This window comes from Abramis brama (assembly GCF_963993115.1).
Source record: "Abramis brama genome assembly, chromosome: 11".
NCBI classification, from domain to species: domain Eukaryota; kingdom Metazoa; phylum Chordata; class Actinopteri; order Cypriniformes; family Leuciscidae; genus Abramis; species Abramis brama.
In genome coordinates this window covers 28455252-28599430 of record NC_139973.1, presented here as the reverse complement: position 1 = coordinate 28599430, position 144179 = coordinate 28455252, and the positions used below count along the sequence as shown (strand labels likewise).

The following is a 144179-nucleotide window of genomic DNA, read 5'->3' as shown; positions in this document are numbered from 1 at the left end:
TAATGAATGTCAGAGAACAAGTTGTTCAGCCGAATGAGAACAATGTGTACCAATTTACATATACTGTATAGTCAAAAAATAAAATACACTGTAGTAAGGCCAACCAGTAGCAGTGGAAAAAGGAAATGACGTGCTGTACAAAAAGTTGATGAATAATCCAAAAATGCAAAGGTGCAAAAATATTTACAGTGCAGGAGAAAACAAAAAATAAATAAAAACAGTATTTACACGGACATATTACACGGTCTCATTATTTATTTAACAAAAATAAAGACAAAATTTAGACACCATGTGTGAAAAAACTTAGTACACCCCATGATTTAATAGCTTGTAGAACCACCTTTAGTAGCAATAACTTGAAGTAATCATTTTCTGTGACAATCATTCTCTCACATTGTTGTGGGTGAATTTTGGCCCACTTTTCTTTACAATGTTGCTTCAATTTATTGCGGGTTGTGGGCATTTGTTTATGCACAGTTCTCTTAAGGTTCTGCCACAGCATTAAATTCAGGTCAAGGTCTGGATTTTGACTGGGCCATTGAAACACCTTGATTCTTTTCTTTTTCCACCAATCTGTTGCACTTTTGCTAGTGAGCTTCTGGGATCACTGTCCTGTTGCATGACCCAATTTCGCAGTGTAAACGCAGCCTTAGATTTTCCCACATTGCTTCATTTTGGTCTAGTTTTTGTTAAATAATGACAGTGTAATATGTCATAGACTAAAATCATAGAATTCAGAGAGGGTGCACTTTATTTTGTATCAATACAAGTAACAAACAATATATGCACCAAGTTTATGAACTACATAAAAAATAAAATAATAATTAAAAAAAGTTCACCAGATTTATAATGAGAAGCCAAAAAAGAAGACTATTTAAGTCAGGTATGCTTCTGCAAAGATTAGCTCCAAACCTAATCAAATTCACTTGAACCAGCTAATTAAGATATTCAGGAACACTTGATAATTACAAACATGTGTGTTGGGACAGGGTTGGAACTGAACTGCTTTAAAGGCTCCTGGCGGTTTACTGTCAAAATATATAATAATGTAACAAAACTTAAAAAATGAGATCTTCCCCGACATCCTAGTCTTTGAAAACCTGTATACTGATTTTTATGTAAAGAACTCAGACGTTTTTGCCAGAAAAATCAAAAGAATATGACAACGTGTGCTTATGAGAGTCTCTCTTCCATTCATCTACGACACATGAAACAAATGCTTTTACAATATTCAGATCCATTCTGTTCTGTAACGTCAAAGTGTCATGCAAAGGCAAGGGATTAAATCAAACTATAGTTTCACATAGCCAGATCTACATAGTCTATAGTCTCAAATATACTTTCATAACCAGGGCTTGAAATCAACTTTTTGCTCACCAGCCACTGTTGCTAGTGGTTTTCCAAAGTTACTAGCCACTCATCATTTTCACTGTCAAAATTGTGGCCATCGATACCTTGGGGAAAAACTGCCAGTTTTATCTCATAAATTGGCAGTATATTAGGCTGCTGTCACTTTAAGACCTGACACATGGGCCCATTATACTGTTACACATGCGTTGAAACATAACTGACATGAACACTCGCCAAGACTGGCCTTTTGACATTATTTTGTGTGTATTTGACTGTTTAAGCACAATAAGCAGCGAAAAAGAACTCAATTTAGTACTGAGAGGCGGCTTTATGTGCGCACAATTTGGGTGTGAGCACAAAATCTGCGGGAATGAGTAAAATTCTGCACAATATGCCTAATCCCACGGCGAAAGTGAGCGAGGGGATGCGTGTGTGTGTGTGTGTCAACTCGCTGTCGGAGAGATGAGAGAGCGAGAAAGCGCAGCTGGTATTGTGTATCTATTCTGCGAAAAATGAGTATTGGAAGCGTTTTAGATATTTCAGTATCGATATGTATCGAAAAATCTATATTTTTGACAATATTGCTCTTAGTTTATTATTTCATTGACATTCATCTAACTGTCACTGTCAGCACAGTGTACGGATGTTCGTTAACTGTATAATCACTGCAAAGGTATTTCCAACTTTTTTTTTTAAATTTTTTAAAAAAAATTCTTCACCCACATTCAGTCTTTTGTGCGTTGTAATAAAGCGGTACTTTTTTTCTTTTTTTTTTCGCAAACAAACGCTTGCGTTGCTTCATAAAGTTTAAGTTAAACCACTGCAGTCACATGGATTACTTTATGTCTTTCCTACTACAGTTCTGGACCTTGAATGTACTAGTTGCGTAGCTCCCAATGGAGGGACAGAATGCTAATTTGTGTTCTGAAGATGGAATAAATGTCTTGCGGGTGTGGAATGACATGAGGAAGTAATTAATGACAGAATTTAAATTTTTGGGTGAACTAACCCTTTAAAAACCTCAGTGACCTTTCTTTGTAATGGCATGGAAGAGAAACATTATAACCCTCCTTTTCTGAAAGAAAGTCATGGGTTTTGACCAACAACAACTAATGAAAAATTTCCTTTGGAGTGAATTATTCTTAAGAGAGTCACATAACAGATTTTTTATAAAGGAAATATATTTTTATATATTATTATTTAATATATTATATTTTTTATTGGCTTCACATATCAGCAAAAATAAGCCTTACTCACATGTTCTACCACTCTATTTTTCAGGTCCTTCCATCTCTTTTCTCCTTCTTCCGAGTAGGTGAAGACATCAGTGTCAGGAGTTTCCATGGAACCCTCCCTCAGTTCCTTCCCATAATCCTCCACTACAGATGACCAGCGCATCAGCTCCATGGTGGTGAATTGTTTCAGGAGATCCCTGCCAGGGAAGAATGAAAAAAGATAAACACCTCCACATGAATTTACTATTATGCTTGTGGCTGGCAGACTGCTGAAACATATCTCTGAACTCTTGCAGAAAATTCCCAGTTTGTTTTGGCTCATTTACCTGTATTTGGGTATTTCCTCCAGTTTCTTGTCAAGGCTGATTCTATGAACTAAATCCGACTGTTCATTGTCATAAGGAGCCAAAATCACGTAGAGCACAACACTCTTGAGAGCCTAAAAGATACATGAGACCTTTTCAGTTTTCAAAAAGCACTAGATTGCAAAAGAATCGACTGTAGCTATGTTTTCATCCAAGTTGTGAATTTATCTTGTGGGAAAAATTTGAATATCGCATAAAACTTTTGCGAATAAAGCAGCGTATTGTATATATTCAAGTGAACAAAATCGTCCCTTCCTGGGAAATTGGTGCAAAATGGAAGTTGCTGCAATCGGGGAAGCCACTGTGGCTCCTTTTTCCTACATCATACTTGCATCTCAGAGAGTGCAGATGAAACGCAATAAAAAAGGTGTCATGCTATCTTGCATTCGGATGCCTGGTGTTTAGGAATGCAATCATGTGAGAGAATTTCCCAAAATGCAGATAAAAATATGTGGATTGAAACATAGCTAGCGTTTCTTTGCATTACAAAGCTGAACAGCAAAGTTAAAAAGAAAAGGCAAGGTACCTGCTGCCATTTGGATGTGTCTTCTAGTATACAAGGAGTGTCATATATGGCTCGGTAATGTTTGCATATGGACAGGTAGGAGCCCTCGTGCAGATCAACTTGAATCATCAGATTATAATATTTCAGTTTCAAATCCTAGACAAGCAAGAAAAGCAAGCGTTTATGTAAATGGTAAAACTGAACGGACCTCCCAACAATATTATAAACTGAAAATGAATCAGCGTTTATGTAAATGGTAAAATGGTAAAACTGAACGGACCTCCCACCAATATTATAAACTGAAAATGAATCAGAGAAATACAAGAGCAGAATCAAAGTTTCCTCAAAAAGAGGATGAAAACCTCAGTGCCCTCATCCTGGAAGAACTTAGTGTTGATCTTTTTGCTAATGATCTGTGTGCGAATGTAGTCCTTCACAGCAATGCACAGCCTCATCTGCTCCAGAATGAACTCCGCCTTCTCCTTCTTCTCCATTGAGCCATATGTCTCCACCTGCAGAGAGTAAGAGCTTGAGAAATATCTGTTCAAATCAAGTGCGAAGTGTGAATAATTCAGGTTAAACAACAAATTAAAGTAACTGCTCTTTCTAGTTTGTAACGCCAAGATCATAACAGTTATATAAACACATACAATTTTGTACCTTAAGAAAGACATCATATAGTTGTGTTTTGAAAGAATGTCTATGAAATTGTAAAATGTGTAGTGGATCTTGAATTTCCATTGATTTTTTGAGGTACTTTATTTGGGTTTAATACCCAAAAATACTACAGCAACAGATTACTAATATTTGTTTAAAATGATCTTAGTTGCTTTCTACGAAAAGAATTATGAAGAATTGGTTGTAGCCTGTGGCACCAACGATACATGAATTTATAGAAGTTTTGAATGATAGTTAACAAAAAATTTAATTTTCTATAACATGAATATGTAAAAAAATAAAATAATTATATTATATTATATTATATTATATTATATATATATATATATATATATATATATAATTTATTTTTTATTTTTCATTCAATCAATGTTGGCTTAAATTAATATATTACCACCCTTGATGTATCCTCTCTTTTTAAACTAATATATTGTAATTATTTTTCTAAAGTTCCTTTTGATTTATATATCTTGTTTTAGTTTTGTGTTTGGTAAAATGTATGGAAAAGTAATCTATTATAAATTATGTTCCAAATAAAATATATATATATATATATATATATGTATGTGTGTGTGTGTGTGTGTGTGTGTGTGTGTGTGTGTATATATATATATATATACACACACAGTACCAGTCAAAAGTTTGGAAACACTACTATTTTTAATGCTTTTGCAAGAAGTCTCTTATGCTCATCAAGCCTGCAGTTAAAAACAAAAAAAAACCCAAAAAAACAGTAATATTATGAAATATTATTACAATTTAAAATAATGGTTCTCTTTTTTAATATACTTTAAAATGTAATTTATTTTTGTGATGCAAAGCTGAATTTTCATCAGCAAGTACTCCAGTCTTTGGTGTCTTATGATCCTTCAGAAATCATTCTAATATGATAATTTGATACTCAGTTATTATCAATGATGGAAACAGTTGTGCTGTTTAATATATTTTTTTGGAATACTTTTTTCAGGATTCATTGATGAGTAAAACGTTAACAGCATTTATTCATAAAAACAGCATTAATTCAAAATAAAAACATTTCTAACAATATAAATCGTTACCATCACCTTTTATCAATTTAACGCATTCTTGTTGAATTAAAGTTATTTTACTAATTTCTTAAAAATAAAATAGTTATTGTTCCCAAACTTTTGAACGGTAGTGTATATTGTTACAAAAGATTTCTATTCTAAATAAATACAGTTCTTTTTAACTTTTTATTCATCAAATAATCCTGAAAAAAGTATCTCAGGTTATAAAAAAATATTAAGCAGCACAACTGTTTCCAACATTGATCATAAATCAGCATATTAGAATGATTTCTGAAGGATCATAAGACACCAAAGACTGGAGTACTTGCTGATGAAAATTCAGCTTTGCATCACAAAAATAAATTACATTTTAAAGTATATTAAAAAAGAGAACCATTATTTTAAATTGTAATAATATTTCATAATATTACTGTTTTTTTTGTTTTTTTTTGTTTTTAACTGCAGGCTTGATGAGCATAAGAGACTTCTTTCAAAAGCATTAAAAATAGTAGTGTTTCCAAACTTTTAAATGGTACTGTATGTATATATATATATATATATATATATATATATATATATATATATATATATATATATATATATATATATATGGAGGTATCTGTATATATCATTTAGAAAAAAAGACAGTTGTATAATATAAAATATTAGGTATATCAGCATATTAATAAAAAAAATTATTTTGGGGAAAAAAACATTTAAAAAGTAAGCATAAACTCACATTTAAACACTTTGGAATTAAAGATAAGTTCATCAATTATTAGGGAAAATTGTTATATTTATATATTTTATCGGCTTTTTGGGGGGGGGGTGATCTGTGAGTGTTGTTATTGTATGTGAACGAGAAACGAGTATGTGAACTTGGCATGTTTCCCCAATATATGCAAACATATTATGGTATTTTTATGCTTTAGTAGAGTGAAGAGTTACATACAGCACCTTTAAATTAAAATTAAAATCAAAAGTAAAAAAAATATATATATAAATAAATAAATAAAATATATATATATATATAACTATATTAAATATATATTAACATATTGTTATGAGCCAATTCAAAATATTATGAAATACAAAAAACAAAACAAAAAGATCACGCTTACAGAAATGCACGTCTGTCCAGAGTGGCTATCTTTATGCACATGTAACCCCTCTGGTCTTACTCGCCCCGCTCCAACTGGGACTCGAACCGGTGTGTCCAGAATGGGAGGCGGCCGCACTTACAAGGACACTTAAGACCGCGGTCTTCAACATCAGTCGCTACTGCACCTCTTGAGTGAGGTTTACTAGCACCACTTTCACTAGCAGGCCTCCGTTACACACATGCGCGCACAATATATGCACACATTATTAGCAGAAGAGACTGTTTATTTTGCCTGGGGTTGGGGGGCAAATACAAGCAGGTCCAATGCCACTATTCTCTAGTACTGTTTCTGGTAAGACCCCTTCTTTGCTATGTGCTGACTTGTACAGCAGCAGGTATACATCCTAACACTGAATATTCCAGTTAGTCTGAGGCCTTAAGAGTATGATGATGACTCACCTGCAGTTCCTGGAGAATGGATGCAGCCTCTTTCACCTCTCCATTTTTTTCTTTGATACAGGCCAATGTTTTAGTCAGCCTGGCACGCTCAATCTCCACATATATCTGCAAAAACATTAATATTCACTCAGCATGATTAAGGAGTAAAGCTGGGCATTACAATGGAGTAGAGTGATCCAGCTTATAAGAAATAGATCTGGTACAATAATCTAAAAACAGAAGGAACTGAGACCTTTCCAGCAGTGACCGTGCGTAGCGTGTCGATGAGTCGGAGTTTGATTGACAGGTCACTCTCAGCATCGACATATGTATAACATTCCTGTACCATCTTTGCAACAGCCTGTAAAGGAAAATTATGAGAATGTTAACTATACATTTAATTCTGGGAAATCAATGGTAAAACATCTTCTAACATGTTATTTAGAATACACATATTGGAAATCAATAATATAATAATAATCAATAATACAATAAAAATAATGATGAGTACATACATTGTTACAGTTGCTGTACTGAATTGATGTACTTTATTTAATTATTTGTGTGTGTGTGTGTGTGTGTGTGTGTGTGTATATATATATATATATAAAGAGTTCAGATGCAAAAGCCTCTAAGTGCCATCTGAAATTTTCTTCTAGAATGATAATTTGTATCAAGCTTGTATATTTAAGTTCAATAATTTCACTTAAATGGCAATGCAAATTACCTATTAATTGTCATTTAAGTGAAATTACTATATATATATATATATGGTACAGGTTGTTGAAAAAACATTTTTATTTGGCATCTTGACCTCAATCACTGGCTCCATGGTGTTTATAGAAGTGTTCCTACCTGCTTCAACTGGCTTCTTCTCTTAGACAGTAGCATGATGTTTTCATTCAAGGCATCCCAGTCTTTGGCTTCATAGCATATCTGAACTATAGCCACCAAGATCCTGGAGGTGGACACCATATCTGAAGCCTGGACAGAAGTGGCACAAATGCAAACAAAAAGCAGGGCATTTTAGAGTTAAGAATATTGAAGCTACAATTAAACAGAGCACAGTAAAACACTTACAGTTCTTGTTTGCTTCTCTAGTGACAGCAGACTCTCGACGGCCTCTTGTAGTCTGCCATCCTTAATAACAAAAACAGATTATGTTAGGGTTTCTTTATGGCATGTTGTTTTGCTAAAGCTCATATCATTGTGCATCCAGCAGTAATTGTTTATGAAAGGTGAAATATGAGGCATGATCAGTGAAGTATATATGGCTAAAAAACCTAATCAGATGCCTATTTTGACAGCAATTTCCTGGAAGGTCTATGTCTGCATATGAAAACAATCGTTTTTCATTCAACGCGATACAGTGGTTTATATTAAATAAACCAATCATACAGTTTAACGCTGAAATGATTTGATGAACGTTAGCTTTAGCACGCAGCATGACTCAGCCGCTCATTCACACTTACTCTGGCCATTTTCTCACACTCAGGCAGACGCTGATCTACAGTGACACTGTAGTCAACCTCCATCTTTACTATCCGTCCATCTGATCGTTCAACTCTGTCCTCAGCCATTATTGCTGCTTATAAAATGAAGAATTCGCAGTGAATCTGATAACTTCAACCCGAACAGCTCGCTGTAAATCTTCTTGTTTCTTCGTATGGCGCTTGTTGTTTGACGGTGGGCAAACCAGATATTCGTGCATTACCGCCTCCAACTGGACAGGAGTGTGAGGCGTCGAAACGAGAGGGAAATCATCTTTATCACGTAGGGTAGGCCAGAGCCGTTAAATATATGCTATATATGTGTTGTATTAAAATGTAGGTTATGCAATGTTTTTCATAAACACTTTTTGTTATACTGTTTGAAACTCTCATTACCATCAATCAATAATATGGTCTAAATATTAAAAATGTGGATGTCTCAGGTCAGGGCCAAAAAATGTTCATCCAATCATTGCCAGGCATGTGATTGGCTAAGGACAAAAAAGCAGGAAAATATACTGAGACCCCCAACACCCCCCCCCCTGCCCTGCCCTGCCCCGCCGATCAAACCGATAAAAACATCCAACTTTTTATGACACATGACAACAACTTATTTGAATTTAAAAAATAAAATATATATTTTTACATTTTTTTACACCAAACTTAAACTGCTTAATGTGCAATATCCAACTTATGTCATGAGTATGACACATAACAACATAACAAAAAAAATGCAATATTGTGATATATTATTACAATTTAAAATAATTGGTTTTCCATTTATTAGCCTATACTTTAAATTATCATTTATTTCTGTGATGCAAAGCTGAATTTTCAGGATCATTACTGCAGTCCTTTAGAAATCATTCTAATATGATGATTCATTATCAAAGTTGGAAACAGTTCTGCTGCTTAATATTTTTTAATAACCTGTGATACTTTTAGGTTACTTTGATGAATCAAAAGTAATAAAATTAAAATAAAAATAAAAAAGAAGAATTAAAAAAAAAAAGAAGAAATATTTTGTAACAATATACACTACTGGTCAGTAATTTGGGTTCAGTAATTTTTTTCTTTCTTTTTTTGAAATAAATCAATACTTTTATTCAGCAAGGATGTGTTAAATTGATAAAAAGTGATAGTAAAGAAGATTTATATTATTAGAAAATATTTTTTTTATTTTGAATAAATGCAGTTCTTTTTAACCTTTTATTCATCAAATATTTTAGGCAGCAGAACTGTTTCCAACACTCATAATAAATCAGAATATTAGAATGATTTCTAAAGGATCATGTGATAGACCGGATGTCACATGCTGAAGACTGGAGTAATGATCCTGAAAATTCAGCTTTGCTTCACAGAAATAAATTATAATTTAAAGTATAATAAATTGAAAACCAATTATTTTAAATTGTAATAATATATCACAATATAAAAAAAAAAAAATCAGTATATCAAATGCATTTATTTTTTGATCAAATAAATGCAGGCTTGATGAGCAGAAGAAACTTCTTTCAAAAACATTAAAAATAGTAATGTTTCCAAACTTTTGGCCTGTACTGTATTCCCCCCAAAACTGCACAACTGTAGGGTAAAACATTAATAAAAAAGTGATAATAAAAAATGCGTCTTAAAACTGACATGATTGTAACAAAATCACACAGTCTGGAGAACTCAGAACAACTGCTAACATTAAGTTTAAGGTAAAAATAACTGCCATGAAATTATAGTATCTTACTCCTATGCAATTAGATAAACTGTTCATTCACTACATCACTTTACCTCTGTCTTTATCCCCTTTTATCCTCTTCTCTTCTTTTTGGCACTGTATCTATCGCAGACTATAATGCTCATTTATAATGTGTCATGTAAATTCGGCCATCCGTCACAATCAGGAAACTTTCACCGCGTCTAGAACTGGCGCGAGCTGCCAGGCCCGTTTACGAGCCTGTGTGTTAAGCGCCCTCAAAAAAAAGCAATGCTGTCTACATTGGATGCGGCGTCGCGCACGCTACACAACAAATTACCAACAACTGATCGCGCGCGCGCTCTGTTTCTGACGCACTTCAAGCACTCGCTGGGCGGGGAAAGATTGCATCTATCTGCCATCTGTAACCATGTTGACGTGCCGCCCGGTGTGGCCGCGATTCGCGGCGATTGTAGTTCAGTCCCGGGTTACCATGGTGACGGCTGTGAGATTACCCCCCCCCCCCCCCCCCCCCCCCCCTCTCATTTTTTATTTTTTTTACAGATCTGCATGATTCACGTAGGTCACATTTTCAGGTCGGAAAATCCGGAATTCCGGATTAATCCGGAAAAATCACATCCCTGCATTGCATTCGGTATCAACTGGGTGCGCGGAGGTATGAAAATACATATATTGATTTATCAGCATGTATTATACCTCCGCGCACCCTGCTCACACGTCATCAGACATTCACAGAGTGCCGCAAACAAACAGCAGTCTTACAACTAGCTTATCCCTTACGGAACGAAAATATATTTCCCATATATGAATGATCAATATATTAAATGGTTAAATTAACAGTATATTTGAAAATATACAGAATAATATATTGTGTTAATAAATTACAATATTGAATAATACATAAGGAATTGCCGCTTTTCATTTATTGAAAAATATGTGACAATATATTTACTAATATATCATAATGTATGTAATTTTATATTCAGCAATACACTTCATAATATTTAGATGTATATGTAATCAGATATGGTACTGCATGTGTAATATATTGCAGATATATTTACTCATGCAACATAAACACACATGTAGCCTAGGCTATAGAGAAATAAATAATGTAATATATTTATTCAATTTTTTAATTATTTATATTATATATTTTTCATATTTTCAAGCTAGTTAACAAAAGCACAAGCACACCTGCATGTGTTAAAGTACTTTACCAAGGAGACTATCACTGTGCTGATGACTGCACAAAGCCATTACTTTTAAAATATAGTAATTGTAGTCTTAATGGTCTTCGGTCAATCGTCAACCGAACCAGGCTCTACTCTTCATGACAATGGTAACCCAAAAACTCAGACATACCAGAAAACATTTTAAATTCTAAAATAATAGAACATTAAACACTAACAGATCTCCCCATATTAATATTGAGCAAAACACATTAAATAGCACTTAATTTTAACATTTGCTTTCCTTTAACAGTCAGAAGCAAAGCATGCTGGGAACTAGAAATCTGTTGTAACTCATTCTGTGAATGTGTGTGTATATATGTGTGAACATACATTCACATTTATATGGGAACATGTATGTGCAATATATGTACACAATAAAGGATAAAACTTTGTGAATATTACATGTAATGCTATTTGTGTCTTCATTTATAAATATTTTATATTCATTAATATATAGCCATACATGGTCAATGCATTGCAGTATATTGAAAAATATAAGTATTACTTTCCAATATATAGAAATGTATTATGTAATATATCGCATTATATTTTACAGTATATTCCCATATAGGCTATTTCTGTTCCGTAAGGGATGCTACGTTCACGCCATAACTATACCGTAATTAAGAGATGGCAACCCGTGATGGTACTCAGCGTGATTCACATCCTCAGACTCAGATATGCATTATGGCAACACTATCAAAGCAGAAATGAATATGCAGCTGTCAGGTGGTACAAGTCAGTGCCCTTTAAGTTGGTTACATTCATTATTATTGTGTTTTGAGATAATTTAACGCTGTCTCTCATGACGCTTTGCAGACTCTGTTCTGACTGTGCACGTTCATGTGTTTTGGAGGTGGCGTGGCTCTGAAGGAAGGGTGGGATCTTTAGCTTTCAAAGCTAGCTTGCTATTGCTAACCGTTCTGAAATTGCCTACCAAACCTTAAAAAGTTTTAAACCAGGGATTCTCAACTCTGGCCTCGAGATCTACTTTCCTGCAGAGTTTAAGGGTTGGGGAAAAAAACAAAAACATTAGAATGTTAAGATACTTATGGCTAAACTGTTTTATTTGGTTTTACATGTAAAAATCATGTCTCAAGCCAGCTGCCCCTTTTATCTCAAAATGTATTGTTCCCCTCTCTGATAAATGTAAATAATAATAATTATTATTAAAATAAATATTATAATAAATAACAATACACTTATACCCCATTGCCATTAACAATAATAATACAAAAAAAATGTACTATGTACGCAGCAGTTCGCCGCGAGTCTTCAAACTGCACGGGCAGCAGGTAACATTAAGCTAATACGGAAAAGTTACATTTATCCTACCATGCTAACGTAAAAGTTGCGGCAGCATGTGAGTTATAGAGATGGGGAAATTAAGCCTCATGAATCACTGAGGCTTTCCCCTGACTATTCCGGGAAAAGATTCAAAGCTTCGAGAGTGTCGAGAACAGCGCCATCTGGTGCTTATTTAAAATAAAGCAGCCAGAAGCCTGTGTTAGATGCTCTGGCAGATGAAGCAACCACAACACACAGTACACACTCCATAGTTTCAATGTATTATGTGTAAAAATAAAAGCCTTACATGTTTGTGTTTGATTTGTTCATTAAATAAATTAATTTTCTCTCCTCACAAACCAATCAACCAGACTGAGCCAACAATGACTCGTTAAATAAGATCTGGGGTTCGAGCCTTCTAACACCCAAAGCGAAACGCGCACGTGATTGGACAAAAAGTGAGGCATCGTTTGTCGTCGATCACGTGACTCTAGTAAACCAATACACACCCTGATACGGGGCTTCACCTATTTTTTACAGTCTATGGGCTTCACTAGAAATTAGGCTTGTTTGAGATGGGCAAAATCTGCGCAGAATCGATCACCGGTGATCAGCGCGAGATGCATGCCGGTTAGAAATGTGTCCGAGTGCGGTCCGCCTTGCTCTGATGTCATGCTGACGTATGTCAAAAATCTCTCGCGAGCGCAAGGCGCACCTGTCGGATTCTGCAGTCGAGCGCAGTTGCTCTCCACTGACTGCGCTGATCAAAAGCACGATGGGAAACGACTTGCTGACGACACAGCTTAATGCTCATTGGTTTAAACAACTGTGATGTATTGTTCTCTTTTAAAATGTTTGATTTTAAAACTCTAATCATGTTTTATGTGTATATGTTATGTGTGAATATTCCCAAACTATCTGACAGTGCGATCTCTTTGGGTTATGCAATTCATTTTTTTATAAAATAAAATAAAATAAATAAAAACACATATGTCTGTATTAAAGAAAAAAATATTGATAAACATGTATTTGGAATGGAATTAAATAACAACTTTGGGTGTCTTGTTCATTATTTATTTTCATATAAAAGCAACAGAACTTGAATTACATCCAGTTTATTAGCAACACTGTGCACGTGGGTGAATCCCGCGATATCCATCTTTGATCTCGCAGGTGTCAGATCACGAGAAGAGAGATCTGTCCGTCTTGCCTGCGCTTTTTTCACTCCTCCCCTCACTGCAGCCGCCTACTCTCGCACACATTTCAGGCGAGGCAAGGCGCATCTCAAACAAGCCTGTTGTGTCGCATGTGCGATACGCACATCGAAGCTTCAGTGTCATACGTAACATCACTAGTGAGTTATGCTTAACAATAATAAAAGTATAACTCAATTTCAGCCGCATTCTGAGTCTGACAATGTCATTCGTTTTTATCCAAGGCCATAGCAAGTGTTATTAGCTTGGGGAAATGCATCTAGTGAAAGGGAATTTTAAGTCCATGTCCAGCTCTAAATTGTAAGGAATTTATATCTTTGATTTCATAGTATACTTTACAATAAGGTTCATTTGTTTAACTAACATTAACTAATCATGAGCAAAACATTTGTTAGGCTACTGTAGGCCTATTTGTTAATTTTAGTTAATAATAATACAACTTTTAATTGTTCATGTTATGTCACAGTCAGTGCATTAACTAATGTTAACAAAATACAACTTTTGGTTTTAATAATGTTTTAGTAAATGCTGAAATTATTAACTAAGATTAATAAATGGTGTAGAAGTGCAGTTCATTATTAGTTCATGTTAACAAATTTAACTAATGAAACCTAGGAAGTGTTACTGATTTCATGATAGCTAACACTTTAATGAATACATACATACAATTTATAACGTTAACATAACTAAACATGAATTCCTCATAATTACCTACTTGATTCTCTGTTTTGTTTGGTAAAGTAAATAATATTTAGTAATATTATCATCATTTCCCTATTTTTGTTTGATGTGTTATGCATTCTATCAACATCTTTTCATTGGTAATGAAGAGAGGCTCTCTGACCTACTGCTGCTCTCCATCGAGCGAGATATTCCAAATAATTGTGAGGAAGTCATTAAAATATCTAAAAACACAACAGACAGACGGGTACTGCTTTAAATACAGGTGATTTATTTAAAAAATAAATGTTTGTTTTTTTAAAGTGCCCTTTTTGGTCCTTCCGCCCCTGCCCCGGAGGAGGTCTGTGCACGCCACTGAAACAGGTCATGGTCATGTTTGATCATTTCTATTCAGAGACTTTGGTTTTGAAGTTTTCCTATTTTCATAATTTCCTAGTTTGAGTTTCCTGTGTTTATTTCCTGTTTCCTTTGTTTCCGTGGCGTTTAGCTACTCATCATTACCCACTGAGTTCACCTGTCTAGTTTAGTTGCTTGGTTCCTTTGTGTATTTATACTCCTCAGTTTCCTCTTGTTGGTTATTGTCTTTGATTAGCTGTGTATTTTTTTTCCCTCATGCCTGATTGAGTATTGAGCAACTTTAAACAAATCTCAAATCTTCCTTTCTTAGGCAAGATCAGTGAAAAAAAGTTGTTTTCAGTCAGTTGAACAAATTCAAACAAACCCAAACAGATATTTGTATAGTTCGGTCAATCTCTGGCATTCCAGCACAGAAACAGTGTTCATAACGATAATTAATGATATTTGCTTAAATACAGATTCGGGCAAAATATCAGTGCTGATAATAGGCTTGTTTGAGATGAGCAAAATCTGCGCAGAACCGATCACCGGTGATCAGCGCGAGATGCATGCCGGTTAGAAATGTGTGTTGAAAATTAAATTGCATAACCCAAAGAGATCGCACTGTCTGATAGTTTGGGAATATTCACACATAACATATACACATAAAACATGATATTTTATATGATGTGATGAATATATGAATATGATGTGTCGTCAGCAAGTCGTTTCCCATCGTGCTTTTGATCAGCGCAGTCGGTGGAGAGCAACTGCGTTTGACTGCAGAATCCGACATGTGCGCCTTGCGCTCGCGAGAGATTTTTGACATACGTCAGCATGACATCAGAGCAAGTCGGACCGCCCTCGGACACATTTCTAACCAGCATGCATCTCGCGCTGATCACCGGTGATCGGTTCTGCGCAGATTTTGCTCATCTCAAACAAGCCTAGTAGCCTATGTATGACTGCATAGTAGTGATGTTACGTATGACCCAGACAGCAACAAAGTGTCGGCCCAGATCCGGCTCACATCTGGGCCGAGTGGAATCCACGTGTAGCCTACCAGATGTGGGCCGGATCTAGGCCGACACTATGTTGCTGTCTGGGGACACTGAAGCTTCAATGCGCGTATCACACAAGCGACACAATTTCTATGAAGCCCCGTATCGGGGTGTGTATTGGTTTACTAGAGTCACATGATCGACGACAAACGAAGGGCACGTTCAAGTTCAAAACGGTGCGCAACGTTTTGCTACGGTTTCCGGGTTGAACGTCATGTTTCCTGGAAACGGCGTGCAACGGGGTTTGAGATACGTTTTCTCTTGTTTGGTGGGTGTGTCAGAACTGCAGTCCAATCAGCAGCAACATGTATATAAAGCACGCGGTATTAAAGTGAACTCGCACAATGGGTTCAAGGAAAGTAATTAGGCTTGTTTGAGATGCGCCTTGCCTCGCCTGAAATGTACGCGAGAGTAGGCGGCTGCAGTGAGAGGAGGAGTGAAAAAAGCGCAGGCAAGCCGGACAGTTCTCTATTCTCGCAGTGGATCTGACACCTGCAAGATCAAAGATGGATATCGCGTGATTCACGGGATTCACGCTCGTGCAGTGTTGCTAATAAACTGGATGTAATTCGAAAGTTCTGTTGCTTTTATATGAAAATAAATAAAATTAACAAGACACCCAAAGTACTTGTTAGTTAATTCCATTCCAAATACATGTTTAGCAATAATTTCTTCTTTAATACAGACATATGTGTTTTGTTTTTTTTCATAAAAATTAAATTGCATAACCCAAAGAGATTGCACTGTCAGATAGTTTGAGAATATTCACACATAACATATACACATAAAACATGATATTAGAGTTTTAAAATCAAACATTTTAAAAGAGAACAATACATCACAGTTGTTTAAACCAATGAGCATTAAGCTGTGTCGTCAGCAAGTCGTTTCCCATCATGCTTTTGATCAGCGCAGTCGGTGGAGAGCAACTGCGCTCATTTTAACTGCCCATTTTAACATTTAAAAGCTAGACTGGATATGTGTTGCAGATGTCTGTAATTCAGTTTTGCCTAGTCAAAAAGAACATTTCAGATATCCACAACTACATTCTTCCTATCCATAATTGTCATTTCAGATATCCACAAAGACATTCTTCCTAGGACAAATGACGTCACTTTTGCCATTCATTTGTATGGGGTTTATCATTACAGATATCTACAATTCAGTTGCAGATATCCACTATGTGAATTACGGATATCTGCAACTGAATTGTAGATATCTGTAATTCTAGTTTGAGATATCTTCAATTTGATTCTGACTAGTCATAACTCCAGTTCAAGATATCTTTAATTCACCTCAATTCAAGATATCTACATGTTCCTTTTCAGATATCTTAAATTAAGTTTTGACTAGGCGAAATGACGTTGTAGATATCTGTAACTGGAGTTATGACTAGTCAAAATGACGTTGTAGATATCTTAAACTGGAGTTAGGGATAGTCATAATTTAATTGTAGATATCTATTATCAAGTTATAGATATCTTGAAATTAATTTTGATTAGAGATATCTGAAATTTGAGATATCTTGTAACTTTCATTCTGCCTAGTCAAAATGTAATTACAGATATCTTGAATTAGAGTTTTGACTAGGCCAAATGACGTTGCAGATATCTGTATGCATCACACTTTAGGCGGGAGCAGAGCGTGTTGTTCAAATCATCAAATCACATAGCACCTGTTAACTGTTCACTTTAATTAGCACTGATTAGCACCATCTTCTTTTTAATGCTGTTAGATACTGTTTCAAACTTAAAAAATAAAATAAAAAATAAGAACTAATCTGAACTAAGAACTTTTTTTCTCATCTAAGGAAGTTAATGTTATTGTACTTCCATGGCAAGAATAGCATGCATGTCAGCATGCATGTAAAGTGAATTAGTGTGAATCTCTTTCACGCATAAATCTTACGGCAACAATAACCTTTTAAGCATGATCATAAACATAGCATTGCAACATTTTTTTATTTTATTTTTTTGTATATAAAAATCATTTTCTGGTGTTTTTTTTCGATTACAGCCAACGCCATGACTGCTTCTTTCTTCTTCCATTCATAGAAATAAGGAAATGAACCCACTTCTTCTTTGAATATGGCGGGGAGGGGAAATGGATATCTAAAATAGAGCAACGTCATGCACAATAATTTGCACTAGTCATAATGACGTTTGAGATATCTTTAACTTTCATTCTGCCTAGTCAAAACTGAATTACAGATATCTGCAATTGTCATTTAAGATGTGTGACGAGTTGAATGTCATTTTCAATGACGTCATTGCAGATATCTGTAATTCAGTTTTGCCTAGTTAAAAATGAATTACAGCTATCTCTATCTGTCGATTCGACTAGTCACAATTACGTTACAGATATCTTGAATGACAATTCCAACTATCCAAAATGTAATTACGACTAGTCAGAAAGACATTGTTGATATCTACAATGTTAATTCCGGATAGTCAAAATTAGCTTTTAAATGTTAAAATGGCTTGCCATACTCGCCTGCAGAATCCGACACGTCTGCCTTGCACTCGCGAGAGATTTTTGACATACGTCAGCATGACATCAGAGCAAAGGTGTGTTCTACATCGGCTGCGGCTGGATGCAACCGATCGGCGAGAGTAGCCGCGTGCAGGCGGGGAGGAGCTGCAAACGGAGACGTGAAGTCGGACACTTTCTGGTTCCCGTGGTGACCGCTCACGTGGTGTTTGTATACTTTACCACAGCTGCAGTGAAATAAATGCAATATCTGCCAAATAATGCACAGATGTTTCAGAGACATTTTCATTCAATACTTTATGTAGGCTACTGCTTCATCCAGCGTCTGTTTGAACAAGAATAAAGTTCAACATAAGCTACTATTTGGACACTCGGGTGAAGAGAGGGGCGGAGCTGTCAACTGATCACCACCTGGTGGTGAGTTGGATCCGATGGCGGGGGAGGAAGCTGGACAGACTCGGCAGACCCAAACGTACTGTGAGGGTCTGTTGGGAACGTTTGGCCGAATCTCCTGTCAGAGAGATCTTCAACTCCCACCTCCGGCAGAGCTTCGACCAGATCCCGAGGGAGTCTGGAGATATTGAGTCCGAGTGGACCATGTTCTCCACCTCCATTGTCAACGCGGCCATTTGGAGCTGTGGCCATAAGGTCTCCGGTGCCTGTCGAGGCGGCAATCCCCGAACCCGGTGGTGGACACCGGAAGTAAGGGATGCCGTCAAGCTGAAGAAGGAGTCCTATCGGGCCTGGCTGGCTTGTGGGACTCCTGAGGCAGCTGATGGGTACCGACGGGCCAAGCGGACTGCAGCCCGGGTGGTTGTGGAGGCAAAAACTCGGGCCTGGGAGGAGTTCGGTGAGGCCATGGAGAAGGACTATCGGTCGGCCTCGAAGAGATTCTGGCAAACCGTCCGGCGCCTCAGGAGGGGGAAGCAGTGCCCTACCAACGCTGTTTACAGTGGAGGTGGGCAGCTGTTGACCTCGACTGGGGATATCACCGGACGGTGGAAGGAATACTTCGAGGATCTCCTCAATCCCGCCGTCACGTCTTCCATTGAGGAAGCAGAGGCTGAGGGCTCGGAGGCGGACTCGTCCATCACCCAAGCTGAAGTCACCGAGGTAGTCAAGAAACTCCTCGGTGGCAAGGCACCGGGGGTGGATGAGATCCGCCCTGAGTACCTCAAGTCTCTGGATGTTGTGGGGCTGTCTTGGCTGACACGCCTCTGCAACATCACGTGGCGGTCGGGGACAGTACCTTTGGACTGGCAGACCGGGGTGGTGGTCCCTCTTTTCAAGAAGGGGGATCGGAGGGTGTGCTTCAACTATAGGGGGATCACACTTCTCAGCCTCCCTTGGAAAGTCTATGCCAGGGTACTGGAGAGGAGAATCCGGCCGATAGTAGAACCTCGGATTCAGGAGGAACAGTGTGGTTTTCGTCCCGGTCGTGGAACACTGGACCAGCTCTATACCCTCTACAGGGTGCTGGAGGGTTCATGGGAGTTTGCCCAACCAATCCACATGTGCTTTGTGGATTTGGAGAAGGCATTCGACTGTGTCCCTCGCGGCGGCCTGTGGAGGGTGCTCCGGGAGTATGGGGTCCGGGGCCCTTTGCTAAGGGCTATCCGGTCCCTGTACGACCGGAGCAGGAGCTTGGTTCGTATTGCCAGCAGTAAGTCAGACTTGTTCCCGGTGCGTGTTGGACTCCGGCAGGGCTGCCCTTTGTCGCCGGTTCTGTTCATAATTTTTATGGACAGAATTTCTAGGCGCAGCCAGGGGCCGGAGGGGGTCAGGTTTGGGGACCACACGATTTCATCTCTGCTCTTTGCGGATGATGTTGTCGTGTTGGCCTCATCAAACCAGGACCTCCAGCATGCACTGGGACGGTTTGCAGCCGAGTGTGAAGCGGCTGGGATGAAAATCAGCACCTCCAAATCCGAGGCCATGGTTCTCAGTCGGAAAAGGGTGGTTTGCCCGCTTCAGGTTGGTGGAGAGCTCCTGCCTCAAGTGGAGGAGTTCAAGTATCTTGGGGTCTTGTTCACAAGTGAGGGAAGGATGGAACGGGAGATTGACAGGCGGATCGGTGCAGCTTCTGCAGTAATGCGGTCCCTGTACCGGTCTGTCGTGGTGAAGAAGGAGCTGAGCCGCAAGGCGAAGCTCTCGATTTACCAGTCAATCTACGTTCCTACTCTCACCTATGGTCATGAGCTGTGGGTCATGACCGAAAGGACAAGATCCCGGATACAAGCGGCCGAAATGAGCTTTCTCCGCAGGGTGGCTGGGCGATCCCTTAGAGATAGGGTGAGAAGCTCGGTCACTCGGGAGGAGCTCAGAGTAGAGCCGCTGCTCCTCCACATCGAGAGGGGTCAGTTGAGGTGGCTCGGGCATCTTTTCCGGATGCCTCCTGGACGCCTTCCCGGGAAGGCGTTCCGGGCATGTCCCACCAGGAGGAGACCCCGGGGAAGACCTAGGACACGCTGGAGAGACTATGTCTCCCGGCTGGCCTGGGAACGCCTCGGTGTCCCCCCGGAAGAGCTGGAGGAAGTGTCCAGGGAGAGGGAAGTCTGGGCATCCCTGCTTAGACTGCTGCCCCCGCGACCCGGCCCTGGATAAGCGGTAGAAGATGGATGGATGGATAAGCTACTATCAATGAAGTGGAGTCTACGTTTTTTAAGCAGTTTCAATTTGATAAACATGACACAATATAACATGACAACGACATGAAAAGAGTGTTCACTGTTATAATAAACTGATTTGAGAGCTTTAGAGGAACTAAAGGTTTTCGAATAAACACGAAACACACGTGATCGTTGTCATGCGGTGAATCCGGCCAATCGTGGAACAGCTGTGTCGTCATCAGCCCTCCTGCAGCCCAGTGCAGCCGCTCTTGAGAAGCTGCGCTGGCTGAGTTCTCCGGCTACTCTCAAATCGCTCTCGCGGTACTTTGATGGCACACGTCACAGTCACGTGGCGTAGGCGCTGCATCAAGTCGGACAAAATTTCTAACCGGCATGCACTGCTTCAAGTCAGCCACCGATCGGTCTGCGCAGAGCTGCATGAAGTCGAACAAGCCTAATGGCGGACCGCAGTCGGACACATTTCTAACCGGCATGCATCTCGCGCTGATCACCGGTGATCGGTTCTGTGCAGATTTTGCTCATCTCAAACAAGCCTATTTACAAATGTGTTCGATGCAGCTCGGTATACGCAACAACTGAGGATATTAGAAGACATGTTTGTCGTAAGTTTTATTGTAAAAATATAGGATATCAACATAATGATGTAGTTGTTTATATTTTTAGCTTCATTGCAAGTGTATGACATTTGGTATAGAAATAAACAATGGTAATTAAGTGCTTTTCCTAAAAATGAGAAAGAAAATACAGGGTATTAAAACAGTATGAACTACAAATAAAGTCAGTATGTGAGGCTAAATAGATGTGTTTTAGTCTGAATTAGGTAAGATGTGTGCTTCCATTTCAGTTTCAGCAATCCCTTCACTCGATTGGGATGTTCTCTTTTGTTCTGGGCGGCAAGTGCAGTAACTGTAACATCGGGCATATTTTGTAGTATTAAACACATATTTATACTGACTTAATCAGGCTCCGAAAATTCTTCACAAAGAACACAAAGAATGGCCTTCTCAGCTGCCATAGTTGCAACTCTTGCTTCATCAGAACAGTGTGTTCAACGCATCACCGTTTCTGTTTAAAAAACGTTGTGCAACGTTTTGTTCGGGGCTGAACGCAGCCGAAGCCTCACTTTCTGTCCAATCCACAGTCTATGGTCCAATCACGTGCGTGTTTCGCTTTGGGTGTCAGAAGGCTCGAACTCCAGTGCTGCGTTCCAGCAAAGAGGCTTCTATACTCTTTGGTTCCAGTCCACTTTTAGACACGCACTTGCGAACTTCCCTAAGCACTTCCTCTCGGGGGAATCCCTGCCGCCATTTTGAAGTGCGTTCGTGAAGTGGAAGAGGGACGTTTATACATAGACAGTATAAGAAGTGGACAGAGCCATCTCATTGGAACTCAATTGAGACAAGTGAAGCCCATTTTTTTTAGGACTTCCATTCCTGACGCGCAGACTCAAACCGACTCAAACAGAGCTTGACGACGTAGATGTGACGTGAGCAAACCGTCTGTCTTCTAGAGGCTGTGGCATGAGAAATCTGAATCATTCCCTTCCGAATCTTGCAGACACGGAGAGTGTGAGTAGGAGCTGTCCATGAGCTTGGAGCAGGAGAAACTTTTGCTAGGTATTCTGATTAATTATTTTGTCATTTTGCCTCCACGTCTCCCCGATTGCTCGCGAGCTTCTCCTCCCGTCCATACGGTAATCTCTCTACTGTGTCCACTTTTTTTTTTCTTCCGACGCCCATGTATTTAAAACTTAAAAAATGTAAACTTACACGATAGCCTACCCTACCACCATGCATGTCATCTTTCATTTTATTGTGTGTAACATCTAAACGAGGCGATCATCAACGCTGCCAGTCAGGAGATTAACAAGCATCTTTGTGGGTTTGTGAGTTTTAACGTTAAAGACACTATCAACATTACAGTAATATTTTACTTTTAATAAAGTAATGTTTTATTTTAATGCCTTAATGTTGATAATATTATATTATATTACTCTTTTATTACTACTATAATTCAATTTGCAAATACTGAATACACATTATTGCAATAATTTTAATTGCATATTCAATAATAAATTGATACTTCCACAAAAAAAGCTTAACTTGCATGTCAGTTTTATTGCAACACTCTTAAGTGATTGTCCGGAAAGCAGACACACTCTGTCAGTTTAAATCTAGACTAAAACGCATCTATTTTACCTGGCATTCATATAGAACATTATACATTTCTATTATTCAAATCAGTTAAATGATTATTAGGCTGCATAGGTCAGCCGGAACCGGGGACACTTTACTATAACACCTGATGTACTCATTATTTAATAAGAAGAATGGCATCTATGCTAATGTTTGTCTTTCTGTTCATTCTAAAGTTTACTGAAGTCAGCCGTATCCAGGCCGTATCCAGATCAGAAGGTGGACCTGCGCCTGGACCCATCCATGACGCATCCCTGAAGTGCCAGCCTCATCAACCCTGTGAAGGCCTCATCGACACGACTGATCCTCAACAAACTCGTCTCCATACCGGTGTGATGACTCCGACTTCCAACCAGATGGAACTGGATAAATATTCTGAATGTTCTTATTCAATCTGACCTCTGACCTGTAATGCTGCCTGGATCATAATCATACACTGTTTGCTCGATGGCCAGAGGAGAACTGAACGACTGAGCCTTCTTCCCAAGGTTTTTCTTTCTCCGTTCTGTCACTGATGGAGTTTTGGTTCCTTGCCACTGTTGCCTTGGCTTTTGGCTTGCTTAGTTGGGGACATTTAATATTCAACAATATTATTGATTTGCCTTAAGGTGGACGATGGCGCAATTTTCATCTAGAAACAAACTTTGTTGTATATTCATGTTGTATCACTGTGAAGCTGCTTTGATACAATCTGTTTTGTAAAAAGCTCTATATAAATAAAGATGACTTGACTTGTGTAATCAACAGGTGAGGACCAACATGGTTGAATATTTACAAAATGAGATGACTGGTGAATTGCTGCACATTCTGTGCTTCAGGGATGAGACGAGGGGGACATGTCAGACCTTTGACATTGATTAACATTTGTATTCGATAAAGAAATGTATAAAATTAAATAAAAATGAGATTGAAATCACATATACAGTGGCCTCTCTGGTTTATTGTATTACAGAGATAATAATTATTTTACATTCATAATATAAAAAATATTTGTTAATAATTTTATTAAGGCAATGAGACAAGAAATAACCCAGCACATGAGTAAGACTTAACCCAGCAAGAGGGTTAATTTCACCCACTGGATGGGTCAAATGAATGACCCAGAAATATGGGTTAAATGGTAAAACCCAGCACTTGGGTCAAACCAACCCAGCACGTGTTCTGTCCAATAGTGACCCAGCGGTGTGGTTAAGGTTGGGTTATTTTTTAACCCAGCAGTTTTTAGAGTGTACTATCTGTATATCCTTTTGTCTGTTACAGAGAGTATTGGAGATGGATGCCCATGTAATTCGCCATGAATTTATTTGGGTTCAACCTCACCAAAACCAGACGCCACGGAAGAAATGTAATAGGACAGACAGCAATTACCAATTTCCCTGGACAGCGTGGGGGTAATATAACTATGTGTGCTGCCATCGCTCAAAACGGGGTCCTTCATCACAATGCCACACTGGGTCCGTACAACACCGGCCATATGCTCAGTTTTCTGGATGTAATTTACACAATGCTTGTCCCTGATCCAGATCAGGAGCCTGCTAGATTTGTGGTTAAATGGGACAAAGTTAGTTTTCACCAGGCTGTTCTGGTCCAAAACCTTTGTTTGCCACCCATCCACAATTTGTAGTTTTGTACCTACCCCCATATTCACCTTTTGTAAATCCCATAGAGGAATTCTTCTCAGCCTGGCGCTGGAAAGTGTATGATTGCCAACCCTATGCCCGCATGCCGCTTCTCCAGGCAATGGAGGATGCATGTGGGGACATAGAGGTTGCCTCTGTCCAAGGTTGGATACGCCATGCTAGGAAATACTTCCCTCGATGTTTGGCAAGAGAAAACGTATCTTGTGATATGGACGAAGTATTGTGGCCAGACCCAGCCCGGAGAAGAGATGAAGCGTAGCTTAGCACTGGTGACATCTGTATAATAGTTCTAGTATACCTTTAGACATAATCAGCTGAATATACAGTACTTTACTTTGTGATTAAGGTTCGTTGATTTTCATGTCTGCCACATATAAACAATGAGCCAAAACTAAATTATTGATAATTTTCATAAAATCATATGTAACGCGTTCCTACATGTGCTTACGTGTTGTTAACGCGTTCCTATGGTGACAGGTCGAATATGGAAGGCCAAGAGAGCCAAAAACACATGAATTTTAACAAGTATTTAACGCATATTTAACACGTTAAATACACATGAAATACGCGTTAAATATGGCACGTGACAAATAACGATAGAGATCACGATAGCGATAGCTGTAAATGCACAACAAAAGCTCACGTTGTTTTCCAAAGACAGATACTGATTACAATGGTCTGTATCTTAAACCTGCATTGATTGCTTACCTCCACTGTAACTGATTTCCCCACTCAAATGTTAATGCTTTGATGTTAAAGCTAGAATGTCCACTAATGTGTTTATTTACAAAAAGCATGAGGCATGAGAAAAACAAGGCAATTTTATTTTTATCTAAGTTTTCATAAAACGGCAATTTAAATATATTATTTTTATAGGTTATACAAAAAAAAAGAAAAGGACAAAATAAATAGGATGAATAAGCTGATCTATAGCATGTAAAATGGTGGTAGCCTAGTCTATGAACGGTACACCCCCCTAAGCTCACAGAAATGGTTAGACCCAAGTCTTCAGCAGCCAATGACACTGACCCTTTCAAACTGATTTTTAATGTGTATTTTACGTGTTAAATATGCGTTGAATACGCGTATTTAATGCGCTGATTTGTCACGTGCAAACAACACGTATTTAACGCGTTAAATACACGTGAAATATGCATTAAATACGTGTTGTTGATGTGTTAAAATTCACATGTTTTTGGCTCTCTTAGCCTCCATATACAACTGACGCATTAACACGACCAAAATGTTCGTGTTTACACATTCAAAAGAAACACGTAAAAAATTGCTGCATTAAGGCTGACAAACAGTGCGTGCTGATGTGGTAAAATTTCACGTGTTTCGTTTAAAGACTGTTAGCCCCGTTCGCCTTCCATAGTTGTCGTCGCATTACTTTAGTACGTGTAAAGACTATGGAAAGCCAAGAGAGCCAAAAACACATGATTTTTAACACGTCAACAACGCGTATTTAACACGTATTTAACACGTATTTAACGCGTTGAATAAGCGTGAAATATGTTAAATACACGTTGAATACGTGTGACAAATCTGCGTGTTGAAATACGTGTGAAATGCACGTTAAAAATCAGTTTGAACGGGTCAGTGTCATTGGCTGCTGAAGACTTGGGTCTAACCATTTCTGTGAGCTTAGGGGGGTGTACCGTTCATTGACTACTAGGCCACCACCATTTAACATGCTATAGATCAGCTTATTCAGCCTATTTATTTTGTCCTTTTTTGTCTTTTTTTTGTATAGCCTATAGAAATATATATTTAAATTACATCCATAAGCGCCTGCACTAAGCCATCCGGCTGATTTCTCTAAATAAGCTCTAACTTTAATAATGTTCAACCAAGGGAAAAAAGGCTTTTGGGGGGGTGTTTGGCTTGAGGTCATGGTGCAAAGGACCCTAGGTTGATTTTACTCCGAACCATCCCTTTAAATATTGTCTCTGGAATTTCAGAATATAGCATAATATGATGGGTAATTTCAATAATTTTGCTACTCATTTAGATGGAACCCAGATGATCCCTAGTTGGGCCACATGCATATGATTCCTAGTTGGGCCCCACCTAAAGCCCTGTGAAATCCTGCATAAAACCTAAATGAGTAAGTTGCTGGGGCCAACATGGAACCCATGGACAAACCCACTAACAGCCTGTATTTCAGCCCATGTAGTAACCTTGTAGTACCCACAAAAAAGGGGGTGTGTGCGCCATAGTTCTCCACCGACTGTGCTGATCAAAAGCACGATGGGAAACGACTTGCTGACAACACAGCTTATAGGCCGGGAGCCAGGTCCACTCCTCAGGATGTTTTTGCTACCTTTTTTTCACTATTATTTCCTATTATCTTATACCTTGGGCCATCACAAGTTGATAATGACCACCCCCAACTCGGCCCCGTTTGGTCTCGGGGGGCCAAAAAACACCCTTTTTGGGAAAAGCTTTTGGCGGAATGATGTAATTGTGAATATAAAGGTACTGCAGCTACATAAATGGCCATATAACCCTAAAATTGTGCATGGTGTAACCTGATACATAGGGGAAACTAGCAGAAAAAGATTCTGGGCATTGCTGCCTTTTTTCTGTCAAATATCACCCTCAACATACCCCAAAAGACTAAAAAATGGCTGTCCGCCTGACAAATTTTCATCAAAAGTGATAATTTTCAAGCATTTTATTATATTTATCACTGCCTCAAATGTACATGAAAAACTTCCCAAGTTTATAAGCTTCAATTTAAGTCCAAGATGACCTTTCTATCTAGAGGATTATAGCTGGTATAACCAAAGTTCTCCACTGTACCTCAAATCGGAGAAAACAGAACTTTCAAGCATTACCATTCCTTATGGGTTCCATAAGTCCACAAAGTCCTTGCAACACAAGGAATAAAGATGACTCTAGTGTGTAGTCTGTTATCAAAAAAACAACCTTGAACAGAGTAAACATTAGTAACCTTCTGTACAGGTAAACATTCTTTACAGCCAAATGGCGAAACTAAAATATAGCTCAAACATAAAATAGAAAACATTTATTTGGTTCTTAGATCTTTTTGCTGCTTATCCATGCTGTACTTCGATGACTGGTCATGTTAGTGTATTGTATTAGCGTAGAATATAAACTCTCAATCATCATTTTCCTCATCTTCATCTATATTTGTATGGATTTCATCAGTTTTTGGAGCCAAACACTTCGATGTTTTCTACATACCTTCAAGGAGATTGTAAAACTGAGCGAGCTTCTTCTTCTTCGGACCTCTCCACACTGGTGCGGGTGACAGCACAGCAGCGCAAGCGGTCTTTTTTCTCTCTCTCTCTTTCTTTTCTTTTTGCTTTTGTTTTGACTTGAGCAAACAAAAGCTGTTCTCACAGCTGGTAAGGTGCGCTTGAGAGCACTCAAAGGCGATGTGGTCGAGAACTTTGCCCAGCAGAAACTGTCTGAAAAGCCCATGAGACCATCAAGCACATCCTGCCGCAGTCAGCTGCTGCCACCACCCCATTGTCCGCAGCCCCTCAGTCTGCTCGTCACCAGGGCGGCCTTCTGTGTCTGCCCTTGCTCCCGCGCCGCAGCAGCAGCCTCCACCTAAGCGGAGCCAAGGAGCCAGTCGCAGGCAGGCCCCCCCCACCCGTCCAGGCCCCTGCCAAGCAGGGCGGTAAAGCCAAGAGCAAGCAGCCCTAGGACGGGCGACCTGGAGATGGATCGGGCCATCCACTCCACTACAGTGAGAGCAGCCGATGCCCATGTCTTGCGAGTAGAGATCGCAGTCCTACTAGGACGCGATAGAGCCAGTCCCTCCAGCCGATATGAGGTCAGTGCACTACAGTCCCTACTTTATTGTACCCAAGAAATGTGGTGGGTTCAAAATGCTCATGCAGAAACGCATTTTCAAATGCATCCGTCCCCAAGATTGGTTTGCAGCGATCGACCTGAAGGACGCGTACTTTCATGTCTTGATTCTTCCTCGACACAGGCCATTTCTGCGCTTTGCGTTCGAGGGTCGAGCATATCAGTACAAGGTCCTGCCCTTCGGGCTGTCCCTGTCTCACCGTGTCTTCACAAAAGTCACGGAGGGGACCTTTTTCCCATGAGAGAACAGGGCGTGCACATCCTGAACTATTTCGACGACTGACTCATATTAGCACACTCTCGAGATCAGTTATGCGAACACAGGGACCTCGTGCTCAGGAACCTCAGCCAGTTGCGTCTTCCGGCCAACTGGGAGAAGAGCAAACTCGCCCCCATGCAGAGGATCTCTTTTCTCGTTATGGAGTTGGATTCGGTCGCACAGACAGCACGCCTCACAGTGCAAACGCGCTCAGTCAGTGCTGAACTGCTTGAACACCTTCAAAGGTAGGACCCTGTGCAGAGTCAGGGAGGACGAGGAGCAGGTCCTTCTGGTGGCCCCCTATTGGCCCACCCGGACCTGGTTCCCAGAAATCATGCTCCTCGTGACAGTCCCTCCCATTCCTCTGAGGAAGGATCTTCTGACTCAGAGACAGGGCACCCTATGGCACCCGCGTCCAGACCTCTGGAAACTCCATCTCTGGTTCTAGGTGACTTACCCCCAGAGGTACTTAACACCATCACTTCTGCATGCGCGCCGTCCATGAAACGTGTGCCTTGAAGTGGAACCTGTTCGTCGAGTGGTTTTCTTCTCGCCGAGAGGACCCCCGAAGATGTTCAATAGGGTCCGTGCTTTCCTTCTTGCAGCAAGGGTTGGAGCGAAGGCTGTCTCTATCCACCCTCAAAGTACATGCTGCTGCTATTTCAGCTTATCACGACCACATAGATGGCAAAACAGTTGCCATCTATGTGCCATCTATGGAAAGCACGAACTGGTCGTCAGGTTCCTTAGGGGGGCGAGAAGGTTAAACCCTCCTCGTCCCCCCTCCATACCCTCTTGGGACCTTTCCCTGGTGTTTCACGCTCTTCAGGATGCTCCCTTTGAGCCTTTGAAGTCAGCAGACTTAAAGCTTCTCTCTTTGAAGATTTTGCTGCTGATTGCACTGGCCTCTATCAAGAGGGTAGGGGGCCTACAAGCATTTTCGGTCGACGAATCGTGCCTAGAGTTCGGGCCGGGTGACAACCATGTTGTACTGAGACCCCGGCCTGGCTATGTGCCCAAGGTTCCTACCACTCCCTTCAGAGATCAGGTGTTAGGCTGGGTTCCATATGTGTATACTTCCACGGCTGCTCCTAATCGAAGCCCCGTGCCTTTCCCTTGGGCTAAGTTACCCAATATTCATATGCAGTACAACCTTCGGGCTAGTCCATATGTATTTTTCCACATAACTCCCTTGAAGAAAGTGGCTTCCGCAGCGTTCCCCTTCCATAGAATGGGCACGCTTTCCCAGTGTTATCCAATAATCTCATCATGGACCAACAGTGATGGATACGCTCTGTGTAAGCCCTTTCCTATCATCCGTCCAGGCAAGAAGGGGTACAGGCTTGCACCGGGCGCTGGATGGGGTGCAGCAGCTGTGGCGCTTTGGTAGGGATTCCTATCAGTCAGTCAAGACATACGTCGAGAGTGACCGACCGATAAGGGAACGTCTTGGTTACATATGGTAACCCTCGTTCCCTGAGGGAGGGAACGGAGACGTACATCCCATCATCACATCTGCTGCTGCCCACGGGGGCGGCCAGCTTACCAGGCTTGGCTCCTCAGCAAAAAAGGAGCTCACCTCGCACCTGCTGCTCATTATATACCTGCGCTGCGAGGCTTAACAGTTGATGCAAATGACTGCATGCCAATGTGTATTGGCTCGTTTTAGTTTAACTCAAAGTAGATTGGCCTCTCTAGCAAGATTACTATCAGTCGGTCATGACGTACGTCTCCGTTCCCTCCCTCAGGGAACGAGGGTTACCATATGTAACCGAGACGTTTCGCCATTTGGCTGTAAACAATGTTTACCTGTACAGAAGGTTACTAACGTTTACTCTATTGAAGGTTGGCTTTTTGATAACAGACAGCACACTAGGGTTATCTTTATTCCTTGTGTTGTGAGGACTTTGTGGACTTTAATAAATCTCACATTTGGCTAATTGATTTTGTGTGAATGTACCCTTTGTTGCACCCTGACCCCAGTCCACCTAGGGCAGGGCTATTCTATTGGCAGCCTGTGGGCCACATACGGCCCGCCAATCATCTCAATCTGTCCCAAAGGCACTCCAACCTCCCTCCGCCTCTTTTCCTGGTGGTGTGGCTACATTTGGTTAGATATGCGAGTGGCCGTAGTGGCGCGTGCAGCTGTACGTCTATACGCACTGTGCATACCATGAACGCTCCGACTAACCTGAGAAATGTTTTCAGTCCGAATATTTCAGCAGTTATTATGTGTGTCCCGTATTTCTGTCGACTGAACCAGCGATACCAATCATTTGTGAATGGTGCGAATCTTTTGTTCGATCTTTGGTTCAATTATTTCCTTTCCATGAATTGGCTAAATTATGGAATTATTCTTGTGCCAATAATAATGAACGTAGCTTTTCAAGAAACGAATGAAAATATAAATTGAAACTAAATAAATTATCTCTGAAACTGAAAAAGTATAAATCGCAGGCAAATTTTTTTACTTCGTTTTTAATACACTGCATGTTTTGCTAACTATTTCTCATATTTCAATCGCTGATCTGAACTTACAAATGCGCTTCCAGAGTTTTCATTTCCGCTTCTGAAGTTTTCGTTTACACTCCCTGAGTTTTCGTTCGCCGTTCTGACACATTTCTCTCATGGGGGCGGGGCTAGTAGCAGTGTGTTCTCATTGGTTACTGAGTTTTTGATTGACAGCTTCGTGACCTGGAAGTGAAGACATCAGTGGTGTGTTTATATGTGGATGTGAGCGTCTGTAATCGCAGCTTTCTATTTCATTTTAGTGATATTAAGTTATGTTTGTTTTTTAATTTTATCTGTATTTACCTGCTGCTACTACTTAGTTGGCAGAAGCTTTTAGGAGCACAAGAGATCTATTCAGTCTATTCAGGTGTAATTGTAGGCCTACATTAAAGTACTGTATATAAAGTACTGTAGTGTCCAATGTTTTCGGAGAATATTTGTTTATTCCTGATGATTCTTTTGCATGTTAGGCTCTGATTAGGTTCAGCTGTTACAATTTAAAGAGAATAGCAAACGTGTGTGATATATTCAGCCCTCAAAAAAGGTTGGCAACCATGGCCATCACACTACTCATTGTTAGCACAGTTTATACGTTAATCAAAATTAATGATCACTTAAATAAGAGGAATTTAAACAATATGAAAATTACAGTTGTGGCCTGCTGTCAGATACAGACCTCAAAGGGCATATCATTACATATGTCACACAAAGAATGTTCTTGTTGCCATTTTTTTAATTGATAATTGTATTTAGTTATTTCATTTAATTAACACTATCCTCTAACATTTAAAATTGTAAATATATTTTAACAATCATCAACCGTTTCAATCGTGACTTATACAACCAGTTAAATGAATGTAATTGAAAATATGAATTCAAATAAATGTATTCTTTATTGTCACTAAAGCATATACACAAGTATCAGAGTGAAAGTATTGGATGCAATTATGTTGTGACCGGAAAGACCAGAATCTACAAAACATTAACTGCATAATATACATGTAATGCACAGTATTCTCATGATATATACATTACTATACAAAATTCACAATTACAAATACAGAATACATTTAAAAAATTCATATACATTTTAAATGTTGCAATGATTCTTTGAGCAGTTCCTGTTGCAGTACAAGTAACAAAGCAGTGACTGGACACAAGCAGTACAAGGATAGTCCACCCAAAACATGAGCATTCTCTCATCATTTACTCTCCTTCATGCCATCCCAGATGTATATGACTTTCTTCTTGACATAAACATAAACAAAGATTTTTAAGGAAATAATCCATCTCTGTGAGTCCATAATACAAGTGGATTGTAACCCATGTACGTAAGACAGTTGGTCGGAAGTGATTTTTAATAGTTAAAACAGTCATATCATTAGTATTTTTCTTATCTAGCCTATTGTTTGACTTCAGAAGGCATTGACTCATCCACTGAGGTCGCATGGATTACCTTCACGCTCACTGTGTGTGGTTTTTAAAGCATCTTTAGGACTCGCAGAGATGGATTACTTTCCTTACAATCTTAATTCGTGTTTATCTGTAGAAAGAAAGTAAAATGCATCTGGGACAGCATGAGGGTGAGTAAAATAAGTGAGAATTTTATTTTTGGGTGAACTATCCCCTTAACATTCATATGCTGTTGGTATGCTAATCCAAGATCAGCATAGACTAATAAGAATAAAGTGAAACCTCTTGTGTACTTGTGAACTATGTTTGTTTTAATCTAGAGGAAATTGAAATATTTGCTAGTTTATATTAAAATAAATCAGGTGTCTGAAGATCAAGATCCCAGTCATTCAAAGGTGATGTGTCTGAACAAAGTAAGATTATTGTCTGATAGGGACAGTGGATCTCTGGTACTATCACTCCATCAGCATCACTCTGTGTCAGCATCAGAATTTTGTTTATGGAAAAGTTGCTCCACTTCCTGGAAAATGAGAGAGGAAATGTATTATAATCTAACAATACAAACTGCTTTAAACTCCCACATACAGTAACAAGTTGCAGACTTAAAATATTTATTATATATATATTTAAGGGATTTTACAGCACTAAATATTTACCTCGGAGTCATGCAGCATTTATCATCTGTAATACTGTTGTGTAACCAGTAGATGGCTGTATAGCCCTATATTTAAACATATATCCATGGCTGTGCATTCCCTAGTTGCTGGATGTTTTCAGTCATAATTACTAATTAAAATGCCTCTCCACCTGAAAAAAGCCAGTACTGTATTATAAATAGTATTAGTATAGTATTAATGAAAAATAAAATAAAAATCAGACTTACCACGAGTAGGCTAACGTTATCCAGTATCCTCCTGATATAGCGACGATGACTAATGATAAATATCATTCGTCTGTACTATTCCTTCTATAAGAAATCATCTCAACAATATAGTGTAGCAGCAAATAAATACAGATATAAACTTAATATCACTAAAATGAAATAGAAAGCTGCGATTACAGATGCTCACATCCACACATAAACACACCACTGACGTCTTCACTTCCAGGTCATGAAGCTGTCAATCAAAAACTCAGTAACCAATGAGAACACACTGCCACTAGCCCCGCCCCCACGAGAGAAATGTGTCAGAACAGCGAACGAAAACTCAGGGAGCGTAAACGAAAACTTCAGAAGCGGAAATGAAAACTCTGGAAGCGCATTTGTAAGTTCAGATCAGCGATTGAAATATAAGAAATAGTTAGCAAAACATGCAGTTTATTAAAAACGAAGTCAAAAAATTTGCCTGCGATTTATTCTTTTTCAGTTTCAGAGATAATTTATTTAGTTTCAATTTATATTTTCATTAGTTTCTTGAAAAGCTACGTTCATTATTATTGGCACAAGAATAACTCCATACTAAATGCGCTTGCATTATGGTCTGAAACGATTCAGATTCGTTTGGACTGCTCTGTCACTGAATCATCTGAAGCTGTTTCTCGGTCAGTAACAACAAATATAGAACAAATAGCGCTGTTTTCAGTTTAGTTTCAGTTCAACTCGCAGTTTAGTTTACTTTGAACTACGCAGCACCGCCCAGTGGATAACGGAACGCAAGCTTAAAGGAGTTGCGTTTACTCCCGGTTCTGGGGCCTCATTTATAAATGTTGCGTACGCACAAAAGAAGGCGTACGCCGCTCTCCACGCAATAATTGGTATTTATAAAAAGCAAACTTGACGGGAAAATGTGCGGTCCTTCACGGTGTACGCACAAAAACGGGTGAAATGAGAAATGGCGACACCATCGGCAGATGGAAGAAACACGTGAAAGTGTGTGAAAGTGTAGACCGTTGTGTAAAAGAAATGGCAATACTGCCTCTTATAAATAACATGAAGACTTCACAAAGCAAGTCTTACAATTAACAGCCTACACGAACACCCGTTTGATCAATCTGCAGTGTAAAACAAACAAAATCAAACAAAGATTACAACAGAAATGCAAATTAACACATATTTGCAAAAAGATATAAATATGTTCTGCAATAATATTAGCATGTTATGCAATTCATCCTCATAACACATCTGTAGCTTGTCAGATGCAATCAAATGGATGGTAATAAAATGCCATGATGCCATAACAATGCGTAATGACGCACAATGGCTGATCATGTGCTTCACGCTTGCGCGTGAGTGAAGTTACGTTTCTTGGTTTTCCTCTCTGTGTTTGCCATGATTTCGCAATCGATGATTATTAACTTGTGGGCGTTTCACGGACTATTTATGGGCAACTATGGGCGTGACATGAAGCCGCAAAAGCTGCGCTACATTTAGAATTGATTGTGATTTATTAAGGGAAAACTGCGTAGGATGTGCGTGCGCACGGTTTTATAAATCCGAATATTTCTGTGCGTACGCACGTCCTATGTATCATCCGTACGCCACTTCTGACGCAAATCCTACGCAAAGTTTTATAAATGAGGCCCCTGGACACTATTATTAAACAGCATTGCGACGTCCAGTGAGAAGTGGTTCAATTCGACACACCTCTGTTACAAACCACAAATCACTCGATGATTTAACTAGTTTTAAATCAGATGAAACAGCCTCAACATTCCCAACACACCTGAGGGTTGTTCCATAAAAGACGCTTAGAAAAGCGGGGATTAAACTCCAAAACCGGACTTGAATGAGCCTAACAAATAAGTTGGGGCTAAAGTGGTTCCATAAAAGGTAATTGAAGTTCACGCAATCTCACTAATTTGATCCAGGTCTAGATAATTGCGTGTGCACGTGTTTCTGAAGCAGCCCTAGAGGTCGATCGTGGATCAAATCGATCCACCATCAAACAGCGTATATTTTATGCCTTTGTGACATGTTTTTTTTTTCCTCAGTGCAAAACGTACATTTTACAGTTATATTCTCCATCTGTAAATGTTAGAAAGTCATGCAAATGTATCCATTTTGCTGCTAATCTTCATATTGAACGAGCGCTGCTGCGCGCATGCACGCCAAATAGGAGCGCAATAATTCTTACTAAAATATACATTTTGCTTGGAAAATTAATATTCGATATTTTATAACACTAGAAATATCTTCTAATTATAATAATTTATCTTTAGGATGTTGGATAAGTTGCAGTGAACTTCTAGCGAACAGAAGTACTTCAGTGAACAGAAGTAGCCTAATTCAGGGAAGATTTTTTTTAAGAAACTAAATATATAAAGATACAAAATATAGTTTTGGGTATAGGACCTGTGCTACTTAATAAAGATGATGTATACTTATTTAGAATGCTGAGAATTACAGCTTTTAATGCAATAATTTTTTGGAGAAAGCAAGAATCCCCAGTTTTAAATGAGTAGATATAATTTCTAAAGTACATTATGGAGAGGATAACATGAAATTAAGAGCAAATGTATACATTTTGAAAAGATATGTGCAACTCTAAAATCAAAGAATATTCCATAAAATAAAGGAATATATATTAGCCTACATTAACTACATTTTTATATAACCCTCCCTCCCTTTTATTTCTAGTTATTTGTTATTTTATTTATTTACTTATTTAATATTGAATATTTGATATTCAAATAATATTACTTGAATAACTATTAGGAATTATGTGTCATTATAAGAGTTTGATATAAATATGTGAATGTTAAATTTTTATTCATATTTATTTATTGTTTTTTGTCTTTTACCCCTTAAATCATGTAAAAAGTGTCTAACTATGTACTTTTTGGTTATTGTTCTAATCATGTGTGTTGGTGGGTATTATCACAAAAGAAAAAAAGTAGAAGGAAAAATAAGGAATATTTATTGGGGGAAAATATGATGTATTGATGAACTGTCAATTAGTATAACTGTGTTAAATGTGTTTGAATTGAAAGACACAATAAAGTACATTTATATATATATATATATATATATATATATATATATATATATATATATATATATATATATATATATATGCAAAAATATTTGTTATTTGGACATTAGATGTGCCTTATTTAGAATTTTAAACCTACAAGTGTATTTTTATGATAGCAATAACTGTAAAGGGACTATTGTAATGGGGTAAATCAAATGTAGGCTAATATACTGTTACTAAGCTCAGATTCATCTTACCAGTTAAAATTTATACTGTGCTTTTGTAATTATTTATTTTTAATTTTGTGATTTTAACTTCTGCATTACACATTACAAAGCTTTATTGTGTTCTAATGTTCTTCTAATAATCATAAACATGTACTACAGCTGCCAAACAAAACCAGAGAGAAATGTATTCATAAATCTTTAAAACAATCTAATTAAATCTTGGGCACAAAACATTCAGCCAGTAAAAAAAGAAAACCTGTAGTATATATATTGTATTTAGGCCTATATATATATATAGGCCTATATATATATATAGGCCTATATATATATATATATATATATATATATATGCAAAATATGTGACAAAATTGAGAATGAAATTAAATGATTTCATTTTCACAGCATTATCCCTGTCAAATTGAAAAATAAAATGCAATTGGTGATTTCACATTTCATTTTCACTACAGTCTGAGGCAAGACTGCCAATATTAAAATGAAAAGCCAAAGGTGAAAAAGAAACTACAAATACAGTTTTTACAATGCTCTTTAGTAACGCTCACGCAATAATAGTGACACAATTCAAATACAAATGTAAATTTTCGTTTTCATTTTAATTCCTCTTTTATTTCACAGTTTTCATTTTCGTTTTCATTTTCAAAGACAACCTGCATGCAAATTCTATGTTAATGAGTGGGTGTGGCTTATTCTAGTAACAGCGCTAGAGACACGCCTTCTGTAAAGCGAAGTCGTTGACGTCCCGTGTGCATGAGTTGAATGTGTGAAACGAAATTATTTAAATGTGATTTGTAATCAAGACGACGAGATATGGCGAAATCTGTTAGGGAGCTTTTGCGGGAAGCTGCCGCAGCATTAGAACATGGAAACAACCAGCATGACCATGTTAGTTATGATGTTAGACTCAGACTAGACCATAATCGACGATGAGGTTCATTCATGTATTAGGCTGTTTTGGAAATTCAACTATTTGGGTGTACAGAAGTCTTAGTAACACAATTTCTACAACAATTATACCCGCTAGCTTTAATCGAGAACCTCAGCCAATGTTTCATATTCGCGTCGTGCCTAACAACGCCCTTCAGCTGTGACTTATTCAGATACAGCACTAGCCTGTATCTGTCCGCTGTTTAACTGTTACGTGTCTTTTGGTTATTTTAAGTTTGTGTACAAAAAGAATCACAATGCTGATTTTCATTTCCAGTAACAACTTCTGGATGAGTTTACAGTAGACTAGATAGCATTTTCCTTCAGGTCAGTCCTATATTCATAATAAAAAATCCGTTTGAATGTCCGGTGTGATATCTTGTACTTTTAACAGTTAATAGGGGTTGTCCGTGCCTATAGTCATGTCAGTTGCGTCTTTCTTCTCCGTGATCACAAGTTTGAGTCATTTCAAAAGTCTTCTCTACTGACTGACTGACTCACTCATTAAGACAGTCTTTGTCTCCATCTAATGGAGAAATAATGTAACTTCTTCTGTTGCTTTATGGTCAGGGACTATTTTTTTTTTTCTCCAGCGGAAGGAATTGACTTTTAGTGATTCATTTTACTTCATGAAAGTTGCATAGATACATATGTTTCGGGATTAATATTTGTATTGCGTGGTAACCATTTTATAAAAGCAATAAGGTACTCTAGGCTAGTGCTGTATCTGAATAAGTCACGGCTGAAGGGCGTTGTTAGGCACGACGCTAATATGAAACATTGGCCGAGGTTCTCGATTAAAGCCAGTGGGTATTAATGTCTGGCTATAATTGTTGTAGAAATTGTGTTACTGACGGTGCTGATCCACTTGTCCGTGCAACACTTCTGTCGCGCCGCGCTCCACTATATTCCTATGGGTGACGTCAAGCGACTTTGTCGCACCCGCAAAGCATTCCGGGAAGGCGGCGCTTCATTTGAAAAAATGCTGCGCGTCAAAAAGCTGGCCGATGCCCATCTTTATGCAAATGAAGTCCGTTAAACGCGACGCGTCTATCCAATAGAAGTAGAGCATATGGAGACGGAGGGAAGTCTCTCGCAGGTCCTCTGTTCTAATACGCTACATTTCCCACTCGGTCAAAACCACGCCCATAGCGGTTAACGCCCATCAACGTACCAATGTGGGGAGGCGTCGCGACACCACGCGACAGTCGTGTCGGACAAGTGGATCAGCACCGTGAGACTTCTGTACACCCCAATAGTTGTATTTCCAAAACAGCCTAATACATGAATGAACCTCATCGTCGATTATGGTCTAGTCTGAGTCTAACATCATAACTAACATGGTCAGGCTGGTTGTTTTCATGTTCTAATGCTGCGGCAGCTTCCCGCAAAAGCTCGATTACAATATAATCACATTTAAATAATTTTGTTTCACACATTCAACTCATGCACACGGGACGTCGATGACTTCGCTTTACAGAAGGCGTGTATCAGCGCCGTTACTAGAATAAGCCACACCCACTCATTAACATAGAATTTGCATGCAGGTTGTCTTTGAAAATGAAAACTGTGAAATAAAAGAGGAATTAAAATGAAAACGAAAATTTACATTTGTATTTGAATTGTGTCACTATTATTGCGTGAGCGTTACTAAAGAGCATTGTAAAAACTGTATTTGTAGTTTCTTTTTCACGTTTGGCTTTTCATTTTAATATTGGCAGTCTTGCCTCGAGACTGTAGTGAAAATGAAATGTGAAATCACCAATTGCATTTTATTTTTCAATTTGACAGGGATAATGCTGTGAAAATGAAATCATTTAATTTCATTCTCAATTTTGTCACATTTTTTGCGTACAGTTTTCTGTAATGAAATCGTTAATCTGGTTTTAATTTTCATTTTAATCATTTAATTTATTTATTTAAATTTGGCAGAAAATGCCTTCCATAGTAGTGAGTGAGTAACCATCTATGGTTTTACCTGTGGTTATCAAGTCTCACTGTTAGAATATTTTCATTTAAGCCTATAATAATTATAAATAAAATAATTCTTACCAATAGCTATGATCTTGTATAATTCATATTTTTGTACATAGCTGTAAATAAGTTATTTATTAAATACTCATAAATCTGCATACTGTTGGGTACCACATTTCCAACACTGTAAAATCCAATAGCTTTCCTGACTCACATATAGTTAGTAAACTTTACTCAGTAATAAAAAATACATACTTCTTACTAGGTTTTGTTGAGTTACAGTCAATTGCAGGGTGAAAATAACAAGTTACTCAATCGTTTGAGTGACGCTTACTTGAAATAAGCAAGTAGCAACAAAGGATGCAATGACGTTACTAAACCAGTGAGAGGCAGCAGTGAATTAAAGCATGCCTAATGTGCAGAAAAAACAAAGAAGAAGAGGCGGCACTTGTGAGAGCCTGCTGTTAGCATCCCATTGACTCCCATTCATTTTGGCGTCACTTTGACAGCGAATAACTTCACATCTGAGGCGTTTAAAGACTCCATTCGTCCATTATTTATTTCTAAGAAACACGAAAATGTATAAAAGGCTTCATTACCTTGTAGCTTACGTTATGGCCCCGTAGAAGCAATTTTTGTAAAAATAGGCTAACGATTGCGTCATAGCCACGCGACTCTCTGTCGCACAGTAGGAAATTACCGTATGGACAGGAGGAGAAGCGCGTGGGCAATCGGGAGGACGTGGAGGCAAAATGACAAAGTAATTAATCAGAACACCTACTAAAAGTTGCTCCTGCTCTTAGCTCATAGACAGCTCCTACTCACACTCTCCGTCTCTGCAAGTCTCGGAAGGGAATGATTCAGATTTCTCTTGGCACAGCTACTAGAAGACAGACGGTTTGCTCACGTCACATCTACGGCGTCAAGCTCAGTTTGAGTCTGCGCAGTACGCTGGACCCCCAGGAAGTAAGAGTTTCTAATTGGCTTCACTTTGTCTCCGTTGAATCCAATGGGGTCGCTGTGTCCATTTATTTTACTGTCTATGGGAAAGACTTTGACAGACTACCTACATTTTTATCTGGAGCTTCGCTACGTTTTTGGAATAATAATAAGGTGAGTAATCAAGCATGCGACTTTTGTGTGAATGTTTTTTTTTTTTTTACTGTCTGTCGCCAATTTTTACTGATTTCCTTAATGTCTAACGTTACCAAATAATTGAGATAATTAGAGCTTGAAGAATATGGGTTTTTTTTGTTTTTTGCGCATAAAACTATCAGCTACCAAGACAGTTCCTGGAATGCCTGAAAAGAGATTTATTTGTCCCAAATGTAAGAATTATGGTTTTCTATTTTACCATTTTCACTGATGCATTCTCCTCTGTTGGCATTGGTTTATAAATTATTAAGGTTCCAAATCTGGTGAAATGCGCACATCTACAGTTAAAGGTAACCTGCAGCTAATGTGATGTATGTGATGCTTTTTGACAGTATTTGTGATTTCACAACAGCATTAAACTATTATTTTTTAAATTGAGTAAATTCAGATTCTACGGAGCCCCTGAGGGGACCTGTGAAAAAAAAATAAAAAATAGGACTTTCGCGTGCGCACGAGAAACGCGTGCGCACGAGAAACTTTCGCGTGCGCACGAGAAACTTTCGGTTTGCATTATAGCGTCATTAATACAAATGTGGAAATATGGATGATGTATATATCATTTATGTTGTTGTTTGACATGTTTTGAAGTGTATATTTTAGCAAAAATCTCAAGCAAGGTGCTATTAAAGACAAGACTTAGAGGCATTTTAGTCACAATTCAAATAATTGTATTAACTTTGAATATAGGCCTACTTTTAATAAACTTTGTATTTGTATGTGTATTGATAAAAAATAAACAACAGGCTAATAATCTTTTTCTTTTCTTTTTTTTTCTGTGTTGCAGAGTTTAACAGGATAGTCCCCACAGATCTGCAGACTGCAGAGTAACTTTTATGGTGCTGTGGATCGCTACACACCACGCTTTGTCACAATCTTCAAGTCTTCAAGAAGTACTGGAGAGAAATTAGATGAGCTTATGCAGCAAATTAATACAGGGGTGAGTTTACTGCAGCCTTAATTTTTTATTATTCTGAGTTGATCATGGTTTTGCTTACAATCTATCTAGCTGTTGTCTAAAGTATTGTGGGGTTTTGTTGATAAACTCTTTAACTGTGGACTGTAATCTTAAAAATGAATAAAAATTTCCTGATAATTTACTCACCCCCATGTCATCCAAGATGTCCATGTCTTTCTTTCTTCAGTCGAAAAGAATAATAATAAATAAATAATAATAAATTAAAACAAAGATGATGTAGAGACTTTAAATCTGCATTCAGACTGACATTTGAACCTTCTTTGAACATTTGAAAAGTTGGTTGCCATTGAAGTCCATTATATGGAGAAAAATACTGGAATGTTTTCCTCAAAAACCTTAATTTCTTTTCGACTGAGGAAAGAAAGACATGGACATCTTGAATGACATGGGGGTGAGTAAATTATCAGGATTTTTTTTTTTTGAAAGTGAACTAATCCTTTAATAGTCACTTCTCCACTTAAAGGCATAATGGTAATGACACTTTTTTGATCTTCAGATCTTTTTTGATCTTCAGAACAAAAAATGAAGATACTTTTAATGATATCCGAGTCCTTTCTGTTCCTCAATAGGCAGCAATTAAATAAATAATTAAAGTAGCTCATCTGACTCCAGTGATTTAACCTCATTTCATGAAGCAACATGAGTGCTTTTTGTAAAAAAACAAAAATGTTTTACTAAATCTTATCGAATTGTTCAAAGAACAACAACTGGCTGCTCATGCATGAGCAAAACACACATACTTTGTGATGTCCTCTTGAACATGCATTGCAGGTCAGTTATTTTGTAAATAAAGTGGAATATTGTTTTTTTGCACAAAGAAAGTACTCGCACTGCGTCATAAAATTAAGATTATATATAAGATTATATATATATATATATATTAAATTTGCATGGATTACTTTGTCTTTCTTACCTTTCTGGGGCTTTAAAGTGCTAGATGCCTAGGCTGCCTATGAAGGGGTTCATAATAAATATCTTCATCTGTGTTCTGAAGATAAACAAAAGTCTCAAAGGTATGGAATGACATGTGGGTGAGTAATTAATGACAGAATTTATATCTTTGGGTGAAGTAACCCTTTAACAAAATTATTTTTACTGTAGTTTTAATTCAATACCTTGCATACTTAAAGGGATAGTTCACCCAAAAGTTAAAATTATCCCATGATTTACTCACCCTCAAGTAATCCTAGGTGTATATAACATTCTTCTTTTAGACGAATACAATAGACGAATAGAAAATGTCCTGTCTCATCCAAGCTTTATAACGGCTTATCATTATAAGCTTTTTAATATTTTTTTGAAGTCCATCAAAATGCATCCATGATAAAAGTGCATCTTTCCATCATTAAAATATACAGCCATTCACTATAAATCATTTTTAAATTATAAATGCCTTTTCACTTTTCTCTGTTGTAATATTTTTATTGTTTGGTTTCATTCAGGTATGTGATGTTGATGAAGCCTGGGCACAACTATCTGTTGGGGTGCTAACTGTCAACTTCCCTCTCTAAAAAAATAAACTCTACCTTTGCCCAGTGTCTTCTGCCATCATTGTTGAGAGAGGTATTGTAATGGATAATCTGCAGAACCTGCCTCAGGCAATTTGCATCTATTTTGGTCTGTCTTATGCTTTAAATTTGGATTACCCAAAAGACTTTAAACTTCATTCAGAAATGTATGCTTGCTTTGAGACAGAACAAACTCTCACCAAAACTGCAATCTTTGAACAATCTCCTGTTGAGTAATCAAATGTGCAAGATTGATGTTTGGCATTAGATTACATTTGTTTATGACAGTGGAATTAGATTAGTTGATAGAAAAATAAAAGGGAAACTAAGCCACTTGTTTAAAATTGTCAGCCCATTAGTTCATGAGCAAGTTAAAGGGTTAGTTCACCCAAAAATGAAAATTCTGTCAGTAATTACTCACCTTCATGTCATTCAAAACCCGTAAGACCTTCGTTCATCTTCAAAACACAAATAAAGATATTTTTGATGAAATCTGAGAGCTTTCTACCCCCCAATGACCGCAACGTCATTGTAACATCAAGAAGTATTCTTGTTGCTTCATAACATTAAGGTTGAAGTACTGTAGTCACATGGACTATTTTAACTATGTCTTTACTACCTTTCTGGGCCTTAGAAGTTGCAATGACATTGCAGTCTATGGAGGGACAGAAACCTCTCAGATTTCATCAAAAATATCTTCATTTGTGTTCCTAAGATGAACGAAAGTCTTACGGGGTTGGAACAACATGAGGGTGAGTAATTACTGACAGAATTACAATTTTTGGGTGAACTAACCCTTTAAGAATCTGTCAGTGTATTAATTTCTAATGTACATGTGTGTCAGAGACATTGCTTTTTCATCGTTTAGGCTTAAACGATGAAATACTATTCCATCATTAATGAATGTAGCCACTTTTTTTGCACTTCTATATACCAAGTTTGGTCTCCGAAGTGTTATTGATTAAAGTGAGTCATTGTTATGTATTGAATTGTTAAAGCTGTTTGTTGAGAATCTGTTAGAGTCAGGGTATGGTCTCAAATATATTTATTTTTATTCAGATTTTATATACATTTACTAATACGTTATTAAAATCAAAGTTTGTATTTGTTAACATTAGTTAATGCACTGTAAACTAACATGAACAATGAATAGCTGTATTTTTATTAACTAACATTAACAAAGATTAATAAATACTGTAATAAATGTATTTCTCATGGTTAGTTCATGTTAGTTAATACACTACCTAATGTTAACTAATAAACCTTATAAAGTGTTTCAGTTTTCTTGTTTTCAAAAAAATGTAAAAACCTAAAGTGACTATTTACATAAATTGTATACCCCACTGCAAACTTGTGTGGACCACCCCTGTGTCAGTTGTTTAGAAAACAAATACAATAAATGTACCTTTGAACTGTATCATTGCCTTACATTTATTTGTCCAGTTGTAAATGTTATCTTTGTAAAATTGTGAAAGTATTCTCAATGATAATAGATGATTGATAGCACTTAAGTTATTGGAGTAAAGCTTACTTGCTATTTTAAGTGCAATCGGTTTGCATGGTTTTAACAAGTAAAGTAAACTCAGTAATTCCAAGTTGTATGCAGAAAACATCAGAGTTAACACAACTAGCATAAATGAGTACATTTAAAATAAATAATCAAGTATACTATACAAATTAGTTTTAAGTTACTGGAACTCTCTTGTAAGTGTACACTACTAGACATGCACTTGTTAATACTACATACTATTCCTATTTCACGTTACTTAGTTTTTTAAGTGCAATCGGTTTGCATGCTTTTTTTGAGTAAGCTGAACTAATCGGATTTTACAGTGAAGTAAATACAATACTTTTTTAGGTTTACTTTACCTTATTTATTGATACTGTTATGTTTCAATAAGTAATAAATAATGTTTCAATAAATAAGCTAAACCCACCGGCCCTCCTCAACATTTCGATTTAATAATCCGGCCCTCAAATGAAGCTAATTGAATAGCCCTGACCTACCCAGCCAGCAATGACATGTGGGGCCCAGATGAGGGCTTCATGGGCGGCAAATGTGGGCCCCATTATGGGCTTGCACCCGGGATCCACATTGGGGCAAGCCATGGAAGCCCAGACGTACTAAAAGTGGGACCTGTAAGGGTACTGCATGGGTCTTAATTGGGAAATTCATGTCAGACCCATTTGGGCCCCACATGTCATTGCTGGCTGGGTAGGGGCATAACATTGCTCACTTTTCATGCAATTCATTTCATATAGTATAGCTCATAAGTCAAGTCTCAACTCTTGTTTAAGACATTGTTCATATGTAAAAAAAAAATGCTTAATCCAATATGGAATGGTAATGCTTGAAAGTTCTGTTTTCTCCGATTTGAGGTACAGTGGAGAACTTTGGTTATACCAGCTATAATCCTCTAGATAGAAAGGTCATCTTGAAGCTTATAAACTTGGGAAGTTTTTCATGTACATTTGAGGCAGTGATATATATAATAAAATGCTTGAAAATTATCACTTTTGATGACAATTTGTCAGGCGGACAGCCATTTTTTGGGTATGTTGAGGGTGATATTTGACAGAAAAAAGGCAGCAATGCCCAGAATCTTTTTCTGCTAGTTTCCCCTATGTGTCAGGATACACCATGCAAAATTTTAGGGTTATATGGCCATTTATGTAGCTGCAGTACCTTTATATTCACAATTACATCATTCCGCCAAAAGCTTTTCCCAAAAAGGGTGTTTTTTGGCCCCTGAGACCAAACGGGGCCGAGTTGGGGGTGGTCATTATCAACTTGTGATGGCCCAAGGTATAAGATAATAGGAAATAATAGTGAAAAAAAGGTAGCAAAAAACATCCTGAGGAGTGGACCTGGCTCCCGGCCTATTAATGCTCATTTGTTTAAACAACCGTGATGTAGCCTATTGTTCTATTGTTCTCTTTTAAAATTGTTCTCTTATGTTTGATTGTAAAACATGTTTTTATGTGTATGAATTATGAGTGAATATTCCCAAACTTTCTGACATTGTGATCTCTATGGGTTATGTGATGTAATTTTATTTTAAATATATATATATATATATATATATATATATATATATATATATATATATATATATATATAACAGAACTTAAATTACATCCAGTTTATTAGCAACACCGTGCCTGAGATATGCACCGTCCCGTGAATCCCTCGATATCCGTCCTTGATCTCACAGAGTCTGATCCACTGTGAAAAGAGAGAAGTTCAGTGAACTGTCCCATCTTGCCTGCACTTTTTTCACTCCTCCCCTCACTGCAGCTGCCTAGTCTCGACTACATTTCAGGCGAGGCAAGGCGCATCTCAAACAAGCCTATAATCTTGCTGATTCTCTCGTGAGAAGTGAATTGCAGTTTCTCTATGTTGATTGGCTGTTCGCTACTGATGTCACACTTTCATATGCACATGCTTCATGAATTTGTGATCAAAGCCTGAGTTGACAGAGAAAGTTGATGACCTGCGTGGTTTAAATTAACCTGATTGAATTGGTTTGGTTTTGTAAACTGTCTTGAATCTAATCCCGTAACCCTGAGCTTGTTCAATTCCATCATGGTATAGGCCCCAGCTCCCAGGTCATACTTGGAAGCAAGGGCTTACAATGGAAAGTGGACATACATAATGTGTGGAGAGTCCCACAAGTAGGCTAATGTTTTTTTACATGGTGTATTTAACCCATGATTACTTACTTTGATACTTTATTTGAACCAGTTATTTTTGCTTGTTATTATATATTTGTATTTTAAGTCATTTTAAAGGTTGTTGTTCACTTGGATCTACAAACCCTTTCCAAAAAATTAGAATATCATGGAAAAGTTTATTTATTTCCATAATTCCATTCAAAATGTTAAACTTCCATAGATTATAGATTCAGGGCCCACAACATAAATGATTTCAAGTATTTAGTTGTTTATTTGTACATAATTTGGGCTTCCAGCTCATAAAACCCACGAAAACAGGATTTCAAAAAATTAGAATATTACATGAAATCACACAGTAATTACACAGTGATACCATGGTCATTGAACCAGGTTTTGGTTATTTTGGCAGTGTGGGCAGGTGCAAATCCTGCTGGAAAATGAAGTCAGCATCTCCATAAAGCTTGTCTGCTGAAGGAAGCATGAAGTGCTCTGAAAATGTCCTGGTAGACGGCTGCGTTGAGTGGACAGCACAGTGGACCAACACCAGCCGATGACATGGCTCCCCAAACCAACACAGACTGTGGAAACTTCACACTGGACTTCAAGCATCTTGGATTGTGTGCCTCTCCATTCTTCCTCCAGACTCTGGGACCTTGATTTCCAAATGAGATGCAAAATTTGCTCTCATCAGAAAAGAGGACTTGGTCCACTGTGCTTTATTAAATCCAGAGTCAACGCAGCCGTCTACCAGGACATTTTCAGAGCACTTCATGCTTCCTTCATTTTCCAGCAGGATTTGCACCTGCCCACACTGCCAAAATAACCAAAACCTGGTTCAATGACCATGGTATCACTGTGTAATTACTGTGTGATTTCATGTAATATTCAAATTTTTTGAAATCCTGTTTTCGTGGGTTTTATGAGCTGGAAGCCCAAATTATGTACAAATAAACAACTAAATACTTTAAATCGTTTAAGTTGTGGGCCCTGAATCTATAATCTATGGAAGTTTAACGTTTTGAATGGAATTATGGAAATAAATGAACTTTTCCATGATATTCTAATTTTTTGGAAAGGGTCTGTATTTTTATTACCACTTTTTTTTTAATCCGATTACTCCATCGATGGAATAATCGGTAGAATTCTCGATTACTAAACTAATCGATAGCTGCAGACCTGTATGTAAAGCACTTAGAATTGTCATTGTGTATGAAATGTGCTGTATAAATAATCATGCCTATTATAATTATAATTCTTCTTATTATTATTCCTATTATGGAGTGTCTATTTACACCGCATTCTTTTTTTATATTTAAAAGTGATTCACCCATACTTTAAAATGAAAATGAATAGGCCTAGGCTACTATAGATATGAATAAATTATGTAGTAGACTTGAATGTACAATAATGTAATACATTTTAAACACGGTTCATTTTGACTGGCTGTCCAGCGAGAAACATGCTTTTTGCCATTGAGTGGTGTAGGCCCTACATACTGTACAGTTATTTCTGCGTCTGCAGCACGGTACGTCAGCAGCCGTCATTCCATGATGACTCAACTTCCAGGATTATTACTTTTGAAAAATATTTTCAAGGGACAAGAAAGAGGAGTGTCTCAGCCTCAGACGTCATGCCCACAATCGGTCTGACTACGTGAGACTAGGGGGGATGATGGATGTCGTGAAATATTTATATATATATATATATATATATATATATATATATATATATATATATATATATATATATATATATATATATATATATATATGAAGAGTTCAGATGCAAAAGCCTCTAAGTGCCATCTGAAATTTTCTTCTAGAATGATCATTTTTATAAAGCTTGTAGTTCAGTAATTTCAGTTAAATGACAATTAATAGGTAATTTACATTGCCATTTAAGTGAAATTATTGAACTTAAATATACAAGCTTTCTAAAAATGATCATTCTAGAAGAAAATTTCAGATGGCACTTAGAGGCTTTTGCATCTGAACTCTTCATATATATATATATATATATATATATATATATATATATATATATATATATATATATATATATATATATATTAGATTATATATTTTATTTTTATTTAGCTTATTTCACTCTTTGTTTACCATCACAGTTTTAAACACGTTAAAAAAAAAATCAGAATTCGTTTTTGATAGACTATAATTTTAAAATAAAACGATTACATTATTTTATTGCTGCTGCGTAAATAAGAATATGATAGAAAGACCCATCAAGCCAGACAAGACAAATAAATAAAATCGTTTGGTAAGGTTTGTTTTGTAATTTGTACCAAATCGGACGTGACTTTTATTTTGACAATAAATATCTTGGCGTATGAGTCTGAACGCCTCTGTCTGTCTGAGCAGTCTGTACACCAAATTCGTCAGTACACGTTACGCCTAAAAGAGTATTTAACTGTTAGGGGTTGGGCCTACTTTATCCTGCTTTCTGACTTTGTATCTTTTTTTTTAAATTGAACGCCGAAGTATCATTGCTTTCTCATTTTGAAAGACGGACAGTCAAGCCTGTAACTCAAGTTGTTGGAGTTTGACTCCATTCGTGTTGATTTTTTGGATTAAAGACAGTCCGGTCAAAGCTCTACTCGTTGTCCATACTGCTTACTTTGATCGAATGGAATCGGAGAGATTTCAGACAGCCGGATCTAACTGCACCGGATAGAGACATGTGGAAAGGGGTTTCTCATGAACTCTTAGGTCTTCATTTGTATTTCAAGATCCGGATCAGGCAATAAGTGTGGATTTGGGATTGAATCTCGACCATGGGCTCTCTAAAAGCTTTGCAGGACTGGTGCAGGAACCAGTGTGAAAGTTACAATAATGTGAATATTACAAACATGTCTTCATCCTTCAGAGATGGACTGGCCTTCTGTGCCATTATCCATAGAAACAGACCTGATCTCATGTGAGCATCTTTGACACTTCATTTTTTCATTTGTTTGTATTTTCCACTTCTCTGAATATGACATAACGTACCTCCTGAAATGTCATCATCTTAAATAAGTCAGGGCATCTTTAACAGATGGAAACGTTGTTTCCTTACATGCTTTTTGAAGATGTAGCTTGTATTGTGCTATTGTTAGGTGTGACTTGAAATAAACAGGAAGTGACAAGCTGTCTGGTTCACAATAGGAATAGTTCAACCAAACTTGAAATTTTATCATCATTTATAAACCCTAATGCCGTTCCATTTTCTTTCTTCTGAAAGAAGAAACTATATGAACAATGTGTTAGTTGTTTTTATGCATCCAGTGAAATTCATTGGGGTGCATTTGTTGTGTAAAATTAATTAAAATTAAAACAGTGAAGTAAAATGAACTCCAGTGATTTAATCCAAGTCATAGAGTGGAATGATTACTTGGTATGATGAGAACATACAGGTTTATTAGTAAAAAACAACAACAACAACAAAAAAACCTTAGTGTTAATTTAAAATGTATAATAAAAGCTTAACATAATTTAATTAGTATTGTTAAATGTAATTTCACCTCCAAGACATAGCAGCAGATAAATACAAAATAATTCATACAAAAATATTGAGGAATGGAGAATGTTATTAGGTTATTTAAAGTGTCATGATTTGTGTCCCAGCCACACAGGCTTTAAAAGAGAGATTACATTTACACATCACAAATAAATTGTATGTGAAGTTCACCCTATTTTAATTTGAGTTTTGTTTTATTTGTATTCTAGTGTAATTCTAAACGCTGACAAAATCAGCTTTTATCTGCAAAATTAGCTTTTAGACAAGAACATTAACATGTCACACACACACAAAAAAAGCCAATTATCATCTATTCCTGTATATTTTTAGTACTCATTGGGATGTTTGATTTGTGACTTTACACTTGCTAAAAAATTTTTTTGTCCCCTAGAGATTTTGACTCCCTCTCAAAAGAAAATGTCTTTGAGAACAATCATCTGGTGAGTATTACACAAACAGCTGATCAAAAATGAGATGGGGAGGCTATAATAATTCTGACTTATGCTGTTGATATAAATAATTATGCAGAATAAACCGCTAGCTGTTGACAATTCTTAAATTGTGTGGGTTTTTTTTTATAACGGCTCTAGAAAGAGGAAGTGGTTGCAGCAAAGCACCTATATTTGTGTCAGTCATATGACTGAGTAATGCTAACTTTTTTTGTCATAAATCATCTTTTTAGCCCATTGTGACTGCATAAACAGTGATGTAAATGTGTACATGTTACAATGTTATACTAAAACCCATTTTTTTATACAGTTGTCTTTTTTTACTGCGTAAATGCATTTTCCTTAAAGTGTTTTTAAATAAATTGTTCATAAAAACATTTTAAATGTAAGTCGACTTTGACTATAGTTAACTGTAAACTGTAGAACCAGATACTGACAGCTAGTGTAGATATTGGTTGTTAAGTGTTTTGTTATAACATGTCATGTGGTTGTTACAATTGTTTAAATAGCATTTTGTTCACGCAAAGCTGTGATCTGCTATTCTGAAAAGCTTTCTAAGCTAACGGACAACATCATTATGGACAAAACATGCTAATTACTCCTAAAACAAGACATTTAGGACTGGTGTATGGCTTTGAAAAAGTTTTTTTTTTTTAGCCTCTACTGTATTTTTATGACTGTATTACGTGTATTTAGTATGACAGTATGTGTCATAACTAAGGTTTTTTTGTGCTGTTTTTGGTGGTTCATACTCTGCTGTTATGCAACCTTTCTCTCTTTTTTTTTCAAAGGCATTTGAGGTTGCTGAGAGTGAGTTGGGTATTCCAGCCCTGCTAGATCCAGAAGACATGGTGTCCATGAGAGTGCCTGATAGATTAAGCATCATCACCTATGTATCTCAGTATTATAACTACTTCACCAACAAATCTCACAGTGAGTATTGGACACCATATATAGATATGCTGATTTATACCAATAATTTTTTTTACACCCACAAGCATGCGCCCGGAGAGACAAACGCATGTCCAAGTGCTCTGTGCGTCTCTAAACAGACAGTGAAAATGGCATTTTTTATTAGGGCAGTTATTGAATTTTGCCACAAGTAAACCTACTGCTTTTAATGAGAAACCACATGGGAATTTCATCATCATCATGCGATTAAGTGGTAGGGTATAAGTTTGTCATCATGAGATGATATTTTAGGGTACAATTTAAATTTGAACAACCATAATAAAGCCACAATAATTTTACATTACATATTACAATAACGTTACTATTATGTACATTCAGGACTTGACATTAACACCTGCCAGCCCGTCAAATGCGGGTGGATTTCAGCAGTGGCAGTCTTCAACAGCGAGTTGACACACAAACCTCAAACCCAAAGTGCGCACACATAAAGCCGCATCTCAGTACTAAATTGAGTTCTTTTTTACAGTCAAATACACAAAAAATAATGTCAAAATTCCGGTCTCGGCGAGTATTCATGTACACAGTCAGTTATGTTTTAAGTGAACATAAAAAGTTGGGAAAGAAAATGCATGTGTAACAGTATAATGGATCCATGTGTCAGGTCTTAAAGTGATTGCAGCCTAATATACCTGCTGCCAAATTATGAGATAATATTAAAAATATCTATATGATACCCCATGATATCGATGTCAAAATTGTGGCCAGTAAAAATGCTGAGAGGCTAGTAACTAAAAAAGTTAATGTCAAGCCCTGTGTAAATTATACTGTTATGTAGATAAAAGTCTGCTAATCTCACCCCTAAGTGTGATTTATTTTTTCCTCCCAAACCGGTTCAATTCAGAAAGTTCCAGCGGAAATCCCGCCCTACAGCTAATTGAATTGGTTAAGGTTACAGTGATGGGTAGGTTTATGGATCAGTGTTTGGTGTAGGCAGTCAGTACAGTAATTGACATGACCAATGAAATCTTTAGAATCGACTGCAGGGCGATGAACCGCTGAACTGGTTTGGACAACCCTAAACCTAACCACTTCTCAGCAATATACAAGTAACAGGCAGATAAATGTACAGTAATAATCATACATACATGAATATATATATATATATATGAATATATATATGAATATATATATATATATATATATATATATATATATCAATTGTTATCTGTTGTGTTCTTCTGTGCATATTGGCCAGTAGGTGGTGATAGAGGTTCGTGATATGTGATATTGAGAACAGAAGAATAAGAGAGTCTGAAGTGTTGCACCAGCTGCTATCGGCGCTGTTCTATTTTGCTACTTCTATTGTTCATTAAAGAGTTCCTTATTTAAGAATGCCTTTCAATCCTTCTTACTAAGGATATAACAAATTGGCGACGAGGTACTTTTCTTTTTGGAGATGGCAGCTGTTTCTACTTTTTCCACGCCATTTTTTGAAGATAGGTCTGACTGCAGAACCGCAGAACCATACGTCATAGCAGTGTGAGGACGACAGCGCCAGCCTAACATACTATACATATCCACCTTACATACAGTGAGGAAAATAAGTATTTGAACACCCTGCTATTTTGCAAGTTCTCCCACTTAGAAATCATGGAGGGGTCTGAAATTGTCATCGTAGGTGCATGTCCACTGTGAGAGACATAATCTAAAAAAAAAAATCCAGAAATCACAGTGTATGATTTTTTAACTATTTATTTGTATGATACAGCTGCAAATAAGTATTTGAACACCTGAGAAAATCAATGTTAATATTTGGTACAGTAGCCTTTGTTTGCAATTACAGAGGTCAAACGTTTCCTGTAGTTTTTCACCAGGTTTGCACACACTGCAGGAGGGATTTTGGCCCACTCCTCCACACAGATCTTCTCTAGATCAGTCAGGTTTCTGGGCTGTCGCTGAGAAACACGGAGTTTGAGCTCCCTCCAAAGATTCTCTATTGGGTTTAGGTCTGGAGACTGGCTAGGCCACGCCAGAACCTTGATATGCTTCTTACAGAGCCACTCCTTGGTTATCCTGGCTGTGTGCTTCGGGTCATTGTCATGTTGGAAGACCCAGCCTCGACCCATCTTCAATGCTCTAACTGTGGGAAGGAGGTTGTTCCCCAAAATCTTGCAATACATGGCCCCGGTCATCCTCTCCTTAATACAGTGCAGTCGCCCTGTCCCATGTGCAGAAAAACACCCCCAAAGCATGATGCTACCACCCCCATGCTTCACAGTAGGGATGGTGTTCTTGGGATGGTACTCATCATTCTTCTTCCTCCAAACACGTTTAGTGGAATTATGACCAAAAAGTTCTATTTTGGTCTCATCTGACCACATGACTTTCTCCCATGACTCCTCTGGATCATCCAAATGGTCATTGGCAAACTTAAGACGGGCCTTGACATGTGCTGGTTTAAGCAGGGGAAACTTCCGTGCCATGCATGATTTCAAACCATGACGTCTTAGTGTATTACCAACAGTAACCTTGGAAACGGTGGTCCCAGCTCTTTTCCGGTCATTGACCAGCTCCTCCCGTGTAGTTCTGGGCTGATTTCTCACCTTTCTTAGGATCATTGAGACCCCACGAGGTGAGATCTTGCATGGAGCCCCAGTCCGAGGGAGATTGACAGTCATGTTTAGCTTCTTCCATTTTCTAATGATTGCTCCAACAGTGGACCTTTTTTTCACCAAGCTGCTTGGCAATTTCCCCGTAGCCCTTTCCAGCCTTGTGGAGGTGTACAATTTTGTCTCTAGTGTCTTTGGACAGCTCTTTGGTCTTGGCCATGTTAGTAGTTGGATTCTTACTGATTGTATGGGGTGGACAGGTGTCTTTATGCAGCTAACAACCTCAAACAGGTGCATCTAATTTAGGATAATAAATGGAGTGGAGGTGGACATTTTAAAGGCAGACTAACAGGTCTTTGAGGGTCAGAATTCTAGCTGATAGACAGGTGTTCAAATACTTATTTGCAGCTGTATCATACAAATAAATAGTTAAAAAATCATACATTGTGATTTCTGGATTTTTTTTTTTAGATTATGTCTCTCACAGTGGACATGCACCTACGATGACAATTTCAGACCCCTCCATGATTTCTAAGTGGGAGAACTTGCAAAATAGCAGGGTGTTCAAATACTTATTTTCCTCACTGTATACCATACCTAAACCTACCCATCTCCACCCCCTGACCCCTAAACCCATCCCTAAACCTACCCATCTCCACCCCTTAGATGCTTTTACCCCGCCCACTTCCGGCATCAGACTGTTAGGCTGGCGCTGTCATCCTCACACTGCTATGACGTATGGTTCTGCGGTTCTACAGTTGGTTAATATTGCATTTTTGCCATGTCCTGGTGAACCAACTATTCCTTTCGACACGTGGCTACGGATGTTCCAGAATTATTTGTTTGTTGTTGGTGCTTCTGGAGATGCATGGCCGGTCGAGCGCAAACGAGCACTACTGCTACATTGTCTGGGGACTGAAGGACAAAGATTGTTCTATTCCTTGCCGAATCAAGGTGATACGATGGAAGATGCGATTGCGGCCTTGAAAGCGCATTTTACCCCTCGACGGAACATAGTGGCTGAGCGCCATGCTTTCATGAAACCTGTTCAGGCACCAGGAGAAACTATAATTCAGTACGTAGCTGCTCTATGGGACTTAGCGGTTACTTGTGACTTTGCAGCTACTTTGGACGACATGTCCAGTCATCGGATTCGTGAGAGACTGCTTTTGGAATCTGAATTGACTCTGGAAAAAGCCATTACTATAGCCACCCAAACAGAAGCTGCTGGTGAACAAGCCAAATTATTATCGAATACTCGTTCAGTTCCTGTGCAAGTGATACATGCAAAGCCTCCACCTGCAGCTGGACATTTCCGTCGTAGACCACCTTTAAAGCCACCGTCTACAATGCGTTCTTCAAAGCCTTCGTCAACTACTGCACCTGCTTCGTCCTCTCGTGAATGCTATCGTTGTGGATCTAAGAAACACCTCGCGAATGATCGTAGTTGTCCTGCTGCATCGGCACAGTGTAACTGTCAACTGTCAAAAGATGGGACATTATTCGCGGGTGTGTCATTCAGGACAAGCTTGCTCAGTGTGTGAAATTGGCTTGCCTGAAGTTCAGATCCTTTATATGCATGACTCACTAACTGATAAAATTCGGTGCACTGCTCTCATTGCGACCGCAACTGTGCCTATCGAGCTTACCGTGGATTCTGGGTCATCTGTTTCTATATTGCCTAAAATTGTGTATGAGACACACTTCCAGAAAGATGCTCTGCTGCCGCCTCCATTGAAACTGGTGACGTATTCTCGTGCTCCGATTCCTGTACTTGGCTGCTTACCTGCCACTGTCTCTATGGATGACATCACCTGCTCCACGTTATTCTTTGTGGTGGAATCTGGCACAGCTCTGCTTGGGATGGATCTTATTAATGGCTTACATCTTCGTTTTGAAGGCAATTCAATTTTGCCAGCGCAGTCATCAACACCTGTGCTGCGATTGTCTGCGTTGACGCCTTCAGCTGCTTTGGGATGTGCAAAAGGCTTTGTGCACAGAGTAAAGACTTCTCCAGCTGTTGCTCCTGTGCGCCAGAAACTCCGCCACTTACTGTTGTCTGTTAGAGCCGCAGTCAGTGAGGAAATTCATCGCCTTCTCGAGTCTGACATTATAGAGAGAGTAGATGCTTCGCCGTGGGTCTCCCCGATAGTAGTAGTACAGAAAAAGTCGGGTGCCATTCGAATGTGCGTGGATCTGAGAGAACCCAACAAGGCTGTAATTACGGATAGCTACCCACTACCACACATTGAGGAACTGTTGTCTTTGTTAAGGGGAACGACTGTATTTTCCACTATCGATTTGTAGAGTGCTTATTTTCAGTTGCCCTTACATGAGGCGATCTGACCGCCTTCATTATTCACAAAGGACTTTTCAGATTTTGCCGCGTACCGTACGGACTTGCTTCAGCACCTTCTGCTTTTCATAGAATGTTGGTAACAGTTTTGCAGGGACTTCCGAATGTTGCCAATTACCTTCATGATATCATTCTCTGGGGACGTACGCAAACTGAACATGATCACACGCTCAAAGCCGTTGTTCAGCGCTTACAGGATGCTGGACTGAAACTGAATCAATCGAAATGTCAGTTCAACAAAACCAGTCTGCGCTTCCTGGGCCATCTGGTGAATGCGCAAGGAATTCAACCTGATGAGGATCACCTTTCTGCCATTCTTCATGCACCCGCTCCAAAAGATGCACCTCAACTCCACTCTTTCATCGGTCTACTATCGTGGTACAATAAGTTTATTCCTAACTTTGCCACGGTAGTTGAATCTCTGCGTGCGTGCATCAGGCAGGGCTCAGATTTCGTCTGGTCGGAGGAAGGTCAGCAATGCATTGATGCTGTAAAAAAGTTGCTCATTGACAGTCCTGCACTTTCATTGTTCGACCCTGATTTGCCTACGGTGGTATCTACAGATGCCTCTGATTATGGTCTGGGCACTGTTCTTGCTCAAGTTCACGAGAATAAGACTGAGCGCGTCGTCGCTTTTGCATCCCGGACATTGTCGCCTGCTGAACGCAAGTACCCGACCATTGAAAAGGAAGCACTTGCGTGTGTCTGGGCAGTTGAAAAGTGGCGAACCTACTTGTGGGGTCGTAAATTGCTCAAAATTGCACTGCGGACTGTCTTTCTCGTCTGCCTTTGCCTGCTTCGGATGAAGACTGCATGGATGCTGAACCTGAGTTTGTGGCGTTTATGTCTCAATGTAATGCAATGTCAGCTCTGTCACCTGCTGAGTTTGCTTCTGCCTCCGCGACGTGCTCTGAACTGAGTGCATTATGCTCACAAATAGCTTGCGGTTGGCCTTCCTCTTCAACTTCTGTGGATAATATTCTACGTCCATACTTAAAACTACGTGACGAATTGAGTGTGGAGTTTATGATTATGTGTTCAGAGGGTCACGTCTGGTTGTGCCTGTCGCGCTATGGCACACGTTGGTGAAGTTAGCTCATGAAGGCCACCAGGGAATTGTGCGCACAAAACAACGCCTTCGTGAACTGTACTGGTGGCCAGGCATAGATTGTCTGGTTAAAGAGCACATACAGACCTGTCAAATGTGTCTGTCCTCTAACAAAACTGCCAACACCTCTGCTGTGCCGCTGCAGCCAGTGCCTTTTCCGTCTGTACCGTGGGACAAGGTAGCTGTAGATGTGGTGGGTCCATTTGAAACCGCTGTGTGGGACTCCTGAAGCTCCTGAAGCTCTTCAAAGGGTTTCTACCTGTGTGAGACGACCTCCTTGTTGGCTGGAAGACTGTGTTACTTAGTCACTTGCATTGCGTGAATATAAAGGATGAGTAATTCATTAAGTCACCTTGTTGTTGATTTTAATATGAATACTACATTCTTATGATTATCGTGAAACTTATTTTTGTTCTTTAGTCTGATTGAGATAAGTAATTATGTTACATAACCAAGTGAATGCTTTGGTAATTTTGTAACTTTGTGTTTCCTTTTGTTCTTAAATATCTGGGTAGACAGTTTGCTTTAAAGGAGAAGTTCACTTTCAAAAAAACTTTTGCTGATAATTTACTCACCCCCATGTCATCCAAGATGTCCATGTCTTTCTTTCTTCAGTCGCAAAGAAATTAAGGTTTTTGATGAAAACATTCCAGGATTTCCCCCCATGTAATGGATTCTATTGGGACCCAAACGGTAGAAGGTCCAAATGACAGTTTAAGTGCAGCTTCAAAGGGCTTTAAACGATACCAGACGATGAATAAGGGTCTTATCTAGCGAAACGATCGGTCATTTCCAAAATAAATAAAAAAGTTTAAGTTTTATAAGCACAAACGCTCGCCTTGCTCTGTTCTGTGATGCGCGTTGAAGACGTCACGTAATACGCAATTACGTTGAAAAGGTCACGCTTGACGTGTTTACAAATGTGCGGAAGGAGGACCATATACACATTTTCAAATGTATTTGTGTCAGTTTATCGTTTAAAATGCCCATTTCGTGTGCGTATCCTGGGTGTTTTAATATTAAAAAGCCAAAAAGAACATTTTCTTCAGGACAGAAATTTTTCAAGCGTGACCTTTTCAACGTAATTGCGTATTACGTGACGTCACGAACGCGCATCACAGAACAGAGCAAGGCGAACATTTGTGCTTATAAAACTTAAACTTTTTTATTTATTTTGGAAATGACCGATCGTTTCGCTAGATAAGACCCTTATTCATCGTCTGGTATCGTTTAAAGCCCTTTGAAGCTGCACTTAAACTGTCATTTGGACCTTCTACCGTTTGGGTCCCAATAGAATCCATTACATGGGGGGAAATCCTGGAATGTTTTCATCAAAAACCTTAATTTCTTTGCGACTGAAGAAAGAAAGACATGGACATCTTGGATGACATGGGGGTGAGTAAATTATCAGCAAAAGTTTTTTTGAAAGTGAACTTCTCCTTTAAGTGATGGGGGAATATGTTGTGTTCTTCTGTGCATATTGGCCAGTAGGTGGCGATAGAGGTTCGTGATATGTGATATTGAGAACAGAAGAATAAGAGAGTCTGAAGTGTTGCACCAGCTGCTATCGGTGTTGTTCTATTTTGCTACTTCTATTGTTCATTAAAGAGTTCCTTATTTAAGAATGCCTTTCATTCCTTCTTACTAAGGATATAATATTATCAAAACAATTGTTGAGAAGTAGTTAGGTTTAGGGATGAGGTTAGTAGACTATTATCTGCATAACACTATAGAGTGTATGCATTGACGTCACTTTCCCGCCGGAACACGCCCCCCCAGCCGGATTGAGTGGCAAAAGAGACTCTGCGTGACTGGATTTACTAGGGAAACTGCGAAATCGTGAGTAAAACAAACAATTGTCAGTTTAAACTAAAGGTTGGACTCGATATAGTGTTCCTTATAGCTTACCAAAGATCCAGTGATCCATGAATATTGACATGCAGCCAGGATTCGTGTTTCCTGACATTTATATATGCATGATTTCGACGTCGGGGAAATACCAAGCAAGTTTGCCTGTGCACGATTTATATAAATACAATATAGGTAGGTCTAAATCTGGGTGATCACCAGCCCTAAAACTTGTATAGTTTTTTGTCAGTGTTTATTTAAAAACGTCCAATTATGCAGAATAGACAATGGTAAATATTTAATTGATGAGTTGTCAATACCATATATAACAATACAATATATAGGATATGATTTTACCCCTAAATTCAGCATATTGATACAAAAATGTTAACTGCAAATCCAGTCCAGTTGTTTCTGTGAATTGCAGCGATTCATTTGCTTCTTTGTTCTGTAACTTTTGGCAGTCTGTAAAAATATACCTCAGAAAACTTGTTAAAATCCTTGCCAGCTGCATGCAACATAAAAGTGGCTTTCGCACCGGAGGAACCTTTTCATAGTTCTTAGAACTAATGGCTGAAGTACCTGTTTTTGGCGTGTTTGCACCACTGGAACTGGGAACGATTTTAATTCTAGGAACGCCTTTTGGGGGAACTAAATTAGCTCCTACTTCAGAGTAGGGTCTAACCCAGAACAATAGGAACAACCAGTGACATAAGTGTATACTGATTGGCTGAATGCACGCAAATAGGGCTGGGCATCATTCAAAAATTTTAACTACCGATACCTTGACTTTGATATCGGTTCCTGAACGATACTTTTTCCGATACCAATTTTATGAAATCAAGATTACAATACCTCAAAAAAACGTTAGTTTTATTTTTTCAGTTTGTTGACTTTTTTACAGACTCAAAGACTCATATAGTCATATACGTCACTTCAGATTTCCTACTGGCCTTGTGAATGCAACCAGGAAAATGGCATTTAGTTCTTAGGGAAACACACTGGTGGCTATTTCCTAGAAAGCCCCTTAACATACAGGACAACAAATTACTTTATTGTATTGATACTTTTCAGTGAATCATATATTTTCAGAACATCCAGTGTGTAGTTTCATTCACATCCAAATGACTCTTATGAGCCAATCAACATGATTTAGCATAAATGGTAAACTGGGGCATATTTAAGTTATAATGTCCATTTTACTTCAATCCTTCCACTCTCCAAACCACTTATCCTCTGTAGTGTCAGAGGACGTCACAGACGTGAACTAACTACAGTGTTTTCTTTAACATTTCTGTATGCAACAAGTGGATGTGATGTCACAGACAGTGTGACTGAAATTTCAAGTGACCGTCTGAGGTATTGTCACACTTGCTTCATTTAAGCAGTCTCGCATTGCATTAAAGAGCATAAATGGAAAGGGGACCGTATGGGATTAATATCCTGCCATGATTCAAAACTGAAAATAAAGTTCTGAAAGGTTGAAACTAAGTGTTCGAAAACTCAAAATCTTATAAAAAAAGTTTTGCAAGATCGAAAAATAAGTTTTGCAAGCTTGCAAAATGTAAAAAAAATAAAAAATATCTCTGCAAACATTGTTGTTTTTGAGATTTCCTTCTTCAGAACTGCAAAAAAAAAATTACGATGTTGCGCAAACAATTTTTCAGAGTTTCAAATTTGTCAGTGTTCTCCCACTGTATTAGTTTGTTTTCCAGGTTTGAAACCTTGTAAATGGTGATCTGAAAACTGGTGTGCGAATGTGTGAAAAAAAGTTTTGAAACTCTGAAAATAGAGTTTTGCAGGCTTGCAAAGTGGTAAAAAAAATAAAAATCTCTGCAAACATAATATTGTGTTTGAGTTTTCCTTCTTCAGAAGTGCAACACTCTTTTTTACGGTGTTGTGCAATCATTTTTTCAGAGTTTCGAATTTGTCACTGTTCTCCCAGTGTATAGTTTGTTTTCCAGATTTGAAACCTTGTAAATGGTGATCTGAAAACTGGTGTGCGAATAGGTGAAAAAAAGTTTTGAAACTCTGAAAACTGAGGTTCGAAAGGGCGCAATTTATTACATTACATTACATTTGCACTCCTATTGCAGACTATTTTTTCAGAGCTGAGTTTACAACACCCACTTTGCGGAGATACAGCCACACAGTTGCGAGCTTGCGACTCACGTGATTTGTGGCAGCGTTGTCACGCAGCTCTGCTCTGAAACTCTGAAACTCAGACTGAGCGAAAATGAAGCTTCGCAACTTCGCAACTTAAAAAAAGCCTGGAGGGAGGGCCTTCTGCTATTGGCCAATGCTTTGCTGTCTGCTGACGTACAGTCCAATCACAAGTTGTATTTACTGGAAAGGTGGGATTGACCGACTGCTCCGCCAATGACGAAATTCTCACTCTCGAAATTCTCATGCTCACTCGCCTCACACACAGTCTATGCTCACACAGCGAGCGACTCACTTTCCTCAGCTGGCGACTCACTCTCCTCACACAGCGAGCGACTTACTTTCCTCAGCTGGCGACTCACTCTCCTCACACAGCGAGCGACTTACTTTCCTCAGCTGGCAACTCACTCTCCTCACACAGCGAGCGACTTACTTTCCTCAGCTGGCAACTCACTCTCCTCACACAGCGAGCGACTCACTTTCCTCAGCTGGCGACTCACTCTCCTCACACAGCGAGCGACTTACTTTCCTCAGCTGGCGACTCACTCTCCTCACACAGCGAGCGACTTACTTTCCTCAGCTGGCAACTCACTCTCCTCACACAGCGAGCGACTTACTTTCCTCAGCTGGCGACTCACTTTCCTCACACAGCGAGCGACTTACTTTCCTCAGCTGGCAACTCACTCTCCTCACACAGCGAGCGACTCACTTTCCTCAGCTGGCGACTCACTCTCCTCACACAGCGAGCGACTTACTTTCCTCAGCTGGCAACTCACTCTCCTCACACAGCGAGCGACTTACTTTCCTCAGCTGGCAACTCACTCTCCTCACACAGCGAGCGACTCACTTTCCTCAGCTGGCGACTCACTCTCCTCACACAGCGAGCGACTCACTTTCCTCAGCTGGCAACTCACTCTCCTCACACAGCGAGCGACTCACTTTCCTCAGCTGGCGACTCACTCTCCTCACACAGCGAGCGACTTACTTTCCTCAGCTGGCGACTCACTCTCCTCACACAGCGAGCGACTCACTTTCCTCAGCTGGCAAATCATTCTCCTCACACAGCGAGCGACTCAGTCATGTACATTGGCCTAATATTATAATAAAATCTCAAGTACTGTATTGGTGCAATAACTAACTTAAGTAAACTGTTCAATTGTTGTGTTGTAAAAGTCATTTATTCTGAACCAATAATCTTAAATTGATTCTCATTGCATTTTTTTAAACATTTATAAAGGCAATTTCCCCCTAACTGTCATCTTTCAAGTCAAATTCTATACATTTTAAGTCACTATATTAGCCTACTTTTACCAATCAAATTGACTAGTATCAACAAAAAAAAAATTGTTCCCACTGCAGAGAAAACAGAATCTGCATCAGAGGTGGCATTTATAAAAAGTTTAATATGCAAAACAAGCATAAAAAAAAAAAAAAAAAAAAAACCTCAAATATTCAACATGAATGCATGGGGCAAAAATATAAAAATATTTAGTGTATATTATGTGTATTTTATGTTTGTTTAAGGACTGCTGCTGGCCAATAAAAAAGCCAATAAAACTTATGAATACAATTGTAGTTAAAAAACAAATAATAATCATAAAACATAATGGGGCATTCATGTTGAATATTCTTTTGAATGGTGTTATCAAATAATAATCTGTTATAATCTGATTGTAATTTATAGGCCTACAGTTAACTAATGTGATCTTTACAAAAACATAATGGTGTATGTAACTTTGAAATGTGTTTTACCTATTTTGATACCAATGTGAATCAGCAAAAATGGAAACGTCACTTTTTCAGAATATTCTATTTTAAAGATAATTTATAAAATAAACTTTTTAAAAAGCCGTGCATCCTGTTAGCGTATCCTGTGCGCTTTCGTCATTGGCGGAGCGGGCGGTCAATCCCACCTTTCCAGTAAATACGACTTGTGATTGGACTGTACGTCAGCAGACAGCAAAGCATTGGCCAATAGCAGAAGGCCCTCCCTCCAGGCTTTTTTTAAGTTGCGAAGTTGCGAAGCTTCATTTTCGCTCAGTCTGAGTTTCAGAGTTTCAGAGCAGAGCTGCGTGACAACGCTGCCACAAATCACGTGAGTCGCAAGCTCTCAACTGTGAGGGCGTATCTCCGCAAAGTGGGTGTTGTAAACTCAGCTCTGAAAAAATAGTCTGCAATAGGAGTGCAAATGTAATGTAATGTAATAAGTTGCGCCCTTTCGAACCTCAGTTTTCAGAGTTTCAAAACTTTTTTTCACCTATTCGCACACCAGTTTTCAGATCACCATTTACAAGGTTTCAAATCTGGAAAACAAACTATACACTGGGAGAAAAGTGACAAATTCGAAACTCTGAAAAAATGATTGCACAACACCATAAAAAAAGAGTGTTGCACTTCTGAAGAAGGAAAACTCAAACACAATATTATGTTTGCAGAGATTAATTTTTTTTTACCACTTTGCAAGCCTGCAAAACTCTATTTTCAGAGTTTCAAAACTTTTTTTCACACATTCGCACACCAGTTTTCAGATCACCATTTACAAGGTTTCAAACCTGGAAAACAAACTAATACAGTGGGAGAACACTGACAAATTTGAAACTCTGAAAAATTGTTTGCGCAACATCGTAAAAAAATGTTGCAGTTCTGAAGAAGGAAATCTCAAAAACAACATAATGTTTGCAGAGATATTTTTTATTTTTTTTTACATTTTGCAAGCTTGCAAAACTTATTTTTCGATCTTGCAAAACTTTTTTTTGTAAGATTTTGAGTTTTCGAACACTTAGTTTCAACCTTTCAGAACTTTATTTTCAGTTTTGAATCATGGCAGGATATTAATCCCATAGTTTCAAAGTGCACAAAAAAGAGATCCAAGGCCACTTGGACAATGAAAAACAGAAAGTTTTGTATATGTGTATATATACATTTAATGTCTTTTTAACACACACACACATATATTTATATAGTGATTTTTATGCTGGGGAAAAAATTGGGCTGATAAAATGTAGCATTCTTCACCTACTGTGTCTGTTGGACAAAAAATTCCCCACCCTGATTGTATTGAATAAGAATTTTCTGATCGTTTAGCATGGCGTGGTTGGAATTTGTTACACCACACTAAACATTTGGTGGTGCAAACAAACCAGCTTTGCTGTTTGCGCAAATAACTCATCCATGCTGCACAGATTTTATGTCTAGGTGGATGAACTTGAGTTGTATTTTCATTACATTAGTACTTTAATGTAGAAAAAAAATGCTGGACACATGCTACTGAATAACCTGTTTTTATCCTCTGTTTAGCTGTCCCCACATGCATAAAAAGCCCTGGTGGTCCTGGCCGCATTAAACCAGCCATAAAGAGGCCATTTGCTCCTCTGGAGGACTGTGACACTCAGACTGAGGTAAAGAAGACAGCTTTGTTTTTTTAAAAACAGACCTTTTCTTGTTCTGTTTCTTTTTAAAATCTGATTCCCTGGGTAGCTGTAGACCCAACGACACTATGTGCACAGACAAATTATCCTAAAATTTGCTGTTGCAGCATGAGTGGAGTGGAATTTATCATTACAACACAAGATGTAATCTGAGCAATGAGATCCAGTTTGGCCTGATTCCATGTATTCAGAGCAAAAAGTTGGCAAATCAGCTGCCAGAGCTAAATGATGTATTTGATTTTTGGTAGATATTGGTGAGCTGTACGAGTTAAAGGGGACCAAATCTAATTTTGCTTTTCCAGAAAGGGGTCATCTGTCCACCTTATACAGTTGTGGCCAAAAGTAATGTCCAGACAGGATATATTGTTTTTAGTGACTCTACAAGTTAGATTAAAACAAAAAATATTTTCTTCATATTTTTTTAAAAATATATATTACATTTTATGGAAGAACAGAACATTAATTTTAGACAACATAATCAGTTATTAACATTTTGTTTGTTTTCTCTTGTTTTTGTATATGTTCATAACTTCTTTGTATGACAGCATGGCCAAAAAATATGTTCACACAATTTGGCATGTCTCATTGCTTTATCACAAATAAAACAATTGACTCCATCACTCCAAGCACAACTGCGCAGTATGCTTACAAATTCTTTAACAATTTTTCAATGATATTTGATGAAAAGGAGATGTTAATTTTCCTAGGCTGGACATCACTTTTGCCCACTAATTTGCCTCTTTCACATTCTTTATCTTCTCTGTCCGTCTTTGACCAAGTTCCTAGCCAGTAAAATAGGTTGGTCAGTAAATTCATCTCATCAGTTTGAGATAAGCATCTGTTATTGTCATCCTGTGTTTTCAAAGTAAAACTTAGTACATTGTTTGCTTGAGACAATTTGTACCAATTTTATAATACCAAAATGTATTTTGTTGGTTCTATATACATATTAATACAGTACAGTGACAAAGTGGACAGAAATATGCAATATGGTCTCAAATTAACATCAATGGATTTTTCCTACCTTTCCATCTTCCATCCTGGTCCTGGTCCTTGGTGCTACACAGTCGGGTGCAGATAGCCAATCAAAACGCAGTACTCTGAGCAGCACCTGTTCCGTCTGTGGGAAGCATGTTCACCTGGTTCAGAGAATCCTCGTTGATGGAAAACTTTATCATCGGAACTGCTTCAGGTGACTGGCGGACTACCTAGCATAATATCTGCATCAGATGAAAAGTTGTTTCTTTTGTTTCTTTTTTGTCTATTGGTGTAATGCCATCCAGATTTCATCTCAGAATAATGTTCTGAATTTGCATTTTTGGAACAAACATGAATTATGGATTTAAAGCTTAGAGTGGAAAAAAACCATCATTCCTTTTGCTGTCATCACTTTTTTGAGTGAGAATTTCTGCTTTCGTTTCAGATGTAGGGAATGCAGCAGAACTTTACTGCCTGGTTCTTACAAGTTCACAGAAGATCCTGGATCATTAGTTTGCACTCACCACTTCACTAGATCTGTCTCCACCAATAAGAATGGTCATTCAGATATAAGTAATCGACTAGTCACATTAACCTCAACAAGCCCAAAAGATCCACACAGTAAGAGTTTAGAATCGAAAGCATCACACAGCGATGTTGAGATCACCCCAGTGAGAGAAGAAAAAGAAATAAGTGAAATAGAAGAAGCAGTAAGAGAGCAGCCAGATAGCAGGTCAAATGTCGAGATAGAACCTTGTTCTGCTAGTCCACCAAATCCTTTTGATGAATCTGAAGAGGAGGATCATGACACACAACAAGAAGACCAAAAGCTATCCGCTAATGTGGCCAATGGCGATGGGCCAACGACCAAAGTGAAGGGTACAGCAGCAGAGGGTCGACCAGTACCAGCGCCTAGACGGGTATCTGAGCCCACCCCTGCTCCTCGCCCTATCCCGAGGGTACGCCCACCCAGACCCTCTGAAAGTCCTACTGTCAATGGTGAGCAAAAATGTCTAACATAAAATAAAGTTATTTACATGCTTTGCATGTGTAAAATGTTTTTATCTATCTGTTAATTGTGGCTCTAGAAGATGCTGACACTCCAATTCCTCAAGTTCCTGTGCCAAAAGAAAGATTGCACTCACCTGTTCGGTAAGATAATTCCTGACATCTCCTCTGCTCTTATTATGCACTTGTGTCTTTGTTTGTTGTTCAGATTTCGTTTCCATTTCATGTACACTACTGATCAAAAAGTAAGTTTCATCAAAAATACAGGAAAGACAGTAATATTGCGAAACATTATTACAATTTAAAATAAATATTTTCTAATTTAATACATTTTAAAATGTAATTAACTTATTACTTTGATTGCAAAGCTGAATTTTCAGAAATCATTACTTGAATCATTACTATGAAATGACTCTAATATGCTGATATGGTGCTCAGTTATTAATAATGGTTCCTGTTATTATCAATGTGGAAAAGAGTTTTGCTGATTCATATATTTGTGGAAACTGTGATAAATTTTTTCGGGATTCTTTGATGAATAGAAAAAATATTCATATTTTGTATATATTTATATTCATAAAATATATATATTTTGTGATGGAGAGCCAGTGTTGCTTCTCCATCCCATTGTGTCCTTATTGTTCTTTATATCGTGCATGTTATAATTGTTCATGTGGGATTTTACTGTTTTATTTATTGTTCGAAGAGTGGGCCTAACCTCTAGGTATGTGCACACCCTGGAAGGTGGGGAAATGCTAATTTGAACTCATTTAGGAAATATCAATTGTGCAAATGACAATATTTGTTTTTCTCTTGCCTGTATGTTGTATTTTTTGATTATTTTTAAACTCTTTGTCTTAACTATCATTGAGGGAACTTGCTGAAATGTATAGAGAGAGAAGAGTTAGTTTTACAGAAAATGGTATGTTCCAATTAACTAAAGGCGGGAAAATTATGCATTTACGGGTGTTCAGAAGTGAGGTAGGGGGAACAGAGAGTGGTTTGGAGCTTAATGCAAAGGTTGTTATTGCTGCTTGAGCATAAGAAACTTTGGTCTCCAACAGTTAGTGAGAGAAGTTGGTGCTAGTTTTAGTGCCTCAACAGTGCTAGTTTTTAGACTGTTTTTGTAACCTTTGTTTTTATTTTTGCTCTTATCCACTGTTGCATGGACCTTTTGCACTTTCTTGCCTTCAAAGTATCAAACTTCTTTTGGAACAACCTTTAAATGGATGCCTGGTGTGATTCTCCTTGTGACCGCGTGGGTCTCAATCACATATTTTAAATAGTAATCATGTGAATGTCTTTACTGTCACGTTTGATCAATGTAATGCATCCTTGCTGAATAAAAGTATTCATTTCTTTCTTTCTATTTTAAATCTTACTTATCTCTACAATTTTGAATGGCAGTGCATCACAGTTTCCACAAAAATGTTAAGTAGCAATGTTTTCAACATTGATATTAATAAGAAATATTTCTTGAGCACTAAATCAGTGTATTAGAATAATTTCTAAAGGATCATGTAACACTGAAGACTGGAGTAATGATGTTAAAAAATTCAGCTGTGCCATCACAGGAATGAATTATATTTTAATATATATTAAAACTACTAAAATAATTACTTATTTTAAATTGTAATATTTCACAATATTACTGTTTTTACTGTTTGTTTGATCAAATAAATGCAGCATTGGTGATCATTATAGTCTTCTTTCAGAAACATTAAAAGAACTTTCTGATATCCTGAGTGATTTTCATTCAGTGGTTGTAATGCATTCCTTTCCCAGCTCTAGCAAGGCAAGTGACACTCCAAAACCAATAAACCCACCCTGGCTGGCACTGGTGCAATCAGAAACAAAGAGGAAACCAGCACCTCGCCCACCCACAGGTATAGCCCTACCTCCCTGCACTGGTTCATCTCCTTCTCGAAAGGAGGAGGGATCCAGACCATCCACTCCTCCAAATCCCTTTGATAATGAGAAGGAAGATGAGCCAGAAATGGGTCCTGAAGATCCCCCTGGTCCTGTAGTGGCTAGTCATCCCTGGTATGGCATCACTCAGGCTGCTGAAGCCGCAGGTGTGGACACAAAAAGACAAAGTCCTGCCCCTTCAGAAAGTCCCGTAAGTGTCAGAAGAAAGAAGCGACCAGCACCCAGAGCTCCAAATTCTTCTACATCAGGTTAGTTAACAGTGTCTGACACCATACATTTTGCTTTACGGGGAAGACTGCATTTTAATTGTATCAATGTCTACTAAACTAAACACTTTACCATGCTTGTCATAGTCAGGTGATGTTATGACAGTGGTTCCCCATTTTCCCAAAAATAGGCTTATGCTATTTCTGCTTTTAAGTATGACAAAGCTGCTTGTTTAAAAAAAAAAAAAAAATTATATATATTTTAAAGGCATAAGTCACCCAAAAATGAAAATTATGCCATCATTTACTCACTCTCAAGTTGTTTTAAACATGTATGAATTTCTCTCTTCTGCTGAAAATAAAAGAAGATATATTTGAAGAATATGGCTAACCAAATAGTAGATGGGACCCATTGACTTACATAGTCAATGGGTCCCATCTACTATTTGGTTAGCCATATTAAATTCATACAAGTTTGAAACAACTTGATGGTGAGTAAATTATGACAGAATTTTCATTTGTGGGTGAACTATCCCCTTACAGAAATAAATTAAAATTAACCAACCACTATTCATTTAGTGATTCCTGAAAAAACAAACAAAAAAAAACTGCATGTTCTTCGATAAAAACAATAGTTATTGAGGGGTAAAAATAGGAAATATTTTAATGCAGTTTTCATGCAAGTCACACTAGTGTTATATTGCAGCCCACAGAAACATAGCATTTAAATTTAGAGAGAATATTTTAATATACTTCTAATAATTATTAATTTAAAATACTTGTTAGTCTGTCCAGTTTACTGAGGACCTTTGTGAGCTCTGTGCCCGGTTGCATAAAGCACCTTAAGTGTAATTTTCCCTTAAGTTTGCCCTTATGTTTCCCTTAAACCTAAGGGTGTTGCAGAAAAAAACCCTTGAGTGTTACTTAAGGGTTTCTTTAAGTGAAACGTCATAAACACTTAGAATTTCCCTTAAATGCTGTTTTTTCACTTAAATAATCCCTTAAAAAGCGTTAAGTGTTGCATAAAACCCCTTAACGGTCATTTCCCTAAGTATAATTTAAGGTTTGGAAATCGTAACCTTAAGAGTAACGCGGACAAAAATAAGACAACATGGCTGAATTTATGGAACCAGCTGAAGATCATTATGTGCCAAGAATAATTTTTAAGGATAGGGAGAACCCTTTGGACCATCTTAGCGATGAAAAATTGTTGCAAGAATACCGATTTGATCGACGCGCAATATTTGCGCAATATATCGCTAACAAACTAGAGAGCGACCTTGACCATGTCACACATAGCAACCACTCTTTACTTGCGGTGTTACAACTGCTTATAGCACTGCATTTTTTTGCAACTGGGAGTTTTCAGTAGTGGGATATGTTTTACACGTGCATAAATCGGCTACCATTCAATAAATGTAGGCTACAATTAGTGTGTATCGGATTTTCAGGAGATATTCTCAATTCATTCAGTTAACGGACGCTCTGAGGTAAAGTGTTCAGACTGCAGACTTATAGCAACGATTATATTTAATTGTACAGTACAGTAGTCATAACATAACGTACAGACATTATCTTAATTCCATAATGTCCTTAAACATAACAATATTGCTGGCCATAAACTGAGAAAGTGCGCGTCCGGTGTGTGATACAGTTGTCCTAAACGCGACGCGGCGTGTTAGTGTTTTGCGTATCTATGGCAACAACAGACTTTTATAACGTGAATCCAGGATCGCTGTCGTGAAACACTTAAATGTTTCCCTTACCTAAGAGAACCGTTTAAGAGATTATATGCAACACCCTTAAGTTATTCTCTTAGGTAAGGGGAAATCGCCCCTTAAGTATCATACTTAAGGGAAAAACTTAAGGTGCTTTATGCAACCGGGCACAGGCCCCTATTTAAGAACCACTGTGTTACAGGATATTGTAGTTGTCTAACTACTCACATCTGTATTTTCTGTCATATATTTATTTTTCTGGGTTGTCTCTTTCCTGCTGTTCTTTAGCTTTTCCTTCATCTCAGACTTCCTCTCCTGCTTCTTCTCTAGCTCCGAGCACAGAGAGCCTTTCCTCCTCTTCCTCAGACTACAGTGCTGTCCCCCAGCAACCTGCTGCTAACCAACAGGACCATGTGTTCACCAAGAGTGTATCTGAACCATCAATCAACACTCCTACTTCTGCCCTGTCCCCAACAACTGAGCTTCAGCCTCACTGTTCTCCAAACCTTTCTCCTCCACCACCACCACCTACTAATACCAGCTCAGCACCCGCCACCCCACAAACCAGTCGCAGTATGAGACCACCTCCATCCCGCCCCTCTGCAGGATTAAAACTTTCACCCTCTTCACAGACACCCAGCACTCCAGGCAAGGTTAGATGTACTGTCAAGACGTACACTGCTGTTCAAAAGTTTTGAATCAATCGAGACATTTTTTATGTTTTTGAAACAAAACGCAGCATAGCGTACTTGATCACGAATACAGTTATGTTTAAATTAACTGTCTGTTTTTATATTATATAGGGCTGCGATAACTAATTGATAAAATCGATTATTATCGATAATAACGAATTTGATTATCGATTAGTCCTGTCTGCACGCTGTGCTCGAAAAGCCAGTCACGTTGCTTTCCAGTAGTAAATAACCCATTTCTATGGACAAAACACATATGGAAAATAGCGGAGGATATAGAGTGAGCTGCTGCCGGAAAGGTACATGATCCAAGATGTCTGAAACATGAGAATTTACATTTAAACGTTGTCGTTTTATCTGTACAGGGTCACCACGTGGCTACGCGGATGCAATAAATAATTCTGTATTATAAATTTTGAAGGCCAGATAAGTAGTTTGTTGAGGGTTGATATGTAAAGAAGGACTACACGCCAGTGCACATTTATATTCAAACGCGCATACCTATGGACTAAACACGTGATGCGCATGTCTGTGTTTGTGCAGAGGTTGCATAGGTTTGCGCAGAGATAACTGATTATCGTTTGCACCTTGGAACCTATTTCCGGGAGTGCGTTCTCAAGCCGCCAGGCAGTGTTTTGTGCGGATGGGCGGCCGGTCCGGCTCCGCATTGAGGGTTTTCTGTTAGAACGGTGTCGTGTAAGCGGCCCCTAAGTTAATAACTAATGATCTTCTCAACGGAAGTGAATCAATCAATCAAAACTAACTTTAGCTGGACAATAACTTTATCCTAGAGCTGCTGTAAAGCCAAAACAATCTCTGTTACTGTAATTTCCTATTATCACTGTAAAGCTGCTTTGAAACAATTCATATTGTTAAAAGCACTATATAAATGAAGTTGACTTGACTTTACATTTATAAGTGCTTCAAACTAAAGCATAATGCTGTTTAATGCCTTTGACATGTGTTTTCCTCTGGCATAACTTACATTTTATCTGTAAATGTTATAAAGTCCCACGAGTATTTCTATTTTTGCATATTGACAACAAGTGTCTTGTTAAACTTTACAGACTTCAATGAACGAGCATCGGTGGGCGCATGGGGGTCAAATAGACGGAGCACAGTAGAACTATCAGGAACACAATAATTTGGACTAAAGTAATATTTAGCTAAAATATTTTTGTCAGAAATTAAGTGTAATTTTCTAATTCTACATGTAACACGAGTAATCATATTTATGAGAGCAGTAACAGTAAAGGCACTGTTGTTGGAATAGCCCAGTAATGTAATATAATTAATTAACAAGTTAACATTTTGTGCTTTTGTTTATTAACATTTTAATTTAGTTGAAGAAAAGTTAATTTAGTTTTAAAATAATGTATAATGAAATAATGAAATAATTCTTATAATGTACAGCATAGACTACATAGTTATTCACTATATTTGTTTTCATAGGTTTTATATTACACATTATATTACACATTGTTTGGAGGACAGCATTGGGCAGGATGTGGAATAACATTGTTTAAAATAATGGATTAAAACAATATTTTAATTTAAAACATATTTTTAATGTATAACAATTTTTCAACAGATTAATCAATTATCAAAATAAGCTTTAGTTGCAGCCCTCATATTATAAATTAAAATGATCAGTTATACCAGTTACTACATCAAGAATGTTTTCTTTTTTTGTCCCAAAAAAGCAGCTCTTGTGTGTAAAGCCACTTTCTTATGCCAACATACAAAACCATTATTACTCAATCAAAAGCTTTGGAAGTGGTACAATAACGCACGTTTGGCATGTTTTTATGCAGTTTATGTTTATACAGTGGCTAAGAGAGGAAGTGTAATTTACCTTTGTTTGTTGTGACTCGCTAAAGTGTTGGCCAGTAATGACACTTTTTAACTGCTTTAAAATTAGCTGAAAAATGTAACTGCTTTTTAGTGTCAAAAATATTTCATTGATAAGTAATGGGGCAGTGAAGAAAACAAGGGTGTGTGTCAGATTCCATCACAAGTTTTCACATCTTTGAAATTCTCTTGAATCCAGGAGCTTTCCTTACTTAATTTCTTTGTTCAATATCTTTGTTTCATGGTCTCTCACATCATCTTCAGCGCACTTGTAAAGAGAATCCATTTAATCGGAAGACGACCACTTCTGTCAGCTCTTTTGTATCCAGACCCCCAAAAGGGCCCCGTCCTGCACGACCTCCTGCTCCTGGACATGGATTTCCTCTCATTAAACGCAAAGTGAGGCACTAGAGACATCCTTATGTTTTGACTATTTTAAGAAAGGAACTATAACTGTGGCATATATAATGTATAAATACTTGTCCTGTCATCGTATTTGGTAGGTTCAGTCAGACGAGTATATCCCAGTTGAAGACATCCATGTTGAGATGAGTGACCTGGAGAAACGGTTGGATGAACTGGAGCGGAGAGGGGTGGATCTGGAGAAGAGCTTACGAGAATGTTCAAATGGTAAGAGAACCACATGCTACAGAATGCTATCCAGCGTTTTCAGTGTCCCAGAGGGGCTCGGTCCTCAGTGGAGTTTGTGTAGTGTTCCACGCTAAGAGTTTGGCTCGCTTATAACTTGCATTTGAAAACCTAACATGCGGCGAATCTTCCTATATTTGCGATACATCTGCGAGTTGAGAGAGTTGACTGAAAGTAAATAATCAATGGCATTTTATTGAATTCTTTATCTGTGCACTCATTACCATCTTTCATATAGTGAACTGTAACTGAACTCAGCCAGGTTATCTAAAGGTTTCTTACCTGTAGATCATCTAAAGAGAGAAGCAGACAGTTCATGTGGTTTATAGAGGCTAATCATCCTGAGACTGAGCCCCAGACTAAGAACTCCAAACTTGTGCTAATCTTCATTAAACTACAATCTGTTCTAAGCAAATTGTCCCATTTCTGGCTCCATTTTTAATTTTATTTTCTGTTGTTTTGTCATTTTAGATGATCAGGAGGAACATCTACTTGTTGACTGGTTTACTCTAATTCATGAAAAACACCTACTGGTACGGAGAGAGGCTGAGCTGGTCTACACGTAAGTGCACTATTGGCATTCATTTAGTCTGCTGCAACATCAATAACAACACGCTATATTAACATACTGTTGCACAGTGGTTCTTAAACTTTTTCAGTGTGTTGCCACCCTTATGTATGAAAATGTATGATGCAAAACAATCTCCAACTTACATTTATAATTGAATAATAAACATATCACTAAAATAAACTTGCTGGAAAATTCATTTAACATCACTACAAATGCACACAACTAGACCTAGAGAGAAGGGTGAGAAAAAAGGTTTTCTGGAATCTTTTTCTGTTTCAATACATGAGTTAATTTCTTTTTGCACTAAGCTCTATTATTTAATTTTCTTCAGGTAAGAGACTGTCTTCTATTTAAAAACTTAAATGCTCTCAAATGTTCTTTCAGTGTATATTTAGCAATGTATCCGATGTCTGTTCAGTGACATTTCATTTAAGGCTTATTTCACACTCAGTGCAGGAGTGGTAAGTGAGCGTTTTCTTTTTGGTTGCCTTATTAATAGATTACAGCACGTGTGTTGCATCCCAGAACCGGCAGTGCACATTTAGTTTAAGTGCTCAGCTTATTTTTTACTGTGTGGTGCACGCTGAACTCAGCAGCTCTGTCCACAGACTCGAAAAGACATGAAAGCTAATCAAAAACTTTGAACTCTGAAATGCACACGATTGAAGCAGCAACACTGGTGGTTGGGAGATTTATGTGACGTAAAAAAAAAACATACTATTTTGACATAATTTGATCCTCATCCTCATGTACATAAGATTCCATGACGATCAAGTTTGTAATTGTTCTCAATTTCCCTCTCTCAAAACAACAATTTATTCACAGTGTGAAACAGACATTAGAATGCAGGATAGCACTGAAATTTAATCTGATTTTATTCTATAAATGTTACCCATTTTTATGCACACCTTAATTTTAACCTTGATATTCCCATTTTATGTATGTTTGTTTAATTTTTTTAATTTATAATTTTAACACGGCCACATTGTAACCCACAGTTTAAGAATCAGATTCTCAAAGTCCCCGTCAATAGAGCTGTCAATATAATAATAATAATAATAATAATAATAATAATATTATATGCAACACCTTGGAGATGGAGGTTGGGTTAAAGTTAAATACGAAAGAAGAATAAATCTGTGTCTGATCACTGTCTGGATTTCAGAGCGAAGCAGCAGAACCTGGAGGAGAGGCAGGCCGATGTGGAATATGAGCTTAGATGTTTACTTAACAAGCCAGGTATGAACCAACACAAAAACAGTGAGAATTTACTGATTGACCTTTCCTTGTGAGCAAATCCTCCTCCTTTCTCCTAATAACTGTATTCTTTATTCTATCCCTCCTTTATCTCTCTCCCATCTGCTTATGTCTCTGATAGAGAAAGAATGGACGGCAGAAGACAAAGACAGGGAAAAGCAATTGATGGCAGAACTTGTCACTATAATTGAGCAGAGGAACCAGATTGTTAACAACATAGATATGGACAGACAGAGGTAATCGGTCAATGTACATGCACTCTGATTCAGAACCTAAGCTTAAGTATCTGTGCTATTTTTTTCTTAGCTGTTTTTCTGTACATTTGATATGAAATAGAAGGTTATTTTGTTATTTGTATCAAGCTTGCATGCTGTTTTTGAGGAGTTTGTAATTTCTTATTTAGGGAGGAGGAGGAAGACAAACTAGTAGCTGCTATGCTGAAGAAAAAAGGTCAGCGTTATTTCACTTTTCTCTGACTTACTTTACACCACATCTTGCATTGATTCTTCTATTTCTTTCTTTTTTGTCAGATTTTCATGGACACGGTGAGCAGAAGAAGAAGGCAGGGAAATTTAAGCCCATGAAGGTTTTGAAGAGACTGAGCACCAAGAATGAAGGAGTAAAGGACAACAGTCCCCGAAAAGAGAACAGTTGAAGAATGGACTGATTGAGGGAGAGAGAGAGAAAAAAGTATCTAAAATATTTACTTATGTCTAATTATTGCTTTTGATTCTATTGCTATAAAACAGAGCCAGTTATGTTAAATTTAAGGTAGTAGCAGCTGAACTGATTTACCACACTACTGCGGTATATAAGAGTGAAAACTGAACACAGTCTTGATCAAAGGTTTTATGACTATCTCTTGAAAGGTTCAGCCACTATATAATCTTACTATAATCTGTACCATTTGAAGTTACAGAAAGCTGATACTGATTGTGATTGACATGTGATTGAGATGATATTGAGAGTCCAAAATAACCCTGGGAAAGTTTCACACATATCCTTCTTTTAAACTCATTTTAACAGTCAGAGGAAACTCAACAGTTTTTAATCCCAATTTAATCTGATTCTCTGAGTTTTAATATATATATATATTTTGCATAGAGGTACTGCTACTTGTATTTCTCTCCACAATGAAGAGTGAAAAAAACTATTTGTAGTTTGACATTTGTAGAAACTTTTCAGGCCCCATCCAGCCCTTTCATAAGTAATTATAGAAGTCTTGCTGAAATGAAAGCAGAAATTATTAAGCTTGCAGTTTATATTAGTGCTGGGGAAAATTATATTATGTCAAGATTATTTGTATGGGATTAAGAATGACGATTATAGATGCATATCAGATTTTTATCTGCCTGTGTCCGGTTGCACCAGCTGTGCTAGTATTAAATATTTAAGCATTGCACCATAAAATGTAACTACATATGTTTGTAATCTTTAGTACACTAAAAATTTACAAAAGCCTCCGAATAGGAGTAATGATTGGAAGAAAATAGCAGATTGATTGACTTGCATCAATGAACTCATGCTTTATCTGACAGAATTCAATCCTTGTTGACGTTTACATTTGTTTGTTTATTTTTTAAGAAAGAGAACATTGTGAAAAAATTACTTTTAGCTCTAAACATGAACCTGATCTGAAAAGTGCACCTCTGTGTGTATCGCTCTGTGCCAAAATAAATGTAATAAATGTGTTTGTTTTTAGTTTTGTTTTTTTGCATTAGTATTTATGTATTGCTTCTTATTAATTTGTTATTTGTATTTACAATGTTATTTATAATATTATTTACGTAAAAAAATACTTATGTTATTTTGTGATTAAACATTGTATTTAAACGGAAACATTACTTTACCATTAGTTAATTGAGGCGATAATTGAGTTAGAATCAACTTAAATATGATAAACTGAAATTCACTATTGGAACATTGAAGGTAATTTTCATATAATGGGACGATGTATTACTTAACGACTAGCTTACGACTTACTGTCTCCTGCTTTCAGAACAAAATTACAAAAAGTGCAGAATTTGTTACAAACTAACTAGTAGTTACTAAGCCTCTAGTGTGGAATTTATGTCCCAATTTAAATAAGAACTTAAGAACAGCTGGTGCAACCCTTACCTGGACAATATTTTATATTGACATTAATTTTAAAAGTATGATCAATACTGATTCATAGACTGATTGGCCAAAAAAGTATTTTGTGGGACAGGCTTTAGATTTAATTACAGCCTACATTTATCATGGCATTGTTTTGACAACCTTATGCAACATCACAACATGTATTTCCATCAAGAGATGCATTAATGTTTGGCTGAGATTGTGTATTGACAGTCAAAACACTCTCTACTCCAGCACACCCAAATACTTTCGATGAGGTTATGGTCAGGACTCTGGTGGCCAATTGATTTGTGAAAATGATTCCTCATGCTCCCTGAACCACTTTTTCTCAGTTTGAGCCTAATAATTCGGTAACACTTTATTTGACAGTGTCTTTGTTACATATGTTACATGTACTTACCATAGTAATAACAGTAAATTATGCATAATTACATGCAACTAACCCTCAACCAAATTCTAATCCTGCCCTAACCCTATAGTAAGTACTTAATATTACACAGTACTTAAATATATAATTACACTGTAACAATGACACCTTAAAATAAAGTGTAACCTAATTCTTGCAATTGTCATCCTGGAATATGGCCATGGGGCGATGGGATCTTCTGTAATGTTTGGTTGTTTAAGAAATGAAAAGCTACACTGTATTAGTTAGAGATAAAATAATTGTTACCAAACATATAACATGCCAGAAATGTATTGATCACTGCAATAATGATCCAATTCTAGATGTTTTGGTCAACCAGTTTATTTAATATGAATAATATTTAACAGATTATTATTTAAAAAAAGAATGTTGAAAAGATTGTTAAAAGATATTGTTACAACACTAAATTTGTATGGTATTTACTGACAGAATATTAGTTCATAGCAGAATTCAGAAGCAGATTTTTTTAATTTCAGTGGAAAATTTAGGTTAACATACTGTACCTACCTAAAGTGTTACAAAATCATCAAACTTGTAAATGTATCTAATAACCCTCTGAAATGTCATTAAGCTTGTTACAGAGTTACCAGACAAATCTGCACCTAGAATCATCGGTGACAGATAAACGTTAAAATGAGAGATAACATTAAAATAGGTCTAAACTATTTTAACGAGAACAAAAAAGACTGTAATTCACATAAACGGTAACTGTAGGCATGTTAATGTTATACAATAATAGATGTTCCTCACTCTTCAAAGCAATATGCAATATTAAGCTTTAGTTAAATAATTGTAAAATGTTCACTGTAGAATGTCGCATGTTGTGTGTTGGGCCTTAATCTCTGTAAACCCAAGCAGGAGTTTATTTCTGAAGGAGTGCCTTTAATCTGTTTAATTTATGTATATGTCCTCTCATTGGCTGTTGAGTGTCTTTGAATATTTTGTTGACATTTCAGTTTGTGTGTCATCTGCAAGTATGTGAGTGTTAATTTGTATTTATCAGATTTTAGGATTGCATTTGTATGGTCAGAGTGTGTGTGTGTGCGCCTGATCAACCCCAAGGGCTTTTCGTTGTCTCTAAAACAGTCAGTGCTTTTAGGATGGAGGACATCAAAAATAAAATGACTTCATGAAACAAAAACCTTTCGCAGTTTTGGGATTATTTTTTTTAACAAGTTTTAATGCTCATACTTATCTAACACTATTATCACCTTCTCTTTCTCCATCCCTCTCTTTGCTTTGTAGTTCCTCTTTTCCATTTAAATTGAGTTCTTAGTTTTTAGTTCTTCACTGCGTTCCCTGTCAATCTCTTCAAGTTCACAGATTTTCTGGAAGAAAAATTTCATACAATTAACAACAGAGAGTTTAGAACAAAATAGCTTTAGTTTAAGACTAAGAAACAGCTAATAACAAACACACAAAACTATAAAGATACATTAAAAAAATGTGATTCAAAAACAGGACATTTCACTGTGGTGCTATAAAACTAACTTCCTAATTTCTCAGGTTTTTAGACTGAAACTGTGGGTCAAGTCACATTTAAAAACTGATGATGGCTGGTGACATTGCATGAGAGTATTGGCTGATATGTGTTATGAGTTTGTATCCTCACCTGAGAGATCTCTGTGTTGATGAGGTGCTGGTATTGGTCACCTTTTCCCAATGCCATCATCTCCTCTAAAAACTGCCTCCTGTCCTCAATCTCATCCAGAACTGTTGGTAAGAAATTACATTTAATTATAGTTTTCATGTTGATGCGTATACTATTGAGCTCCTTATCAAGGTCATTAAAGTGTCTCTGTAAACATGACTCTCCCTGCCTCCCTATAAATTATGATTAATAAACTGAAATAAAAAAGTAAATAAATAGAAAAAAATAATAATTCAATATACAATCAGTATCATTGAAATCAGATCACTCAGATGAGAAATGAACAGCAACTGCCCGTCTCACCCTCTTGGAATCTGTCTATCTGTTGCTCTCTTCTTTCTGTGGAGTCTCTTTGGGAGTGAGTTGGCCCAGCATCCTTTTTACCAGTAGAAAGAACATTTTGTAGCCTTCTCTTCTCTTTCTCCAGATCCCCTAGAAAGAGAGAAGAATCAGCAGAGAAGGATGGAAAGATCTTTGTTGTTACACTTGTAAAGACTTCTGCAACAAACACAGGTTAGATGAATTCATGTAGGCTGAAAATGTACTGTAGACAGATATTAAACTACACTTTTACAAAACTTGAGGAAGTTTTTGTATGTGAAGCCCCGCAAGACCCATATGTAAATAATATACGGATGCGGCATTTATGTCATGTTTTCGCTTTTAACTTCATGAAACATGCTCCGATCGTGGAAAATGGCACATCATTATTTACAGCAGATTCTCACGATTTAAAATAACTCATCATTATCTGTCAATTAGATCTAAAGATAGTTATAAAAAGTTATAACATAAAACCCCACAGGCACACATGTAGCTAAGTAAAATCAAACTTAGCTTTCACGTGGCTTTTACGCTTGTAATTTTATGAAACATGCACAGATAATAGTATGGATGTTCCCGATTAAAATAAGTCCAAAATCAACATAATACATTGTGTTGATCACGAGATACAATAGAGGACAAGCAATTTTAAAAATGCCTTCAGGGTGTCAAGGGCTAAACAAAAAGGCTAGCTTGGTCCTTGAGCCCACTTTTTTTATATTTTATCAGCAGTTTATCAGAAGTTTCTCAGCATGAGAATTTCCAAATGTAATGATTTATTTTTTTTAAAGTTTTTTTTAAGTTTTCTATCAAACAATACTTACCTTTTGACTCTCCTTGCTATTGTTTTGGAGTTATGAATCTTTACTTTTTATTTAAAAAGTTTATGTCATTCAGAAAAAACTAAAAATGCCTTCAGGGCTTAAAGGGTTAATTATTTTGGGCTCTTAAGTTTGTCTCACAGAAATGCTGTGGCTTTATGCAAGCCTGATGAAGGTGAATGAACGAATAGATTTTTTCCCCTTCTGCCCCACTTTACCAGAAGCATACTGGTAAAGTAGTACACTATATCAAGTTGTTTAAAGATGAGTTATGATTTCTGTATTAACTTATATTTAAATAATAAATGAAGTTCAGACAGTGAAGTTCAGTTCAATGCAAATGTGTATTTACATGAGTAGTATTAGAGCACAATGCTACATACATGCAATGAAATGCATTTGAGAATCTAATGGAATTTAATTAATCTAATCCTTCTGTCAATCCTAAAGACGAAGGGCATCTCGGGAACCGCACTCCAATGGTTCAAGTCTTACCTCTCAGGTTGGTCCTTTAGGTTGGTGATGAGTGTCGTGGAGGGGTGAGGTGTCTAAGACTCAACATCTAGCTACTGGGGTGCCTCAGGGCTCAGTGCTTGGACCACTTCTCTTCTCCATCTACATGACATCACTAGGATCTGCGATTCAGAAACATGGCTTTTCCTATCACTGCTACGCTCTCATTCCAGCCTGATGATCCGATGGTAGCTGCTCGCATCTCAGCCTGCCTGACAGACATTTCTGTCTGGATGAAGGACCACCACCTTCAACTAAACCTTGCGAAGACAAAGCTGCTTGTGTTCCCGGCCAACCTAACACTACACCACAACTTCTCCATTCATCTAGGTTTGTCATCCATAACTCCATCAAGGTAAGCCAGGAACCTTGGAGCTGTGATTGATGATCAATTGAACTTTACAGACCACATTGCTAGAACTGCCCGGTCCTGCAGATTTGCCTTGTACAACATTAGGAGGATCAGGCCCTTCCTATCAGAGCATGCTACACAACTCCTTGTCCAAGCACTTGTTCTATCCAGACTAGACTATTGTAATGCTCTCCTGGCAGGTCTTCCAGCTTGCACTATCAAACCTCTGCAACTGATTCAAAATGCTGCAGCTAGAGTGGTCTTTAACGAGCCGAAGAGAGCACACATCACTCCTCTCCTCACAAAACTGCACTGGTTGCCAGTTGCCGCTCGCATCAAATTCAAGTCACTGACTTTTGCCTACAGAACAACCACTGGCTCTGCTCTGCTCTATGATCTGCCTAACTCAACCAGAGCTGCTGAGTCCGTGGCCATTTTCAAAAAACAGCTGAAGACGCATCTTTTTCGGCAACACAATCCATTAATACTGACACTTTATCTTCTATTCTATATTATCTTTTTTTTTTTTTTAAAGAAAGTGCATGTACTAAGTTAGATTAAACTGGGAGGGGTCATAGCACTTGGATATTGTTGTCCTATTGTTAGTTCCACTGCTTCTATTGTTCTCATTTGTAAGTCTCTTTGGATAAAAGCGTCTGCTAAATGAATACATGTAAATGTAATGGGGAAAAATAGCAGCAGCGAGGAAGAATTAGGTGATAAAGAATATAAGTATAGGGAAATGTTTTTTGTTTTTTTTGCACTCACGTGTTGCACTAGGCTGAAACTTTTCTCGTTTGTAATTATCTCCAGCACTACATCTTTCTGCACTGCGCCTCAGGTGGTGACCCATCAGTGGGGTCACTCTGGAGACTCTGGGCTCTGACTGCACTTTTTTCTGCTCAACTGGGGTAAAGGTTAGTGGAAGAGCGCCCCCATCTGATCAAACAAACACAAAAAGACAGTGTTAATGGGCATAAAATTGCCAGGACAGTTGTAGTACGATATTATAAAATCTGTCACCTGAACTCACTTTTCAGCTGATTATTGATTTGTTTCTGTTGAAAGTCTGTTAGACCAGACTTTTGCATCATTACTACAATGAAACAAAACAAAAACAACACAGATGGAGCCAAAGAAAAGATAAAAACAAGATATGCATGATTGTTGGAACACGCTCACGCTCACACACACACGAATATTTACAGGGACTCTCCATAGGCGAAATGGATTTTATACTGTACAAACTGAATATTCTATACCCTTACACTAACCCTACCCATCATAGAAAACTTGATGCCTTTTTACATGTAAAAAAAAAAAAGAAGAAAAAAAACTCATTCTGTGTAATTTATAAGCTTGTTTCCTCATGGGGGCCTCAATTTAGGTCCCCAAGGTGACACGAGTTCCCATGAGCATTCAGGTTGAAGTCCCCACCGGCACAGAAAAACATGTAACGTTACACAGTAAGTTACACTCGTACACTCATACACACACACACACACATTGTATTAACTGTCGTGTCTCTGTTCTGTAGTTAGTGACTCTGGACTCCTTATATTTTGATCCGCTAGCCATCATTCCTGCAAAACAAAAACACTTTACTTTTTTGCCATAAACCAAGAAAGCTGGTATTTTTGTCGTCAAAGATTTACTCACGTTACAAACGCAAAAGCAGCAAAGCGGTTCCTATGGTAACACACGCAAAACACTTAAGACCGGGGATAATCCAGCAAAGCAGAGACCACCAGTCTAACAAAGAAAGATGAACAAACTCTTTGTGTTTTAGGGTTGCTTTCGAGATGACAAATCCACACGAATTAGATCTGATTCAATGTTTTGCAAAGCTCGATATAAACGTTCTCCGTCAGGTGATTTCGATCCTGAGTTGTTCACAATGTGTGACGTTTCAGGCGAACATCCAATCGCCTGAAGCAAGCAAGAGAGTCAATACTATCAGAATTTAGGGACTTTTTGATACTATTCACTTTTCCGCTGAAGATGAAGAATAAGCTATTTGAAAATATACATTTGAAAATAAATGGGCTTAAATGAATGAATTAATAAATAAATAAAAGATCGACCACTGCAGAAAGAAAAAATCTAAAATTCTGAATACCAACGAATTACGTAAATTAGAGCAGTCCCTTTCTTGTTTAAAAAAAACACTTTTTACTCGTGTTTGTAGTTCCTCCTCCAAAGCACAATGGGTTGTTGGCAATATTAGCCTTGGGATCTCCCAGTCACGTGACCCCTAGCCGCGTGTCAGCATAGCGTGTCAGCCGTCAGCCATTTTGACGGAATACTTCAGCGCACCTACATACATAGATATAAACACTAGATCTCGCCTTGGGGTTCAAAGCATGCGTCAAAACCGCCGCCATCTTGGAACAGGGGTCTTGTCATAGGAAGTAGCTAGGTAACGCTGCTTTCTCCGCCTATACTTCGAATTCATGAATGATGCCGGACTTTTGTGCTGCGTATGGATGTTCACACGAACGAAATCTAAACCAGACAGCAAGGGATTACATTTACTCTGTGGATGGTAGTAGTCAAGTTGGTTTTTTTTCAAGTTAAGTGTACATTTCTCTGCTTGGAGGAAGAAAATGAACTGTGATTCTCGCACAGAAAATTAATTGTGAATGTGCTGTACACTTTAGATATTATTTGAAATAACCCTTGTGTTTAAAATGTACAATATGCAGGAGTTGATCCTCAATAGGCTACCCACTTTTGGCTGTGTTGTGCTGTGTTGTTCCTAACTTTTTTTTACCGATTGTACTCAAACCTTTTAATGGAAAAAAACAGTGTGGCGCTTGTAACCTGTAAGTACAGTCCTAATAGTAGGCTATGCTTGTCCTCTCCCTGTCAATCTTCAAACAGTAGCCTACATCCATTCTTATACATAGAATTCCACAAATCCTATGTATGTGTACGTTTTGCACAAGGATACAGTGGGCTCAAGGGCTTGTTTCTTCCTGGGGATGGAGGTGTGGAAGGACACAATTTGTGAAAATGTCAACTGTTTAAAGCCTTTCTTTAAAGTGAATTTCGTTTTGTATAAATTGTATCTTAATTTTAATCATTTTTTCATCAAACAATTGCCTGGATTTAGGCCTAATTAATAAGAAGTAAATATAACGAACAGACAATATAATCATGGAGGCGCCCGCGCGGTCACTTGCATTGCACGTGAACTGGAGGAGCGCATCTCGTCCTAACTTAACGAAACTCAGTGTATGCCTCACACAGACATGAGAAATACATCAAATACACAAAGCTTGAAATGTCTTTAAACGAAATAATTCAAAACGAAAAGAAAAAGGCTACTCTCTGATTATGTAATCCATTATGTGCATTTCTCTGTATAGGCGCGTTCACTACGAATATGGCGATCGTCAACTTAATCTTTGCAGCCGAGTCGACACTGTAAGAAAACAGTTTATTAATAAAAAATCAATGCACGCGTGTCACCGGATTTACAAATGCACATCTTGCTTGTTGCACGCACACATATTATGTCGAAATAACGAGATATTATGTTAAAATACATTATTATTAATAATACATCTTTTAGAATATTTGATTGAATGCTAAATTTTGCGCTTGTTCAATTTAATAAAATTAAAACTTTAATTGTGATCATTAAAATAATTGAATATTAAATATTTAGTGGCCAAGTTTTGCTCATTTATATATATATATATATTTACTTATATATATATATATATATATATATATATATATATATATATATAAGTAGCTATAGTTCATTCTAAGTTTACTCAAGTGAAAGAATGTGACTAATAAACGTAGGCCTATAGCACTATGCATTATATTTTGAAAAAGAAGTAGATTATCTTAATATCAAAACCTTAAATTTTCTCTGGACTCGATGATAAATACCTGCCTGACCGTTGGAACGAACCAAAAAAAACCTAGAAAATCGCATTCAACGATTTATGGTAAATTTTATTTCCGTTAGAGCTTTGCCTACATTGACGCTGATGCATTAAAGAGGAGGGGCTCCCCTGTTCCAAGATGGCGGCTCTATACACGCATTCGTTCCAATGAACTGCCGTATACAAGGCGACATCTAGTGTTTATATCTATGACCTACATACATGAGAATGCGGATTATCACGTTTTATGGCTGCGAATTGATTAAAATAATGAATAATGGTCACTGTATTAATTATCTTGAGCCTGCTGAAATGTTCCTATAAATATATTTTCTTTCCAACTGTGCAATCTGAATAAAAATAGGTTAAATATATTTATCCACTAAGCTGCAGCTCGTCTTCCCATTAACAGTTTTTTTTTCTCTTTCTGACATTTCATATACCTGTTGGGTTTACATTTTTTAATTAAATTAACTATAAAAAAAGATTGCTTGTGTGTGCTGGTGTTTATTCCAGTCTTTTAAAGTTGAATGAATGCTCGCGAGGTGCCTGTAACGATGTTAAATAAGCTAGGCTTATAATGTACACAGGGTAGAGGAGAATTACAGTCAACTACTTTGAATAGTATAGCATTTTGGGCATAAACATGTAAACAGTGAAAAGATTGACGTTGAAAAATGACACAGAATGATAAATTTAATATTTAAATATTTAATCCAAATAAATAAATGTTCGTGGTTAGCACTGATGTTATTCATTTGTTCTCACACACTTCAGCGTCGCGGTCACTGGTTTAGACGAACACTGCCACTATCTATTATTAGCGCACCGTCAGCTAACTCTTCACGTCATGTCATCACAAAAAGAAATATACAAGAGGAAGATAAAGGAATTAGGAATCATAGATCCATATGAAGCACCACAAGTTCTTTTTACAGGCATTTAATGTGTAGAAAAACTTCCTGACATTGAGTTCGGTGACATTTACAGCTACCTTATTCACTTCTCATCACGTTACACCGGAGCTTCATTAAAAGCATACAAAAGCTTAGCAGGCTATCGGTATCACAGCATCGCTCGGGCATGATAGAGATGAATATTTCGCGACGAGCTGTATTATCACCAGCGGTTTAGCATTTTCTATTCCGTCAAGATGGCTGCTCCAAATGGCGTGACGTCACGTGGGACGTCCCTATAGTGTGCACGGATCCACACGTCCACACTTCGAAAATCCACCGGAAATAGTAGACCATCCGGGGACTTCTGGCATACTCTTTTCAACATACTATGCTTTGGGACAGACTTATTTTAATCTCACACACTGTTTAGAATGGATAGTATGGATATTGAGACACACACTCTAAAGGCTAATATTGCCCACAACCCATGAGTAAAAAGTTTTTCTCATTTATCTCATGATTTCATATGAAGCTTTTAGTTGAACTCACTGGTATGACCTAGCCTACTTTATTGTTAGGGAATTGAATACAAATGGATTAAACTACTTAAAGGGATAGTTCACCCAAAAATGCAAATTACCCCATGATTTGTTCACCCTCAAGCAATCCTAAGTGTATATGACATTCTTCTTTCAGACGAATACAATCGGAGTTATATCAAAAAATGTCCTGGCTCTTCCAAGCTTTATAATGGCAGTGAATGGCCGTTTCTGTTTTGAAGTCCATCAAAGTGCATCCATCCATGATAAAAGTGCTCCACATGGCTCTGGGGGTTAGTAAAGGCCTTCTGAACTGAAGCAATGTGTTTGTGTAAGAAAAATATCCATATTTAAAACTTTATCGACTAAAATAACTAGCTTCCTAGGATGGCTTGAGGGTGAGTAAATCATCGGGTAATTTGCATTTTTGGGCGAACTATCCCTTTAATTTAGTGAGTATACCGTGATTGACAACATGGGGTCTCAAGCCCCATGGATTATGTTAACTGGTACGGTGATGACCAGATCATATGCCTGATTCCAGAGCCCCTGGCACTGAATAAGCGTTCAGTTCAGATTGATCAGCGGTTCTGGGAGTTCATTATGGGGCTGTTGGGCAAGTAAAATAAGGCACCATGAAATGTAAAATGGGGAAAGTTTGAAGTGTAGCCCTCTTAGTCATAACCTAGTATAATAGCATGACATAAAATAATAGCGGAAAATTGCAGTTTAGACAATGTACTTTGTTGTACATTTTAGTTGTTTAATGGAGTTAAAATGTGTTTTTAAAATCTTGTTTATGATCTTTCACTAACTGCTTTCACTAAGTGTCAATGATAGTCTTTGATTGTATGCCAAATGTAACAATTTAGTCTCATCTACTTAATTATAGTTGAAGAATAAGGATCTTTGGTCTTATGTATGTCACTGGTGATTCATTGTGTCACTGGTGTTACTGTGTTTTTTTCATATTAAATAAAATGTGTCACATGTGACATGATAATAATTTTACATCCAATCATTTTTTTTTACACTCAAGAGTTTAACTTTAAAGGATTGCATCATTACTTATGACTGTTTTTCAAATATTTTCATTGTTATAGCTAATGCATGGTTGCGCAAATGTACTAACATTTAATCACACCTTTAAAATAAATAAAACATTATCTCCGTATTTGTTGCATTATCATTATTTGTCTGTAACTGACTGCATGTGCTGAAAAAAATTTGAAATAATATTTCATAAAAACCTTTAATATTGCCAAAGTAAGGTAACACCAGTGACAAAAAAAAATTGTACATGTGGTCTTTGAATAAATGCACAAAATATATATAAAAAAATATTAAGCTGTCATTTATGTGTATTCATAAAGTCAAAGGGTAATCTAATAATGTGGTCTAAGTTTAAATTTTAGAAAAAGAAATACATTTTGTGAGAGACCCGCGACTACAGATCAACGTGCTACTGCATTTCTCTCCAATATGATAAAATGAAATGAAATGTGGAAATGTGGAGAAATGTGAAATTTTAATTGTGACAAGATGATTGACAGGCCAGTTTACTGTGACAGGATGTGTGTCAGGATGCGACAGAGAGCAACCGTTAAAGATGCAATTGTATGACGTAATAGTATTTCCCAAAGCTTGTGTACTCTTTTGCTACACACTCAAAAGTATCTACTTTTTCTTCACAAAAAGAGTACACACTTTTAGGGTGTAGTTTAAGTAGGCAAATTGGGCATCTTCTTCTTTTTTTCTTCTTCTTTATCTGTTGTATAAATTGCGGTTGGCAAACTAACTAAAAGGTGCAGTATCTGCCACCTTCTGGATGGAGCACAACTTGGTTGTAGACACTTGTTTGAGAAGAAGAAGAAGAAGAAGAAGAAAAACTTTAATTAAATATTTTTTTACCAGTCCTGTATCATTCAAAATTCGAATAATTCCTCATGAATTCTATCAATATTTTAAAGTTTATACAATGTTTAATAGGGAGCCAAACCAGTGTTGATAGAACTGGGCTAATATGGTCATACTTTCTGGCTCTAGTAAGAACTCTAGCTGCTGCGTTTTGGACCAGCTGTAGTTTATTTATTAAGCATGCAGGGCAACCACCCATAAGAGCATTACAATAATCTAGCCCTGATGTCATGAACGCATGAACTAATTGTTCCGCATTTGTCATTGAGAGCATATGACGTAATTTAGATATATTTTTAAGATGGAAGAATGCGGTTTTACAGATACTAGAAACGTGACTTTCAAATGAAAGATTGATATCAAAGAGCACTCCCAGGTTCCTAACCAACAACGAAGATTTGACAGAGCATCCATCAAGTGTTAGACAGTATTCTAGGTTATTACGTGAGGAAGTTTTTTGTCCAATAATTAGAATCTCTGTTTTTACAGAGTTAAGTAGTAGGAAATTACTAGTCATCCAAGTTTTTATATCAGCTATGCATTCCAGTAATTTTTTTAATTGGAAAGTTTCGTCAGGGCTTGAATAAATATAGAGCTGAGTATCATCACCATAACAGTGAAAACGAATGCCATGCTTCCTAATGATATCTCCCAAGGGTAGCATGTACAGAGTGAACAGCAATGGTCCTAGTACTAAGTCTTGTGGTACTCCATACTGAACTTGTGATCGATGAGACATCTCTTCATTTATTGCTACAAACTGATAACGGTCAGATAAGTATGATTTAAACCATGCTAATGCAATTCCACTAATGCCAACATAATTTTCAAGTCTATTTAAAAGAATGTTGTGGTCAATAGTATCAAATGCAGCACTAAGATCGAGTAACACTAATAGAGAGATACAACCACGATCGGATGATAACAGCAAATCATTTGTGACTCTAATGAGAGCTGTCTCAGTACTATCATCGTAATCCAGATACCATTTCTTTCTAAAAAGGAACATAGTTGTGAGGATACTGCCATTTCTAGTATCTTTGATAGAAAAGGTAGATTCGAAATCGGCCTGTAATTGACTAATTCTGCAGGATCAAGTTTTTTTAACAAGCGGTTTAATCATAGCCAGCTTAAAAGTTTTTGGTACGTATCCTAATGACAAAGATGAATTAATGATATTAAGAAGAGGATCTATGACCTCTAGAAGCATCTCTTTCAATAGCTTAGTTGGTATAGGGTCTAACATATATGTTGTCGATTTAGAAATTCTTCATCTCCTATAGCAATGAATGAATAGAATTTTTCCTCAGGGAGACTACAATGCACTGCCTGATGCGATACTGTAGTAGACGGTTGCATAGTTATAATTTTCTCCCTGATATTATCAATCTTGTAAGTAAAGAAAGTCATAAAAGTCATTACTGCTGTGCTGCTTGGAAACGTCTGGGGTTGAAGCTTTATTTTTCGTTAATTTAGCCACTGTTTCAAATAAATACCTAGGGTTTTGTTTATTTTCTTCTAATAGGGTTGAAAAATAAGCAGATCTAGCAGTTTTTAAGGCCTCTCTGTACACAATCATGCTCTCCTTCCATGAAATGCAAAAAAACTAGTTTTGTTTTCTTCCAGTTGCGCTCCATTTTTCTGGCTGCTCTCTTTAGGGATTGAGTGTGCTCGTTGTACCACGGTGTTGAACTATTTTCTTTAATCTTCTTTAAGCGCAAAGGAGCAACTGTGTCTAAAGTGCGGGAAAAGAAAGGGTCAAAAGTTTCTGTCGCAATATCGAGTTCTTCTAAGCTATCTGGGATGCTGAGATGATGAAACTGATCAGGAATATTATTAACAAAGCAATCTTTGGTAGCAGAAGTGATAAGTCTAACATATTTGTAACACGGAGTTGGCTTTACAGCCTTGGCTAAATGAAGTATACACAAGACTAGATAATGATCTGAGATATCATCGCTCTGCTGCAGAATTTCAACGGCACCAACAATGATTCCATGTGACAATATTAGATCTAGAGTATGATTACGACAATGAGTAGGTCCTGACATGTGTTGTCTAACTCCAATAGAGTTCAGAATGTTTGCCAATGCCAATCCCAATGCATCTTTTTCGTTACCTACATGTATATTAAAATCACCAACAATTAGGACTTTATCTGCAGCCAGTATAACTCTGATAGAAAATCAGCAAATTCTTTGATAAAGTCTGTATGGTGCCCTGGTGGCCTGTATACAGTAGCCAGCACAAATCTCAAACGTGATTTATCATTTACATTAGATAGTGTTACATTAAGCACCAACACTTCAAAATAATTATATTTGAAACAAGACTTCTCAGTAATTCTGAAGATATTACTATAAATTACAGCAACACCTCCCTCTTTGTCTTTCAGACGAGGCTCATGTTTATAATAATAATATTGGGGGGTGGACTCATTTAAAGCAATGTAATCGTCTGGTTTTAGCCAGGTTTCTGTCAAACACAGCACATCTAGGTTATAATCTGTGATCATATCATTAACAATAAGTGCTTTTGAAGTAAGGGATCTAATATTCAGCAACCCAAGCTTTATCATTTGTTCATTTGTATTATATTTGTTTTTTATTTGTTGAACATCAATTCAATTTTGACCCTTAAATGAGTTTGGGAGTTTTTTGTATTTCCTAATTCAGGGTACAGACACATTCTATATATGATGATATCTAGGTGAAAGAGTTTGTATGTGATGGGATTTATCTGACCTCAGTGACGTGAGACAGCTAGCAGACGGTCGGTTTAGCCAGTCTGTCTGCTTCCTGACCTGAGCCCCAATTCATGTTTGAGCTTTAAGACTATGAGCCATATTACAAGAGAGAAGAACAGCACCATCCCAGGAGGGATGAATACCATCTCTTTTCAACAGCTCAGGTCTGCCCCAAAAACTTTTCCAATTGTCTATGAATTCTATATTATTTTGCGGACTTCACTTAGACAGCCAGCCATTGAGTGAGGACAGTCTACTAAGTATCTCATCACTCCGAACATCATTAGTGCCAACGTGAATAATAATCTTAGAGAATTTACGATTAGCATTAGCCAGCACTTTTAAATTTGCTTTGATGTCAGGCGCTTTGGCTCCCAGCAAACATGTGACTATGGTGGCTGGTGTATCTATTTTTACGTTCCATGTAATAGAATCGCCGATAACTAGGGCACTTTCTGTCACGGTTCATGACTTCACTGCCTTTTCCTTGTCTCGTGTGATTGTTGTGTTGTGTGTGTCCTCCAATCACTGCTGATCATCAGCGCCAGTCATCATTAACTTGCCTATATATTCTCTGTGTCTGGTGTCATCTGTTGTCAGAGCGTTGTGGTGTTACCGGTGTCTGTTCCTGTCCTGTTTTGGCTGTCTCCTGTGATCTTCGTTCCTGTTGGATTGTTTGTCATGTCTTCACCTCCGATCATCTTCATCACTCTTCTGGATTCGGACTCATCTTCATCCACCACCAGCCCGGTTGCCCGTCGAAGTCCCTGCGTCACTCTCCCTTCCCAGTGTGTCGTATCTGTGTGGATCTGACCTCTTTGTTTATCTTTAAATAAACATACTTTTTAGAGAGAGAGAGAGAGAGAGAGAGAGAGAGAGAGAGAGAGAGAGAGAGAGAGAGAGAGAGAGAGAGAGAGAGAGAGAGAGAGAGAGAGAGAGAGAGAGAGAGAGAGAGAGAGAGAGAGAGAGAGAGAGAGAGAGAGAGAGAGAGAGAGAGAGAGTTTTGTTTATTTTATAAGAAACGTGAATAAAGCGAGAGTCCCAGCTCAAGCCGACCCCTGTCTTCTTCCTTCCTTACTAATAGTGAACTGAACCTCATCACAACTAGGTTGACTGAATTACTACCAGCCACGTTTTTGCAACTGGCATACCCAGAGTAAGCAAAGTTGGGTTAATTAACCAAGAATTCATGGTTTGTATGATGGTATGTAAACCTTGGTTTTTGGCCCCCCGAATATTGGTCCAAAGCGGGCCAACTGGGGCCTGAGGAGTGGTTATGAACAAAGGCGGAGTTTACTTGAGTCAGGACACCGCTGCTCATTCCCCATGTTATTACATACAAGCCAGTTTCAACATTTAAGACATAAAAAAAAAAATGTTCAGCTCAAAACTCACTTTCAGACACCAGTGAGTGTTTAAAATAACATCCTTGTGATCCGTTGGGGATTCTGATCACCATATCAGACAGAAATATATTTATATGCAATGCTAAAGGCTACTTATGCTAACGCGGTAATAAATGCATATGTTTATAAAAAATACCAGATACTGCTTTAAGAACATAGACATTGTGTATTTATTTGGTTTAATATTTTATCTGTCTTTTCTCTGTGCCTTTGTTGATACCGGATAAAGCATCCGCATGTCATAAAAAAACATGCACTACGGTTAATTTGTGAGCTCCCTCTGTTGCTCTGGCTGAAAGTATAGTGAGATGGGAGAGATCGCATAATTTCGTGGAAAATTAATAGAAATGCTCACTCTTTCTTTGTAAGGAAATGTGACAAACATGATATTTTATCAATATTTTATCTAAATGTGTCCTTTGGATTTCATGGAAAAGCCTTTATGGAGTTTAGTGCATTCCTGTGATAACAAATAAACGGAAGCAGGTGCAAGCGTATTGGTGTGTGTTCTCTTTTTATGTTAAATAGAACCAGTTTGATACAGCATGATTGATGTGCGCTCCTGACAGCAATTAATAAATTACTGTCACTGTAACATTTAAAAAAAAAAGTAAAACATTGGTCAAATATTGATGCTGGATTCTGAAGTCTTTAAGTAAACGTTTGCATCTGTCATGCTAATTTTCAGAGGCGAACCTACATTGAGTGGGGGCCCCAGGCAAATGAGGCCCTTCTAAAAGATTTTTTTTGTTAATATATCTTCATTACCTAGAGATTTAATTATACAACATACAAAAAGTAGTCAAAACACATCTAACAGAACATAAATTGTTTATTCTTTACAACATTAAAGTGCTTATTTTTAATTAGCCTAACGAAATGTCAATCTTCATCTTTATAATAGAAGATACAATACAATACAACAATCTTCAAGATACAGTACAATCTTCATATTAATAACGGATTGTCACCTTAAAAAAGGTCCTTTGTGTGGTGGTGAAAGGGAACAAGCAATGCTCCTACATATAGAAATATATGGTTAGCATCTTAATTTAATCTTTATTTTATTAGTTTATCAACTAATTATATTCCGTGCTCAAGCGCACACATAAATCATTAAATTTGTTTGTTTAAAAGACATTTCAAGCTTTATATAGATATATTTTTCATGTCTGTGAAGAAAGTATACGCTGACTTTTTTGAGACGCGCTCCAGTTCACGGAGACCGAGACTGCAGAAAGCGTGCCCTGTTTGTTTTCTATATTTTGCAAAAGCACAAGGTTTTCTTGTTATTGTGAGTTTACACAAATAAAAGTAGTTTCGAATGATGTATTATTTTTATCTGTATGGCCATAAATGATGGAGTATTTTGCAAAAATGCAAGTGATCGCACAGGCGCCTCCATGTCAAGTCAAGTCAAGTCATCCTCATTTATATAGCACTTTTAACAATGTAGATTTTTCTGCATGTAGTCATGCAGTAAGCTCGCTCCACACTCTGCACAAACACTTGGATATGCGCCTAATAGCAAACATTTATCTAGGTTAACGTTAGACTGATCGGCTATGCCAGACGGATCATCCTCTTCATGTTTAACAAATCAAATCATGCTTTTACTACCTACCGCGAGTAAGTGCTGCGCCAGTTTGAAAAAGACGGCCGAGGCGAGGCGGCAAAAGCATAACCAGTACAACGAGAGAGGGGGCCCCACTAAAGGGGATGCAGAGATGTTGCTGCGTCTTTATATTAACATTTCTGATTGTTTAAATGATCAGCCCTCGGGGGCCTCCTCAAAATGCAGGGCCCCAGGCAATTGCGACACCTCTGCTCAATTTGATATCTAGCTAGTTTTCAGTCAGCTGGTGAAATGGTGGGGTTGTGTGACATCGTTCTATGGAGGCGTGTTAAGGCAGGTTTTAGGGTAGCGCTCTGGGGTGCTTTCGGCCCGACAGTGGAAACGGAACTTAAAGGGATAGTTCACCCAAAAAGAAAATAAGCCCATGATTTACTCGCCCTCAAATCATCCTAGGTGTATATGACATTCTTCTTTCAGATGAATACAATTGGAGTTATATTAAAACATGTCCTGGCTCTTCCAAGCTTTATAATGGCAGTGAATGGCCGTTTCTGTTTTGAAGTCCATAAAAGTGCATCTATCCATCATAAAAGTGCATCTATCCATCATAAAAGTGCATCTATCCATCATAAAAGTGCATCTATCCATCATAAAAGTGAATCTATCCATCATAAAAGTGCTTCACATGGCTCCGGGGGGTTAATAAAGGCCTTCTGAAGCGAAGCGATGTGTTTGTGTAAGAAAAATGTCCATATTTAAAATTTTATAAAGTAAAATAACTAGCTTCCGGCCAAACGAACATACGGATTCGACTTAACTGTAAAGTGTGACTTTAAATAACCATTGCTGTGGTTAACTGGATTGTCAAAGCATGTTGAGACGGCATTTTAGTTCAGAGCATAGACTGTAAAAAAAAATAGGTTCAGAGGCATGTCTGTTGGACAGGATGAATGGAGGGTATGAGAGAGGGATTCAGGGAAGGTCTTGGGCTGCATCTGAAATCGCTAAGTTCCCTACATAGTTGGCGAAAAACAGTATGTGACAAAAGAAGTATGTCCGAATTCACAGTACTCATAAAAGAGGCGGCAAAAAGTAACCGGATGACCTACTAGAGATTCTGAAGTGTGCATACAATGGACACTTTACTATCCCATGAGGCCACAGGAGAGGATTTGTGAATGGCAGTGAAACGACACAACTGATGCTGGAAGGTCACGTGATAAAGAAATCATGGCGAATGTAATGCGTCCAGATTACATTCATACTACACACATTCAAATTATACAGAGTGTACTTCTTTAGCGGTTGTGGAGTAGTTATTCCAAACAAGTACCTCCTCAAGAGAGTATGCGATTTCGGATGCAACCAAGGTTAAAATGTCATTAGTTACACAATTCATTGTGTATTTGTTTGCTTGATGTTGTTTTGATTTCTCTTGGTGACAACGTGTTGTTTTTAAATGTGCTGTAGAACTAAATATGATTAAGTGCCTAATCAAACACACCTGATTCAAATCATCAGCTCGTTAGTAAAAGCTCCATGACTTGAAATGGGTACATCGAAAAACATCCAAAGGATGAAATCCAAATGCCATTTTTGCACCTTTGGGGAGCAGAGAGGGAAAGGGGTGCTGCACTAAGCGTTGTTCCATATAAAAGTGAGCAAATTTTCCCCTTCATAAATGCCCTCTCTCCTCTTAATACCACCCATTTCTGACTAGCAATAGCAATTAGTAAATCATGACTCATGGATAAGTTTCAATAGGCTTATGTCCCATTCCAACTTCCTGTTTCAATAATAAAATACACAAACAATGTTTGTAATATGACTTAGTTAAGACTGGTATGAAATTGCCCTGTGATGTTTCCCAGTAAGAATTTAATTTATCATATTCTAAATTTTCACAAGGAACCAGACATTTGTCTACTACATACATTTCATTTCATTTTTCTACCACTGCCACTAATGGGAAATCAAACTTTTGAAAATAATGTCTAGCAAGCTGCTATTTATTTAATATATTACCAGCCCTTTTGCAAGAGCTAAAAGCAATGGTGCAGAGACCACTTTAATGGTTGTTACACAACCATTTGCATTGATATTTATTGGTCATCCTTTTTAACAAAGCAACAGAATATATAAGGCACATTTTTTGGCAAAATACACTGGCTGGATGAACAAATGCTTAAGCTCTGAAAGCTATAATTTTAGGGGAAAACACAAATAAACAGTGGTAAACTTTAAAAAGCTTTGACCTATGGCGCCAGTTTGGTTTAGGACAAAACTCATAGTCACAGTACAAAACACTTTGTGTCTCTTCCTAGTAAAAAGAGATTACACCACTGGCAGAACACAACATCATCAAAATTCACCATATATAATATATTTATAAATATGCAATAATAGAGAAATAGATTTATACTAATGCCTGTTTGGTCCAAAGAACAGTAGTCAGGTAAAGTACAGTGTTAATCCAAATACATACTGAGAAAAAGACACACAACCCCAGGATCTTCTACTGTCTCACCAAGAGACCCCTGAGCAATGTCGTTACTGTTTGGCACTTTTTTTCTCTCTTACCATTACAAGAAATATTTTTAAAAAACAAAAGAAACATTTAAGCTAAAATTATGATGGCATTGGCAAGCTAACAGCGCCATGACATTAAAAAGCTTGGTTTAAACATTTGTAAGTTTGATAACACTGCAATTTCAGTAATAAGCCTTTTAACAAATATTAGATCATGCTTAACAGATCAGTACTTTATGTACATTCAAATATTAATGCATATTAAAATATATAAAATAAAATTTAATTTCTATTTCAATGTACATTCATCTGATCTGTTATATTGTAATTGTAATATTATATAAATTTTTTGTTAATGAACTATATTCTATCCTATATTCTGTATATCATAAACTCTTGATTTATCTATATTTGCAGGTTTTAAGAGGTACCTGCTGAAAGGCAAATATTTTGCAATGGTAGATGTCTTTAAGTGAAACTCAACAGTAAACCTGAACTGAAACTTCAAAGTATCAATAACATTGTCATCAGTGCAGCCCAGTGTAATAAGGGTACAATAAGGATGTGAACTAAATTAGTGAGATGGCAAGTCTGCAGAATTTTAAGAAACATTAAAGCTGTGCTATTAATAAAAAGCAGCAAGCACATTGCACAAAATAAATCAATAACATTACAAATGACACAAGAGCACCCTGAATCAAAGCTCAACACCACAATCTAAAGCAGCTGAACAGCAGATGGACTTGAGTCATTGAAAATTCCAGTTTAGATGGATCTAAAATGGCAACTAAACAAGGCCTCACATATGTACATATCAATTTTAAGAACAGTAGTTTAACCACCCCAGGCAGATGTATATGTCCCAGAGATGAGAGAGGGAAAGAAAAATATTGTGCAGTTCTTTGTTTGGGCAAAGAATTCAGGAAAACAATGCAAAGAGCCCAAAGGTTCATTTCGACAGCTTACTAATGACACGAATGAGAGCTGCATTTTCATCCTTCAGTCTCTGGTTATCAGCACGCAAATCCACAAGCACCTAGAGGGGGAGGGGTGACAGAGAGTGAGATGAGAAGGCCCACATGGAAGCCTGTATATGCATGGAACTTTGCAGAAAGCTCTGCAGATTTGGCATGACCATCATTTCACAAGTTCTACAGAGCTCCCACCTTTTATATGTTTGTTTATTAAGTTGTGTTTAGCTGTCAAATTGTGTTTAGCTGTCAAAAGAGTGTAGTAATCTCAAAGCTCTTTTAAAAAAAAATTACCATGTTTAAATCTATTACACACATTTCCCATGAAAAATCCTAACAACATATGTAAAAACAGTCAGCAGATTTTGCATAATTAGGAGATTCCTGATGAATTTTAAAGCTCAAGTTCTTACTTTGAGTTCATCTTCTAACTCAGATGCTCTCCGCTGAAGAACTTTCTTTTCCTGTGTGGAGAGCAGATAAAAATAATAAAAAAACACTTTACAATAAGGTTAATTTCGTTAACATTTGCGCATTAGGTGTACTAACAATGAATAATACTTTTACAGAATTTATTAATCTAGGTTAATGTTAATTACAACATGTACTAACATTTTAACATTTCAAGCCATATAAATTACATTAATGTATTTAAAAATACATTTAATTAATAGATGTAAAGTAAAAAATGAGTTTAAATTTTTTTTATAATTGTTTGTTCATGACATCAGTGCATTAACTAATGTTATCTAATGGTATGAAATTGTGAACTGTAAAAAATAAATTGAGAAAACTTAAAATCTGTGTTCAGATTTCAAAGTAGGGCTGCACGATTTAGAGAAAAAATCTAATTGCGATTTTTCTGATCAAAATTGCGATTTGCGATTTAAAATGTGATTTACTACTATTTCATAAAAGAGCTACAGGTTTGTGGTGGTTTTAACACCACCAAAGAAAGACCAAGCATAATCATAAAGTATGCTACACTGTTCTACTGTTTATTTAAAACCTCTTAAACATTGTTGCCATTTTTTTTAAATAAAGTTGTCAGTTGTCATGACAAATTAAGAAAATAAAAATATCTTAAATAAAATAAAAATTAACAATTATATATAAAATATTACTTTTAAGAATCCAAAAACACTGTAAACAATTTAACATCAGTAAAACACTGACGATGACCTACATTAAGGTTGAAACAACAACAACAAATGTTTTTGCGATTGAAAGTGCAAACTGCAAAGAACATGAATAATTGTGAAGGTCAACAAGAAAACCTTCACAATTAGATTGTTACATTTTTCACATTGTAATGTATGTGCTTAAAGATTTTTTGACAAAAAGAGCAGCATATCCACTCTCTCTGGTTTGAGGCATGACCGTTGACAAGTTACTATATTGCCTGCAGCACTGAAGAGTCTTTCCGACGGTGTGCTTGTGGCAGGAACACACAGGTATCGGCAAGCCAACCTGCTCAACCTGGGAAAGTTAACCTGGTGCTGTTTCCACCAGGTCAGGGGATTTTCTTCTCCATCAATCGTTGATGCAGTTAAGTAGCTGCTTAGCTCTGCTTCCACCACTTGATGAAAACTAGGAGGTTCTTCTGGAGAGATAGAGGAAATCTTGAAATAGCTGCCAAGAGTCTTTGCTTTCACAGATGAAGCTGCTGCTAAATCCTGTGACTCTGACACACGTGATCTTTTCTCCTGTAACATTCAAAAACAGGGCAAGCAAAAAGCAAGTTACTTAAGTTTTAACATTTTCAGTACATAAATGAATGCTCAACACATTTCCTCTTAAGTGCAATTTTCTTACCGTTCTTGCAGCTTCTTCCATCTCTGTCATCATTCTTTCTTTGATGGTCGGGATGTTGTCTTGACTGATGTAATTAGTTTTGAAGCGAGGATCTAAGAATGATGTTACATCCAAAAGTTCTTGAGTGGCTGGGTCATCGTATTTTTCCTTGAGGTATTGAAGGACTCTGTCTTTGATTGCCCTTGTTAGATTAGTGTCGTCCTGATCTTCAGCGAGTGTCTTCGTCCTCAAAAGGTGAAGAACTGGCTTAAGATAGGAAACACTGACGTAATCCTCTCCCGAAAGCACATCTGTAAACTCCTGGAGGGGATGCAGAGCTTTGTGGATGGATTCTAACACCTCTATGTCTTGCCATGTCAGCGTTAGATGTCGTGTTTTCTTGTCTGCAGACAGCACATGATTCAGAGCTTTGCACTGCTCCAGAACCCTTGCAATCATTTTTCCTTTGGTTCCCCATCTTGTTGGGCACTCAGTAATTAATGAGTGCTCTGGCAGATTCAGCTCTTTTTGGGCTGAAGTCAATGCCATTCTTTTCTTCCAGCTGTAGGAGAATTGACTGACCAGCTTCTTGCAAATGCCTACTGCTCGCTGCACCCTGTCATCTTTCAGTGCGTTTTCTGAAAATATACCATTATAAAAAGCTTAGAATGCAATGATCTCAGTTAGCATTAGTTAATATTTAAGATGTAAATGAGCCTATAATGAATTTTTTTTAGAGTGCTTAAGTTAATTTTAATTTATATACACATACTTCAGTTTATAAACGCATAACTACTTATTAATAATTCATATTTGCTCATAATAGTTTTTTTATTAACATTTTATTTTATTTTTTTATTTTTTTATGTAACAGAAATGTTAAACATGTAAAAGATTTTGCAGTGAATTCTATTATTAAAGCTCAACCAATGCTGAAAAAAATGATGTATCATTGTTATTACAATAAGATTATGTACTGTATATAAATAATTGCCAATTATGAAATGTATATTATGAACACTTACCGATAGCAAGATGGAGTCTGTGACCGAAACATTGCAGCCTGGTCCATCCATTTATTTCCACTGCCCTTATTATATTGGCTGCATTGTCAGTTGTGACGCATACCTGGCCTTCTTCATTCAGACCCCAGCCAGCTAGAGCATCTTTCAAAGCAGAAGCGATGTTTTCTCCGGTATGGTCAGTGGGAAAGTACGACGTTTGTAAACAGCGACTTTTTAATTCAAAATCCTCACATATGAAATGAACAGTGAGACTTTGATATGGTTCGGTCGTCCTGCTTGACCACATGTCAGTTGTCGTCGCGTAATATTTCACTTCTTTTAGCTCAGCTTCGACCTTCTTCCTGCACTTAAGGTACATGTTTTGGATGGCTTGAGTGAAGAACGTACGAGAAGGAATGCGATATCTTTTATCGAGCGTTAGGATAAGATTCTTAAAACCATCTTTTGTGACAGTGTTAATCGGCACCATATCTTTAGCCAGGTAACTTGCTATGGCATCTGTTATTTCACTGTACCTTCGTGAAGATCTGTCATAAGGTGTGACACTTTCTAACGCTTGAACAATTGAAGTTTGCTTGGGTGTTGTTAGTCGCGGTGGTTGTGATGAAATGTTTTCATCGGTTGGCCTTTTGGCCATGCATTCATCATAGAGTGGTCTGTGATGCTTCTGCAGGTGCTGATACAGATTGGTTGTGTTGCCTCGCGAGGTCGACACAGACGTTCGGCACGTTTTACAAAGAACTTGCCTTTGAAGTACATCAGATCTTCGAAATCCAAAATAATTCCAAACATATGCGGTGCTTTTTCTTTTAGGTAGCAAGTCATCTGCAGGACTTTGCCCTTCTGCAGACACACTTACTTGAGAAGCTGAGTCGCTGCTTTCGCTCATCTTTTCAAATGGCAGACGTTATTTGCACGTTCAGTCAGTACATGCAGTAAAATGCCCCCTAATGGTTAAACTCTGCATCAAACGTAATATACGCATGAATACGTAATATGCACGTGAAGCGAACTGTCAAAAACTACGTGTATGCTTATCATATTTGATAGTAAATCAAAATAATCGCAGCTTTTGCGATTTGAAAATCGCACCTTTTCAAATCGCGATTTCGGTTTACAAACGATTAATCGTGCAGCCCTATTTCAAAGGTTTTGTAAACTGGAAAATACGTAAATGTTTTTGTTTTTTTTTACAGTGTGAGAACTTACAAATCTCTCCAACTCCAGTAGGGCTGGTCTGTCTGATCCATTCTCTTGATTCTGATTACATGCAAACAAACAGAACAGACAAAAGAATTCTCTCTCACTTTAGTGGTTCAACATATCCTTTCCCCTTCCTTCAGTCTCAGGACAAGAAAAAACACCTCTCACCTGTTTGAGTTTCTCCAGCTGAACTTTACTTTCATTTAGCTGCATTTGAGTTTCCTGCAGTTTCTCTTTTAGATCTCCATTCTCTTGCAACACCTGCAGATACAACTGAGATAACACACAAGAGTGTAAACCAGCTCTTATATTACTCATCGGTCTCTTGATGATTGTTGCGTAAAAAAAAATCATTACCTTTCTAAAATAATGAGAAGAGTGTCTGGAATCATCTAACAGAGGATCCCTACAAAAACAAACAACACTGTTAAAAATATCATTGCAAAAGCCTCAACATTACTCTCTCAATGTGAGCTTATAAGCAGCTTATTTAAAACTGTGCACTAATTAATCCGCCAATTCCGACAGGCAAACCCCAAAGCCACACCTACGCAAAGTGTTCTAGTCACAAGCAGAACAAAAAACGCAACCCAAACCACTCAAACAAAGCTATACACCAGGAGATGTAGAAAACCTTAAAAAAAACAAACCTTGTGCTCTTGTCTTTTTCAGCATTTTCATTTGCATCCATATCATCCATCTGAACAAAAGTAAAATGCCAATACAAGTCAGTCATTTTACATTTTTTACAAGCAAGGAATTTCTTTGCCACTAGTGACACCAAACACAAGTAGGGGTGTAAAAATTCTCTCACTGTACAAAGCAATCGGCCTAGCAACAAGAATAATATATAAATTCTGATGGTCATTTTCAATACAATCAATAACAAAGATGCAAAATGGCACCACTTGCATTCGTATGAAACAAGAGAGAGTGAGTTTGCAATGTTATGCAAAATACACTAAAGAAGCACCCAGTTGTTCCTTCTGATATACCAGTTTTGGGACGACCGCATCATTATAGTGTTGAGGTCTTTGTCAGGGTTGGAAATCAACTTTTTTTGCCCAATATTTGCCCATTGATTTACAGAAGCTTTTTTTTTACCTTTTAATGGCAATTTCTTTAATTACCTTGTTAAATTTATCAGTGTTGTCTTTTATGTCAAATATTTAAATTGACTCAATTACTTAAAAAAAAATCAGAATTCTATACTGTTACCAATAAAATTTTATCAACAACATCTTCAAACTGCAAAGATGGAACAGAAACTGCATTTATGTGTATTTATACAGACTCAAAGCTGGCATTCATGTACTGTATTTATACAACAATTGCATAAATGTAAATAGCCTACATAAAGTGCTAATTATTGTTGATTATGAATGTTGTTCAATAAAACGTTTAAAAAGCTAATATCCGTTTATGAATTGGTTTAACTCTGGTGTTTTTAGAGGTGACTAATCTAAAGGCCTCTGATTGACCATTGCATTCATAAGCTCAACAAAAACTAGTGTGATTGTTTATAATGTGCAACGCTGCAAAAAACTGGGTAAAAAGAAATCCGATGCAACATGAGCAGATCTAAATGTAGTGCACAATCAATACTTTTAATAAATTTTCACATTTCACTTTAAGTGCGACAGCTGTACTAGGTTTAGTTTAATTGTGCAGGGGCATCTTTGTTTATTAAGTCCCCATTAATTTCCAAATTCTGGTCTCTGTTCAATATCATAGACCCTTAGTTATGTACTGTTTGTGTTTGCATATAATGGTTGGTATCCAGCTAAAATCATTATCATAAAAAAACATTATCATTTAACTTTTCATTCATACACAAGAAACCGGGAATAACTTTAGCCACTATTTTAAAACAAGTCAAAAAGTAAACAACCACAAACTCCTCCAGTTCTATAACATTGTTGTGGGCAACATTAGCTTAAAATGAAGTCACAGATACACATTTCCAAAATCTATTATTATTATTTTTGGAATATTCTGGTGAGAAGCTGCAAAAAAAGCATACTTTTTTTTAAAAGTACATTTAAGCAAAAAATGCACTGGGAGTGAGAATGCAGAATGAGAAATTAGTTTTTATGAATGTTTGAAGCTCACCTCTTCAGCCAGCTGAACGATACCAGTAGAGCGTCTCTCTTTCCTCCCTTTCCTGCGATCTCTCACTCCTAGTCTTGTCTCTGCCTCTCCAGATTCCTTCACTGGCTCTATGTCTATTGCAGAGAGAAAACTCTCAATATATATCCATACAGAAGTCATACTGAATCGAAAAGATCAAAGAGTCATTACTCTTAACTGAAAGAGCAAATCCAGGTGCTTCACACACACTTGATAATAAGACTCACCTCTCTCAGCTGGTGTTACTGTGATGTTGGGGCTCACAGGCTGAACACTGAGGTTCTGAGGTTCATTGATTTTAACAATACTCCGTTCTGCTTCCTTAAGATCTGTCAGTGTTACTCCCTGGAAAAATAAATAATAATAATAAATAAATAAAAAAACATTTTGAACAGTGTGCACAATATGAGTGATTAGGGGTGTGAACACACACCTGTGTTGATCGACGTGACTGCCGCATGAGACGCGAGCGAGCTTTCCTCTGAAACTCTGATTCCTCGTCTCTCACTGGAGCCTGAAACCTGCAAAACAATTTAATCATTATTCATGAACAGAGCTTAAATCCTTAAAAACATTTATTTATTTACTACTTTTACATACTGCTTAATAACTTTAGCAAACTTTAACTTTAGCTTTTGATAGTCTGTACCAATATAAGTGAAATTTAGTGATTCTCAATACCAACTTTGATACAAAAGATTAAAAAAGCTACTAAACACTTATTTTAACCATCTAACTGCTGTAGAGATACATTTATAAAAAAATATCTCTGCTGTAGAGAAAAAATTATCAATTTTGATTTTAATTATAAAAGTTCTATTTACAACAAATAAATTATAATAAACTAAATAAAGAACTAAATATAGCTTCAAATCAAAGTAAATAGTAATAAAGAAGAGCAACAAGCATCATAACATTACAAGCAACAAACAAAATGTGCTTTTAGTATTTAGCAGTAGAGGGCTTTTTCAAGTTACTGAAGTTTACATTGGCATATTAATTTTTATTTGAATATTGACTTGGTAGTAGCGGTACTTTTTGACATCACTAACACTGCCTAATCTTGAAGAATTTGCACTCCAAATATTACCTAATGTGGTAACCATTTGCAACAAGGTTCTATTGTTAACATTAGTTAACATGAATTAAAAATGAAAACTACTTTTAAAGCATTAACATAACATAACATAAAGGGCCCTATTATAAACATGGCGCAATGCACTAGCAAGTGTTTTTTGCTAGTTTCAGACCGATGCAGTTATCATTTTCACATCTTGCGTCACGTTGTTTAAATAGCAAATGCATTTACGCCCATTTGTGCGCCCATGGCGGTGCAGGTCTGAAAACGCGGTGTGTTCTGGCGCATTGTTGGAGCATTGCTATTTTGCGGCAACTGAAATAGACTGTGCCATTGACCAACAAAAACCTGGTCTAAAGTCAATGGCGCAGTATTTTTTTTTGTTATTTTAAGAGCGTGTTAGTAAAATGCGCCTATAGGCGGGTGCTCAACACACGCACACTCTACTTATTACACACACTAGGACGCGCAGCAGCACACAAACATGCCAAATATTAAAAATAAAAGGATTACAATGTAAAAGATTAATATTGTGTACATAAAGATATGGTGGAATCTGGCTTGTCCCGTAGATGCTCTGCTTGTACGCTTTAACCTCGCGCATGAGCAGATCCGTTTCCTCTCTGGAGAAGCGTTCAGTCTTTCCACTTGCAAATTCCGCCATGTAAATAGCGAATCCGCCGTGGCGCAAGCGCAACTGACTTTTAAAGGGAATGGGAGATGAGACTCTGATTGGTTTATTGCATGTTACACCCAAAACACACCCATTACTCATTAAGAGAAAAGGGACAACCCTTTAGACCATTTTCTCGTCGTTAAACTAGCAAAAGTGGATTCGGACACGCCCTAAGTGCACTTGCGCTGTGCTTTAGACCAGCCTCTCTCAAACTTTTTTCAGTCAGGGCACCTTTCAAAAGTGCATAAAATCTCAAGGCACCCCAGTGTAAAATATAATTTAAAAACACTGCATAACCCAAATGTAAATATATATATATTTATCTAAAATGAATTTACAATTTTATTAATCCGTTCATATGTTTAACCCTTTCACACGTAAATTTAAAATATTCTGGCTGACCCCCCCAGCGTGAGTTTTTCAAGGTGACCGTTATTTAGAATGTGTCACTTTATGGTTTCCATGGTGACGCGTCATTGCTTGTCACGTGACACACCGCAGCAACAACAGAGCTGAATGAATGATGATCTGCTTTTATGTCATTTTTCCTTTTTTATTCAAAATATTCACAAATTTGTTAGATATGGCATGAAATATCTGATATTCCGATTGTCAAATATATGCAAGTGGAAGTGTTTTGTTTTTTGAACACCATTATAACGATCGCTATAGTTGAGCTGTATGCGCGATGGGCGCCGCCATCTTAGTTTGTGCCGCAGACGCAGTTCAGAGAATCGGATCTGTTGGATTTACAACACGTGAATTCATCCACTTCTCCCGAAATACATAAAAGTAAGTGGCAGGTGAACTGGGAGAAGAATAGAGTAAACTTTAAAGTTACTTACACAATGTGTATCTGATATGAATAAAACTAATTATAATGGAAAGGATTATTATTGCCTCTTCCTTTGACATCAGTGTGTATTTTACAAACTCTAAATGTATTGTTTTTTTAGTACTTATATGTCTGAAACCTAAAACAAACATTATGTGGATGAAAACACTGAAAAGTTGTGATATATGACAGCTCTGAGCGCGCCTGTCTCTGGCTCAGCTCCAGCCAACGCGCGAAAGCACATTTGAATTTAGCAGTTGATCACGTCATGCACTGACCGTTCTAATCACACCGGTGCTCCAGGGACCAGCCTAGACTGATCACACCGGTGTGATCGTACGTGCGAAAGGGTTAAAAAGAAGAAGAATGTATTTATGTAAATTCAAATATATTTATATATGAAATGTCAGATTTTTTTTTATTTTATTTTTTAGCCTACGTAATTTTTTGACGGCACCCCTGCCACACAGTCAGGGGGCACCCCAGTGTGCCGCGGCACCCACTTTGAGAAAGGCTGCTTTAGACCATGTGCTTAGAGCGTTAAAATAGGGCCCAAAAGCATGAAAATAAAATGGAGTGTTCTTGTAAAGCATTAATTTCTTTAGATCAAGCGATCTTACTTCCTTCCGTCACTAGAGGCGTTACTGGGGCTCTCAGCGGGTGACTCTCGCCTCTGAGGGGTGGGCTGCACAACTGCTGTGCGACTTGCTCTGTCCTGATCATTCACCTTTACTTCTTTATCCTCACTGGTCTGAAAAACACAAACATACAGTGATTAACCACAAGCACCAGCAGAGACATTCGATAGTGAAAGCTAAGACAGAAGAGTGCGTGTCTTACCCCTGAAGAAGGAACAATGCTTTCTGGAGACGATACTGTTGAACTTTCTAGAACAGAGAACAAAACAAACATCAAACATGTAAATACGATAATGCTGCTGTAAATGTTACTGCTGTATATGTTAGAGAGAGAGAGAGAGAGAGAGAGAGACAGAGAGAGAACCTGGGCTGTTTTCTCTCTCATTGTTGAGACCCAGGCCACCTGAGACCCCTCGTTCTTTAGACTGGTCCTGTACACACATTTTGTCCCTGCTGCTCATCCGGCACACAGAGCTTCTGAGAGAGAGAGAGACATGAGTGAAGATGCCCGTGACAGACAAAGACTAAAAGACAAATCATCTTTCTCACCTGCGTTTCTTGTTTGCAGTGTTGGCATTTGAGATTTGTGAATTCTGTTGCTCAATAAGTGCCTGTTCAGTCCTCCACTAAAATAAACAGACACAAAAATGTATATAATCATCACACTTCATTAATATTGGATCTAAATAGACCAGATTTAATTCATTTTCTGATTAAAGGTAGGGTAGGTAGGATTTTTATAAAAAACTTTTTTTCAAATTTGTTTAAACTGTCTTTATATACCAATACATAATTAAAATGTAAGTGCTCTGAAAAAGAGAGTTTAAAAATCGAGTGACTGTAGACCTTTTAATCTGCAATAAACACAGCTCATTATTTCCATCCGGGACGAAACAATTGATTGGTTTGGGCGACTGTCACTCACTCTCGCAACCAAGGCTACCACCACTGTTGCTACAAGATCTGCCCATGTGCGCGCGCACCCGTTTGATTTGAGGAGAGGCGTGGAACCTACGAAGAGTTAAATTATGGCAGAGAAAGAGCATTCAAAATTCAAAGCACCTGCATATGCAGTCAGCGAAGGCAAACAAGGCAAAAACTACTTCCTCGGACCCTGGTTGCCCGCACTCTTGAACGACCTCCTCTGCTTCGCCCTCGCCCCCTGACCTGTCCTCGAACCGACGATGCGGTACTTGTCACCGGAGTGTAACGTTAGTCCTCATCAGAGTCAACAATGTTTTCATCATGTAAACTCTTACATGCAAAACACCGTATATGTTACGACTCTTACACGAAATTCACCTTCATCATAGTTTAACTGATGGTAATGGAAAAACGTGTATCAATGCAACCTGTTTTTAGCTTTGCCTTATAAATATAGCTCGTTACCTATAGCCTAAATATAGCTCGTTACCGAATCAAACAAAATATATTTTAAACTTTACCAGTATCGATATGCTAGCTTGATAGTGAGTACTAAAAGCCATCTTATTTGTTTATATTTATAGTGATAAAGTTAGGTATTTTATTACATGTGATTCTGACATGATGTCACTGCATGCACTGCGCTCCTTCCTCTGCACTCGTCTCAGGTAAATAAATGCGTCTTCCTGAGCCTGAGCATTTGGCGTCGCGCGTTCATGTGTTTTGGGGGCGTGGCTTTGGAAGGAGCCCAGAAGGGAGGGGGTGGAGTAATGGAAATAATGAGCTGTGTTTACAACAGTCGTGAGAGGTCTACAGACACTCGATTTTTATACTCTCTTTTTCAGAGTACTTATATTTTAATTATGTATTGGTATATAAAGACAGTTTAAACAAATTTGGAATGTTTTTTTTTTAAACATTTTACCTTTAAACATCATAGTAATGAGTGACATATTTCACTAGGGTTGAGTCTGCACCAAAATTTTGACTTGGGTACAAAAATAAATAATTAAACAGCCACACTTGACAAAATATTTATACTTATACACTATATTTTTATTTCTTTATTTTTACTGGGTTTCCATGTGTATATGTGTTAAAGGCCTTAAAAGTCTTTAATTAGCCTCGTATTATGAACTTAAGGAAACATGGACAGATAATTCAAAATGCTTTCTGGGATATATAAAAATGATATTTGGTCTATTTTGCTTGCCTACTTTATTAGCAAATAATGTGAAAAATTTAATCATGGGGGATAAATTAACAACTCTGTGAACACAGCCTGGGAGAGCAATGTGAGTGATGATTTACAGAAATTAAAGAGATTCCAAGTGTAGGCCATTAGAATAATTCTGTGGATATTATACAGTTGAATTGCAATGTGAATACTGCAAGTGTCTGTTCTCTTCCATATTGCCAGAGCAAAGAAAAAGAAAGCAGAGCACAAAAAACTCACGTTAGAAGTTGTGTTATTGATGTCACAAAAACACACTTGGGTGTTAAGAGTCTATCAGCAAATAATAGTACAGGTATATGTACTTTTTATTTGCTCTGGCAATATGAAAGAGAACAGACACTTGCAGTCTTGCAATCTGTTCAACTGTATAATATCCACAGAATTATTCTAGGAGGAATAATTGACAACCTTTACCAATAGACCGGATTCGGCACGCAAGCCATCAGTTGAAAAGGCATGCTATATTACATGCAACATGCTGTGAATTTCTTCCTTTTGTGTCTAAAATGACTGATTGATTTAGATAGAGTTGTGTGTATGTGTGTGTTCTCACATTAGCCTGTCTTAGAGACAGCTCTTCTAGTAAAGATACAACGCTCTCGTCCGCCACATCAAATGGAGTCTGACCCTTAAAAAAACCAAAAAACTTTCAGTTATTATCATTTCCCAAACATGCATGCACACCCACACACATTATGAAACAGAATTATGGCTAACTGCAGTGCTGCTGCTGCGTGCAGAACTGTGGTGCATTTTGACACAAAACAGTAGCTCCACACTTCCTCTTCCTTTAAGAGAGAATGAGCCCTCTGCACTTATATTTTTGCTATTGCTATTCTATTGCTTATACTTTCCCATTTAGAACTATGGTACATTTCTGTGCTTTTATGATTACAGTATATTGGCTGTTGTTAACACATTTCTTGATGTGAACTGAGTATAAAACATAAAATTAGTAATAGATAAAATAAGATAGAATTGTCCTGAAATATAAATGTGGCACAATGGTGGATTTGACTTTGTACCAGGTGTATACCTGTCTCAGGAAGACAGCTTTGTTTCTCATAGACAACAGTTATAAGCAAATGGATTTTTTCTTAATCAGTGCACTCAATCCCTCTATCACTCACCCCATTGCTAATGGCCTCCATGTCACACAGCTGCTCAGCAAGCAGACGACAGGCCTCACTTTGACCCCAGTGAGCCGCAGCATGGAGAGGAGTCCATCCATCATAGTCTTTAGTACTCACATCCAGACCACACTGACACAACAATCTGAGAGAGAGAGAGAATGAAAGAAGGTATTTGAAGTTAACTGTGTGTTCAATATAATGTAGACACAAGCTCTGTTCCAAAACCGAGTGAGAATTTTAAAGGGTAATGAAACAAACACTTTTTTTTTTTTTTTTTTAATGTTAACACATATGCACAGTATGCATTGCACATAGCTAAAAAGAATATCACACAATGAATATTAAGGGAAAAGTGGTTCGTTTTTCAGTTATTTTGATCCATTTCATTCTTCCATGTTAATAACCAAAGCAATATCACAAAATGTGACGTATCAGTGTTTAAATTGTGTCTAAATTGTGATTAATTTAGCTATAACTAATGTTTTAGGACATTTCTATTTGACTTTTCCTAAAATTACATTATGAAGAAAATAATATCAGTGAGTAAAATTATTAATCCCAAAAATGCCCCCTAAAAAAAGGTACCTTTGGTAATCACATTTATGGTAAATAAATATTATTAGTGCAGCAAACTCATTGCTGTTTTGAATCCAAAATACATGTGATTTGTGCAGAACCACAATGTTTGAGGAGTGATGAGGAAATCAGTCCAAAATTCTATGCAAATGACCACTGAAGACTTTCGGCGTTTAAGGAGATATTTATTTTTAATCCACATAATTGTCAGTGTTATGTGAAAATGCCTTTTTTTTCTCTCAGCTGATTGCATGCTTACAGCAGTGCAAGCACAAGCATTTGCACTCTAACACCTACAACATGTGACCACAAATGGCAACAGATAACAGCCTCTAATTTACAAAACACGCTTCCAAGGCCACTTCAGAACAGTACAGTGTTTTGTTCTCAGCCATTCTTGGGTGCTTTCAGCTATATATTTTGGGTCACTATCCTGTTGGAGGACCAAATGAGACAGATTTCTGATGCTTGGCAGTACATTGGGGTCGATTTTGCTGTGCCCAGGGAGATGTCTACAGTCCCATGGACCTTAAACTTCTTAATAATACTTGCAACTGTAGTGATGGGAACATCAAGCTGATTCAAGATGGTCTTATGGCCTCCACCTTTAACATGCTTGCCTATGATTTTATTTCTGATCTCCTCAGACAACTTTATCTTTTTGCTTTCTCGGGTGTGTGTCTTGTATGGTGTACACAATTATACCAAACAGCAGGATGACTACTTTTTCCATTATAAAAGGCTGAATGACTGCTTACAAGATTGAAGACATGTGTGATACTAATTAAGCAAATCAGTTCATTTGAATCATCACTAAAATACAATTATTTGAATTGATTTTCTAGGGGTGCCAACAAGCCTGTCCAGACCATTTTTTTTTTTATATATATCTCTGTAGAATGAACAATAATTTATATCCTTTCTTTCTTTCTTTCTTTACCAAAGGCATGCAGATATACAGGAGACAATTCCTTTTAATTTTAAAATTACCTAAAATTTAGCTTTTTTTTTTTCAATGAGCTGTAAGGGTATGTCTGTATATTCAGGTTTTCCAAGACCATGGTTTTGGAATTCTGGTTCATCAAAGAAAACAAACAGTTGCTGAGAGGAGTATATTAAAATAAGTATATATTTTTAATTTGATTTGTTTTAACATATTTGAATGCTTGTTTTGTCTTATTTTTAAATCATCTTGAGGCCCCTTGGATGTTTACTGAGGCCCTCTAGAGCAGTGGTTCTCAACTGGTTTGGCCATGGGACCCACATTTTCCCATGGTCACTAAGCCATGACCCACTGATCCTTATTTTTCTCTTTATTGAGGTGAAACCTTAAAAGTAGAGTACAAGGTCTGACAGAACAGGAAAATTTGTTTTTCTGACATGAGAGACTTTTTATTTCGTAACAAGTCACGAAAATAACATAAGAATAATGACACTGACACATACTGTAGCTTAACAACATCTCATCTGACAGAGATACTGAATCAGGACATGTTTTTCTCAGGCACTCTTTACTTAAACTCTGTCTGACAAAAGAGTCAACAGCTTTCATGCACATCTTTCAAAATAAAAGTCTTGCATTAGAAATAAACATTTAGAATTTAGAATAGAAAAAATTGTTGTTGATGTTGTTTCTTTGACTGCACAGTTTGCAACCCACTCAAAACGGTCTTGTGACCCACCAGTTGAGAAACACTGCTTTAGAGGGCCCCATCCCCTGGTTGAGAATCACTGGTTTAAATGATCACACTAAATGTAACTGGTGAAAGTTATTCCCTAGACTCTTCTGTCTCATGACTAATATCAACTCTTTAGTCTTTGTCTGCCCTCACATTGTAAAGTTAGAATGAAAGTGTAGGGCGGGACTTCATTTTGTCCATTGGGAATTGATTGAAGAGAAGAGAAGAGAAGAGAAGAGAAGAGAAGAGAAGAGAAGAGAAGAGAAGAGAAGAGAAGAGAAGAGAAGAGAAGAGAAGAGAAGAGAAGAGAAGAGAAGAGAAGAGAAGAGAAGAGAAGAGAAGAGAAGAGAAATCACAGATGAACCACAGATAGAATACATAGTGCACAGATACTGCAAAAAAACTGCTATAATATAATATATAAATACTGCAATATTCCATGAAAAATAGGAATTGCCATTTTTTTATTTTATGATGACTTTGAAGTCTGGATGAACCATAAATTGACATTGCAACATTCCATGAAGCATTTTGATCTCAAGGTGACTTTAAAGTTCATCTCAATAGTGAGTGTATTTATAGGTTTGCCTTCTCCTAATGCTTTCTCCTCCCCTCTTCCCATTATCTGGGAATGACAATGACCAGTTATTCTTTTTCTCTTCAGTCACGTTTTGAGATATCATGCAGTGTACAAGAAGCTGATGTGCCTTCTGCTCTAAACAGCTCCGAGGCACACTCCACTCCTTCTCCACTTTGCATAGAAACAGGAAATAAACAATGACTATTCTGTGAACAGAGAACTGCCCAATGGCGTGGTGGAATACCCTGCATGAGTATGGGGTGTTAAACTGGTCAAATAAGGGTGGATTGGTCCCTAGGGTTTGAGACATACCAAACACTACAAAATTCATTAATCACTGAGATACTAGTAGTCTATGGTAAAACTCTTAAAAATTTTGCATTATACCACGTTACCATCATACGAGTTAAAATTTAGGATTTTTTTTTATTTTTAGGAAAAGGATTTTTTTCCCACATTTCCATTTGGATTCATACTTACTTAATGGCCTCCAAATATCCTTTAGCTGCTGCAACATGTAAGGGAGTAGCACCAGTCCGGGGGTGGCAAATATTAGCAGGTAACCCGTCTGTGAGCCAATGGCGGGCATCATGCATGATCCACTCCTCTTCTGCCCGCTTAGCTGCTTCCACATCCATGCCTGATGAGAGATGGACTGATTATAAGTGTATCTCCTACACTTCTGCATAAAACAACAAAATATGCAAGGTTCTCTGAGGAGAATTATCTAATAAATTTGAGTCTGTTATTATTATTATTCATTTTAATCTAACCAGCTGATGTTGGTTTGCAAAAACGAATTAAATGTAAATGTACTAATCTATACATTTCTAGAAACATAAACAATGTTTATAATTATGGAAACATTTTGTCAAGTTATTTGTGAATGAATACAGGGTAAATACACTGAACAAAATTATAAACGCAACACTTTTGTTTTTGCCCCCATTTTTCATGAGCTGAACTCAAAGATCTAATACTTTTTCTATGTACACAAAAGGCCTATTTCTCTCAAATATTGTTCACAAATCTGTCTAAGTCTGTGTTAGTGAGCACTTTTCCTTTGCCGAGATAATCCATTCACCTCACAGGTGTGGCATATTAAGATGCTGATTAGACAGTATGATTATTGCACAGGTGTGCCTTAGGCTGGCCACAATAAAAGGCCACTCTAAAATGTGCAGTTTTACTCTATTGGGGGGGTCCGAAAACCAGTCAGTATCTGGAGTGACCACCATTTGCCTCACGCAGTGCAACACATCTCCTTCGCATAGAGTTGATCAGGTTGTTGATTGTGGCCTGTGGAATGTTGGTCCACTCCTCTTCAATGGCTGTGCGAAGTTGCTGGATATTGGCAGGACCTGGAACACGCTGTCGTATACGCCGATCCAGAGCATCCCAAACATGCTCAATGGGTGACATGTCCGATGAGTACGCTGGCCATGCAAGAACTGGGATGTTTTCAGCTTCCAGGAATTGTGTACAGATCCTTGCAACATGAGGCCATGCATTATCATGCTGCAACATGAGGTGATGGTCGTGGATGAATGGCACAACAATGGGCCTCAGGATCTCGTCACGGTATCTCTGTGCATTCAAAAAGCCATTAATAAAATGCACCTGTGTTTGTTGTCCATAACATACGTCTGCCCATACCATAACCCCACCGCCACCATGGGCCACTCGATCCACAACATTGACATCAGCAAACCGCTCACCCACACAACGCCATACACACTGTCTGCCATCTGCCCTGTACAGTGCAAACCGGGATTCATCCGTGAAGAGAACACCTCTCCAAAGTGCCAGACGCCATCGAATGGGAGCATTTGCCCACTCAAGTCGGTTACTACGACGAACTGCAGTCAGGTCGAGACCCCGATGAGGATGACGAGCATGCAGATGAGCTTCCCTGAGACGGTCTCTGACAGTTTGTGCAGAAATTCTTTGGTTATGCAAACCGATTGTTGCAGCAGCTGTCCGGGTGGCTGATCTCAGACGATCGTGGAGGTGAAGATGCTGGATGTGGAGGTCCTGGGCTGGTGTGGTTACACGTGATCTGCGGTTGTGAGGCCAGTTGGATGTACTGGCAAATTCTCTGAAACGCCTTTGGAGACGGCTTATGGTAGAGAAATAAACATTCAATTCACGGGCAACAGCTCTGGTGGACATTCCTGCAGTCAGCATGCCAATTGAACGCTCCCTCAAAACTTGCGGCATCTGTGGCATTGTGCTGTGTGATAAAACTGCACATTTTAGAGTGGCCTTTTATTGTGGCCAGCCTAATGGCGCTTTTCCACTGCATGGTACGGTACGGCACGGTTCGTTACGGCACGCTTTGATGCTTTTCCACTGCATGGTACGGTACGATACGGCTCGGTACGGCTCACTTTGTGGCGCTTTTCCACTGCATGGTACGGTACCGCTTGCTTCAGCTCGCTTTAAATGGTACCACCTCTGTTGAGGTTCCAAGGGTACCGTACTGATACTAAAATGTGACGTGAAAACACTGCAGATCACTGATTGGTCAGACAGAATCGTCACTACCAGCGTCATTGTATTTGCGACATTATATTAAATAGCCAGTAACAGCCACCGCTGTGGCACCTGTTTTTACACTGCTTTCTTGACTTTCTTGAAAAAAAAAAAAAGAAGAAAAAAAGTGTCACAAAAAAAGTAATGGCTGAATCGTGGTCAGTGCACAAAGTGCAGATGTTCCTCTCGTTGGTTGCCGCAACTATAACGATCAGTCTATAATCCCACCCACTTTGAAGCGGTACTAACTGCAGTTGAAAAGCAAACCGAGCTAAAGTGAACCGAGCCCTGCCGTACCGAGCCAAGTCGTACCACGCAGTGGAAAAGCGAAGTGAGCCGAACCAAGCTGAACCGTACTGAGCCGTACCATGCAGTGGAAAAGCGCCATAAGGCACACCTGTTCAATAATCATGCTGTCTAATCAACATATTGATATGCCACACCTGTGAGGTGGATGGATTATCTCGGCAAAGGAGAAGTGCTCACTAACACAGATTTAGACAGATTTGTGAACAATATTTGAGAGAAATAGGCCTTTTGTGTACATAGAAAAAGTCTTAGATCTTCGAGTTCAGCTCATGAAAAATGGGGGCAAAAACAAAAGTGTTGCGTTTATAATTTTGTTCAGTGTATATAAAAAGTTACATGATACATTGAGTAAAAATGCCTTTAAGTTATGTTTAATTTGTGTGACTCGATCAAAAAGTAAAACTGATTTGAGCCTGCACACTAAAGTGATATTTAGATTTCCCAAAAATGTTGATTCTCTCATCATTTACTTACCCTCATGTCATTCTAAATCTGTTTGAATTTCTTTGTTCTGTGTAACTCAAAAGAAGACATTTTAAAATTGTTGGTAATTACATGGTTTTGGTTACCACTGATTTTTTTATGTACAAAAATACCCTGAGTAATTTCTCAAAATATATTTTGAGAAAATAAGAAAGTCAAACAGTTTTGGAAGGACATGAGAGAGTTAATCAGACAAACAATTTGGGTAAACTATATCTTAATGTTATTGATCCAATAACATTCAGGGTTTTCTTCAGATGACTTTTTGACTCTGAGAGGTCAAAAGCTTGCAAGTTGTTGAATGTGTGCGGACATTTGTGTGTTTTTTTTATTTTATATTGTGTGCTTTGCACCTGTACTCCAACAAACTTGGATTGGGTGATTATTCTTAATAAAGGCTTTAACTTCTGCAACCTATACACAATTCATAATGTGACATCTCAAATGTTGTGTTGTCTAACCATGTGTTGATGTGTGTTCCTGCAGCAGTGTCTCTGTGGCCTCATCCTCTGCAATGTCCAGTGGTACATCACCATCACAGTTCACTGAGCAGAGAGATGCACCCTGCTGGAGCAGAAATCTGAAACACCAATGTAATCTTACATTGTGAACTCTGGAATGAGCCTAAAAGTTTATAGCAGTCAATAAACTACAGTCAAGTTGTACAATGTCTGAGTGACAGTACCAGTAAGCACAGTATAATATATACTAACGGGGTTCATAACATTCACAACAGTCCATTTACTTTTACCACTTAATTAGGTAGAAATATTTCAAAATAATTTAAACCCCCTAAATCACACAACTCTGTCCACAAATGCAAACACATTTAAAAACTGTCACAATGTAAGCAACTTATAATTTTTCTACTGGCAATTCAACTTTCAGTCTCAGTGCTACCTTTAAAATGCTTCTCATGAATAGTAGTATAATACAAAAAAGCAGCGCCAAGATTTAGTAAAAGCTATTACATTAAACACGACAGCTGTTCACGATATCACTGCGCACAATAGAAGATTGTTATTTTCATTGTACAACATTGTTTTGTAATGTAAGGTACAGTGGTTCTTAACCAGGGGGTCAGGGCGCACTACCAGGCCTCAGCAAGCTTCCAAGGGGACCTCAAGATGACTTAAAATGTTTGTTTTTTTAAACATTCTTAAAAAAAAAAAAAGACAACATGATTTTTTGTTGCTTTGAGTATTCCTACGGTCTTGGAAAACCTGGATATAAGAGGAAGCCTCATTTTAAAAGTGTGATTTCTAGACCTGGAAAAGTCATGTAAAATAATAAAATCTTAGAAACTGAGTTTATATACAGTGGGGAGAACAAGTATTTGATACACTGCCAAAGCATGTAGAAGTCTGTAATTTGTATCATAGGTACACTTCAACTGTGAGTGACGGAATCTAAAACAAAAATCCAGAAAATCACATTGTATGATTTTTAAGTAATTAATTTGTATTTTATTGCATGACATAAGTATTTGATACATCAGAAAAGCAGAACTTAATATTTGGTACAGAAACCTTTGTTTGCAATTACAGAGATCATACGTTTCCTGTAGTTCTTGACCAGGTTTGCACACACTGCAGCAGGGATTTTGGCCCACTCCTCCATACAGACCTTCTCCAGATCCTTCAGGTTTCGGGACTGTCGCTGGGCAATACGGACTTTCAGCTCCCTCCAAAGATTTTCTATTGGGTTCAGGTCTGGAGACTGGCTAGGCCACTCCAGGACCTTGAGATGCTTCTTATGGAGCCACTCCTTAGTTGCCCTGGCTGTGTGTTTCGGGTCATTGTCATGCTGGAAGACCCAGCCACGACCCATCTTCAATGCTCTTACTGAGGGAAGGAGGTTGTTGGCCAAGAACTCGCGATACATGGCCCCATCCATCCTCCCCTCAATACGGTGCAGTCGTCCTGTCCCCTTTGCAGAAAAGCATCCCCAAAGAATGATGTTTCCACCTCCATGCTTCACGGTTGGGATGGTGTTCTTGGGGTTGTACTCATCCTTCTTTTTCCTCCAAACACAGCGAGTGGAGTTTAGACCAAAAAGCTCTATTTTTGTCTCATCAGACCACATGACCTTCTCCCATTCCTCCTCTGGATCATCCAGATGGTCATTGGCAAACTTCAGATGGGCCTGGACATGCGCTGGCTTGAGCAGGGGGACCTTGCGTGCGCTGCAGGATTTGAATCCATGACGGCGCAGTGTGTTACTAATGGTTTTCTTTGAGACTGTGGTCCCAGCACTCTTCAGATCATTGACCAGGTCCTGCCGTGTAGTTCCCTCACTGTGCCCTCACCTTCCTCATGATCATTGATGCCCCACGAGGTGAGATCTTGCATGGTGCCCCAGACCGAGGGAGACTGACCGTCATCTTGAACTTCTTCCATTTTCTAATAATTGCGCCAACAGTTGTTGCCTTCTCACCATGCTGCTTGCCTATTGTCCTGTAGCCCATCCCAGCCTTGTGCAGGTCTACAATTTTATAGAGAGGTTGGAGTCTGTTTGATTGAGTGTGTGGACAGGTGTCTTTTATACAGGTAACGAGTTCAAACAGGTACAGTTAATACAGGTAATGAGTGGAGAACAGAAGGGCTTCTTAAAGAAAAACTAACAGGTCTGTGAGAGCCGGAATTCTTATTGGTTGGTAGGTGATCAAATACTTATGTCATGCAATAAAATGCAAATTAATTATTTAAAAATCATACAATGTGATTTTCTGGATTTTTGTTTTAGATTCCGTCTCTCACAATTGAAGTGTACCTATGATAAAAATTACAGACCTCTACATGCTTTGTAAGTGGGAAAACCTGCAAAATCGGCAGTGTATCAAATACTTGTTCTCCCCACTGTGTGTGTGTGTGTGTGTGTGTATATATATATATATATATATATATATATATATATATAAATAAAATGTATCCTTATCCTTAATCTTTATCCATTAAAGGAGACATATCATGCTTTTAAATTGTTTCTTTTTTACATATAAATCATACATTTGTAGTCTATATAAAGCGGAACTGCAATGCTTGGGTCTGAATTCCTCATTATTATAGCTCCACAGGCCCCTTTTCTGATGTGCGTCTGAGAGCAACTCGTTTTGGTGCGGTCTCTTTAAATACAGTTGAGACACTTCATACCCCGCCCCCTCTCCAGGTTGTAGCGGTGACACTCGGTTCAACTCCACCCCGTTCGGCCATTTTTGTAGTTTGATACCAGAGATACGATTATCTAGCGGCACAGAAACGTTTTATTCACACGTTATTAACAAAATGTCAACAACGGAAGACTTGTCCAGCCAGCCTTACATGTTCGAGCCAGAGTCGGAGCCGGAGCGAGATGAAAATGAAGACGACGAACCTGCAGAACAACGTCTTCATATGGATGTATCGCAATGGTGTGTTACTGTATTTACACATGAAACTTTGGTCTTCCGACCTTTTACCGCCGTGTTGATTTATTTTGATTAATATGTGCGAGGGAGAGAGAGCAAGACAGCGTCTAGTTTGGAGACGGTGAAGTCTTGTTTGCACTTTCGCCTGGCTCCGAAGAGAGAGAGAGTGCGCGCGCGCGCGACCGGCTCTCTCTCTCTGCTCGTTCTTTCAGTTAAACATCTAGCTGCTAAACATGCGGCAACAACCGAACATTTTAACTTACCCTCTCGTAACTTCTGCATCCTTTAACTTGGACTACAAAATTGCAGCGAGAAATAAAAATGGCGGATTGCTCGAAGTGGTGGGCCGGAAGTCAATGTCCTTATTTGGCAGTTCCGCTGCAAATACTGTGACGTAATAGTTCAAAAAACGTCATAGATAACAGAAAAATCGGAACAGGTTGAAAAATATGACCAAAACAGAATATAAAGATATCAACGAAGCACCTGAAGAGAATAATTTCAACTTTTCTGTACTTCTAAACACTCCAAATATACAACAAAATGCATTTAAGAGACTAAATCCACTAAAAAAGTGGATTTAGCATGATATGTCCCCTTTAAATCACAAACAACTGGAAAAAGGGCCCTCGAAAATTTGTTGTGGACAATTCTCCAGGTTCTAAAAGTCAAAAAGTTCTAGAAGAATATCACCTAATCATGGATTTGTTTAATAAAACAATGTTTTAAACAAAAGTTGTGTCTAAAGGTGGGATCAGTAGTTTTTGAAAAACACTTCTGAAAACTGTCGGACGGAGTACCAAAACACACTTGTAGCCAATCAGCAGTAAGGGGCTAACATTGTTTAGCTTTGTTTCACAGAACTAATATATGCTGGCCATTGCTTGGATATGCTTGTGTGTCATCTTTGCTTGTTTTTTCATTTGCGATCATATTGTCGTTCTCTTCAGCTATGAAAAAGACACATTCATTTCCACACCATAGTCTTGAGCGTCTAAACCTCCTCTACTGTCTGTTTCAAGCGTCGGCTCCCAAAGTGTGTCTGAAAAGTATGTTTGTTTCCTTTGGTTCATCATTTAGTGATCGATATAACCCCCTAATCTTTTTATAGTTGTAAAATATTTGTTGTGCTCGTGCTATCGAGTTGATCATGATAACTTTGTTTTTGGGATGGGTGTTGAGCGTCGTCTTCCACGTGAAACGGAGCTGAACCATTGACGTGTTAAAACACACATTACTACCAAAACACATTCGACATGGATTACCATAGTAACACTACTTTCACTTCCGTAACTTTCACTTATTGATGACATCATACCCTCGGCCGGCAGTGGCAGGTACAGCAGATTCCGCCATAGTTGTTGCCTGGGTTGCGGTCGCGAACGCAAGTGTGGGGTGGAGCTATCAAATTAGAGCTATCAAACTATTTTACTTACAAAAATACTAATTATTTAATATAACTAAGATTGTGTTTGACTGAAAGAAGCTGCAAAACCCACATTTAGGACAACCATCTCTGTCTGGCTACCTGGTTGATTCTGCCAGTAACGTGTATATCTCAGATATTAAGCCATGCAGGTATAAGTGAAAGTGCAATTGGTTCATTAAATCATATTGAGTGGAGCGATCCTCACATAAAAATCATACATACACTTTTTAATTATAAAAAATATACACTGTGTTTTTTATTTACCATGAACATTTTAAAATTAAAAAGCTTTGAAGGAAAAAAAAAAGAAAAAAAAAGAAGAATTATAATGGGTTTATGTAAAATAATTATGTATTTGTATGTATAATGTTGATACTGGCCTTGAAAGTACTTGGTAAAAAGATGCTATTTATAAAAATATTATTTATACTACCTTTATGCTGATTATTTATTAATTAGGGGATTGAATGTCATTTTTTTGTGCATTTAATCATGATACATCACAGAATACTGTGCAATAGTTAAACATTAAATTAACTAATTCATAGTCATAGTAATAATGGTTTCATAAGAGTAATAAGGGCCTTGAGGCTGTGCTAGTTTCTATATTAATATATTAATCTCATAACATATTTCAATCACACTCAAGCAATCTCAAAGCTAGCTAATCGGTAAACATAATAGAACACCTTGAGACAGACTCAATCTAAACACATTTTCATTAAATTCTGTCATAACATACTCTGTTATCTCCAGGTTCCCACAGGATGCAGCCACATGAAGAGGAGTCCAACCCTCACTGTCCACCTGGTTAACTTTGGCACCCTGAGACAGAAGAAATTCCACCATCTCCATACTGCCATCGATACAGGCCTGGGAAAGAACACCATGTACAATCAGATTTTTACAGAAATGCACCAACATTAAAGTCAGCATGAAACAGATGATGCAATAGTCTGAATGAATAAAAATAGGGAGTTCTTCCCTTTTTTGAAGTATATCTGACTGAAACAGCTTCTCGAACAAGAAAAATGTACTTGATTCTGTCCATCGGGAATTGATTGGATCGCTGTGGTTTGCTATTACTGTGATCTCACGTGAGTGACAGGTTGTCAGGCCCATGGGCCGGTAAACACGTCAATGTAGAAGAGATGTTGTTGCAAGAGGGAGGGGAAGTTATTTTGATTAAAGATAATGAGGGCACATTCATATAAACAAATGATGTGCATATCATTTATAATAAATACTGCACAATTCCGTAGAAAAATAGGATTGGTCAATTTGATTCCATGGTAACTTTATAAAACTATAATGTTTTATAAATATATAAAACATTATAGTTTACTTTAATACTATAATGTTTTATGTATATGTTTCGACCGATAACCAATAAATGACCAATGTTAAAATATATATATATATATATATATATATATATATATATATATATATATATATATATATATATATATATATATTATTTAACATTTTAACATTTTATAAATGGTTGAACATATAACAACTATTTTACCTTTGCATCAAATTACAAGAAACTGGTTAACGCTGCAGTGAGGGTGTTTCTATTACAGCGGCTATGGGAGTGACGGGAAAATTGACATCTTTCTCTCATCTGACTGCCGTTATCAATTTCTGTCATTAATTACTCACCCTCATGTCGTTCCAAACCCGTAAGACTTTCGTTCATCTTCAGAACACAAATGAAGATCTTTTTAATGAAATCTGAGAGCTTTCTGTCCCTCTATAGACAGCTACACAAATTACACTTTGACGCTTCAAAAAGTTCATAAAGACATTGTAAAACTAATCCATATTAATTGAGAGGTTTAGTCCAAAAGGTTTAGTTTTCCGAAGAGACATCGCTTAATAAACAGAGGCTCAAGCATGTTCGCTTGACTTGCGAGAACCAACGAGGTTCTTTCTCGTGCACGTTTGAGCTTCCACATGAACCAATGAGGTTCATTCTCGTGTTACGCAGCACGTTTGAGCTTCCACATGAAACAATGAGGATCATTCTCGTGTGTCACGCAGCACGTTTGAGCTTCCTCAAGAACCAATGAGATTCATTCTCTCGGTTACGCAGCACGTTTGAGCTTCCACAAGAACCAATGAGGTTCATTCTCATGTGTTACGCAGCGCGTCTGAGCTTCCTCAGGAACCATTCTTGTGCATTAAGCAGGTTCGGTTGAGCTTCTGTTTAAATGTTTTCTGATCAATGTTTATATGTGAATAAAAGCCTAAATTAAATCTGCTTATCATATAAAGCGATCGAGTCTCTTCTGATAATTTGGACCGCTCAATTCATATGGATTAGTTTTATGATCTCTTTATGAACTTTTTGAAGCGTCAAAGTGGTAGTTGAGTAACTGTCTATGGAAGGACAGAAAGCTGTCAGATTTCTTTAAAAATATCTTCATTTGTGTTCCGAAGATGAACGAAAGTCTTACGGGTTTGGAAGGGTGAGTAGCCTAGTTAATAACAGATTTTCATTTTTGAGTGAAGTATTCCTTTGAAATGCAGTAAAATTCTGACCTGGTGTAAAGCTGTTATTCCATCTGCATTGGCACAGTTGACCACATCGTCATCTCCATTCTTTACTCGTACTTCTCTCAGCATCTCGGCTGCCTCCTCTGTGTCACCGCTAGCACACACTGCTAGGAACTCTGCAGTCTTCTCAAACCTTACCCGCAACCTGAGAAAGGGAGAAACAGGCTATCTGGAATGGTATTGACATCATTGTGACAACTCAAAAACTATACAGTATTACACTATTACACTGTTACTAGACTTGACAAATATTATGCCATTTTGGGTTCTACACTGAGGTTCTACAACTGCCACCTTTAGCTTCAGCAACCATCAGGTCTAGGAACAATATTTTCAAATTGTGGTTCTTTGATTCTGTACATTAAGAATGGATAACCAGGAAACACATTCTACCAGGATAGTAATCCAATGCATGGCAGATGGTCCTTGACACCCAAAATAGCTAATTCAATCTGGAGATCTTCATTAAAGAGTTAAGCTGAGAAACACAGAAACAGATTTATTCGGAAATGCTTGTTTACAACAAGGAACTATATCACTAATTAACAGTAAAATGTTCCCTTTGGTCTGTTTTTGCCATTATTGTGGTGGTGAATCTCTAAACCTGTTTTTTTTCTGCTGCTCATTGGTGTCTGTTCTGCCTCCATCAGGAGCTCCGGTGTTCGTCTCTCCTCTCCAGCGACTCCGCGGCACCGCCGCCTCTCTGTCTGTACTGGAGCCCGACCAACGCGTCAGCTGCTCCCGACGCTTCGCTACCGCCGCGTCCCCCATAATCCAGCACTAAAGACACATTTTAAAGAGAAATCCCCATGATCACAGCTACAGGAACATATATGACACAGACACGCCCTCCATGCGCGCTGTTTACACTTCCTCATCACATTCACAGGAAGTTACTAAAAACATCTAACGTTAACCAGTCATTTACGCTCACTTCTGTCCCACTAAAAATACCTGCCGATCGGAGATTTCGACGACCAGTAATAAAGTTCAAGAACCTCAAAAAGATTTTATGTAATTGCCATGACGTTTAAGGCTTTAGGTCAGAGATCAAAACTACAGTTCCACCTCCAGGCTGCAGAGGGCATAGCAGAGATCCTTTCCAGCTTCCGGGAGGTTATACCATAGGGTTATACGCCCATACACCCCAAGGGATGATGCATTAGCTATCATTTTTATAATACCTCCAAAATGTCATGTTTTAGCATTTCCCTTTTCAAACTTATTTTTACATTTGTATGAATACGCTGCAGTTCAATCAATGTGATTCACAAGGCTGTAAGAGGAGGTTCTGATGCTTTTCTTTTTTACTTTTTTATTTCAAAATATTCACAAACTTGTAAAAGTATATCATGAGCTTTCTGATATATTCCAATTGTCAAATATGTGTGAAAGAATGTTTTTTTAAAACACCTTTATTATGTAAGGATGGAGAAATGAAGCCTCGTGAAGGAAAAGATTTGAAGTCTCGGATTATCGATTACAGTGCCATCTAGTGGTTAATACAATGTATACACTCTTCATTTATGTAATTTTATTCTGTGCACAAATAAAAGCACAAGCGTTTACCCTCTGGTAATATATTTTATGTACCATAATGTTGCAATTCATGCAAATAAAAGTCTATATTAATCAGTGCAATACAATAACACACTGCTTAACTGTGTTGTGGGTGCCCAGTAAGCAGGCAACTGATAACAACTAAAGAGTTGAATATGGCATGCATTTGACATATAATTATTTGTGTATTAATAACATCATCTGTATTATTTATTCAACTTGTATAGCAGTATATATCATAATATATCTTTGAAAGTTTGAAAATGAAAAGAAAAAACATCCACTTGGTGGGAAAATAAAATAAGAATAACGTGTGGTTATTAAATGTACATGTGTAATTGTGGGTGAAGAAGAATATAGGCACAAAGGGGATTTTTAAATTATAATGAGATATAAGTTGTTTGACTCTTTGGGCTGAGTCTATTTCTCCTCTTGAACAATACTTCCCCTTCCTTTGAGAACATTCTCTCACAGGTTACAGACAGATAAGGCTGGTGTAAAAAATGTTTTTATAAAATGGCAATTTCATCCGATAGACAACAGTTTTTTTATATGTATATATATATATACACACACACACATATATGTTCCAGTGGATCTTTGGCGCTTGGTATGTTAGTCTCTTCTATATCGGTCAACTTCTATTATTGCATCGGCTGTGGCATGTGGTCCACAGCACCATCTAACAGGTGCCATAAGGTGAAATAAAGATGTAGCTGTCACAGACTCATGGATTCAGCCAGCAAGCCATCAGCACCAGATTACAGACCATAACCTAGATGTGCTGTTTGACAGAAACTTGGGTAAAACCAGAGAATGTCTAATAGGAAGAGAATTGGCACTCTCTGCTTACTTCCGGTTTCTGGACTGGCTGCAGTAACACGTCTCTGTCCATGCGGGGGCGCTCGCAGGCGAGTGCAGAATGAATGGAGGTCTATGGCGAAATACCCCTCAAAATCCACTTTTCTCAGGATATAATTTTTTGTCTAATAATTTGAATGTTGTATTCGAAAGGAGATGCAAAGAAATTACACATTGCTGGGTGTTAGATTTTTTAGAGTCACTTATTTGCTTTAAAAAGTCTTTTAAAATGTCAATGACGTCATACACATCGTACTACCAGAGATACTGCTTTACGGCAATCCTTCAGTCACTCTGGTGCTTTCGCGCTCTGCACTTTCTTTTCTCTCGAGGCATCGACAACACAGCTGACACAGGTAAATACACATGCTAGAAGAGTTTTTGTTTTGTTTGTTTCTGGTCCCGCTTCGGATGCCACGATGCCATCAAGCGGTATCTCTGGTCGTAATCAGTCCTTCACTGACCAATCAGCGTTCATTAGCAGAATGCTAGCGTGTTATGGGCAACAACAACTCAACCTGTAAGAAATCGAAAGGACATAAGTACTCGTTCATTCAACTTTCAACCTATAACCCATGTTGAACTTGCAAAACCTACAATAAAATCTGAGATTTCTCAACGGCAATCGGGTGAAAGAGACACATTTAGCCGCATAGCCCCATAGACTCCCATTCAGTCTGCACTCGCCCGCGATCACCTCCAGTGGAATTCCAATGGAACTGCAACCAAGATCGATACAATGGGGCTAATAGGAAGTGCCAAGGCTCTCCGTAGACGGGCTCTGGTAAAACCAGACAATTACATTAGGCTACTTTAAATGAGTCCACCCCGCAAGATTACTGCTGTAAACATGAGGCTCATTTAAAAGGAAAAGGAAAAGGTATTGCTGTAATTTATAGCAATATCTTCAGTATTACTCATAAGTCTAGTTTCAAATATAATTCTTTTGAAGTGATGGTGCTTTCTGTAACGTTATCTAGCGTAAGTGATAAATCCCGTTTAACATTTGCTGGCTACTGTCTACAGGCCACCATACAGATTTTATCAAAGAATTTGCTGATTTTCTATCAGAGTTAGTACTGGCTGCAGATAAAGTCCTAATTGTTGGTGATTTTAATATCCAAGTAGATAATGAAAAAGACGCATTGGGATTAGCATTTACAGGCATTATAAACTCTATTGGAGTTAGACAACACGTGTCAGGACCCACTCATTGTCGTAATCATACTTTAGATCTAATATTGTCACATGGAATCACTGTTGATGCCGTTGAAATTCTGCAGCAGACCGATGACATCTCAGATCATTATTTAATCTCATGTATACTTAATTTAGCCAAGGTTGCAAAGCCGACTAAAATATGGTAGAACTATCACTTCTGCCACTAAAGATTGCTTATAAATAATCTTCCTGATCAGTTTAATCACGTCAGCATTCCAGATAGCGTAGTAAAAGAACTCGATATTGCAACAGAAATAATTGTCTCTCTCTTTTCCAGCACTTTAGACATAGTTGCTCCACTGCGCTTAAAGAAGATTAAAGGGATAGTTCACTTTGAAATTAAATTTTTGTATGTTTTAGCTTACCTCAAGGGCATCCAAGATGTAGGTGTCTTTTTTTCCGCAGTAGTTTCAATTTTGATATTTTTAGGTCAAACCGTTCTTGTCTGTCAGTCATTTAATGCAGGTCTATGGTTACTGTCTCAAAGAGCATGCACAGAGTCCAAATTAAAACAATTCCCCGTCGTCCAAATTAAACAATTCCCCATCGTAAGTACACATTGATGGCCTAAGACACGAAACGAGCGGTTTGTGTGAGAAAACGAACAGTATTTATATCGTTTTTACCTCTTGTACACAGCCACGTCCAAGTGATCTGAGGGCGCGCGCGCATCCTGGTGTGTGACGTGTACGCAGACTGGTGCATAGATATATACACTAGATGTCGCCTTAAAGACATTCGTTCCAATGAACTGCCGTAGACAAGGCGAAATCTAGTGTATATTTCTATGCACCAGTCTGCGTACACAGATCAGATCACTTGGACGTGGCTGTGTATAAGAGGTAAAAACGATATAAATACTGTTCGTTTTCTCACACAAACCGCTCGTTTCGTGTCTTAGGCCATCAATGTGTACTTACGATGGGGAATTGTTTAATTTGGACGACGGGGAATTGTTTTAATTTGGACTCTGTGCATGCTCTTTGAGACAGTAACCATAGACCTGCATTAAATGACTGACAGACAAGAACGGTTTGACCTAAAAATATCAAAATTGAAACTACTGCGGAAAAAAAGACACCTACATCTTGGATGCCCTTGAGATAAGCTAAAACATACCAAAATTTAATTTCAAAGTGAACTATCCCTTTAAAGGAAATAGTCCAACGCCGTGGTACAACGGGCACACTCAGGCCCTTAAGAGAGCAGCCAGAAAAATGGAGCGTAGCTGGAAGAAAACAAAATTAGAAGTTTTTCGCATTTCGTGGAGATAGAGCACGATTGCGTACAGAAAAGCACTTTTAGAAGAAAACAAACACAAACCTAAGTATTTATTCGAAACAGTGGCTAAATTAACGAAAAATAAAGCTTCAACACCGGACGTTTCCAAGCAGCACAGCAGTAATGACTTTATGAACTTCTTACAAGATTGATCATATTAGAGAGAAAATTATAACTATGCAACCGTCTACTACAGTATCGCATCAGACAGTGCATTGTAGTTTCCCTGAGGAAAATTTTCATTCATTCATTGCTATAGAAGAGGAAGAATTGTCTAAACTCGTTAAATCATCTAAATCAACAACATGTATATTAGACCCTATACCTACTAAGCTGTTGAAAGAGATGCTTCCAGAGGTCATATATCCTCTTCTTAATATCATTAAATCATCTTTGTCACTAGGATATGTACCAAAAACTTTTTATCAAACCTCTTATTAAAAAACTTAACTTGATCCTAGAGAATTAGTCAATTACAGGCCGATCTCAAATCTACCTTTTCTTTAAAAATTAATAGAAAAGGCAGTATCCTCACAATGTTCCTTTTTAGAAAGAAATGGTATCTGAGAGGATTTCCAGTCAGGATTTAGACAATATCATAGTACTGAGACTGCTCTCATTTGAGTTACAAATTATTTGCTCTTATCATAGGATCGTGGTTGTATCTCTCTATTAGTGTTACTCAATCTTAGTGCTGCATTTGATACCATCAACCACAACATACTTTTGAATAGACTCGAAAATTATGTTGGCATTAGTGGAATTGCACTAGCATGGTTCAAATCATACTTATCTGACCGTTATCAGTTTGTAGCAGTAAATGAAGAGATGTCATACTGATCAAAAGTTCAGTATGGAGTACCACAAGGCTCAGTACTAGGACCGTTGCTGTTCACCCTGTACATGCTACCCTTGAGAGATATCATTTGGAAGTGTGGTGATGTAATCAGCCATCATAGGGTTAATTCCCAAATATGGTGTTCTGCGGGTATAAAAAGGGATGCAGCAGGCATCTAGACAAGCGTGCTATTCCGAGTTCGGGAGGTGACGTCATTCTGGGGCGCCGGTTTAGGTTTAGGAGGTAAGTGCTTTTGTGGCAAGTACATGAATGTTTGGATCAGAAAGGGTAATTTGGGACTCGCTTAACTTGCAGTGTGGTGGAGGAGAACGTGGAGTGAACTCTTATCATGGCGAGCCTCTTATTAGCACGCCTTGAGTGCACTGCGCGGCATGAGTTAATTACCGCAGGTATGTGATGCATTCTTCTTATGCCTAAGCTAACGAGATGATTATCTCCTAAACCTAATGTTATGTTTTAATAGTGGTATGAGGCGTGGAGGTGTTGCAGCAGGCTTAGCGGGCTTTGCAGATTCTGGGAGCATTGAAGACGCTGTCGGCTCGTACTACTTTCTGTAACTCTTATTTATGTGTGACGCTGAACGACTTCGAACGGATTGTGTTTTACCCCCAAGTCGCTGTGTTCGCCCGCCCTTCCGTCTCTTATTTGAACTACAGTTTCTGTGAACTTGTATGCGAATTCCATCCGGTCAAGGACGGCGTCAGAGCTGATCAAAATACGCGCCGAGCATACAGCCTGCCAGGATACATCTAAATTGGGGCTGTCACAGTGTTTCTCGACGGGTGGACTGAGGACGGGTAACCTTACCGCGACGAAGGTCTATGTGTGTCACCCTTATATTTGTATATTATTAGGAGTGTTTGGTTTTCTTTTGTATTTTCTGTTTTGTTTGGGTTGAATTGATTTTCTGTGTGTTGAATTGATTTTCTGTTGTGGTTAATATGTTTGTCAAGACATGGGGGAGTGACCCATTAACGCCCGTTATCGTGCTGATTACGGTCCACGAGCATCAGCTGGTTGGCTGGTATTGTTACTGAGAAAGACAGGCCTTTACGGCCGGGTGTGACTATATGCTTCATTGACAGAGTTTTATGTGGAAAGAGTATGTGTTTATTGTTATATTGATTGTTCTTGTCTTTTCCCTTCAGAATCTGGGGTACCCGTGGTTCCTGAAGTATTCTGGGTGTGGTGGTGGTTTAACTGACAGTCTGCAGTGTTCACAGTGGGTGGAGTGTTGTGAGAGAGCACGAGTGGTTGCTGTGTTGATCTAATAGTCAGGACAAATCCCCCAGGTTCTGAAGTGGTATGCGTGTGTGTGTGTGTGTGTGTGTGTGTGTGATTGTTGTTTTATCTGACTCTACGATTTGTTATTGAAGATCGTGTTGTATTTATTAAATGGTGTCTTCTTGAATAAAAAAACTGTTTTGTACGATCATCGTTGTCTGTTATCTAACTCAGCCACTACGTATCTGCGTGCTTTGTGTACCTGAACAAGTTCCCGGACTATTTCCAGGTGGCGTAGTCGGATTTAACCTAAAATTGCAAACTGCCACAGAAGCATGGAATTAGTTTTCACTGTTATGCTGATGATACTCAGCTCTATATTTCTACGCGCCCCGACGAAACGCACAAATCCACAAAATTAACAGAATGCATTGCTTATATAAAAATTTGGATGACTAGTTATTTCCTACTACTTAATTCTGAAAAAACGGAGTTTCTAATTATTGGGCAAAAAACCTCTGCACGTATTAACCCAGAATACTGTCTAACAATTGATGGCTGCTCTGTCAAGTCTTCGTCGTCGGTTAGGAACCTGGGTGTGCTCTTTAATACCAATCTTTCATTTGAAACCCACGTTTCTAGCATCTGTAAAACCACATTCTTCCATCTTAAAAATATATAAATTACAACATATGCTTTCAATGAAAAATGTGGAACAGTTAGTTCATGCATTCATGACCTCAGGGCTAGATTATTGAAATGCTCTACTGGGTGGTTGCCCTGCACGCTTAATAAACAAACTACAGCTGGTCAAAAACGCAGTAGCTATAATTCTCACTAGAACCAGGAAGTATGACCATATTAGCCCCGTTCTGTCAAAACTGCATTGGCTGTCAAAATTAAACATTGTATAAATTTTAAAATATTGCTAACTACTTACAAAGCTCTAAATGGTTTAGCTCCCCAGTACTTGAGCGAGCTCTTAACGCATTATAGTCCTTCACGTTTACTGCAATCTCAAAATTCTGGCCAGTTGATAAAGCCTAGAATATCAAAATCAACTGTAGGCGGTAGATCCTTTTCCTATTTAGCACCAAAACTTTGGAACAGTCTTCCTAACATTGTCCGGGAAGCAGACACACTAACGCAAAAACACTCTTTTACCTGGCATTCATATAGAGCATTATACATTTCTATTATTCAAATCAGTTAAATGATTATTAGGCTGCATCAAGCGTGCCACACAAGCCCTGAAAAGTGAAGCCAAAACGTCTCGATCGCCCCCCGGTGACTGGTCCTAGTATAGGTCATAAGCCCCGCCTCCCCGTGTTATTCAACGGGACGTGAGACCAACTAAACAATTAAATTACACTTCAAATATCTTTTTTCCAAAGGTGGTTTCTTTCATTTGCTGTCGTTTTTATCACGCTGATGTTAGTTCAAGTGTCTGTTTCAAAAATAAGTTGGTTTTTAGTTAGTTACGTGATGCTATAAAAACGGTGGTGTAACGTCATGATTGACAGTTGTATATGAAAGGTTCTCCGAGCGAAGTAGTCACTGAAGCACCAACGGACATTTTTTTCGGGATCTTCGGAGGACTGAGGAGATTATATTTACTTTATTTTAACAAGCCTCTTGTTGTACTGCAATCAATTTTTAAAAAAGTGCACTCAGGGAGAGTGCATTCTGCGAGAGTGAGGGCGGAGCGTTGATTTCGCGGCTTTACTTCCTGCTCACTACTGCGCAGGTCTGGTCCCGAAATCACTACTGCGCAGACTCAAGCCCCAAGATGTCAGCGCCATATCGGGACACTGGCGGCTTCAGTTCTCACCAATGGAAGAGAGCGAAGGGGCGTCGTCCATATTTTTTTACAGTCTATGGGCTGCATAGATTAGCTCAGCCAGAACCGGGGACAATTCCTATAACACCTGATGTACTCGTTACATCATAAGAAGAATGGCATCTACACTTATGTTAGTTTTTCTGTTTATTCCGAGGTTTACTGAAGTCAGCCGGATCCGGGCCGTATCCAGATCAGATGGTGGACCTGCGCCTGGACCCATCCATGACACATCCCTGAGGTGCCAGCCTCATCAGCCCTGTGAAGGCCTCATCGACACGACAGCCATGGGCACTGATCCTCAACAAACTCGTCTCCATCGCGGCATGATGACTCTGACTTCGAACCAGATAGGACTGGATAAATATTCTGAATGTTTCTGATCCAGTCTGACTTCTGACCTGTAATGCTGCCTGAATCATAATCATCCACTCACAGAAGAGAACTGGTCCCGACTGAGCCTGGTTTCTCCCAAGGTTTTTCTCTCCATTCTTGTCACCTGATGGAGATTTGGTTCCTTGCCACTGTTGCCTTGGCTTTTGGCTTGCTTAGTTGGGGACATTTAATTTAATTATTGATCTGCCTTACTTAAGGTGGACAATGACACAATTTTCTTCTAGAAACAAACTTTGTTGTATTATTTTCATGTTAGCACTGTGAAGCTGCTTTGATACAATCTGTATTGTAAAAAGCGCTATATAAATAAAGGTGACTTGACTTGACTAAACTAAACTGAGTTTGGACCCCCCTCTTCAACTATTTCAACTATTTGCAATTTTACATGCAACAAGACATGAATCCATAATGCAATATATAAACAGTATATATAATATATATTCAAAATATTAAACTGCACAACCATCAAATATTAAAACCATTCATATCAATTCAACATTTAATTATGGTTCTTTAAAACAATGATTTCTACTTTCTATCAAAAATTTATAAATATTATTTTACAAATAAAAGTAGTCAAGTGTCCATTACAAGTTAAAGGGATAGTTCACACAAAAATGAAAATTAGCCCATGATTTACTTAACCGTCCAGGTGTTTATGACATTCTTCTTTCAGACAAATACAATCGGAGTTATATTAAAAAATGTCCTGGCTCCTCCAAGCTTTATAATACCAGTGAATTGCTGTTTCTGTTTTGAAGTCCATAAAAGTGCATCTATTTAGTCTCATCCTATTTTCTGTGCAATCAAATGTTCCCTAGAATCTCAAGAGTCCTGCCCTCTACATGATAAAAAGATGCTAAAGCTGTGTCTGAGATTGGTCACTTGTTCACACATTTACTGTTTTCTATGTTTTGAATAGCAAGTAGTGCAATATATAGGGGATAGTGAACGATTCAGACAGTGCTTTCCTCCACAGCACACAAACACGGTGTGCTCTGGTCCAGAGACACGATATGAGCGGATCATATCAGACCCATTTGAATTCTGCACAGAATGCTGCATTTGTAAGTTCTATGGAGGATATCAGACATCGCAAATGGTTAAACAGCCTTGGCATTATTAAAGCCTTGGTTTCATATTAAAATTACAGGGAGGATCTTTTAGACTTCATTTTTAATTAAACTGTGGCTGTCACAAGATGTCAAATGCAGCTTTCCCATGCATGCTGTGACACACACACACACACACACACACAAATGGTGAATTCAGGAGGCAGATTTGGTTTTAAGGCTCAAATGATCTACAGCCTTTGAGATTGTACCAGCAATATAAGATGCGAATTGTGTCCTTTGCTATTTAAGTTTCTTTAGCAACCACTCACATATTGTAAATGGTCTTCCTGGTGAACCAATGATTTTGCTGCTCTTGTAATCTTGTGGAGAAGGCTGATGTTAATGCTGCTTATTCCTCTAAAAATAGCTGTTATGTTAAAGGTAAGAACTGATTTGATGAAACACTAGAAGGCTTTTAGAATTAATTGGTGAACCCAGAGGTTACAACATTTTCGAAGGAAGTAGAGACACTTATGGCATTTGGAAAATCGTCTTACTATTTGGTTTGAAAGTGAGTTTTTGATCGATGGTGGTTCCCAGATATTTATATTCTTGTACCATCTCTTTTTCCTGACTGCTGACATCTAATGCTTTGATGGTATGGTAGATCTTTCCCTATGGAAATCAATGACCATCTCCTTCGTCTTTGAGGCATTCAGTTCCAGATAATTTGCCCTGCTCCACTCAGGGAACTCATCCAATTCAGGCTCAAGTTGTCTATCCGAGTTTTATAATCAATGATGACTGTGTCATCCGAGTATTTGATTCCTCACTCCTACAGCCATAAGTACACCAGGTGAACAACACAGGGAACACCAGAATAGATTCAGGCATTAGATTACACTTGTAAATAAATTGTACATTCATGAACAAATGGTTAGATACATGTTGCAAATTCAGCAGCAAGAAAATACTTTGCCTGACATGGTATTTTATGATATAAAACCTGTGGATGTATACTCTTCGCCAAACCAAATGCAAAGAGATGTGGTTGAAGGCCCTCAGCCTTCTTAACTTGTTCAGATACAGTCTGGAAAAACTGAAACGATAGAAGAAAGATAAGAACTAAGTAATCTTGCATAGCCAGTCCTTTAAGGCCCAGATATACTTGCAGTGAAGTTCTTTTTCCTTATTCATTTAGGTGGTATACCCCTAAACGTATCTTCGTTTAGCAATGATATGTTTGCACGAGCTCTGCAATTCAGCTCTCTAGTCACGTTTCTTTATATGACTTTACACAATAGATTGCTTAAAACCAAGCAGTTTTACCATATTAAACATGAAAAACAGTGTCAGTGTCTCATTTCATCAGAAATACAACTTAATTTTCTACTATAAAGCAGCTCTCCAGCATGTTCGTTTTCACTCGGGGGTCACATCTGAACTAAAAAGGAGAAATGAACTGGAAAAGATTTCCATGTGAAAGAAGGCGGAGCCTCAGCGCACACCTACATATTAGTAATTGCCACAGACCAATGGTAGTGTTTGCCAGCCAGAGCTAACTTTTCCGGAAAGTTCATTTTGGCAAGCTGTTTCAAACCCCCAAAACAAACACCAAGCGAAAGTTCATTTTGGCCTGATTTTGTTCAAAATGATGTCACATCAGTTCGTTCTTTGATTTTGCTTGAAGTATATCGGGGCCTTTAGACTGATGGCAGAAGGTCTGGACTCCATAGCAGCTTTAATTGACAAAGGACAGCTCAAGAGGCCATCTCACTGACATGTAAAGCAACCAATCACAGTTTGTTCTGTTCAGCATCATGTTTAGAAGTGAGAAACACACCTTTCAAACAGAGCACGATTGAGCGACGCAAATGTACATCGCGATGAGGCTCTTGAAAAAAAAAAAAAGATCCCTATGGAGCTAAATATATGATTACAATGATATATGTTCAAGCCATTCAACCGAATTCCAGCATTGTGACTTCCACACCTCTGCTACCAGATCGTCTGGTCCAGTTGCTTTACCCGACTTCATTTTCTTCACCGCTCCGGCAACTTCGTCGGCTGTGACCAGTTGCACTGGACCGTGAACAGAGGGAGTGGACACAATCGGCAGTTGCGGGAACTCCTCGGTCGAGATCTTCTCGAAGTAGTCCTGCCAGCGTTTGACGGCCTTCTTGCGGTCATTGATCAGTTGCTCGTTTTCGTCATTGACAACGAAGAATTTCTTGATATCCTCAGTCTGACGATGGCGCGACTTCATGAGGCGGTAGATGTCACGTTCACCTTCGCGCATGTCGAGCTTCTTGTAGAGCTCGACATAGCGAGCAGCTTTTGCGGCAGCTACGCCTTTCTTTACGTTCCTTCGGGCATCATGATACTTCTGGATACTACTGCGAGAAAAGCATGGTAGAGGCGCTTCTTCTCGCGTACTTTCGCCTTGACTTCGTCTGTCCTCAGCCATACTTCCTTTTCGATCCGCGGTCGTCCTGGCTTAGTCATGCCAAGTTCTGTGCGTGCTGCTTCGCCAATCATTTGTTTGACTTTCCTCCATGTTTCTTCAACTGTCGGGATTGGCAGAAGATGGATGCGTGTGATGACTTCAACCTCTTTTTCTTTAAACCTCCACCATTTCACGAGTTCACACTTACAAATAAGTCAGATAGAATAAATGCGTATTTGGCGTGTTGTCCGAGGAGAGGGCTCCGGGCTCGGTATTCGGCCCTAACCCAGAGTACTCCCCCCGTATTCCTGGCTGTGAAAGAACAAGACAAGAGTGAGGAGTCGGGGTGGGGGAGGGATGCTGAAAACTGTCAAGGAATGTTAGGTGAGTTGACAGAGTGAATATATTTGCTTCTTCTCCTTGATTATTTGAACGTGCTCCTCCCGAACTTTGTTAATGAAACATCATTTAATGTGAGCCGGTCCTTTTTTTTACGGTTTTACGGTCCTTTGCTGGAGCAATGCAGAGCTTTGGCTGGACGATGTTGGGCGGTAACCGTCTGGTACGGGATGTCCTTGACATTGAGCAGAGTCTTCAGATCACGTATTCTGACTAGGATGAAGTCAATTTGTGACTTTGTGTTGCCGCTGTAGTAGGTGATGATATGGGATAGCTGCTTGCAGAACCATGTGTTTGTGATTATGAGGTCATGGGCATTGGAATATTCGAGGGTTCTCTCACCCTCATCGTTTCGCACGCCATAGCCAAATCCCCCGTGGCAGCTGTGTGCGTCTTTTGTTTTGCCGACATGGCCATTCAAGTCACCAGCAATGATGATGTACTCATTCGGTGGCACAGGTTTTGTCTTTTCGTCAGGCAGGGCCCAAAAGACATCCTTGTCCAGGTCAGAGCATCCAGTTTAGAGCATCCAGTTTGATCGGCCGGTCAGCGATAGGGCTGTCGCGATAACCGCAATATCGCAGTACCGCGCTACTGACAAGCCAACCGCAGAGGAATTCAGGTAACCGCAGCAACCGCGATATTCGCGTGTTTTATTCATAAGGCTATACCCTTCTTGTTTTGAACTTCGTGCATGTGTATTGAATGTTTGAATGTTAAATAAGTTAATAATGATAATAAGACGCGCCGATCATGGTTTTATCGTGGTGATTTGTACAGGGGCTTCGTGGATTTGCACTTAGCGTGCTAAGCCTAAACAGACAGTGAATGAGAGCGATCGACTGAGCGCGTGCGATTACCTGCGTCTGTCTTTGAGGTCAAGTCATATTCGTGAAAAGGTTGCCGTGTCCAAGGAAAGTTAAATATTTGTCCTGTCATCCTTTTAACGTTTAAAATAAAGGGTATTTACCATGAATGGCATCAGCGACAGCGTTGGTCAGCATCCACAGCGCGAGGAACTCGCGGTCGCGGGAAACAAAACTCAGTGAGTCACGCATTGAATCGATGCCATTTGTCTCTATTAAGAGAAGCTTCGCGTTACCCATGCGACGACATTGCTGGTCAGCTGAGCCTTGAAAAGTGGAGCTCAAAGTTAAAAATAATTAACCTTGTTTCATTACTATCTTTTAATGAATCAATCAGTGTTTTTGAACGTGTTGTCGAATGAATGGTTATAATGACTCACTCAAAGACAGTCCGTTGCCGTAACAACTGCGCGCCGAGTGACAGGCTTTCAATGCGGAGAGACGCTGTTTAGTTTCGGTTTATTGGTTACTGAAAATGTACTCGTTTTTGTGCATGCTGACCACATAGTGACACTTATTTATATAGCAACAAATAAATAGAAATAAATCAAAATAAATTAATAAATTTGGTAAAACCGCATATCGCGCTATTGAGCCACTCAAAATTACCACAAGGGAAAATCCTTCACCGCGACAGCCCTAGTCAGCGACCCATTGTTAAGTGTCGCTATGCAGATGTTTTTGACTCCGCTTTTGTGTTGGACTTGCTTGTTTGCTTTCCGACGAAGTACATTCGTCGGGAATCCATGCCCACTTGTCACACAGGCCAGACCATGCCTGGGTCCTCGTTTCCAAAGGACGCTCTAGCTTTTATTTACATTTCATTTGACACCGTATCCATACTGATGCGACGTGATTTTTTTTTCCATCAACTGGCCTGTCGCTGGGGTCTGTCGTCGACGTTTCGTCCGCGTTCAGCTCACCCTGTCTTGATGACGGGGAGTTTCCAGTGGTACCACGTGGAGGAGCGGACATCGCCACCTAGTATGTATGTATATATATACATATATATATATATGTTATGCTGTATATAATTATTTATGTAAAGTTATAATACTTACCTCTGGAAGAACATAGAGGAGTCCATGTGGGTGGAGCTTCCGGTTTAAAAGCCAGGCTTGCTTGTTTGTTTGTTCAGGGTGGGTTGTAGTTTGGAGTTTGCTTTGGCAGTGAGTATTTTGTGTGTGCTTGACTTTCTGTAGAAGGATATAAAAGCAAAGTGCTGCATGTATATTTTTCCTCCATTTTCCCCATCTTCCCTATTTATTTATTTATCTTTTTGTCTATTTTTGTCAATAGAACAACTTGCACAAGAAGTGCTATTGTGGCCTTGCCATTTTTTCCATCACGCCTGGCAAGTGGTGTCAGAAGTGGGATGGCCAGCCACAAGACAGTGAGCATGAGGAGGCGGACCAGGAAGGTTCTGCGATAGCAGTGCAAGTTTGCCCAGGAGGATACAGATTGGGATAATGTGCCTGAGGAGGAGGAGGAGGAAGAGATGGAGATGGCGGAGGCGAAAGGGAGTTCGTTGTGACCAGGGCAGGACATAGGGGGCTGTGGGCCCCTGGGGTTGAGTTTATGTTTGGGCTTCTTACGCTACAAACATCATTATGGAGTATCACAAATTACACAAAAATGTAAATATGCTTTGAGGTTCCTAGAACAATTAATATACAACATGCCTATAGTCAAAGTTTAGTGGTAGGCTAATATTAAATAGTCATTTTAATACAATATAATGCAGGATGTGCTCTCTCAGTTAAGAGAAGATCAAAACTCTAATAATAAAGCCAAGAGAAATTCATTTAATTTCATTCAGAGAAATTAAATTCATTGTCATAGCTATCTGTGTCCTCTTATGTCAACAAATTCAATCAGAATACTAAGACACATTGTATGGCTATTATGACCCAAAAAAAAGTCGGTATCTATAAAATACATTTTTGAATTTACACATAGGCTGTTTAGACATGGCATGTATGTATTTACACAGCAAATTATAATTGCATAAATTATGTAAAGAGATTGTTTTAAATGTAAAATTTTAATGTAGAAATATGAAATGATTGAAATAAATGAAATAAGTCTACTTTTTAATTATGAAACTAACACCGCCAGTAGGTGGTGGCAAGTCTGTCTCCCTTAATGAGGGAGTTGAATCCTTTCATATCTGGCATACAAGTTAACCGAACAAAACAAACAAATGAAAACGGGTAACGGCGGGGGCCCCCTACTGGGAGGGGCCCATGGGCTGCAGCCCAGTCAAGCCCAATGATAAGTTCGGCCATGGTCGCGACAGCAGCCAGTCTCAAAATCAGGCAGACCTCTACAAAACTGGGAGAAACACACACTGAGACTTATCGGTTGAAGGGACTGTATGCTCATTGGATAAGGCCACAACAGCAAATTCCTGCCTCGCCGATCTCAGGTCTCTGGGGCTGCTGTTTCCACCTCATTATGCAGTGCCTGTCTCCCTTCGGTGCCCTCAGCGGGCCATTCTGCCAACCCCTGCCACCTCGTATGTCTCAGGGCGCAGCGGTTCCAAGAGAGTGCTTATCTGATCGTGCGCCCAGAAACGTAGAAGAGTTGTGGTGCTCGCTGCCTCCAAGGAGGGCTCCAGAGCAGTTAAGTCAGTCGTTCCCCGGTTCGCCATGGTGCTTTGCTTGCTGTTCAACCTACACCAGAGGCCAGTCTCGAGAGACGGGTTCCCTTAGTAGGTTTACTAGCAGAGTGTTTTCTTTACCCATCAAATTGTGCAAATTGAAATTGCGAATTTAAAATACGCCCATTGGAAACACGTCAATTTCGCAAAAACTCCCATATATCACAAAAAAGTTTTTACGCTCGCATGAGGTGTTTTTTTCAGGCAATTCGAAAAAGGAATATTTCGCAAAACTGCAATGGAAACAGTTTTTTCCGCATTTACATGTCACCTGCCATACGTAAAAGTTGATAATTCTTTAAAGATGACGCAGTATGTTTGGACAGAAGACGAGACAGAGTTCTACATCAAACTCATAAAAGACAAAAGTATTACAGGAATACTGGATTCTAAACAACAAATAAATGCCACAATTTATCAAGACCTTGAAGCAGATAGGAGGGAGAAACACGTCATACGTGGCCACTCCCAAGTATAAGGGGCTTTCCTTGCCATTAATGCTTGGATAACACACCTATGTCTCCTTCGATTAAAAATAATGGCTTGTGCGGTGGCTGGGATATACCTAAACTTACCAACCTCCGTTGCCATGATTTTTGGAATGACTTATCACAAGAGGAAAAAATTATGTTTTGGTCGCATAACATCAGTTAATGGAAAATGCCTTCATTTAGCAATAGTTTTTTTATCGACATTTAGAAAATATTGCAAAAGTTTTGGCTAAATCTGTATTGGAAACATGGCTATTATCGGACTCGGGTTCAAACTGATACAGCAAAACCGATGCCATAGCGTATAGTTACAGTAGTGTTTACAGCACCTCAGGAAGCCGGTTATGGTAAGGGGCATTACATTTCCAACACATGTTCTAAGCAGTGGAGCGATCACAAAATACTGGGGCCGGCTGACTATAGTTGCTAGCAGCTAAGGCCGCCTCATACACCTTTAATGTGGAGGGGGATAGCCCTGCAGAGAATCGCTCCTGATATCAGCAAAAACTACACTTTTCTGAAGGTGGTTTTTAAAGAAACGAAACTACAGAGCAATCAGACAGAGAGTGAAAACAAGTGCTGCAACAATGTAAATTAAAAGAAAAATAAAATAGAGTTTTCTGAGCATTAAATGATGTAAATGTATTCTAGTAGACCCCCTAAACAAGAATATGATCATGAAAATGAACATAATAGAACTCCTTTAACACCATCTAAGTAAAAAAATTGTCAAATTTTGCCAGTCAGGTTCGTTGAGTTGTCCTGGGTACATGCAAGCAGTCTGGTAAGATGCAAGATTATAGCAAGTGTCTCTGCTTCTGCAACAATTTTAGAAGACTCCCATTTATTTGTCATGAAGTAAGGAATCAGGGATTGAAAGTTCTGAATGTACAAGTAAAACCTTTAAATACATTTAAATATTTCAAATGAATGTATATGAACATGATTTGATCTGTCCACACATATTGAAATATAATGTAAACTCTCTAGTTTGGAGAATAAATATATTATCACTACAGCAAGAAGACACATTCTTTATAAAACAAATGTTCAAATATTTATGAAGGTCATACTCATAGCCTCCTTGAAATCTTCCAGCAGCTTCTGAATAGCATTTACAAGCATGGCTATTTATTGCAGCAGTCAATAAGGTAAAAATAACCTTTTCCTTTTCCTTACCGTGCAAAGTTAAAGAACCGTTTCTTTTCAAGGAGGCAGGAACAATGAAATGAGATTCTCCATGAGAATTTAGAAAGGTGCACATAATGACCAAATTTATACACACACACACACACACACACACACACACACACACACACACACACATAAATTCAGTAGAGGGCAAAGATGTCGTTATTAAGTATGTCATATACAGTCTGTATATAGTAAAAGATGTTAAAAAAAATTACAAATATCCATTTTACACATAATTCAATTGAGACCATAGAGTAACAGTATCTTTTGTTGCGTTATGGAGGCAGAATTATGTTTCATGGAAAACTCTGCTCTCCAGACTGCAGCAGTGTTTCTACAAATATCATTAATAATTCAAATAGTGTTTAGATTTAGCTTTTGTTTTTGATGGGGGTTATATTTCTCAGTTGCCTGCAGACTAGCTGTTGAAGGTCACAGCCTTCAATAGTTCATAGTTTTTCAAGAACTATAAATGTCACATCAGAATATAATGGAGCTACATCTGAAGTTATGTAACATAATCCATGAAAATGCATTAATCCATTAAATACCATGTCCACTGCATACATTTATACAATACATTTAT

At 38.1% G+C, this 144179-nt stretch overlaps 5 protein-coding genes and 2 long non-coding RNA genes across 12 annotated transcripts in view; 3 read left to right on the top strand and 4 right to left on the bottom strand.

The window, feature by feature from the left end:
- psmd12 (proteasome 26S subunit, non-ATPase 12) overlaps window positions 1-8384 on the bottom strand; it is a 9668-nt gene extending 1284 nt beyond the window's left edge. Inside the window, exons 1-9 of the mRNA XM_084129053.1 lie at window positions 8174-8384; window positions 7782-7841; window positions 7557-7685; window positions 6955-7062; window positions 6723-6827; window positions 3818-3967; window positions 3477-3611; window positions 2912-3024; window positions 2608-2782 (exon numbers count right to left, since the gene is read on the bottom strand). Of these exons, the coding sequence (XP_083985179.1) occupies window positions 2608-2782; window positions 2912-3024; window positions 3477-3611; window positions 3818-3967; window positions 6723-6827; window positions 6955-7062; window positions 7557-7685; window positions 7782-7841; window positions 8174-8281 (1083 nt within the window). The 5' untranslated portion in view covers window positions 8282-8384. The remainder of the gene's footprint in view (window positions 1-2607; window positions 2783-2911; window positions 3025-3476; window positions 3612-3817; window positions 3968-6722; window positions 6828-6954; window positions 7063-7556; window positions 7686-7781; window positions 7842-8173) is intronic.
- Window positions 8385-40239: 31855 nt separating this feature from the next.
- Window positions 40240-44809, top strand: LOC311092296. Its single transcript, XR_014608227.1, has 3 exons — window positions 40240-40867; window positions 41694-41846; window positions 43328-44809. It is a non-coding gene; the product is annotated as an uncharacterized lncRNA (long non-coding RNA).
- Window positions 44810-49394: 4585 nt separating this feature from the next.
- Window positions 49395-79998, top strand: micall1a (MICAL-like 1a). 3 transcript variants are annotated; one of them, XM_084128945.1, is made up of 16 exons: window positions 49395-50002; window positions 50973-51021; window positions 51822-51963; window positions 65324-65424; window positions 66522-66646; window positions 66878-67431; window positions 67521-67584; window positions 69226-69617; window positions 71582-71946; window positions 74101-74235; window positions 74340-74466; window positions 74956-75046; window positions 76221-76294; window positions 76434-76548; window positions 76716-76762; window positions 76843-79998. In XM_084128945.1, the coding sequence occupies exons 1-16, from the start codon at window positions 49860-49862 to the stop codon at window positions 76965-76967; spliced, it is 2649 nt and encodes an 882-aa protein (XP_083985071.1). In that variant the 5' UTR covers window positions 49395-49859; the 3' UTR covers window positions 76968-79998. The 3 variants fall into 3 exon arrangements, with proteins under 3 accessions (XP_083985071.1, XP_083985072.1, XP_083985073.1); XM_084128946.1 differs by having other exon boundaries at window positions 49417-50002; window positions 67524-67584; XM_084128947.1 differs by having other exon boundaries at window positions 49417-50002; window positions 71624-71946.
- On the bottom strand, window positions 79982-93155 carry cUnh22orf23 (chromosome Un C22orf23 homolog). Of its 3 annotated transcripts, none has more exons than XM_084128948.1 (7): window positions 84178-84822; window positions 84024-84101; window positions 83552-83614; window positions 83287-83457; window positions 80812-80940; window positions 80470-80570; window positions 79982-80185 (listed from the first exon to the last, which is right to left on the bottom strand). In XM_084128948.1, the coding sequence occupies exons 2-7, from the start codon at window positions 84097-84099 to the stop codon at window positions 80117-80119; spliced, it is 609 nt and encodes a 202-aa protein (XP_083985074.1). In that variant the 5' UTR covers window positions 84100-84101; window positions 84178-84822; the 3' UTR covers window positions 79982-80116. The 3 variants fall into 3 exon arrangements, with proteins under 3 accessions (XP_083985074.1, XP_083985075.1, XP_083985076.1); XM_084128949.1 differs by having other exon boundaries at window positions 84035-84101; window positions 84178-84723; XM_084128950.1 differs by lacking the exons at window positions 84024-84101; window positions 84178-84822 and adding an exon at window positions 93138-93155.
- Window positions 93156-97570: 4415 nt separating this feature from the next.
- On the bottom strand, window positions 97571-126333 carry ppp1r12c (protein phosphatase 1, regulatory subunit 12C). 2 transcript variants are annotated; one of them, XM_084127778.1, is made up of 21 exons: window positions 126193-126333; window positions 125843-126018; window positions 125224-125383; window positions 123416-123546; window positions 118300-118418; window positions 114992-115151; window positions 111674-111818; window positions 111097-111171; window positions 108932-109008; window positions 108747-108859; window positions 108585-108631; window positions 108365-108495; window positions 105589-105676; window positions 105383-105500; window positions 105138-105250; window positions 103676-103725; window positions 103383-103431; window positions 103194-103298; window positions 103032-103082; window positions 99417-99467; window positions 97571-99068 (listed from the first exon to the last, which is right to left on the bottom strand). In XM_084127778.1, the coding sequence occupies exons 2-21, from the start codon at window positions 126007-126009 to the stop codon at window positions 98982-98984; spliced, it is 2037 nt and encodes a 678-aa protein (XP_083983904.1). In that variant the 5' UTR covers window positions 126010-126018; window positions 126193-126333; the 3' UTR covers window positions 97571-98981. The 2 variants fall into 2 exon arrangements, with proteins under 2 accessions (XP_083983904.1, XP_083983905.1); XM_084127779.1 differs by lacking the exon at window positions 126193-126333 and having other exon boundaries at window positions 108747-108856; window positions 125843-126132.
- LOC311091727 (E3 SUMO-protein ligase ZBED1-like) lies at window positions 100190-102852 on the bottom strand. The gene is made up of 3 exons (XM_084127780.1): window positions 101823-102852; window positions 100819-101435; window positions 100190-100709 (listed from the first exon to the last, which is right to left on the bottom strand). The coding sequence occupies exons 1-3, from the start codon at window positions 102709-102711 to the stop codon at window positions 100326-100328; spliced, it is 1890 nt and encodes a 629-aa protein (XP_083983906.1). The 5' UTR covers window positions 102712-102852; the 3' UTR covers window positions 100190-100325.
- Window positions 126334-129970: 3637 nt separating the features above from the next.
- LOC311092928 lies at window positions 129971-134797 on the top strand. The gene is made up of 3 exons (XR_014608334.1): window positions 129971-131242; window positions 131315-131409; window positions 131484-134797. It is a non-coding gene; the product is annotated as an uncharacterized lncRNA (long non-coding RNA).
- Window positions 134798-144179: the final 9382 nt, after the last annotated feature.

Excerpts from the sequence above, each read along its gene's own strand:
- cUnh22orf23 (XM_084128948.1), bottom strand. The coding sequence starts at position 84,099 with ATGATGGCTAGCGGATCAAAATATAAGGAGTCCAGAGTCACTAACTAC. Across the intron at positions 83,615-84,023 it reads GACACGACAGTTAATACAAT|TAATGATGCAAAAGTCTGGT; the intron begins GTGTGTGTGTGT and ends GTTTCATTGTAG. Across the intron at positions 80,571-80,811 it reads GATAGACAGATTCCAAGAGG|TTCTGGATGAGATTGAGGAC; the intron begins GTGAGACGGGCA and ends TCTTACCAACAG.
- ppp1r12c (XM_084127778.1), bottom strand. The coding sequence starts at position 126,009 with ATGGGGGACGCGGCGGTAGCGAAGCGTCGGGAGCAGCTGACGCGTTGG. Across the intron at positions 109,009-111,096 it reads TGTCTCTAAGACAGGCTAAT|TGGAGGACTGAACAGGCACT; the intron begins GTGAGAACACAC and ends TGTTTATTTTAG. Across the intron at positions 99,069-99,416 it reads AGTTAGAAGATGAACTCAAA|GTGCTTGTGGATTTGCGTGC; the intron begins GTAAGAACTTGA and ends CTCCCCCTCTAG.
- micall1a (XM_084128945.1), top strand. The coding sequence starts at position 49,860 with ATGGGCTCTCTAAAAGCTTTGCAGGACTGGTGCAGGAACCAGTGTGAA. Across the intron at positions 69,618-71,581 it reads TCCAAATTCTTCTACATCAG|CTTTTCCTTCATCTCAGACT; the intron begins GTTAGTTAACAG and ends GCTGTTCTTTAG. Across the intron at positions 76,295-76,433 it reads ATGTTTACTTAACAAGCCAG|AGAAAGAATGGACGGCAGAA; the intron begins GTATGAACCAAC and ends TGTCTCTGATAG.
- LOC311091727 (XM_084127780.1), bottom strand. The coding sequence starts at position 102,711 with ATGAGCGAAAGCAGCGACTCAGCTTCTCAAGTAAGTGTGTCTGCAGAA. Across the intron at positions 101,436-101,822 it reads CAGACTCCATCTTGCTATCG|AAAACGCACTGAAAGATGAC; the intron begins GTAAGTGTTCAT and ends GTATATTTTCAG. Across the intron at positions 100,710-100,818 it reads TGGAAGAAGCTGCAAGAACG|GAGAAAAGATCACGTGTGTC; the intron begins GTAAGAAAATTG and ends TGAATGTTACAG.